The sequence below is a fragment of the Phyllobates terribilis genome, unplaced genomic scaffold (assembly GCF_046119375.1).
Source record: "Phyllobates terribilis strain yellow unplaced genomic scaffold, ASM4611937v1 Scaffold_2__4_contigs__length_985480577, whole genome shotgun sequence".
Classification (NCBI taxonomy): domain Eukaryota; kingdom Metazoa; phylum Chordata; class Amphibia; order Anura; family Dendrobatidae; genus Phyllobates; species Phyllobates terribilis.
The window spans coordinates 880,503,834-880,607,456 of record NW_027362762.1 but is presented as its reverse complement, the minus strand read 5'-3'; the positions used below and the strand labels follow the sequence as shown (position 1 = coordinate 880,607,456).

The 103,623-nt window shown below is 44.0% G+C and overlaps 1 protein-coding gene across 2 annotated transcripts; it reads left to right on the top strand.

The window, feature by feature from the left end:
- The first annotated feature begins 38,106 nt into the window (after nt 1–38,106).
- ARL6 (ARF like GTPase 6) lies at nt 38,107–103,175 on the top strand. Of its 2 annotated transcripts, XM_073670800.1 has the most exons (8): nt 38,107–38,396; nt 40,027–40,165; nt 47,038–47,099; nt 54,668–54,736; nt 65,494–65,588; nt 90,747–90,876; nt 94,833–94,888; nt 102,641–103,173. In XM_073670800.1, exons 2-8 carry the CDS (start codon nt 40,043–40,045, stop codon nt 102,664–102,666), a joined length of 561 nt encoding a protein of 186 aa, XP_073526901.1. In that variant the 5' UTR covers nt 38,107–38,396; nt 40,027–40,042; the 3' UTR covers nt 102,667–103,173. The 2 variants fall into 2 exon arrangements, with proteins under 2 accessions (XP_073526901.1, XP_073526902.1); XM_073670801.1 differs by lacking the exon at nt 38,107–38,396 and having other exon boundaries at nt 40,028–40,165; nt 102,641–103,175.
- The last annotated feature ends 448 nt before the right edge of the window (nt 103,176–103,623 follow it).

Genomic DNA, 103,623 nt, shown 5'->3' with positions numbered 1-103,623 from the left:
AGTGTAGAGTTTGGTGGGTGATGATGCTGGGACTTGTAGTGCAGGCGGGATGGCGCAGCAGGAGTAATTGACAGAGACAGGGGATTCGCTTCAATACCTTTACTGGTGCAGATGTCAGGTACGGTCCAGGGTACTCAGTAGGATGGGTGCACTTCAGGACTTCTCCCAGTGAGCGGGTATAAGGCCTCTTGGTCCATGTCTGCCTCTCTGTATGCTCCTGGCCAGCCTGCAACTGGGCCTAACTTATGTTTCGTGCTGTTCCTTCACCTGTCGCTTGGTAGTAGGATCTTCTGCTGGCAACCACTATCCCTGGTCGCCGGGGCCTTCGTGGTTCCTGGTCCTGTAATGGGTTTAGCTTCAGGTCAGCCAGGGACTTGTAGTCCTCTTGGAATGCCGGTGATCCCTACTGGGTATATAGGACCCTGTAGGCGCGGACCCGGTGTCCGGTTTGTATATCGGGGTAAGGCTATGATGCTCCTCTGCCCCCTCAACTCCTCTCTCCTCTTGCCGTCGGCCACACTTGGGGCCCTCAATACGGCAGCAGACAAGCTGCGCCTTTGCTGCTCTCAGCGTCAGCACGCTCTCAGACTCTCTCTGTCTGACTAACTCTGACTTACTAACTGGCTCCACCCTCCATATATATATTTATCCCTAACGGGCTCCCTCTGGTGGTATGAGGTGGAAGGGTGGAGGTGTTTGTATGTAATGAGGGCCTCTTGTGGAGAAGTCCATCCATGCACCCTGGGTCCTGTGGTACCTGTGCACAGCAGGGTGCCACATATGCCTTTTAAAGAATTGGCTGCACCTTTCAGCTGCTGTGAACCATCATAAGAAATGTACTCTATGTACTCTGTCAGGGGTTAGAGTGCATCTCTTCATTAATTTATGCCACTTCTGTGATGCAAATTATGATGAATTGGTACAAAAATTTTGCAGTTTTACGTCAGAATTTTTTCAAAATTTTTTGGGGATGAACCAAGGTCCATGGTCAGCTGTGGATTTGCAATCTGAAGTGCCACAGGTTCGCACAAGAAATAATCCAATTCAATAGTTTTCCATATGATGCTACCCATACAGTTTTGTGGTGTAATCCACCTAAAGATTAAAAATGTCATCTCACTTATTTAACTGGTTTTGGAAACTGAGTAGAAGAATTAGCATGAACACAACTCAGATTTTTGTCATGGAAAATCCTCAAGAGAAGAGAAAACACAAAAGTTCTGGAAATGTACAATAGCAAATATCTGTTCTCATACGTAACCTGTTCTTCATACACTTCAGGCAAAATTACTGCCCCTGTCGAAGACAAAGAAAACACATGGCATCTGCATCCAGAAGACATTTTTCATTCATGGCCCCAGGGCGGATATAAGCCACGGAGAGCACCAGGGCTGATCGCACTTTATTACCTTCTAGCATTCTCCATCCAGTATGGTAGCAGTTGTAGATTTTTGTAACTGTGTTAATTAGATGGAAGACAAGGAACATTTACAAGGAGTATTTGCAAACAAACAAATGTGTTGTTTCTAATATTTTTGCTGCACGCGGCTGATTGTGTAAACAGTTTGCTGATCACACCACAGAGGAAGCTTTAATTAGAGGAAAGTAATCCAAGAAAAGCCAGGTACAGTAATATATTAACTAGGCACATTGTGGTGGCACAGTATCAGACAAGCTGGGGACAATATATTTCTATCATTACATTTTACATAAAAATGAAAATGCTAATTAGGAAGAATTTTAAGACGCAACAGGCATTCAGGTTTACATATTCACAGTTTTTAAAATCGACCGTAGCTCCAACTCTGATCTACAGGTGCATCTCACTAAATTAGAATATCAGCAAAAAGTTAATTTATTTCAGTTCTTCAATATAAAAAGTGAAACTCATATATTATATAGAGTCATTACAAACAGAGGGATCTATTTCAAGTGTTTATTTCTGTTAATGTTGATGATTATGGCTTACAGCCAATGAAAACACAAAAGTCATTATCTCAGTAAATTAAAATAATTAACAAAAAACATCTGCAAAGGCTTCCTAAGCATTTAATAAGGTCCCTTAGTCTGTTTCAGTAGGCTCCACAATCATGGGAAAGACTGCTGACTTGACAGATGTCCAGAAGGCAGTCATTGACACACTCCACAAGGTCCCAGAGTTCCAATTTTCATTTGGAAATCAAGGTCCCAGCGTCTGGAGGAAGAGTGGAGAGGCCACAATCCAAGCTGCTTGAGGTCTAGTGTGAAGTTTCCACAATCAGTTCTGGTTTGGGGAGCCATGTCATCTGCTGGTGTAGGTCCACTGTGTTTTATCAAGACCAAAGTCAGCGCAGCCATCTACCAGGAAATTTTAGAGCACTTCGTGCTTCCCTCTGCCGACAAGCTTTTTGGAGATGGAAATTTCATTCTCCAGCAGGACTTGGCACCTGTCCACACTGCCAAAAGTACCAATACCTGGTTTACACACAACAGTATCACTGTGCTTGATTGGCCAGCAAACTCACCTGACCATAACCCCATAGAGAATCTATGGGGTATTGTCAAGAGGAAGATGAGAGACACCAGAGCCCACAATGCAGACGAGTTGAAGGCTGCTATCAAGGCAACCACAGGCTGATCGCCTCCATGCCACGCCGCATTGATGCAGTTATTGATGCAAAAGGAGCCCCGACCAAGTATTGAGAGCATTTACTGAACATACATTTCAGTAGGCCAACATTTCGGATTTTAAAAACATTTTTCAAGCTGTTGTTATAAAGTATTCTAATTTACTGAGATAATGACTTTTGTGTTTTCATTGGCTGTAAGCCATAATCATCAACATTAACAGAAATAAACACTTGAAATAGATCACTCTGTGTGTAATGACTCTATATAATATAGGAGTTTCACTTTTTGCAATGAAGAACCAAAATAAATTAACTTTTTGAGGATATTCTACACTGTGTTCCAAATTATTATGCAAATAATATTTTATCAGATTTTCCCAAATTACCTATATGAATTGCAGTCATTGTAATTTTCCAGTCAAATAACTATTAGAGTACAATTGAAAGGTTTTTGTACAAACTGCCTATGATAACAGTATATTTTTAAAAAAATAAAAAACTCAAACTGCACTCAAAATGCATGTTCCAAATTATTATGCACAGCAGAGTTTTCAACATTTCATTTTAATAAAGAACAAAAAAATGGTCATTTTTGAAATTATAAGCATTAGCAGGTTATTACACACTGAAATCAAACAGTTTTCAACACAAAACTTTATTCTAGGTGATGTTACATTTTCACATAGGACTCCTTGTTCGAAAGGAGCTTCTGAACTCTCTCGTCCATTGAATTTGTCAGGTTTTGGATGGTTTCTGCTTTAATTGTTTTGCATGAGGACAGAATACCCTCCCAGAGCTGTTGCTTAGATGTGAACTGCCTCCCGCCATCATAGACACTCCTTTTGATGATGCTCCAGAGGTTCTCAATTGGGGTTGAGGTCAGGGGAGCATGGGTGCCACACCATAAGTTTGTCCCCTTTTATGCCCATAGCAGCCAGAGATGCAGATGTGTTATGTGCAGCATGAGACGGGGCATTATCATGCATGAAATGATCTCGATGGTCCAGATGGATGGAGTGGAGGATGGCTGGTTGATGGACACTCCATGCAAACACGGCTATGGAGTAATGTTTTGGGCTGTAATCATGGGGAGAGAGATTGTCGGCCCCTTTAGGATCCCTGAAGGGGTAAAGATGAACTCCATAATGTATGTGGAGTTTCTCAAACAGCACTTCCTTCCATGGTTCAAGAAGAAGAACCGTGCATTCCGCAGCAAGATCATTTTCATGCATGATAATGCCCCGTCTCATGCTGCACATAACACATCTGCATCTCTGGCTGATATGGGCATAAAAGGGGACAAACTTATGGTGTGGCAGCCATGCTCCCCTGACCTCAACCCCATTGAGAACCTCTGGAGCATCATGAAAAGGAGTGTCTATGATGGCGGGAGGCAGTTCACATCTAAGCAACAGCTCTGGGAGGGTATTCTGTCCTCATGCAAAACAATTGAAGCAGAAACCATCCAAAACCTGACAAATTCAATGGACGAGAGAGTTCAGAAGCTCCTTTCGAACAAGGGGTCCTATGTGAAAATGTAACATCACCTAGAATAAAGTTTTGAGTTGAAAACTGTTTCATTTCAGGTTGTAATAACCTGCTAATGCTTATAATTTCAAAAATGACCATTTTTTTGTTCTTTATTAAAATGAAAAGGTTGAAAACTCTGCTGTGCATAATAATTTGGAACATGCATTTTGAGTGCAGTTTGAGTTTTTTATTTTTTTAAAAATATACTGTTATCATCGGCAGTTTGTACAAAAACCTTTCAATTGTACTCTAATAGTTATTTGACTGGAAAATTACAATGACTGCAATTCATATAGGTAATTTTGGCAAATCTGAGAAAATATTATTTGCATAATAATTTGGAACACAGTGTAATTTAGTGAGATGCACCTGTACTTCTGGGGGAAATAATCGCCACAGATGTAGTCTCTAATATGACAATGATACCGGAAATGTGTTATACAGGGGCGTAAATATGAATTTAAACAAAGAGAGCAAGTTTTTTTGTGAGATGTTACCACTCCCTTTTAGCATGTAAGCCAAACAGTCACCAGAAGAAAGTAAATAAAAGTGGATCTTGGAAACTCAGCATTCACCTGTCCCAGATTGTGCGAATCTAATTACACAAGAAAATACATTGCTGATCAGACGTAGGCTACTGCATCTGAGTGTACGCCTCGTGTAGGTGTACACTCCCGAAAAAAGTGCACGGCAGAGCGCACGTTTGCTCTGCCGTCACCATTGCAGTCTAAGGCTCCCGTCAGCGCATACGTCCAGACCCCATTTTGCGGGGGGATTTTGGACGTATGCCCCAATGGGGACACAGAACGCAATGTGAAAGTAGCCTAAGGGTTTGAGGTCCATCATACAGTGTGTGGGGGGTTGTGGGGTCCATTGTGCTGTTTGTGGAGGTCATCATATTGTCAGAGGAACTGTGCGGACATCATAATATGTGTGGGGGGCATCAAGCACCCAGATGAAGCTTGTATATGGCACTAATCACTCAGATACGTGTGATGCACAGTGTCTGGCTTACAGCCTATTGATGACGCCCATACTATTAGATTAGGCGAGCTGCCCAGCACTATATAAGTGCACTCCAAATGCCAGACACCTCAAATCACCCAACCAACAGTAAAGGGTATGTCTCCACCCTACAAAAAGATGGAAAAATGATGTATAAAATACAAGAGGTATTAGTAGATATTTTGGCCAAAATACACTGGATCTAATAGTAATGGCATTATCAATAGGCTGTAAGCCAGACACTGTGCATCACACGTATATGTGTGACTGGCGCCCTATGTAAGCTTCATCTGTGTGCATGATGCCCTCCACACATATTATGATGTCTGCACAATTCCTCTCACAATATGATGACCTCCACAAACATGATGGACCCCATAGCCCCCCACACACTGTATGATGGCACTTAAAGCCTTACATACAGAATCTGTGTGCATTTTTAATACTAGGCAACCACCCCCTCCATGAATTGATAGGTCTGTGAGTGGTTGCACCATCAGTATTTTGCACTAGTGCTGCCCCCGCCTTTATCATGGGGTCTGCTGCATACTGCTAGTGTATTGTTAATCTGACCTTGAATTGGTTAAGCTTTTTTTGTCATTTTTCCTCTTGAATTGCCCTGTATTTTGCTCCAACCATCTTCCCATCAACTCTGACCAGCTTCCCTTTCTCTGCTGAAGAAAAACATCCCCACAGCATGATGCTGCCATCACCATGTTTGATGGTGGGGATGGTGTTTTCAGGGTCATGTAAAGTGTTAATTTTCCACCACACACAGCTTTTGCATTTAGCCCAAAAAGTTCTACTTTGGTCTCATTTGACCACAGCCTTTTCTTCCACATGCTAGTGTCCCCTACATGGTTTTATGTAAACTGCCAATGGCATTTCTTATGGGTTGCTTTGAAAAATGTCTTTCATCTTGCCATTCTTCCGTAAAGGCCAGATTTGTGGAGTATATGACTAATAGTCCTGTGGACAGATCTGTTCTGTGGACAGATTCTCCCACCTAAGCTGTGAATTTCTTCTGCTGCTCTTGGCTGCTTCTCTAATTAGTGCTCTCATTGCTTTGGATGTCAGTTTAGGTGGACAGCCATGTCTTGGTAGGTATGCAGTTCTACCATATTCTTTTATTTTTGGATGATGGGTTGAACACTACTCCGTGAGAGGTTCAGAGCTTGGGCTATATTTTTATAACCAAAGCCTGCCTTACTCTTCTCCACATCTTTATTCCTGACCTGTCTGGTGTGTTCCTTGGTTTTCATGATGCTGTTTGATATCTAATGTTCTCAAACAAACCTCTGAGGCCTTCACAGAACAGCTGTAGTTATACTGAGAATAAATTACACACAGGAGGACTCAATTTACTAATTATGTGACTTCTGGAGGCAATTGGTCACTCGAGATTCTATTTAGGGGTAGCAGGCTACAGGGGGCTGAATACAAATGCACGTCACAATTTTCTGATTTATATTTTTTTAAATAATCAGAAAACCAAGTATAATTTCCTTTATATTTCACAAACACTTTCTATTTTGTGTTGCTATATCACATAAAATCCCAATAAAATACATTTAAGTTTATATATGTAATGTGAAGAAATGTGGAAAAGTTTAAGGGGTATGAATACTTTTTCAAGGCACTATATATATATATATATATATATATATATATATATATATATACAGTCTGGTGAACAATTTATGCAAAAATATCATAATGATAGCCAGGGGCGTACAAAGAAATCATGGGGCCCCATAGCAGAAGTTCTAATTGCCTCCCCCCTCCAAAAAAAAAGAAAGACTAATCATTGGGGGGGTCACAGAAGAGTATATCTCACAACTTTCCAGCCTATACATAGTAATTTGCTTCCTGCTGAAGTTCTAGATTCCTCCTTCCTTTTTCATTGATCCCATAAAGTATGATGCCAACAAAAGTGCCCCCCAAACACAGTATGATAACCCTCCACATTAGCCTCCACATGCACAGTATAATGACCCTACTATACCCCAACACAGCATGATTTCCAAACTGTGATCTCCATGCAGTATAATGGCCCCCACACTGCATGATGGCCCGCACTAGCCCTCCAAATAGTATAATGGCCGCCCACAGCCCTCCACACAGTATGATGGACCCCACACAAACCTTCACACTGCATAACTGCTTGCATAGAGTATAATGGCCCCACTAGCCCTCGAAATAGTATACTGGACCCACATAGTCTTCCATATAGTATAATGCACCCCCCCATAATCCTCGATATAGTATAATGTGCCCCCCATAATCCTCCATATAGTATAATGTGCCCCCCATAATTCTCCATATAGTATAATGCACTCCCCAAGGTCATCCAGAAAATATAATGCATTCCACATGGTCCTCCACAAAATATAATGCACTCGTCATGGTTCTAAAAAGAATATAATGCACTCCCCATGGTCCTCAATACAATATGATGTACCCCCCCATGGTCCTCCATACAGTATAATGCACCCCCCATGGTCCTCCATACAGTATAAAGCTCCCCCCATTGTCCTCCATACAGTATAATGCTCCCTCCATGGTCCTCCATACAGTATAATGCACCCCCCATACAGTATAATGCTCCCCCCATGGTCCTCCATACAGTATAATGCTCCCCCCATGGTCCTCAATACTCTATTATGGCCACCAGTGATTAAAAAAAAAAATAAAGACAATACTCACCTACAGAGCGTGTGGTGTGAAGCGCCGCATATGTCCGAACAGCGGGCGCACTGTAAAGACGTTATTGCGCTCGCTGCTCTGACACGTCAGACGCCAAGGAAGAATCATGGGGGTGGAAACGTCAGCTGACGCTCCTTCCTCCAACATAATTGCGGGTGCTGATGGTCAGTGGGGGGACCCAGTGCGGGTGCTGATGGGCGGAGGGGGGGCCAGTGCGGGCGCTGATGAGCGGAGGGGGGCATGGTGCTGGTGCAGGCGCCGGTGGACGGAGGGGTCCCCATAGCAGTGGCGTGGCCTGCCGCCATTGACGGTACGCCACTGATGATAGCTATGCATTATATTATACAGGTATGGAATGGTTGAAAGCAAAGCATGATGCGTCTGTACAACTTAGGACAAAGGTTTTGAAATGACCTATTGAAATGCAAACGTAGGACCCGAATCAAACTGTTAATATAAAGAGTAATTAGAAATACTCTAATCTAATTTTCCAATATAATGATGACTCTTGTGCAAATGTTACCTAAAAAATGACTTTGGACCTTACAAGCACATTGTACAAACACTGCCAGTTAAGAAATGTAATCAATTTTGATACATAAAAAAATGTCAAAAATAAATCTTTGCATTTCCGCAGAGCATAGTGGGATTGTAAAGCTGGCACACCGCTGAACAGGAGGAAGTTTACACAGCAGATCAGAATGCTAAACTAAAAGCCTCATGTTCAGCCTTGTAACTTTTTGCTTAGCTGCAATAGATCAACGTATACGTTTTGGATGTTCGGTCCATGTCTTCTTCTACAGCTATGGTATATTACACGGCCGAGCAGCTGTTGAGAACCACCGCTCCCTCCATCATCAGTGCCGCTAATGAGTGCAGAGGAGGAGAACGATTCTGGAACGAGCACAGGTAATTAAGTTACAGACTGTTGGACCTTTCCACCTATATATTCCTAAAAGACTATGAAACAATCTCGTCTTATTTTACTGTCTGTACTGACTATGGAGGATACTAGAGAAGAAGCTGAACATGATGAGATATATTATAATGCATATCAATAGATAATATAATGCTATTGTTGGTAAATGATTTAGATACAGAGCTGAAAAATAGAAGTTTCTCTAATAAAGCGCACTTATCCTCTTTCATCTTGGTATAATCCTATAAGATGCATGTAAGATGCTGCTTTTTTATTGCATAAATGTGATGTTTTGGGAGGTGTGCACACCGCATCTTCTCACCAGTGTGTGGTTTTATTACAGCAATAATAATCGCAATGATACAACTGCATGAGGTTTATTCTTGTGTTTTATGACTGGCGCACTTATCGAGCATGACAGCAGAGGAAAAATAAAACCAAGGAACCAAGTTATTTGTCAGCGAAGGTAGACAAGGACTTCATAACATAAAGGGTATTTCCAGAACCTGCAGCAAACATTCTTAAGATTCACAGATGCTTTTGGGCTGAGCTGTGACCTATTCTCACTCGGCCACAATAAGCCAAAGAAGTGACGAAAAATAAATGAGATCATGAAAACCAAAGGCAACTTCATTCTTCAACTACAACAATCCACTAATGCCAATATACCAAAGCGAACCACCCACCAAGAAATGCACAGCATGCAGGTTTACCTGACAAAGTTTAAAGAGTAATTGATATTTGGAGGCCACTTAGATGCAAGGGTTTCTTTTGTATGTGGTCATTCTGTACCTCTCTGTTTTATATCCATTTTATATGAAGGCATAAAGAGGTTTTTTTCCTAAACAGTCACTGTTTTCATAAATCAATAGTACAAAGGAATGCAGGAAACTTTTTTTTAACATATGTTATCAAATAAATATGCTTCTTTCTCCACCTATGAGCCACTTCTCTTATCCACTGCCATTTTCAGAGTAAATGAACTCATCATTTACTCTGAAAAACAGATAAAATTTGTCTTGCTCGAGACAAAACGGAATACCAGCTCTTTAAGGGATCATATTACAGTTAACTATTAAGTCTATAAAGAGCTGGAGCAGGCAAGAGCAGAGTGAGGGCAGTAGAGGAACAGACACATACAGATGGCGCAGCTGCTTTCTAGTAAGTGTTTTATCTCACCTTAGAGCTACATTCACAGCTACACTGCTCAGTACTGCTGTATATCATCCTCCATGCTGCTGTAACATGAACATGTGTTACATAGAGACAGGAGAGCAGGAAACACTCACGGCTCTGAACACTCTGTATGGGAGATATTGTAAACAAAAGAAAACAAGAAACAAGATAGAAAATGAACATAAACCCTGCTGTAACTAAAGTAACTAAGTAAAAAGCAAAAGTGAATTTAAATAACATAGGGTCCTTAGTAACATTTTTTTTTATCAAAAATAGCACAAAAGCTATCCCACCATGGCAAGGTGACCCTATTCGTGATGGTCCTACACTGTCTAATAAAAAAGTTCGGGATCCAGTCCTTAGTCTGCCCTTATTCACTCATGTCACGTCTGACACATGGTAAGGTTTTAATATTAGACAGTGTAGGAACGTCCCGAATAGGGTCAACTTGCCGTGGTGGGATGGCCTTTATGCTATTTTTGATCAAAAACAGTGTTAATAAGAGCCCTATGTTATTTAAAGGCAATTTTGCTTTTTACTTATTTACTTATAGCAGGGTTTATGTTCATTTTGTGTCTTGTAGCTTTTGTTTGTTTTATGGCCAATGTGAATATGCGCTTATATGCAGCATGTATACCAACACAAACTCCAGCTCAATGTGTGTATTTTTTTCATGGGAGAAATTGCAGCAGCTAGTCTCTAATCAGTAGCCCTGAGGCAAGATACAAGTCATATAATTGGCCATGAGCGTTACTGCTCCTGTACACACACAACTGTAAAGTCACCTGAAATGACAGGTACACTTAAAGTTTATGTGTGCCATGTTCCATCAGATGCTACATGACAGAGGAAATCTTCAGGGCCATATAGAGCAGCCTCCCGCTCTGTAGTATGGGACCGTAGAGAAACTGCGTGCCATTAAGAGTCCCTACTCTACTGTGTGCATGATGCCCAGGACCCTGTAAGATAAGTTACAACTAGTGATGAGCGAGCGTGTTCTATTAATTGCCTTCGGCGATCACGCTCGAGTGCTTGCCGAGTATTTTGATGTTCTCGTCATTTCTTTTAATGTCGCACCTGCAAGTGTCACGGGTGTTTGACAGCTGTCACACATGTAGAGACAGCCTGTCTGACAGGCGATTAAAAGAAATGCCGAGCACGCCAAAATACTCGGCAAGCACCCGAGCGTGCTGGCCGAAGGGGTTAATAGAACATGTTCGCTCATCACTAGGTACGACCTATCTACAATATAAGTACAACCTATGGAGAAAGGTCTGAGACTAGACAATGACCATTCTGGGCACATGTCAGTTTAGCATGGAATGACTACTTTGGAACTCCAGGACCGGTCTACGCAAGCGGATATTGCCTTTATTTTCAGAAGAATGACTATAAAAACTAATGATACATTTCTTTCTTCATTAAAATTAATTGAGTGCTAACAGTAGTATATTATTTTACACTTTTAACAGTTTACTATATGCATAATTCACTAATTATTCAATACTTTTCATGCGCCACTTGGTTTCCATTGTGGATCTATCAGAACATAATACAACCCCTGGCAAAAATTATGGAATCACCGGGCTCGGAGGATGTTCATTCAGTTGTTTAATGTTGTTGAAAAAAAGCAGATCAAAGACATGGCACAAAACTAAAGTCATTTCAAATGGCAACTTTAGGGCTTTAAGAAACACTAAAAGAAATCAAGATTAAAAATGTGGTACTCCGTAAAGGTAATTTTTTTCAGACTAAGCAGAGTGAAAAAATTATGGAATCACTCAATTCTGAGGAAAAAATTATGGAATCACCCTGTAAATTTTCATTCCCAAAACTAACACCTGCATCAAATTAGATCTGCTCGTTAGTTTGCATCTATACTGTGTTCCAAATTATTATGCAAATAATATTTTCTCAGATTTTCCCAAATTACCTATATGAATTGCAGTCATTGTAATTTTCCAGTCAAATAACTATTAGAGTACAATTGAAAGGTTTTTGTACAAACTGCCTATGATAACAGTATATTTTTAAAAAAATAAAATACTCAAACTGCACTCAAAATGCATGTTCCAAATTATTATGCACAGCAGAGTTTTCAACCTTTTCATTTTAATAAAGAACAAAAAAATAGTCATTTTTGAAATTATAAGCATTAGCAGGTTATTACAAACTGAAATCAAACAGTTTTCAACTCAAAACTTTATTCTAGGTGATGTTACATTTGCACATAGGACCCCTTGTTCGAAAGGAGCTTCTGAACTCTCTCGTCCATTGAATTTGTCAGGTTTTGGATAGTTTCTGCTTCAATTGTTTTGCATGAGGACAGAATACCCTCCCAGAGCTGTTGCTTAGATGTGAACTGCCTCCCGCCATCATAGACACTCCTTTTGATGATGCTCCAGAGGTTCTCAATGGGGTTGAGGTCAGGGGAGCATGGGGGCCACACCATAAGTTTGTCCCCTTTTATGCCCACTCCATCCATCTGGACCATCGAACTGTTTTGTTCACCGATGAGTGCCGTGCAAGGCTCGATGGTCCAGATGGATGGAGTGGAGGATGGCTGGTTGATGGACACCCCATGCAAACACGGCTACGGCGCCAACAAGGAGGAGGTGGAGTAATGTTTTGGGCAGGAATCATGGGGAGACAGATTGTCGGCCCCTTTAGGATCCCTGAAGGAGTAAATATGAACTCCATAATGTGTGTTGAGTTTCTCAAGCAGCACTTCCTGCCATGGTTCAAGAAGAAGAACCGTGCATTCCGCAGCAAGATCATTTTCATGCATGATAATGCACCGTCTCATGCTGCACATAACACATCTGCATCTCTGGCTGCTATGGGCATAAAAGGGGACAAACTTATGGTGTGGCCTCCATGCTCCCCTGACCTCAACCCCATTGAGAACCTCTGGAGCATCATGAAAAGGAGTGTCTATGATGGCGGGAGGCAGTTCACATCTAAGCAACAGCTCTGGGAGGGTATTCTGTACTCATCCAAAACAATTGTAGCAGAAACCATCCAAAACCTGACAAATTCAATGGACGAGAGAGTTCAGAAGCTCCTTTTGGACAAGGGGTCCTATGTGCAAATGTAACATCACCTAGAATAAAGTTTTGAGTTGAAAACTGTTTGATTTCAGTTTGTAATAACCTGCTAATGCTTATAATTGCAAAAATTACCATTTTTTTGCTCTTTATTAAAATGAAAAGGTTGAAAACTCTGCTGTGCATAATAATTTGGAACATGCATTTTGAGTGCAGTTTGAGTGTTTTATTTTTTTTAAAAATATACTGTTATCATAGGCATTTTGTACAAAAACCTTTCAATTGTACTCTAATAGTTATTTGACTGGAAAATTACAATGACTGCAATTCATATAGGTAATTTGGGAAAATCTGAGAAAATATTATTTGCATAATAATTCGGAGCACAGTGTAAAAAGGAGTGATCACATCTTGGAGAGATGTTGCACCAAGTGGACTGACATAAATCATGGCTCCAACACGAGAGAGGTCAATTGAAACAAAGGAGAGGATTATCAAACTCTTAAAAGAAGGTAAATCATCACGCAATGTTGCAAAAGATGTTGGTTGTTCACAGTCAGCTGTGTCTAAAATATGGACCAAATACAAACAACATGGGAAGGTTGTTAAAGGCAAACATACTGGTAGACCAAGGAAGACATCAAAGCGTCAAGACCGGAAACTTAAAGCAATATGTCTCCAAAACAGGAAATGCACAACAAAACAAATGAGGAACGAATGGGAGGAAACTGGAGTCAATGTCTGTGACCGAACTGTAAGAAACCGCCTAAAGGAAATGGGATTTACATACAGAAAAGCTAAACATAAGCCATCATTAACACCTAAACAGAAAAAAGCAAGGTTACAATGGGCTAAGGAAAAGCAATCGTGGACTGTGGATGACTGGATGAAAGTCATATTCAGTGATGAATCGCGAATCTGCATTGGGCATGGTTATGATGCTGGAACTTTTGTTTGGTGCCGTTCCAATGAGATTTATAAAGATGACTGCATGAAGAGAACATGCAAATTTCCACAGTCATTGATTATATGGGGCTGCATGTCAGGTAAAGGCACTGGGAAGATGGCTGTCATTACATCTTCAATAAATGCCCAAGTTTACATTGATATTTTGGACAGTTTTCTTATCCCATCAATTGAAAGAATGTTTGGGGATGATAACATCATTTTTCAAGATGATAATGCATCCTGCCATAGAGTAAAAATGGTGAAAACCTAGGTTTCTGAGGTTTCATTTTAGCATGTTTTAGTTTTTTCTTCAATAAAGAACAATTTTTAATTATTGTTAGAACCCTCCTGTTAGTTTTTTTTCTATTTTGTGGTCACGTGACCTGTTGCCTATTTATTCCAGCTCCGCCCTTCTGGCTTTGCTGGACTTCAGTGTTACTTTGACTCTTAATCTAGCCAGGTGCTTTGTACCTTTCTCTATAGTTTGCTTGGTCCTTGGACCTCTAAGTATTTTTGTCCAGGGCCGGCTCCAGGTTTTTCTGGGCCCCGGGCAAAAGAGTCTCAGTGGGCCCCTTTAACACATACCACGATTCATGATGCAGAGATACGGCGGAGAAATATATATATATATATATATATATATATATATATATATTAGTACAATGCAAATATTTCACTTCTTACATTACATGAGTGATATCTACTGTAAATTCCACAATAGCTCAGAAACCGGTGAATCGCTCCACACAGAATACTGACCCCCATATAAGGCTCCATACGGAATACTGGCCCCCATATAACGCTTCATACGGAATACTGGCCCCCATATAAGGCCCCATACGGAATACTGGCCCCCATATAAGGCCCCATAAGGAATACTGGCCCCCATATAAGGCCCCATACGGAATACTGGCCCCCATATAAGGCTCCATGCGGAATACTGACCCCCATATAAGGCTCCATGCGGAATACTGGCCCCCATATAAGGCTCCATACGGAATACTGGCCCCCATATAAGGCTCCATACGGAATACTGGCCCCCATATAAGGCCCCATACGGAATACTGGCCCCCATATAAGGCTCCATATGGAATACTGGCCCCCATATAAGGCTCCATACGGAATACTGGCCCCCATATAAGGCTCCATACGGAATACTGGCCCCCATATAAGGCTTCATACGGAATACTGGCCCCCATATAAGGCCCCATACGGAATACTGGCCCCCATATAAGGCCCCATACGGAATACTGGCCCCCATATAAGGCTCCATACGGAATACTGGCCTCAATATAAGGCTCCATACGGAATACTGGCCCCCATATAAGGCTCCATACAGAATACTGGCCCCCATATAACGCTCCATACAGGATACTGGTCCCCTTATAAAGCTCCATACAGGATACTGGCCCCCATATAACGCTCCATACAGGATACTGATCCCCTTATAAAACTTCATACAGGATACCGGCCCCCATATAACGCTCCATACAGGATACCGGTCCCCTTATAACGCTCAATACAGGATACCGGTCCCCTTATAACGCTCCATACAGGATACTGGCCCCCATATAATGCTGCATGCAGGCTGTTACCCCCCACATAATGCCCCATACAGGCTGTCCCCCCCTTATAATGCTCCATGCAGGCTGTTACCCCCCACATAATGCCCCATACAGGCCCCCCCCTTTTAATGCTCCATGCAGGCTGTTACCCCCCACATAATGCCCCATACAGGCTGCCCCCCCCTTATAATGCTCCATGCAGGCTGTTCCACCCCACATAATGCACTATGCAGGCTGCCCCCCCCCCCTTTATAATGCCCCATGCAGGCTGTTCCCCACCTTATAATGCCCCATGCAGGATGTCACCCCCCCTCTTTATAATGCCCCATGCAGGATGCCCCCCCCTCTTTATAATGCCCCATACAGGATGCCCCCCCTTCTCTTTATACTGCCCCATGCAGGATGCCCCCCCCCTTCTCTTTATACTGCCCCATGCCTCCATACATTAAAAAAAAAAAAAATCAAATACTCACCTCCCTTCTCCTCACCTGCTACCTTCTGCCCGCTGCCCGCTGCTCGGGTCCGAACTCCAGCGTTGTCGGCGTCTTCCCGCTCAGTGCTCCCTGTGACGGCTCAGGGGAGGGCGCGGTGTAAAGACGTCACCGCGCCCTCTGACCTGAGACGTCACAGGGAGCGCAGAGCAGGAAGACAGCTGATCTGCGGAGGCACGGGGAGAGGTAAGTATCCAGCTGCCGGGGCCCTAAGCAAGTGGCGGAGAAGGGCGGGCGCTGACACCGCTCTCCTCCGCCCATAGCCCAGCGGGGTGCGCGACTGCCAGTGGGCCCCTCTGCCTGCTCAGGGCCCCGGCATTTGCCCGGGTGCGCCGGGTGCTGACGCCGGCCCTGTTTTTGTCTGTTTGTCTTTTTGCTCCGCTACAACTTCTGCTAGGAGGTGTCCAATTTTGTCCCAGTCCTTAGTACTTTTAGGGACTCCTCCCTTATATCTATAGGTCTGCATTCAGACTAGCTGAGGACGAAGGCGGGTCTGTTCACAAGGAACAGGTTGCCCGCTGCATCGTAGGGAATCAGCTTAGTCCTATTGTAGGGACAGTTTTCCTATCTTTCCTTAGTTCTTGTAGCAGATCATAACAGTAAGTCCAGCCCAAAAACAAAAAAAAATCCTAGGAACGAGTTCCGGAGATCAGCATGGTGTCTGTTCAGGAATTGGCTCAACGCCTACAGGGACTGTCTCTTGAGGTGGCCGAGCTCCAGCAATACTTGAGTAGCTGTCCTGGAGCGCATTTTGTTGAACCGAAGGTAGGACTGCCTGATTTTTTTTATGGTAAACAACAAGATTTTTTTTCCTTTAAAAATGCTTGTTTATTATATTTTCGTTTGAGACCCAGGTCCCCTGGGAATGAATCACAGCGCATTGGGTTTATCATGTCACTTTTGCGCAAGGAACCACAGGGATGGGCCTTTTCTCTCCAACCTAATGATCCGTGTTTTAGATCAGTGGAAGATTTTTTTTCTGCTATGGGGTTGTTGTATGACGATCCTGATCGAGTCTCATCTGCTGAGACACAACTGAGACGTTTGAAGCAGGGGTCAGGTGATGTTGAAAATTATTATACACACTTCAGAAGATGGTCTTCTGAAGTGAGATGGAATGATTCGGCGTTAAAATGTTTGTTTCTTGCTGGTTTAAGTGAAAGGGTTAAGGATTTGCTGATTGCTTTCCCTGCACCTGGAACCTCGCAAGAAGCCATGCAATTAGCTATACGGGTGGATAGGAGACTGCGTGAAAGGGTTAATGAGGAGAAAACTCCTGCTATGGCAGCTTCTAGTCATCAGAGAGTCTGCTCGGACAACGGAGAACCGATGGAGATTGGGGCGATGTCACTCCGCTCTCAGGAAAAAGACCGCAGGTTTTCCAAGGGATTGTGTTTTTATTGTGGTAAATCTGACCATTTTATTAAGAACTGTGAGCTTCGGTTAAACAAAGAAAAAAAAAAGGTCAGTTACGCCTGTATTGCTTGTTAAAACTCTAAGGGAGTATTTCTTTCTGGGAGTACCTCATTGCAGGAGGAGTTGATTGAATTTCAGGTATTTGTGGATTGTGGTTCTACACTGAATGTGATTGATAAGGGATTTTTGGAAAAATTTAAATTGGAACCCAAACCTTTGTCATCTCCTATTTCTGTGGTTGCTGTTGATAACACTCCTTTGAAATGTGTTACTCACAAGGTTTTTGAATTTCCCCTCACTATTAATGGTATTCACCAAGAGAAATTGGATTTAGTGGTATTAAATAATTTACCTTCTCCAGTAGTTTTAGGTTTGCCTTGGTTAAAACTGCACAATCCTTTACTGGACTGGTCTACTAATGAGATTAAATCTTGGGAGTCCTAAGTGTTATGATAAATGTTGTAATGGTCGCATTGCTGCTGTGGAAAAAGGGGAATTACCTGTACCTATTCAGGATTTTTGGAAGGTTTTTTCAGAGGAGGAGTCGCAAATTCTACCTCCCCATAGGGACTATGATTGCACCATTGAGTTTGTTCCTGGAGCTACTCTTCCCAAGAATCGCTTATTTAATCTGACTATCCCTGAAAGAACGGTCTTGGAGGAATACATACAGACGAGCTTGGCTGCTGGTCATATTAGACCTTCTAAGTCACCTGTGGCTGTTGGATTTTTTTTTGTAAAAAAAAAGGACGGCGGTTTACGTCCATGTCTGGACTTTCGCAAAATTAATAAAATTACCGTACGCAATTCCTATCCACTGCCGTTAATTCCTGACTTGTTTAACCAGTTAGTGGGGGCCAAGTGGTTCTCTAAAATTGATCTCCGGGGAGCATACAATTTGTTGCGAATGAAGGAGGGTGATGAATGGAAAACTGCTTTTAACACTCCGGTGGGTCATTTTGAGAATCTGGTTATGCCTTTTGGTCTTACCAATGCACCAGCGTTTTTTCAGAACCTTATTAATGACATCCTGAGACCCTTGATTGGTAAGAATGTGGTGGTGTATTTGGATGACATTTTGATTTATTCGCCAGATCTGGAGTCTCATTGGCAGAGCGTACGTGAGGTATTGCAGTTATTAAGTGACAATTAACTTTTTGCTAAACTGGAGAAATGCGAGTTTGCTGTGCAGAGAATTAGTTTTTTGGGCTACATTATCTCCAGCGAGGGCTTTGAGATAGACCCGGTGAAGGTTCAGGCTGTGCAGGAATGGCCTAGGCCTATTGGATTAAAATCACTACAGAGATTTTTGGGTTTCGCCAATTATTACATGAAATTCATTAAGAATTTTTCTATAATTGTTAAGCCGCTGACCGATCTCACCAGGAAAGGTGTGAATACGGTCCAGTGGACTACTGAGGCCATTGAAGCTTTTGTGTATCTCAAGGAGAGGTTCAGTTCTGCCCCCATCCTTATGCAGCCTGATGAGACCAAGCCTTTTTTGGTCGAGGTTGATGCTTCTTCGTTGGGGGTCGGTGCGGTTTTGTCTCAGGAGAACAAGGATGGGGTTCATCCCTGTGCTTTTTTTTCGAAAAAAATTTCTGAGACCGAACTTAATTACGATGTTGGTAATCGGGAATTGCTGGCTATCAAACTCGCATTTGAACATTGGCGTCATTTCTTGGAAGGTGCTAAATTTCCAATTCAGGTTTTCACTGATCATAAGAATCTGATCTATCTAGATGCTGCCAAGCGCTTGAATGCCCGTCAGGCTAGGTGGGCACTTTTTTTTGCGGTTTAATTTTTCTGTTACGTACATACCGGGTACTAAGAATGTTAAAGCTGATGCTTTATCTCGCAGCTTTTCTCCCATGGTTGGTACCGAGGAGGAGGAGAGCATTTTACAGGAAGGAGTTGTGATAGCAGCATTGGACTCCATTTTGGAATATGGGATTCTGAAAGCCCAGGAGGATGCCCCATCTAACACTCCCCATGGGAGGTTGTTTGTACCTAGAACCTTTAGGAGGGAGTTGTTTGTGGAGTATCATGAGTCTCGGTTGGCAGGTCATCCAGGAATTTCTGAGACTAAGAGACTTATCAGTCGCAGTTTTTGGTGGCCTGGGTGGCAGAAGGAAATCATTAAATGGGTGCGTCAATGTACGGTGTGTGCTAGGTCAAAGACTTCACATGCTCCTGCTGCGGGGTTGCTTTGCCCTCTGGAGGTTCCTAGTGCACCTTGGACGCATCTTGCAATGGATTTTATTACTGACCTTCCTGTGTCCGAGGGTTTCACTGACATCTGGGTGGTCGTGGACCGTTTTAGCAAGATGTGTCACTTGGTTCCTTTCATTAAACTACCCTGCGCTAAGACACTCGCTACGGCTTTTGTCAAGGAAATTGTCAGACTCCATGGCGTTCCCACCGACATTGTTTCTGATAGGGGACCTCAGTTTGTGGCTCGTTTTTGGCGTGCCTTTTGTGACAGGTTGGGATTCCATTTGTCATTTTCATCTGGGTATCATCCTGAGTCTAATGGACAGACAGAAAGAAAGAACCAGGATGTTGAACAGTTTTTGCGTTGTTTTGTGGCAGACAATCAAGAGGGGTGGTTTGAGTTTCTGCCACTTGCTGAATTTGCTCTTAACAACCATACATCCTCTTCTGCTGGGTGTTCTCTGTTTTTTTGTTGTACTGGGAGACATCCGTCGTTTGGTTCGTTCTCCAAATTGGTGTCGGCTGTGCCGGAGGAGGAGAATTTTTCCGGTGATTTGGAGAGAGTTTGGACTAATGTACGTTGTAATCTTCAAGAGGCTAACAAACAATCTAAGAAGTATTTTAACAGGAAACGTCAAGAGGTTTTGTTTACGGTTGGTGACATGGTTTGGTTGTCCTCAAAGAATCTGCGGTTGAGGATTCCTTCTAAGAAATTGGGTCTGAAGTTTGTGGGGCCATTTAAGGTGCTTCCGGTGGTTAACCAGTCTGCTGTTAGGTTGGAGGTCCCCACCTCCTGGAGGATTAATCCGGTGTTTCATGTTTACTGGTTGAAAAAAGCTGATGTATCGGATAGGGATGCCACTGTCACAGCTCCTCCGGTGGTGGAAGACGGTGAATATGAAATTTCTCGTATCCTGAATTTCAGAAGGCATAGAGGGAGATTGCAGTATCTCGTCGCTTGGAAAGGTTTCGGTCCTGAGGATAACTCCTGGGTAAGGGCGGATGATGTCTCTGCTCCTAGACTTAACAGAGCGTTTCACAGGAGGTTTCCTGATAGGCCTGGGCCTGGAGGATCCGGAGGATCCTCATAGAAGAGGGGGTACTGTTAGGCTATGTGCCCACGTTGCATTTATGAAGCAGAAAATTTCTGCTTCATTTCTGCAAGTCCTCTCCCGGAAAAACGCATGCGGAATTCCGCACGCGTTTATCGCGCGTTTATCACGCGTTTTCCACATGCGGAATTGCCTTGCGTTTTTTATGCATTGGACAAAGGCAATTCTGCTTGCGGAAACGCAAAATTAATTGACATGCTGCGGATTTTTGAACGCAGCATAAACGCTGCGGAAAAATCCGCAGCATGTGCATAGAACTTGCGGAATCCCATTGGGGACCATGGGGTGCATGTTACCAAGCGTTTTACAAGCGTTTCCGCTGCGGAAATTCCGCATCAAAAACGCTTGAAAAACGCTACGTGGGCACACAGCCTTAGAACCCTCCTGTTAGTTTTTTTCTATTTTGTGGTCACGTGACCTGTTGCCTATTTATTCCAGCTCCGTCCTTCTGGCTTTGCTGGACTTCAGTGTTACTTTGACTCTTAATCTAGCCAGGTGCTTTGTACCTTTCTCTATAGTTTGCTTGGTCCTTGGACCTCTAAGTATTTTTGTCTGTTTGTCTTTTTGCTCCGCTACAACTTCTGCTAGGAGGTGTCCAATTTTTTCCCAGTCCTTAGTACTTTTAGGGACCTCTCCCTTATATCTATAGGTCTGCGTTCAGACTAGCTGAGGACGAAGGCGGGTCTGTTCACAAGGAACAGGTTGCCCGCTGCATCGTAGGGAATCAGCTTAGTCCTATTGTAGGGACAGTTTTCCTATCTTTCCTTAGTTTTTGTAGCAGATCATAACAATTATTTCCTTTTGGATGTGCAGGTGGATTTCCCTTTTCCTTTTCATTTGCTTGTGATCACCAATGGGTGCGGCACCCTCAGGATGGATTCCGGCTGACATATGATTTTGAAATCGACAACATGGTAAGCTTTCTTCAATTCCTCTCCCCTCCTCCCTTCTACAGCAATCAGAGAACGTTGGAGCCAGATTGATGAAGAGTACTGTTTGTCACTCATTAAGTCCATGCCTCAGAGACTGCAAGCTGTTATTAAAGCCAGAGGTGGTGCAGCAAAATACTAGTGATGTATTGGAGTGTTCTTTTGTGTGTTTGTTTTTCATGATTCCATTCCATAATTTTTTCCTTAGAATTGAGTGATTCCATAATTGGTGTCTTTGAGTTTGAAACTCAATACTCTGCCAATGTCTTAGATAAACTATTCCTGAACAATTCGCCTCCCCCTACTGTTACATTTATAATTCTGGTTAATATGGTTTCACATATGTCTTGCATTGGTGACCTGTGTTCAGGCTTCAGTGGTGGAAACAAAGCTGAAAAAAACGCAGCAAAAATGCACCAAAACGTGTTTTTGACGCTGCTTCTTTTCTGCCAAGAGAGCAGCTTTTCCTGCAGAAAAAAAAGCACCGCCCTGTGTGAACATACCCTTAGAGTAGGGTAGTGTGCATGAGGCCTAAAAGTAATAAAACCAAAGGAAACTTTTGCTTTCGGCTCAGAAAGTTTGCACCTGAAACCATCCCCTAATGCCAATTGTCTGGAAGAACAGGCTACCTAAATAAACAGTTTATATCAACTCTTGAGAGAGATGTTTGGCTTTTTATCCTTAAAGTGCAGCATTTTATTGCAGTAATAAAAGTAGGTGTAAAATACTGACAAAAGATTATTAGTGTGAAGTAAATGGAAGCTGCAAGAAAGTTTTCTTCTTATCAGACAATGAAATATGTCTCATTGATAAGAAGGCTGGATACAACCTGTAGGACCTACAGAAAGCCGTGGTGTTATGGAAGCTGTCACCAGAGCTAACGTTATTAAACTAATAGCGTACTGCTATAGCGATTGTGAACAGCGTTCTAACCAAACTACAGGTTTACTGTTAGGGTATGTGCACACTGACTCTTTTTACTGAGATTTTGGAAAAGAAACTGAGCTTAAACTCCAAGATTTTGAGGAGTTATGTGGAGGATTGGGAAAGTTTAGGCTCAGTTTCTGCTCCAAAAAGTCTTAGAAAATCTCTGTGTGCCTATAGCCCAAGGCAGAAAAAGAACATATAAAACCACCATACATTGCTCACTAGTAGTCATCTGGGCAGTGCTACAGTGTGGATTAGTCATGGTAGCCCACTAGTAGCACACCAACTTTGCCTTAGTTGACGTGCAGCTTGGCACAGCTGGCACTGACATCAAACTCACAGTAGGATAATCAAGACACGTCCAACCTGTTCAGTCACCAACAGTGTTGCTGACAGCTATCTAAGGCGTAAGCTCTTTTACATTGGTGGGTTTTCCTGCAGACGCATAACTTTGAGCCAATCAGATGACTTCCCTCTCTTGTCTCACAGAACAGTAGGAGAGAGAGAAGATGCAGTTGCAAGTGATCCTCAGCCCCATCCTCTATTTTTCTTTATCTCTGCAGATAGATATTTGGGGGACAGAGAGTATTTGAAACATTTTCAGACAGCACACTGACAGTGATACAAGAACTACAGAGTCCAGGAAAATAAAAACGCCATTTTCTCCTAATAAGATATCAGTGGGGATCAGCTGGCAGGATTTAAGTAACCAAGGCAGGGGATTTAGAGTAAGTGTAGTCCCCTTTCCCTACTAATGTCCAGTGTTCTTATTTATAAGACATACCCCCCATTTCCCTCTGCCATAGAATCATAGAATATTACAGTTGGAAGGGACTTCCAGGGTCATCGTGTCCATCCCTCCGCTCAATGCAGGATTCACTAAACCATCTCAGACAGATGTCTGTCCCCATCCCTTTTACACATGTTCTCCTGCAGCTTCTCGTGTGGGTCCACACCACACCTATCTGACATATTATATTTCATAATCAACATCTTGGAGACATCCAATTGATTGTACAAAGAAATTCAATAGCACAGCAACTTTTTTACACATAGGATGCACTAATATCTCCAGTGCTGGTTTAAACGTCCACTTACTCTTCGTTCTGGCTTTATAACATATGAAACATTATGGAGGTTGGCAGCATCACCACAGGGTAATTAAGCATTACACAGTGCTCATTAAAAACAATTGGGTGCCTGCATAATACAGGACAAGACAGAGATGTTCTTTGGAAACACTCCCTAAGAGATGAAGATCCCGATCACAGAACTCCCTCTATTAAAGGGGTTGTCCACTACTAGGACAACCACTTCTCAGTCCTCATTTTTGCGCCCATTCAAATAAAAAAAACCTGTACCCACCTCCGGTGCCGGCACCGTTCCAGCGGTGTCGCCACTCTCGTTATTACGTCACGCGAGCCCTACACCCTATCAGCACCTGCTTCACTGTCCATCAGACCCCATCAACAGAAAGTCAGGGCTGTGACCGCTCTCTGACTTCTTCTTGATGTTCGATTTGTCCGAAGGTGGGGCGGTGACGCTGATTGGACGCATGGCTTACATAACATAACAACCTCATGGGAGCCCCGGGAATGTGAGTGCCAACACCGCTGGAACGGCACCGGCACTGGGCGTGAGTATAGCTATTTGTATTTTAACGGGCCCAAACGTGAGGGTTGAGAAGAGGTTGTCCTAGTAGTGGACAACCTCTTGTGGGGTTTCTACTCTCTTGGGTGTGTCGGGAGGCAAACAGGAAGCGGTTTCATTTAAATGTCCATTTCTATTTATATAAACCGGCCAAAAGCAAAAGGAAAACAAACAGCCTTTACTGCAGGCAAAACAAAGAAAACAGTCCTTTAGGCAAAGTCTCTGGTTAGCCAGTCCTGTGGGCACACAGGCTGGATAGCATCCAGTTCACTGGCTCAGTCTGGTGACAAAACCACACGCAGGAGGACTTTTCCCTCCAAACACAGACCATGTGCCAAACAATGGCCTCCATTTTAACTTGTGAGCCACACCCAGAGATGAGATATGTGGATAGCCAGACCCGCCCATCTCTCCGGCTACCTGTAAAAGGTGGCCCAGAGCACAAAACAATCCTCTTAGTGCTTAGATGCACTAGAGCAACATTCCAGGATTACATCACAGATGACAACCATCTCTGTGATACATACTTCCCATCAACTATGTGTCTGTGAGCTATCTTACACCTTTTAATAGAGGGAGTTCTGTGATTGGGATCTTCATCTCTTGGAGAGTGTTTCCAAAGAGCATCGCTGTCTTGTCCTGTATTACACAGACACCCAATTGTTTTTAATGAGCACTGTGTAAAGCTTAATTACCCCTGTGGTGGCGCTGCCAACCTCTATAATGATTCACATGTGATAAAGCCAGAACCAAAAGTAAGTGAAAGTAAAACTCACAATTCCTTAATAGGGTGCTGTGTATGAAAATGGGTTTTCTAAACTGGCAATTCCTTGATTTTTACTTTTATATGATTCTATATATCTTTTTCATGTATTTTCAAAAGTTTATGATGCCGGTACAAACTCCATCCTGTTCTTCTGTACTGAAGTTAAATATTTCTCTAAAACCAACCCAAACCATACTAATTAAGAATCAGATCATGGGCTCCTGTTCATTTGTAGAGAGAACTGACGAAGCATAAACGGTGTGTAAAGAGTTGACCATATGCTTTTGTTTTTTTGATACCCCGAAGGCAAGAACAGACCTAGTTTCCAAACAAAGGATCGCTATCATATGTCAGCTTGTATCTAAAGAAGTGAGATTTTCAAGGTGTGACTATAAATATACATCTCACAGCTGCTAGACTGCCAGAGACAGAGAACGCAAGTTGTACTGAAAGAAGAAGACAGAGAAATCTGCGTACCGCATAAAAGACCAACAAAATCGTTTGTAGAGAAATAGCAGGAATACAGTGAATTACTGAGTCCAGAAAAAGCAGGGTCCTGTATTGGATCTTATAAAAGATCATCTAGAGAAATGAAGTATTAATTAATATATAGAGACTAGCTATTGAACCCATTCTACGCCAGGGTGGCGAGCATTTTCATTGGTCTCCCATGCTGGTATGTGCTGCCCCCCTCCTGGTATTTGTGCTGCCCCCATCCTGTCCCCACCATCCTATCCTGGTATGCATGGCACCCCTCACCCCCATCCTGGTATGCATGACACCCCTCATCCCCAATTCTGGTATGCGTGGCACCCTTCACCCCCCCATCCAGGTATGCGTGGCACTCCTCCCCTCCATCCTGGTATGCATGGCACCCCTAACCCCCAATCCTGGTATGCATGGCACCCCTAACCCCCAATCCTGATATGCATGGCACCCCTCATCCCCAATCCTGGTATGCATGGCACCCCTAACCCCCAATCCGGATATGCATGGCACCCCTCATCCCCAATCCTGGTATGCATGGCACCCCTCATCCCCAATCCGGATATGCATGGCACCCCTCATCCCCAATCCTGGTATGCATGGCACCCCTCATCCCCAATCCTGATATGCATGGCACCTCTCATCCCCAATCCTGGTATGCATGGCTCCGTCATCCCCAATCCTGGTATGCATGGCTCCGTCATCCCCAATCCTGATATGCATGGCACCCCTCATCCCCAATTCTGGTATGCATGGCTCCGTCATCCCCAATCCTGGTATGCATGGCTCCCTCATCCCTATCCTGGTATGTATGGGCCCCTCATCCCCAATCCTGGTATACATAGTACCCCTCATCCCTATCCTGGTATGCATGGCATCCCTCATCCCAATTCTGGTATGTATGGCCTCCTCATTCCAGAAACCTGGTATGCATGGCACCCCTCATCCTTATCCTGGTATGCATGGTACCCCTCATGCCTATTCTGGTATGCATGGTACCACTCATTCCTATCCTGGTAAGCATGGTACCCCTCATCCTGGTATGCATGGCACACCATCCCTCATCCTGGTATGCATGGTACCCCGCATTCCTATCCTGGTATGTATGGTACCCCTCATCCCTATTCTGGTATGCATGGCCTCCTCATTCCAGAAACCTGGTATGCATGGCACCCCTCATCCTTATCCTGGTATGCATGGTACCCCTCATGCCTATTCTGGTATGCATGGTACCACTCATTCCTATCCTGGTAAGCATGGTACCCCTCATCCTGGTATGCATGGCACACCATCCCTCATCCTGGTATGCATGGTACCCCGCATTCCTATCCTGGTATGTATGGTACCCCTCATCCCTATTCTGGTATGCATGGCATCCCTCACCCCCCAATCCTGGTATGTGTGGTACTCCTCACCTCCATCCTGGTATGCATGGCACCCCTCACCCCCAATCCTGGTATGCATGGCACCCCTAACCCCCAATCCTGATATGCATGGCACCCCTCATCCCCAATCCTGGTATGCATGGCACCCCTAACCCCCAATCCGGATATGCATGGCACCCCTCATCCCCAATCCTGGCATGCATGGCACCCCTCATCCCCAATCCTGGTATGTATGGCTCCCTCATCCCCAATCCTGATATTTGTGGTACTCCTCAGCCCTATCCTGGTATACATGATACCCCATCCCTCATCCTTATCCTGGTATGTATGGTATCCCTCATCCTGGTATGCATGGCACCCCTCACCCCCAATCCTGGTATGTGTGGTACCCCTCATTCCCCAATCCTGGTAGGTGTGGTACCACTCATCCTGGTATGCATGGTCCCCTCACCCCCTAATCCTGGTATGCATGGAACCCCTCACCCCCAATCCTGGTATGCATGGTACCCCTCATCCCCCAATCCTGGTAGGTGTGGTACCCCTCATCCTGGTATGCATGATCCCCTCACCCTAGTATGCATGATCCCCTCATCCCCCCCAATCCTGGTATGTGTGGTACCCCTCATCCCCCCAATCCTGGTATGTGTGGTACCCCTCATCCCCCCAATCCTGGTATGTGTGGTCCCCTCACCCTCCAATCCTGGTATGTGTGGCCCCCTCATCCCTTTCACGCTGTACACACATACAAAAAAATAAAACAGTTATACTCACCTTTCTTCTCTGTGCTTCGTCGCTGCTGCGTCCTGTTCTGCCGGGGCAGGAGTTCGGCGCCGCAGCACCGCGCTGTCCGGCGCCATTTTGCTGAAGACACACTGCAAATGTGTCTTCAGTAAAATGGCACCGGATAGCGCTATGCGCATGCGCCGATCCGACGCCTCACTCCTGCCCTGGTCTCCGGCAAAGAGAGGCACCGTGGCAACGCTCCTCCCGGTCAGGTAAGTATGGCGCCGGAGATCGCGGTATGCATTCAGTGTCTACGCATACCATGATCTCCGGCGCCATACACTCCTATTACCTGTAACGGCTGAATGCGGTCTTCTGTCTGGAGCCAGACTGCACGTCGCACATGCGCAGTCTATAAAGGCTTCAGACAGAGACACGTATCCCCAGTTATATTATAGATATCTTCATATAGGACGTCATTGCCATCTTTACCAAAATTTATTAAGAAATCTCCCAGCATTCATGTATTATGCTTAAACAAAACTCTAGATAATTTCATCATTCGGTAATACAATAATATTAGAAAGAATATTAGAAAAAGGCACAATATTGCACACATTTATGATGGTAAACCATATCAAAATTGTATAGCCAGAATTACTTGTACCCATAATACTACTTGCGAATGGACCCGTATCTATGGACCAATTGTCACAACATGACTAACAGGGAGAGGCTAAAAAGCAAAAAAGACGATTTATTGGTCACTCACAATATAAAACTAGAAATCTTTATTAAACATGTAATACAGACAAGGTAGTTGAAAAAGGTGGACAAAATCCAGACGTGCATACATAAAAATAATGGACAGCGTGCGACAAATGCAGGAATATCCACATATTGATACGAAAAGGGGGTGGTCACACACATCAAAGACCTATATAAATGGACATATATAGAATACGCATTCCACATGGATAGTCATACAGCTATATACCACAAACAGGTGTAATAATGCATATAGCTAATTTATTTATTTCTATCAGTGCATTAATTCACTAGTTATCATAGCCCTTATGGTTACCTAATAAGATATGTGGCCACCACACTGTCCAGCACCTGGATGCGTCACCTCGACGTGCGTTTCGGCAATAGCCTTTCTCAAGGGGTATATATATTGTATACAATAATGTACAGCGATATGCAGCAGCACGCATTTCTGTCCATCTAAAGGCTTTATTGGCAGCTAATCACAATGTATCACAATACAATAGAGTATTGTCAAATAATGTAAAAAAAGGAGTTTTCTTTAAGCATAATAAGTGAGTGCGGAGAAATGTATTCAAAACTTGAGTGCAGGAGTCCTGGCTGCATACTGCATACACTATGACAGCTCTTCCAAAATGTACAGGGGGCTCCTAGTTAATACTAATGGTTGGGGAGCCAAGGCACAGCTGCCACCTGTAGCCAAAATTCAAGTCCTCCTGCAAAGGCAAATGAGCAGGAGTTTGCGGTAATACTAAGATGTAACCTTCAATCTTGGCTTGGTCTTCGGGAACTCTTAGCTGTCGCAACCCAGGACCCTACCCCTAGATATAGACCGATTTAGTTGTCAGCTGTTTAATGACTAAGTCAGTCCCTTCAACATTGCCAGTGGATCTCTAAGCTGGTAAACGCCATATATAGAAACCAATATGGATATCTTAAAGATGTCCATATGTTAGGATGCTCATGTTATGACAGATGCACCATAAGGGTATAAATAGAAAGAATCCGGCACTCAAATGGGGGTTGTGTTGAAATCAAATTTATTATGTGGTCCAAACTGTGTGTACAATACGTGATGTTTCGGTCTTACATAGACCTTTTCCAAACATACACAATGATGATCCAGAGAGATCCTGTTCAGGGTAAATTGTTTGGCATCCTTCAAATAGTTTTTTGAAGAGGATTCACCAGTATAACCTGTTGCAGGTCCACACATGAAGTCCCATTTGATTAGACTAGCCGATGTGCTGCCATCTGCCATGGTTTTTCATCTGAATACGCACAGGAACTGCAGTTTGAAGCGGTTTTTATAACTGTACCAGGAAAGGCAGTAGCATATTAATGGTTTTCCCATTGAAAACAATAGGACTCATTCTACATGCATTTTTGCAAGGATTTTGGCATGGCAAATTCATGTTTACAGCATCAAATGCCGTGCCTATGACTACGAAAATCAACAGTGTTAAGACGGTGACTCCAAGTTCAGGCGTTGCTCTGATGCAGTGACACCACAACCTCACAAATTGGTACATTATTGTCAATTATTGTAATACAAATGCAAAACAAGTTCAAAACGTTTCGCATCGTTCGTCAGGCATAGATTCTTGTTTGTCTTCTATTGTAGTTTGCCTGACGAAGACCCAGTAGAGAGTAGAAACGTATTGCACTTGTATGATATTAAACTACACCTGTCCTTAACAATCTATGAGGTTACAATGTCACTGCATTGGATTAGCGGCTGATCTCAGTGTGGTATAACAGACATTTGATTTACATTCTTAACCCAATTAATATGTTGGAAGCCATTAGGGTTGAAGCACTGCGGGCTTGAAGATTCTTCAGAAACTACATACACAAGTGCTGATTGGAGTTGTGACAACTCCATAGGGTGAGCAGACATTCAGTATTTCTACAATTCTGCTCCTGTCTAGGTACTGTGCAGAGAACTGCAACTTAGTTCCATGCAAGTAGCCTCAGCGCCTCCACAGAAAATAAAATTCAAATGGCTTTGGAAGTAGTGATGGGTCGTTCGCGTCCGATCGGGCACAAAGAGCCAACTCTCTTCAGTTAATGATTAGAGCCAGCACCCCAGAAAGAGGCACTTGCAGTCTCTAAATGGCTCTCATTGGGGATAAAATCAACATGTTCGGATGCCTGGGAAAATGAAGGCCCACACACCCGACCCCAGAAATACTCTGCTATTGGCTGACTGTAAGTGGATGGAGTTTCAACTGCATCAGACTACGTTGATTTTACCATACATATGTGTTCACATATTAAATAGGTATCAGTTTGAGATCTTAAAGAGCCAGTTCTTTTTCGTGAACGGAGCCAAATGATATGGCTCACCAAAAAGAGCCAGACTGCTCATCACTAGTCGGAAGGGATGGTCTCTACCCCCAGTGATCTGCAAGTGATCTCACATTCTAGCAGTATATCATCACTATATACAGTTGGAATACACCTTTAAGTAAAAAGGAACAAAACTGAGCATAAAAAAGATATTGGATGGAAACTGCGCAGAGTGTGAAATCCATATGTGATTATTTTGCTGGCTTTCCATTTTTTGCACTGGTACCAAGTTCAACAAACACTTTTCACAGTTGGTTTAGCTGATGAAGTGCTGCCAATTTCCATCCTTTGTAAGTGAATGGTACAAATTGCTTTACTCAAATCACTGCAGCCACAATTGTCTCTATTTTCTCTGTTTGAACCTTATGGTTTAGTACGACGCAGTACAACAGTTGACTTTGTTTTGTGGTTATTAGCTGCTGCGCGTGCTTGATAAGCAGCGTCATCGCTGTATTAGCATCTCTTCTTTGCATTGCTATTTGGAAATTACTTTTCTCTGACTTTCTTATTCATTTGAAAAGAATATCACTTTTGCATATGTAATTTTCTAGAACAGACAAACGGAATGTTCGTCTGTAAAGAAAACGGAACATTCCAATGGACATGTGAAAAAGTGACAGATCGCGGGGGGCAAGTATAAAATCCTAAACAAGCTTCAGCAGAGAACTGAGCTGCGTAATGCTCTCAAGTGAAAAAAAGGGCATTATGTACAGTAAAATTATTACAGGTGTTGTCCACTTACCAAAAAAATATCTTTAAATATTTTTAACATATAATATATACAACTTAGTAATATACTGGTATTTAGAAAGGTGACCCAAAGTTAACATAACAGTGCCCCTCCTGGCAGCTTGTGTTTAACGCTAAAGAGAGTTTCCTGGTTTGGCACATGACCAATGTCAGATGGGCCAGGGGCTGGCTAACAGAAAAGGGGATGACTTATTGAAATGAGCAGTCAGCCAGCCCCCTTCACATACACTAATATACTGGTCAACAGTCTCGATTTAGGCAGGAAAATCCTGTAAATCAAATTGTAAAATATTCTGTGTTGAACAAAAGCCAGAAGTGAAGCAACCAGGATCCACAACTGATATCTTGAGGACAGGACAGCTTTGTTAAAGGGAACCTGACAGATGATATATGATGCCCAATCCACGGGCAGCATGTATCAGACACTGACTGTATGATCTCTGCCAGGTATGTTTGACTTCGAAAGGCTGCTGCATTTCAGAAAAAAAACATACTTTTAAAGTTGCCAGGGGCTGAGAAGCACAGGAGACTGGTCGGAAAGGCAGGTCCTTAGTGGCTTCTCACTGCCCACTGAAATGTCTCTGTCTATATACGCATACGCAGGAGGGAAAAAGATGCCGGGGACCTGCCTGTCTGACTAGTTTCCAGCGGCTTTTAATGTATGTTTTTTCTCTGAAATGCAGCAACATTTCTGAATCAAACATACCTGGCTAAAATCATAGAGTGAGAACCTGATTCATGCTCCCCATGGACCGGGCAGCATGTATCAGCTGTCAGGTTCCCTCTAATACAAACAAATTAGTGAGTTGCATATTTTTAACTCATGTTAAACTCATCTAAAGATATTTTGAGCAGTTTACCCCTCACCTATGAATACACACGTGGTCAAAATTGTTGGTACCCCTCGTTTAATGAAAGAAAAACCCATTATGGTCACAGAAATAACTTGAATCTGACAAAAGTAATAATAAATTAAAAATCTATGAAAATGAACAAATGAAAGTCAGACATTGCTTTTCTGCTTCCACAGAATTTTTTAAAAACTTAGACTCATGAAATAGGCCTGGACAGAAATGATGGTACCCCTGAAAATAATGTGACAAAAGGGACATGTTAAATCAAGTTGTGTCCACTAATTAGCATCACAGGTGTCTACAATCTTGTAATCAGTCAGTGGGCCTGTATATAGGGCTACAGATACTCACTGTGCTGTTTGGTGACATGGTGTGTACCACACTCAACATGAACTAGAGGAAGGAAAAGAAAGAGTTGTCTCAGGAGATTAGAAAGAAAATTATAGACAAGCATGTTAACGGTAAAGGTTATAAGACCATCTCCAAGCTGCTTGATGTTCCTGTGACTACAGGTGCACATATTATTCAGAAATTTAAGATCCATGGGACTGTAGCCAACCTCCCTGGACGTGGCCGCAGGAGGAAAATTGATGACAAATCAAAGAGACAGATAATACGAATGGTAACAAAAGAGCCCAGGATAACTTCTAAAGAGATTAAAGATTAACTTCAAGCTCAAGGAACATCAGTGTCAGATCGCACCATCCGTCGTTGTTTGATCCAAAGTGGACTTCATGGGAGACGACCAAGGAGAACACCATTGTTGAAAAAAAATCATAAAAAATCCAAACTCGAATTTGCCAAATTACAAGTTGACAAGCCACAAAGCTTCTGGGAGAATGTCCTATGGACAGATGAGAAAAAAATGGAAGTTTTTGGCAAGGCACATCAGCTCTATGTTCACAGATGGAAAAATGAAGCATATCAAGAAAAGAACACTGTCCCTACCGAGAAACATGGTGGAGGCTCTATTATGTTCTGTGGCTGCTTTGCTGCATCTGCAACAGGGTGTCTTGAATCTGTGCAGGGTACAATGAAATCTCAAGACTATTAAGGGATTCTAGAAAGAAATGTGCTGCCCAGGGTCAGGAAGCTTGGTCTCAGTCGCAGGTCATGGGTCTTGCAAAAGGATAATGACCCAAAACACACAGCTAAAAACACCCAAGAATGGCTAAGAGGAAAACATTGGACTATTCTGAAGTGGCCTTCTATGAGCCCTGACCTAAATCCTATTGAGCATCTTTGGAAAGAGCTGAAACATGCCGTCTGGAAAAGGCAACCTTCAAACACGAGACAACTGGAGCAGTTTGCTCCTGAGGAGTGGGTCAAAATACCTGTCGAGAGGTGCAGAAGTCTCATTGAAAATTACAGGAATCTTTTGATTGCAGTGATCGCCTCAAAAGGTTGTTCAACAAAATATTAAGTTAAGAAGAACCATCATTTCTGTCCAGGCCTATTTTTTCATGAGTTTAATTTTTTTTTAAATTCTGTGGAAGCAGGACTGAAAAGCAATGTCTGACTTTCATTTGTTCATTTTCATAGATTTTTAATTTATTATTACTTTTGTCAGATTCAATTTATTTCTGTGACCATTGTGGGTTTTTCTTTCATTACCCGAGGGGTACCAACAATTTTGACCACATGTGTATGTGTCCATCCTATAAGACCCTATTGTGCTTGGTGTTCCTTTGTTTTCTCTCAGAAAAGGAGGCATTCTCTACAAAAAAAAAACTGAGCAGCACCTCCGAACAGAGTAAAGCAAGTGTGAACAGGTGCATGCTGCTATGACAAACAAAAGAATACAGCAGCCTATGTAAGCGCTAAGATGTATACAGATATTGAATACATGAAATCTGAACTGCATTACTGCTACATGAAATGTATTTATAAAAATTAAGATACTTAGTGCATTAATTGGCTACATTTGTAGGATTGGAGCCTAGGAGACAGGAGAAGCATGTTTAATAAATATTAGGTTTAGGGTCCCATCATAGAAACGTCACCTTGCCATGGTTGATGGGCACAAATGAACTGGCCATTTTATGAGCTAGGAACCTTCATTTTTATAACTCTATTCCATGTAGCAGTAATGCAGTTCGAATTTCCTCTATTCAATGTTTGTACACATCTTAGCACTTACGGTGTGCTGCTGTATTCTTTTGTTACCTTCAGGGCTCCCATTGTCACGTTCATTTGCACCAAAGCAGGTAACATTGATTTACAATCACTTATGTTTACACACTGGACAGATTGATATCACTATTGGGGTTGTACTGTGATGTGAACATGCTGCCTACATTTCTTTTGAGCAGTGTATAATGCTATTAAGTTTGGGTCATGAGACCTGCAGTCCGTCTTGGATATACAGCAGTACTAAAGTTTCATGCAGTTTTCTGTAGAACCTGTCAGCAGGATTTCACCCCCTAAAACTATTTATATGTGCATGTAGCTCTTTCAAAGATAAATCCAGCAATATCTTTACATGTCCTGTCCATTCCTTGGATACTCAGAAGTCAGCAGTTGAATTGATATGCAAATGAGTCTGAACAGTTATTTGTAGATTTGAAGCCTCTGTCACTCCAGCTCTATTTCCCACCCACCTCCCGATGGCTGCCTGCCTGAAGAAGTCACGCAGCATAGAGGCTGTCAGTTAAGGAGGCGAAGAGGGCGCTGGGTGGGGAATAGAGCTGGAGTGACAGAAGCTTCAGATCTACAAATAACTGTTCAGTCTCATTTTCATACAAATTCAAACGCTGATTCCCTTGCAGATATTCTCACGAACAGGTAAATGTGAAACTTCGGCCCTGTTCACATCTGCATCCAGAAGTTTCACAGTGCTGCGTGCACCTCAGCAGAACATAATGGATACTGTTATATGACGATAGGTTCATGATTTGGACCTAATTTGTAACACTGTTCTACATATTTTCAAAAGTTGTCAGGTTCAGTCATGAAATGAGCCATTTCTTAATGATTTTGACATCCTGAATTCAAATTTGACAATGAAAATTTTTAGTTGTTTCTTGTTTCTATGATACCAAAGAGTTTGACTTTTTTACTGCTACATATAATTAATGCATAAAAAGTTCAGTACTTTGAAATATTATTTTTGCAAATATAAAGATGCAGAATATTTTGTTATGCCAATTTTCTGGTATTCACTTAGAGGAAACTTGGCAACAATTCAAATAGCTAAAACATGTCTAAACACTATTGAGATTTATAACAGAGGCGTATCTAGGGTGGGGCAGGCAGGGCATCTGCCTCAGGCGCAGCTGGCAGGGGGGCACCATTGGGTCGGCTAATGCATTCTGCCTCCTCCCGGACTGAGAGTCAGCCGTTCTCTGAGCCGGCAGTCAAGAAGACAGCTAGCTCAGAGAAGCTGCAGCATGTCAGCTCCCAGTGATTAATTGTACTCGCGTTTTTCAGACGTGAGTACAATTGAAACTCTGACCGCCGGGTCAGAGCGACGTCAGCAGCCTGATCAGGTCATGCCAAGTCACTCGCTGGCGCTGCAGAGGCGCTCATTGATGGCAATTGCTCTGTGCTCCAGAGCTGAAGACACAGAAGATATATTGCAATGGAGGGGGAAATTTACTGTGAGGGGAGGTTTACTATGGGGGACATTTATTGTACAGGTGCTTCTCACAAAATTAGAATATCATCAAAAAGGTAATTTATTTCAGTTCTTCAATACAAAAAGTGAAACTCATATATTATATAGAGTCATTACAAACAGAGTGATCTATTTCAAGTGTTTATTTCTGTTAATGTTGATGATTATGCTGACGTTTTTATTGATACCATTTTGGGGGAGATCCGATGTTTTGATCGTCTGTTATTGCATTTTATTGCAGTGTTGCGACGACCAAAAAAAAGGTAATTCTGAATTTTAGAATTTTTTTCTCGTTCCGCTGTTTACCATTCGGATTCTTTTTTTATATTGATAGATCGGGCAATTCTGAACTCCGCGATACCAAATATGTGTGTTTTTTTATTTTGAATGGGGCGAAAGGAGGGTGATTTAAACTTTTATATATTTTTCAATATTTTTAAAAACATTTTTTTTTACTTTTTGCTTACTTCAATAGTCTCCATGAGAGACTAGAAGCAGCACTTGCCTGATCGGCTCTGCTACATACAGGCGATGAGCAGATCACCTGTATGTAGCAGATTTGCTCACTTGCTATGAGCACCGACCGCGCTGAACAGGGGGTGACGACGTGGTGTGTACTATTACATACCACGTCGGAAAGGGGTTAAGTTAGTCTGACATGACTTATTAGTTACAAACCCACGCTGGCTCTGGTTATTCACTTAATTCTTATAAAGGTACTTGCATACATGTTGTTTAACAATTTATTGAAAGATCTTTCCTGGTACAGAAGTAAGGCTCACCGGCCTATAGTTCCCTGTGTTCAACCTTTTTGAAGATAGGGACAACATTCACTCTTCTGGGACTTCTGTTCTCCAAGAATTTTCAAAGATTATGGAGAGAGGTTCAATAATTTCCCCTGGTATCTCCTTCAGTACCCTAGGATGTAATTCATCTGGACTTGGAGACTTGAATTAATTTATATTAGCTAAGTATTTCCTCACTATCTTTCTGTTTATACATAGTGTGGATTATTCTATTCCTTCAATCATACAGTGAAGATCAGTTGATGTTACATTTACTTTCTGAGAGAAAACAGATGCAAAATAGGAATTTAGAAGTACGGTCTTCTCAGCATCATTTTTTTACCACTTTACCATTTTCATTCTGCAAAAATCCTGTGGACAAAGTCCCTTCCACTTTGCTATCTCTGTGTAAACACATGTACTTTTTTTCTATTGTCCAACCCTCTGAAAAGACTTCTCCTGTCTCAATTACCTGTCCAATCTATAACTTTATCTATGCACAAAAGACATCCTCGTTAGTACTGCAGGGGTATTTTATTTCCAAAGGGAGCTGCCCACATTTTTAAAGGGGTTGTCCACTACTATTGATAATGCCCCAATGTAGTTTTACGTTGAAAAGAAGTATCTTTGTAAATACCTTGTGCTGCTGTTATTGTCTGTGAGCGGCGCTATCACAGGCATCACGTGACCCCCAGCTGCACCCGGCGCTGACATCCGTTGATGTCATGTTCTGGCAGCAGCCGGGGGTCTCTCTCTGCTGCGTTCCAGGGTAGATGCTGGGCTGTGGGCAGGGTTACCCCACGCGTCACACCCAGCATCCACCGCCCGCTCTCCCTCTCCCCATTCATTGTGAAAGCGCGCGGTGGATGCTGGGTGTGCCGCGGAGGGGTAACCCCACCGCCGGGACTGCGTAACTGATGTGACGCCTCACTTGTCGTGACGTCAGCGGGGGTCACGTGATGCCTGTGAGCGGCCAGCGATAGCGCCTCTCACAGGCAGTAACAGCAACGCAGAGACACTTATTTTAAACATAAAAATAGATTGGCCAATTATTAATAGTACTGGACAACCCCTTTAAGTAGGATGGTCACTAGCCTTCCGCTTCAGTTTCCTACTGCTTTATGCCCATTGCACTAGCCCGAGTCTAGGAGACTCAAACCGAAATCTGTGTGAGAGGGGAGGAGGGGTGAGGCTGCCATCCTGCTCCTGTCAGTGCTGAGCCTCCACAGTGGCGCTGTCCCTGAGAGGACCTCGCTGGTGCGCCCTGCTCCGGAGCGGAGCTGCTGGGATAAGCCGCACAGGAGCCTCCTCTCCAGACACAACCGTTCCTCCAGCGTCACAGCCTCAGCCTGGAGTCTGACTCCTCCCACACATGTGACCGATCACATGCTCGTGACGTCATGAAAGGTCCTTTCTCCCAACAGGCCCTGGTGTCTTACTTGCGCGGGACTGAACAGCCGGTGACAAGGGCATAGACGTGACCAGATGAGAGCGGCGCTGCCATTGGATGGTTTTGAAAAGACCAGCGATTGGCTGCGATCAGAGTGGGCGTGGTGTTGAGCAGTAAAGTGTTTGCCTGGTTACCATAGAGTCCGCCGTTTCCGGTTGATAATTCAGTGTCCGTCCGTTCATCAGGTTCAGGGATTAAATACCCGGATTTCAGTCAGGTACGTGACGCGGGTGGTCGTGCAGTAAAGTGTTCTGCGGCCGTCTGCCACCTCTGCTCCTGTGTGTGGTACTTACCGCACCCCCCCACCACATTATATGTTCAGTAATGGAACGTTCTAATAACCGCCACATTGAAGTGTGTATTCTTAAAGGGGAAGTGCACAAAGTGCTCAGTGTGTGCTGCCACCCCCCCCCCCCCAAATAATACAGTGTACAAGAGCTGCCCCTAGCACCACCACCGGTGTAATATAGCAGCGTATGTGGTGTCACAATGAGTGGGCTATAGGTGCTCGTGCTTCAGTGTCACTAGGGTGCCAGCAATAAACTACAACTGTGATAAGTTGTCTATGGCAATGCCACAGGCAATGAATGGAGCGCAGGTCGAGCGCTCACATCTCCACTCTGTTCAAGATGGGGCTGCAGAACCACATTTCCGGAATCGCTGGGAGCCCCACTGGATACAACCCCCCCCCCCAGTGGATAGACCCCTCCACCCCCCCAGTGGATAGACCCCTCCACCCCCCCAGTGGATAGACCCCTCCACCCCCCCAGTGGATAGACCCCTCCACCCCAGTGGATAGACCCCTCCACCCCAGTGGATAGACCCCTCCACCCCCCCCAGTGGATAGACCCCTCCACCCCACCACCCCCCCAGTGAATAGACCCCTCTACCCCCCCAGTGGATAGACTCCTCCACCCCCCCCAGTGGATAGACCCCTCCACCCCCCCCCAGTGGATAGACCCCTCCACCCCCCCCAGTGGATAGACTCCTCCACCCCCCCCCAGTGGATAGACCCCTCCACCCCCCCCAGTGGATAGACCCCCCCCCAGTGGATAGACCCCCTCCACCACTAGTGGATAGATCCCTCCACCCCCAGTGGATAGACCCCTCCACCCCCCCAGTGGATAGACCCCTCCACCCCCCCAGTGGATAGACCCCTCCATCCCCCGCCATTGATTCCATGGTGCTGTACATGAGAAGGGGTTACATACAGGATACAGATATCACTTACAGTGAATGAACTAACAATGATAGACTGGTACAGGGGGAAGAGGACCCTGCCCTTCCGGGCTTACAGTCTGCAAGATGTATTACACTTTCCAGGATTACGATATTGATGGTCTATCAATGCAATCTGACCGAGACACCTGGGAGCGGCCTTACACTGATCTCTTCCTGCAGCCTTAGCACTCACTAACCGCTGATTTGGGGGGAGGGGCTCTTCAGCACGGACCCCTCTGATCTGATATTGCTGATTTATCCTAAGGATAGGTTCATGATATCTTAATTCTTGACTTCTACATTAGTTATCTAAAAAAGTAAAGCAACCTAGAGGTGATGTAAAGTTAGACCGAATGTCTTGCGATCCACCAGATATATCATCCAGCCTAAGCCAGTGTGATAAATTTGTCGCATTTTAAGGCGCGGTCTGGTTGTGTCCGTCTGTTGTGTGGTTCTCCTGCTGGGTCGCCCCGGCACACCCTCCTGTCAGCCGTCATTAGAGGCTCTAGCTCTTTATTATAAGAGGCTTATGCTGACCGCAGCTGTCATGGCTGTGTCACTGGCTTCATGTACGCAGTCTGGTGTTCTTCTGCAATGGTCTTTATTGTGTAATTTCTTCATGTCAGGTTCATTGTGAGGAGCATGGGTTTGTTTGACCGGCTGGCGGGCTGGCTGGGCCTGAAGAAGAAGGAAGTTCACGTCTTGTGTCTGGGGTTGGATAACAGTGGTAAGACCACCATCATCAACAAGCTGAAGCCGGCCAACGTGAGTGCTGTCCGCTCAGTGATCTGTCTATGATAATATAGTAACAGTACAGTAATACAGATAGATCTATATGCAGCATTATACTCAATAATGGGCTTTAATTGTTGCTTTTCTATTCACTCCTCATTTCAACATGTTTTCTTAACATCTGCAAATACTAATTTTTCTCTGCCAGATCATTCATGAAATGTGGCATTACACCGTACATTGTGCCTGTAGTTTTATTGGGCGCCTTCTGTTATATTAGCCAATGGCACAAAGGTCTCTACTTCACCAAATACTGCTTCTTAGGCCACGGCCCCAGTATCAGTATTTGGTCAGTATTCCGTCAGTATTTTTTCTCAGGAGTGGGTGCCAAAACCAGGAGTGGGTGATAAATGCAGAACTGGTGACTTGTTTCTATTATACCTTTTCTCAGATTTTTCCTCACCTGGTTTTGGCTCCCACTCCTGAGAAAAGATACTGACCGAATACTGATAGTGGGGCCGTGGCCTTACCAGAATCTCTTGATAATAACATGAATACAAAGGGCTCGATTCATCCAAGTTTTTTTTCACCAGAAAAATCACAAAATTTTGTGCAATGTGGAGTTAAGCAAACATTTTGCAACTTTTAGCATCTTTTTTGCCAGTTTGACATGGCAGTGCTGAAATGGATGGATGTGGCCATGACCACTTGTCCAATGAATTAGAAATGCTTCTTCAGTCCCAGACTGCAGTAGCATTTCTGGTGCAGTACACGGAGGCTTTTGCCAAATTCATTCAGTTCCATGAGCATCTTAATGAATTTGGCACCTTCTATTTATGCAAGACTGGCATATCATAATTGTACACTTAACCAGTCTTGATGCATCAACCCCCAAAGTGTCCACGTTGCTGAGACCCCCAGTGATCAGTTGTTTTGTGTGAACATTTTGCAAACAGTCTTTAAAAGAGGTTGTCCAGTATTTTTATGTTACTCCGCTAGGATAGATCATCATGTCAGATCTTTATTAGTTATTTATCAGATCATATCAGTTCTCTAAGAAAGCAAATGTAACATCAACTGATCTTCACTGTGCTATCGAAGGAATAAAATAATCCACATTATCTATAATCAGAGAGATGGTGAGGGAGCACTTAGCTAATTTAAATTAATTAAAATTTCCTGGTCCAGATGAATTACATCCTAGGGTACTGAAAGAGATAGCAGAGGAAATTGCAGAACCACTAGCCAGAATCTTTGAAAAACCCTGGAGAACCGGAGAAGTCTGAGAATATTGGAGGGACAACATTTGCCCTTCTATCTTCAAAAAAGGAAAGAAGATGGAGCCAGGAAATTACAGGCCAGTGAGCCTTACTTCTATACTAGGAAAGATCTTTGAACAAATTATTAAACAGCATGTATGTAAGTACTTGGATAAGAATACAGTAATTAGCCAGAGCCAGCGTGTGTTTGGAGCAAACAAGTCATTCCAGACTAATCTAATTTCCTTCGATGATGGAATCACTGACTGGGTGGATCAGGGACATGCGGTAGATATAGTATATCTTGACTTCAGCAAAGCATTTGATAAAGTATCTCATACTATCCTTATTGAAAAAATGGCCAAATATGGCATTGACAAGGCTACAGTTAGGAGAATTTATAACCGGCTCAGTGATCATATTCAAAGAGTGGTAATACATGGTTGCACATCCAATTGGAAGAGTGTTTCAAGTGAGGTACCACAAGGCTCTGTCCTGGCCCCAGTGTTGTTCAACATCTTTATAAATGATCTACATAAGGGAACTGAAGGTAAACTAATGAAATTTCCAGACAATGCAAAGCTAGGAGGGATAGCTAATACTAGAGAAGACAAAGGATTCAGAAGGATGTAGATAAGCTATAACAGTGGGCAGCGACTAATAGAATGGTGTTTAACAGGGAGAAATGCAAGATTCTACATTGGGGCAAGAAAAACGAAAATAACATCTACAGAATAGGAGGAATAGAATTAAGCAACAGCACATGTGAAAAAGACTTAGGTATACTAATAGATCACAGACTAAACATGAGTCAACAGTGTGATGCAGCAGCAAAAAAGACAAACACAGTTCTGGGATGTATTAAGAGAAGCATAGAGTCTAGATCACGTGAAGTAATTATTCCCCTCTACTCCTCCTTGGTCAGACCTCATCTGAAATACTGTGTCCAGTTCTGGGCACCACATTTTAAAAAAGAAAAAACTGGAGGAAGTTAAGTGAAGAGCTACCTGGATAGTGAGCGGACTGCAAACTATGTCCTAAGAGGAACTGTTAGGATCTGGGAATGTTTAGCTTGCAAAAAAGTAGGCTACGAGGAGACTTAATAGCCATCTACAAATATCTGAAGGGCTGTCACAGTGTAGAGGGATAAGCTTTATTCTCATTTGCACATGGGAACATGAGAAGCAATGGGATGAAACTGAACGGGAGAAGATACAGATTAGATACTAGAAAAAACTTTTGGACAGTGAGGGTGATCAATGAGGGGAACAGGTGGCCACGAGAGGTGGTGAGTTCTCCTTCAGTGGAAGTCTTCAAACAGAAGCTGGACAGACGATATCTGTCTGAGATGGTTTAGTGACTCCAGCATTGAGCAGGGGGTTGGACACGATGACCCTGAAGGTCCCCTCCAACTCTAACATTCTATGGTATCAGGTCAGTGGACATTTGACACTGCCGCCGATTAGCTGTTCCCTGTGCTAGTGGCGGGCGGAAGTGCTCAGCTGCAGGGCTACACAACACAGGTCCATCAACTTTGTAGCGGCTGGGCACTACACATTCACCCTTATCAGAGAAAATAGGAGTGATCTGCAGCATAACCATATAGTTGACAACACTGTGTAGCTACACAACTGATTACATCTGATTGGCGCCAGAAACAGGTAATTGGCGGGGGTACCACAGGTGTCATACTGCCACTGATCTGATATGATGACCTATCCTAAGGACATAGTCAGACCGCCGTATAAATGGGACCACAATGCACGGAATGGCTGCAGCTCTCCCGACCCAAGCATGACAGCTGCATAAAATATATGAAGCTGTCATATTCGGGTCAGGATAGATGCTAGCCAGTCTGTGCATTGCGATCCAATCTCTATCTAATTTATACAGCCATCTGACTGCACTGTTAAGGATAGCCCATCAGTATAAAAGTATTGGACACCCCCTTTCATTTCCCCACAGTGCCACCATAGAGAAATTTAAAGGGTTATTCCCAACACATGTAAAGCGCCATGGAATAAATGGCGCTATAATAATAATTTGCAGTTTTCACCTGGTCTCAGAATATACCCCTTTGTAGATTGGTGAGAGTCCGAGCACTGGGACCTCCACTGCTCCAGAGAACAGGGCTCTGAGGTGCCCTGAAGGAATCACACAGTGTCTAAGCGTGTGTGCCCCCACTGCCTGTACTCTCTACATGTATGTAATACCTGTACTACAATCCACATGTATGTACAGGTGTTACATGCATGTGGATTGTAGTGCAGACCTTACACTGGCTACATTGAAAGTGGTGGCAATCCCTGGTATCTCAGCAGTGGACGGAGTATGCCGTAGATTTCACAATCCATTATGTTCATTTTTCCAGATTGCGTACGCTGGATAAGATTTGTAAATTCTCATATACTGCAATCTGCTGCAGATTTTACCAGCAAATCCAAAATATGTGAATGTGTTATATGCATCCTATGTGAGGGGTATTTGTCGTAGCTGTGGTCCAATCCCAACCAGTCTGATGGGAATACCTCCTAAGTGTACAATACTGCAGCCCTCTCATCATACAGACCTGATTATAACATAGAATTATATATGATGGCAGCAGAAGTAACATATCTCTGCCCATCAGTAGACTTGTATGATTACATCCAGGGAAGCCATGTACCATGTAGCAGTTGTGTAAACCCATTTATTACATCTAAATAACTCTAAATACTTTTAAAAAATGTACTGTAATTACTTTATACACATCCACTTGTTGTCCATTTTATAATTAGATATTTAATTTCTATTTTATTTCAATGTATTTAATTTTCTTTATTTTAGCAAATGTTCACATTTATCTCCGAGGCGTAATCCCATTTTTTACATTTGTCATATCCTCAGATTATGACGTAAATGTAACACCGTTGTGGACCTGCATCTGTCTGTAGAACAGGGTCCTGATGTGGCCGGTGTCAGCGCAGAGGTGGTCGGAAATCTTTCATTTCACCTCTGACTGCGGTGGGCTACATGCCTCGTCCTCCGCAAGGCTGTGGAGTCGGAGTATGTGTCCATTTTGGTGGAGTCGGAGTTGGTATAAAATGGACCTACTACAACCACTAAAATATATCATAAATTGGGTACAGTAGTTCAGTGCAGTTTGTGGGGAATATGTTTTCATAAGAATTTGGGAAAGTTATGAAATGTCCTATACATGTCTGTCCTATTCCTGATCTAAGGGTCTAGACTTTTAGCGGAGATGAATCTGCGCTGCAGTAAATTTATCCCTTAAACATGAGCCATGTATGAGGAGTTGGTGTCATGGAAATTGAGGAGTCGGAGGTTTGGCTTACCGACTCCACAGCCTCCTCCGGATGGATGCCGGTCCTATTGGTAAATCTGCTTCTACTCTACATTTATGGCACATCCTGTGGATAGCTGTACAAGATGGGAATACCCCTTTAATAAAACAGGGTCTTTAATTCTTTTATACCCATCCACCAAGTGCAAGTACCACGTTGCGCTGCTCACTATAGGTTCTGTATAGCCCAGGCAATGACCAGATAAGTCGCCATCCGCATTCACTACAGGACTTGTATATTTATTTATTTATTTTACTCCCTTATATAGCGCCATTAATTCCACAGCACTTTACAGACATTATGGGCACTGTCCCCATTGGGGCTCACAATCTACATTCCCTATCAGTATGTCTTTGGAGTGTGGAAGGAAACCGGAGAACCCGGAGGAAACCCACGCAAACACGGGGAGAACTTACAAACTCCTTGGAGATGTTGTCCTTGGTGGGATTTGAACCAGGACTCCAGCGCTGCAAGGCGGCAGTGCTAACCACTGAGCCATCGTGCCTGACCTATTATTAGGACAGTTGATCAATAATCAGTATCAAATTAGTACAATAATATCCAATTAGTAGGGGTCCGGCACCCCCACCATTCAGCTGTGTATACAGCCAGAACTCTCTAGTGGCCATTCTCAGGTATTGCAGCTCAGCTCTTGTTGAAGTGAATGGAGCTGAACTTCTCAGGTCCTGGACAACCCCTTTAATACCTTGGCAGTTTCCATTTTGGGGACCATAGTAGAATCATCAGCTCTGTGAAACAACTCTAGTGCGTCCACTTTACTATTAATGCCATTTTGCCCAGAGTTTCACTGTAAAGATCCCTTGCAGGATAACATTGGGGGCATCGGAAGCCGAGAAACTTCTCCTAATGCATTAAAGCAATTTAATAGCAGAAATGTCGGCGCGCAAAGTAATGAAATCCGCTTAAAGTTATCAGGGCATAAAAGTAAAGAGGAGTGTGCTGTGCTAATGTCGTCCCCGGCATCTCGGTGCCTGCTGTACGGTGCTGGCATGGCGGTGCGCTGCTGCTGACGAATCCTCCCGAGACCTGTGACATGATACACACTGTTTGCTGGCTTCTCCGTACAAGTAACCTCTGCCCAGCGCCTGTGACGAGACGCAGACATTTCTTGATTGTGTCCTCCCATGGGAGACAGACAGTAAAATCAAGTTTCTCGTTTTACCATTTTAATGCCCTAATTTCCCAGCAGTGTCTCTAATTACTCTGTAAGCAAACGGTAATAAGAGCGAACAAAGGAAAAACAAAGTTGCAGCAATTTAGTGTAGTGAACCCTGGAAGGTGTCTCGTGTACATCCACTTAAAGGGGTATTCTGGGTCTTACTTTCTAATTACAGTTTTCCTCAACTTTCCTAACTCCATTCTTAATCGTCTGGATCGACAGACATCACGTAACCCTTGTTATATTATTTTTCTGCAGTTATGTAGATCATGTGTCATACGTCCAACACTACCTTTCCCAATATACGTAACATCATGTACATGGGCCATCTCTTGCGTGGTTTCTTAACAGCACATTCTTAGTGGGAAGGAGGGGGGGAAGCAGATTATTCATGCACAGCTATCCAACTAACATGTGCGTGACATGTATGGTTCATAGGGGTAACTAGCCAGTGTAAGGAGACTTATAGGCCATGCAATGCTGCACTGGGAAATGAAATATGAGAATTGCCTCTTCAGAGAGGAAGAGAACTTGAACCTTAGTGCCAATCCTTTCAGCAATCCTGAAAGTCAATATCAACCCTTTAAAATGAGCGCATATAGCCAAATCAGATCTCTTGCTTTGCACTGAGGAGGAACATACACCCCGAAACACGTGTCTATAAATAGAGATTCTAGTTTAGCTTTTAGCTTAAAGGTCAATATTGACTTTTAGGATTGTTAATTCCCATAGGTGGCATTAGAGTTCAAGTCCTCTTCCTCTGTAGAGTCAGTTTGCATATGTATGGTTCGTGCAACATTACTCACTGTACCATCACTAGATGTATCGTTGGAGGTGTACTACTTTTTGTTCCAAATCTCTGGGCTGATATGAGCACAGACCACACGTAACTTTGTTGTTGTGATAAATCAGGTTAGAGGAGCTCAGAAAAAGATGGATAAAACAGCTACAAGCTCCGCAGAAGAACAAGCTCACTGATGGCTCCTCATTTTGCTGCCAGCAATGTGCAGGACAACAAAGAACCCCTGAAAGGAAAACGATCTGACATTTTTAATGAAACCCAATTGTAAATTTATTGCACTGACACTTATCTCTGATTTTATGTTTTCTTTTGTTTTTCAGGCTCAGACACAAGATATTGTCCCAACTATTGGTTTCAGCATAGAGAAGTTCAAGACATCCAGGTACTGTTCCAGAAAATACTCTGCGTCCCTATCACCAATGGGATTTCTGAAGGCTGAGTGCTTCTATTTAGACATTTAGTGATGGGTAATTCTTGATATCTCGTGTCAGGTTCTTCCAGACTATGATATGTATAGTGCAGGAAAAGATTAATTATAAAAGATTAATTCTTTTTATGTCATTACATTGGCAGCAATTTGATTTGAACAGCATAAAGCTTTATTTTTCCTATGATGACACTGCAGGAGAATTGGATTCCTACCGCTGGGTTTTCCCATAGTTTATGGTTGGTGGATCTTTTTTGCAAAAAATTAATGTCCAATGCAGGAAACCCCTTTAAAACTATTGCATCATTTGAGACCACGCCTTTTAGATTGGAGCATTGACAGCAAACCAGTTGTGTTTGCCGAGGGAAGCAGCAGTCAGACAGCACGTGACCGCTGCAGCCAATTAGTGGACGCTGATTGGGTGCAGTAGCCACCTGACCTCCTCTGTAGATGACACAAGAGCAGCACCTATGAATGTAAGGGATTTTGTAGGTTACTGTTTGTTTGTAAAATAATAAAAAGTAGTGGCCAACTTCTTTAAAGCAGATCTGTCACCAGATTTCACATTTTCAAACTGCATAGATTAAGTAGACCTTAGACCTGATGAGGCTGGTGTACTGAATGTCTGTAGTTTAGTTGGAGCTGAACTAAATAATAGAATAAAATTCTCCAAATAATATCAGACAGGAAACCTTTTAAAGTGTTACCTCCATGTTTGTGCGTGCTCCTTCTGCTTCTCTCACCGGGCGGTGCCACAACTATGTTGCGAGTGATGCCGGTGCAGCAGTTTGGTTTGATTTCTGGGGGTTGTAGTGCCATCCAGCCAGGGGGCTTGGGGGGTTAACTCCTGAACTTGGTGATCTAATTAACTTCCTGTGAGCATTGGGCTGGAATCACACTATTTAAACCCATAGTTTCCTGTCTTTTGTTGACAGTTATAGGTTTTCTTACTCTGGTTGTCTCCTGTCTCCCTGTTACGCCCTGGTTGTCTCCTGTCTCCCTGTTACGCCCTGGTTGTCTCCTGTCTCCCTGTTACGCCCTGGTTGTCTCCTGTCTCCCTGTTACGCCCTGGTTGTCTCCGGTCTCCCTGTTACGCCCTGGTTGTCTCCTGTCTCCCTGTTACGCCCGGGTTGTCTCCTGTCTCCCTGTTGCGCCCGGGTTGTCTCCTGTCTCCCTGTTGCGCCCGGGTTGTCTCCTGTCTCCCTGTTGCGCCCGGGTTGTCTCCTGTCTCCCTGTTGCGCCCGGGTTGTCTCCTGTCTCCCTGTTGCGCCCGGGTTGTCTCCTGTCTCCCTGTTGCGCCCGGGTTGTCTCCTGTCTCCCTGTTGCGCCCGGGTTGTCTCCTGTCTCCCTGTTGCGCCCGGGTTGTCTCCTGTCTCCCTGTTGCGCCCGGGTTGTCTCCTGTCTCCCTGTTGCGCCCGGGTTGTCTCCTGTCTCCCTGTTGCGCCCGGGTTGTCTCCTGTCTCCCTGTTGCGCCCGGGTTGTCTCCTGTCTCCCTGTTGCGCCCGGGTTGTCTCCTGTCTCCCTGTTGCGCCCGGGTTGTCTCCTGTCTCCCTGTTGCGCCCGGGTTGTCTCCTGTCTCCCTGTTGCGCCCGGGTTGTCTCCTGTCTCCCTGTTGCGCCCGGGTTGTCTCCTGTCTCCCTGTTGCGCCCGGGTTGTCTCCTGTCTCCCTGTTGCGCCCGGGTTGTCTCCTGTCTCCCTGTTGCGCCCGGGTTGTCTCCTGTCTCCCTGTTGCGCCCGGGTTGTCTCCTGTCTCCCTGTTGCGCCCGGGTTGTCTCCTGTCTCCCTGTTGCGCCCGGGTTGTCTCCTGTCTCCCTGTTGCGCCCGGGTTGTCTCCTGTCTCCCTGTTGCGCCCGGGTTGTCTCCTGTCTCCCTGTTGCGCCCGGGTTGTCTCCTGTCTCCCTGTTGCGCCCGGGTTGTCTCCTGTCTCCCTGTTGCGCCCGGGTTGTCTCCTGTCTCCCTGTTGCGCCCGGGTTGTCTCCTGTCTCCCTGTTGCGCCCGGGTTGTCTCCTGTCTCCCTGTTGCGCCCGGGTTGTCTCCTGTCTCCCTGTTGCGCCCGGGTTGTCTCCTGTCTCCCTGTTGCGCCCGGGTTGTCTCCTGTCTCCCTGTTGCGCCCGGGTTGTCTCCTGTCTCCCTGTTGCGCCCGGGTTGTCTCCTGTCTCCCTGTTGCGCCCGGGTTGTCTCCTGTCTCCCTGTTGCGCCCGGGTTGTCTCCTGTCTCCCTGTTGCGCCCGGGTTGTCTCCTGTCTCCCTGTTGCGCCCGGGTTGTCTCCTGTCTCCCTGTTGCGCCCGGGTTGTCTCCTGTCTCCCTGTTGCGCCCGGGTTGTCTCCTGTCTCCCTGTTGCGCCCGGGTTGTCTCCTGTCTCCCTGTTGCGCCCGGGTTGTCTCCTGTCTCCCTGTTGCGCCCGGGTTGTCTCCTGTCTCCCTGTTGCGCCCGGGTTGTCTCCTGTCTCCCTGTTGCGCCCGGGTTGTCTCCTGTCTCCCTGTTGCGCCCGGGTTGTCTCCTGTCTCCCTGTTGCGCCCGGGTTGTCTCCTGTCTCCCTGTTGCGCCCGGGTTGTCTCCTGTCTCCCTGTTGCGCCCGGGTTGTCTCCTGTCTCCCTGTTGCGCCCGGGTTGTCTCCTGTCTCCCTGTTGCGCCCGGGTTGTCTCCTGTCTCCCTGTTGCGCCCGGGTTGTCTCCTGTCTCCCTGTTGCGCCCGGGTTGTCTCCTGTCTCCCTGTTGCGCCCGGGTTGTCTCCTGTCTCCCTGTTGCGCCCGGGTTGTCTCCTGTCTCCCTGTTGCGCCCGGGTTGTCTCCTGTCTCCCTGTTGCGCCCGGGTTGTCTCCTGTCTCCCTGTTGCGCCCGGGTTGTCTCCTGTCTCCCTGTTGCGCCCGGGTTGTCTCCTGTCTCCCTGTTGCGCCCGGGTTGTCTCCTGTCTCCCTGTTGCGCCCGGGTTGTCTCCTGTCTCCCTGTTGCCCCCGGGTTGTCTCCTGTCTCCCTGTTGCGCCCGGGTTGTCTCCTGTCTCCCTGTTGCCCCCGGGTTGTCTCCTGTCTCCCTGTTGCCCCCGGGTTGTCTCCTGTCTCCCTGTTGCCCCCGGGTTGTCTCCTGTCTCCCTGTTTTGCCCGGGTTCACTCCCGTCTCCCTGCCATTGCCCAGCTATTTGGTTCTTGTTCCTGACCTCAGTCCGTGTTCTGACTATTCTGCTGCCTGATGATTCTGTTCCAGTTCCTGTTCTGGTATTGACTTCGCTTTCTGACCATCCTCTGACAGCCTGCTTTACCTGCCAGCAGCCACTCCACAGACCCTACCCAGGGGCCCCTGTGTAAGTCCAGATCACTGTATAAGGTCATGGCTCCACTATCAGTATTTGGTCAGTATTCGGTCAGTATTTTTTCTCAGGAGTGGGAGCCAAAACCAGGTGGGGGGCAATTAGAGAAAAGGTATAATAGAAACAAGTCACCAATTCTGCATTTATCACCCACTCCTGGTTTTGGCTCCCATTCCTGAGAAAAAATACTGACCAAATACTGATAGTGGAGCCATGGCCTAAGGGTTAAAGAGTGAAGGCCTGAGCATCCCATAGGATCTGCTAGACAGAGTGGTTTGCACAAATCCTACCTATTAAGAGGTGGCAGGTTACCGCACATTTTCACTAAAAGAAAGCCGCTCTGACTTCAATTTTCCCCAAAAAAAAGCCCACCAGCCTCATTACTACGAAGACCTTATTACTATTATATGCAGTTTGTATTGTGAAATCTAGCGACTGATCTAATTTGAAAAATAATATGAAGGTTCAAACAGATTCCTGCCTTTCATGTGTTAATGATAGGCCCTAGATTGAAGCTTTGTTCTTTTCTCTATGGTTACATGGACACTTGGTTCCTCTGACTTCAAGGTTAAAATTTTAGAGTTACTGATGGTTGTAAAATAAATAAATAAAAGCCAAAATTGCTGTGTGACCATCACTAGACAATCCCTTATTAATGAGTCTAGAGAGGAGAAAAAAAATAGAATGAATTGATTCTTGCCTTCAGTGTTCATATAGCAGAAATTTTAGCTCCTGCCCTAAAAATCCCTTTAATTCTTCCTGTAGATTTCAATGCGAGTTGCATTCTGTGCAGTGATAAGTGCGACGCGCAGAAACTCCACAGCGTTTCCACAACGGTCGTAACGAATAGTTCACGCTCCAGTAGACGTGTCTGCCCCCAAATGTGTAACAGTAACAACGGGAGGTGCAGGTGGGACAGTGGGTGGTCCTTGTGCCCAGTAACTACAGGAAGCCTCTGCAGGAAAGACCACTGGAGGCTCGGTTGCCAAATGGGTTACTGGAAATAACCTTCAGTTGGATTGTACACTGAAAAGTTATGGGTACATTGAGTTCTATTTAAAATATATACAGTTGTGCTCAAAAGTTTACATACCCCGGCAGAATTTTTCCTTTCTTGGTCTTGTTTCAGAGAATATGAATGATAATAGGCTGAACTGGATGGAATAGGCTGAACTGGATGGACGCTTGTCTTTTTACGGCCTTATAAACTATGTATAAACTAAACTATGTAACAAAAAAAAACTTTTCTCCACTCATGGTTATTGGTTGGGTGAAGCCATTTATTGTCAAACTACTGTGTTTCCTCTTTTTAAATGTTAATGACAACCAAAAACATCCAAATGACCCTGATCAAAAGTTCACATACCCCAGTTCTTAATACCGTGTATTGCCCCCTCTAACATCAATGACAGCTTGAAGTCTTTTGTGGTAGTTGTGGATGAGGTTCTTTATTTTCTCAGATGGTAAAGCTGCCCATTCTTCTTGGCAAAAAGCCTCCAGTTCCAGTAAATTCCTGGGCTGTCTAGCATGAACTGCGCGCTTGAGATCTCCCCAGAGTGGCTCAATGATATTGAGGTCAGGAGACTGAGATGGCCACTCCAGAACCTTCACTTTGTTCTGCTGTAGCCAATGACAGGTCGACTTGGCCTTGTCTACCACAAAAGACTCCAAGCTGTCATTGATGTTAGAGGGGGCAATACACGGTATTAAGAACTGGGGTATGTGAACTTTTGATCAGGGTCATTTGGATGTTTTTGGTTGTCATTAAGATTTAAAAAGAGAAAACACAGTAGTTATAAATGGCTTCACCCAACCAATAACCATGAGTGGAGAAAAGGTTTTTTTTGTTATCATTCATATTCTCTGAAACAAGGCCAAGAAAGGAAAAGTTCTGCCGGGGTATGTAAACTTTTGAACATAACTGTGTATCTATCTATCTATCTATCTATCCAAAAATAACTTTTCAGTGTACAATCCAATGACTAAAGAGTTCTTTTATTTTGACTCAGTAAAAGCACCATATATATGATCCTCTGGAGTGCTGCCTTCATTCTTTTTTGGATTTATTCAAGGCTTTTGGTGTTACCTGTCAGGCTTTGCACCCATTTTCAAGTAATTTTGCTATATTGCTAGTGCTCCACCTTTTATTTCTTTTTCTATATATGTGTATGTATGTACAGTACAGACCAAAAGTTTGGACACACCTTCTCATTTTTAAGATTTTTCTGTATTTTCATGACTATGAAAATTGTACATTCACACTGAAGGCATCAAAACTATGAATTAACACATGTGGAATTATACACTTAACAACAAGTGTGAAACAACTGAAAATATGTCTTATATTCTAGGTTCTTCAAAGTAGCCACCTTTTGCTTTGATGACTGCTTTGCACACTCTTGGCATTCTCTTGATGAGCTTCAAGAGGTAGTCACCGGAAATGGTCTTCCAACAATCTTGAAGGAGTTCCTAGAGATGCTTAGCACTTGTTGGCCCTTTTGCCTTCACTCTGAGGTCCAGCTCACCCCAAACCATCTCGATTGGGTTCAGGTCTGGTGACTGTGGAGGCCAGGTCATATGGCGTAGCACCCCATCACTCTCCCTCTTGGTCAAATAGCCCTTACACAGCCTGGAGGTGTGTTTGGGGTCATTGTCCTGTTGAAAAATAAATGAGGGTCCAACTAAACGCAAACCGGATGGAATAGCATGCCGCTGCAAGATGCTGTGGTAGCCATGCTGGTTCAGTATGCCTTCAATTTTGAATAAATCCCCAACAGTGTCACCAGCAAAGCACCCCCACACCATCACACCTCCTCCTCCATGCTTCACGGTGGGAACCAGGTGGGAACACGGTGGTTGGAACCAAAGATCAGACCAAAGCACAGATTTCCACTGGCCTAATGTCCATTCCTTGTGTTCTTTAGCCCAAACAAGCCTCTTCTGCTTGTTGCCTGTACTTAGCAGTAGTTTCCTAGCAGCTATTTTACCATGAAGGCCTGCTGCACAAAGTCTCCTCTTAACAGTTGTTGTAGAGATGTGTCTGCTGCTAGAACTCTGTGGCATTGACCTGGTCTCTAATGTGAGCTGCTGGTAACCTGCGATTTCTGAGGCTGGTGACTCGGATAAACTTATCCTCAGAAGCAGAGGTGACTCTTGGTCTTCCTTTCCTGGGGCTGTCCTCATGTGAGCCAGTTTCTTTGTAGCGCTTGATGGTTTTTGCAACAGCACTTGGGGACACTTTCAAAGTTTTCCCAATTTTTTGGACTGACTGACCTTCATTTCTTAAAGTAATGATGGCCACTCGTTTTTCTTTACTTAGCTGCTTTTTTCTTGCCATAATACAAATTCTAACAGTCTATTCAGTAGGACTATCAGCTGTGTATCCACCTGACTTCTGCACAACACAACTGATGGTCCCAACCCCATTTATAAGGCAAGAAATCCCACTTATTAAACCTGACAGGGCACACCTGTGAAGTGAAAACCATTTCCGGTGACTACCTCTTGAAGCTCATCAAGAGAATGCCAAGAGTGTGCAAAGCAGTCATCAAAGCAAAAAGTGGCTACTTTGAAGAACCTAGAATATAAGACATATTTTCAGTTGTTTCACACTTTTTTGTTAAGTATATAATTCCACATGTGTTAATTCATAGTTTTGATGCCTTCAGTGTGAATGTACAATTTTCATAGTCATGAAAATACAGAAAAATCTTTAAATGAGAAGGTGTGTCCAAACTTTTGGTCTGTACTGTATGTCTGTATGTCTGTATGTATGTATGTTCAAGTTTAATAATGCAGGTGATCAGAGAGCAACAATCACACATGTGCAAAAGGAAATCCCCACACGTAGCAGACCCTTCCCACTCCTGTACATTGATGGGCTGCTGATGTTCCCCTGCAGCACGTTCATGATGTACAGCAATCGGTGGTCTGGTTTGTATATTATACATGCATGCAAGTATTTACGACCTCCCATGTAACTATATACATGTCACCGCAGGGAATGAGCCGCAGTGCAGGTGTCGGCCCCCCCATGCCCGGCTCTTCCAGCTGATAACATAAATCAGTGAGCTGGTTGTGGGATGACAATAATGTATAATGCTGTAATGTTATATACTGTGCGTATGACCATGGATGTAGTGTCATACTGATGACCAGTGAATACTATGCTATAATATACCGTATATGTTATACTAACTCTCTGCTATCTTTTTCTCTAGCTTGTCATTCACAGTTTTTGACATGTCTGGACAAGGGCGGTACAGGAATCTCTGGGAACACTATTACAAGTAAGTGATCTTTAGCATTGCTTTGAAAATAAAAATAATGTATACATTGTAAGTTGCCATTGTGGGGGTGATGGTCTGAAAGGGAACCTCTCACATGAAGAAACGCTATTTACCTACAGATATAGGGGGTAATCTGCAGGTAAGGAGTGTTTATACCCTGTGCAGCTGGTTTGCTGGAGTTATGGTTCCAAGGAGAAAATTAAGTTTATGTTCTCCCTGCAGCCGCTCGCTCACAGTAATCAGGATGGTGCAGGGAGCGATTACGGTCACCGCTCATTATAAAGTGGTGCTGTAATCATTCCCCAGTAATGCAGAAAACCACTTGCCAAGTATATTAGAAAGGCGTGTATGAGGCTGCGTGCCCACTGTGCGTTTTTCAAGCGGTTTTGCCGTGGAATTTCTGCAGCGAAAACGCTTAAAAAACCGCTTGGTAATACGTGCCCCATGGTCCCCAATGATAATCTGCATGTGCTGTGAACATGCGCAGAAATTTCCGCTGCGGATTATCATTGCGGAAAAATATGCAGCATGTCCATTAATTTTGTGGACATGCAGCTTAATTGCCGCCATTGACTTGCATTAAATCGCTTAATATCTGCATGACTACATGTATACATGCAGATATTAAGCGATTCATTGTGCGGATGGTACGCGAGTCTGGAGAAGAGGAGACTCTCATCCAGACCCGGGTACCATGGTACGTGTTAAAAAAAAAGAATTTAAAATAAAGATTATACTTACCTTCCGATGGCCCCCAGTCTCCTCAGTGATGCGTCCGGTATGTTGGGCGGCTCGCGATGGTCTAAAAGGACCTTCCATGACGTAATTTAGTCATGTGACAGGTCACGCGACCGCTGACATCGGCGGTCGCTTGACCTGTCACATGACTAAATTACGTCATGGAAGGTCCTTTTAGACCATCGTGAGCCGTACAGGAGACCGGTTGCATGGATTTATATAGTGTGACCAAGTTGTCAAGCACTTTCCAAGTGATGCTAAAATCGCTTGGAAAAGCGCTTGATAACCCGCATGCGGAAATGCATGTGAAGACCGCTTGACAAACGCTTTTACGTGGCAGGAAAAACACATGTAAATCCACATGCGTTTTTACTGCCAGGGAGAAGCGGAAAAAATATGCATCATTTCTGCATCGTGGGCACATAGCCTCAAACACATAATACAGGTAGTGCAAGCTAGGAAATAAATGTGCCTTAGGCTGGGTGCCCACGTAGCGTTTTTCAAGCGTTTATGCTGTGGAAATTCCGCAGCATAAACGCTTGTGAAACGCTAGGTAATCCGCCCCCCATGGTCCCCAAGGGGATTCCGCATGTTCTATGCACATGCTGCGGATTTCTCCGCAGCGTTTATGCTGCGTACAAAAATCCGCAGCATGTCATTTAATTTTGCGGAAGCGCAGCGGAACTCCCACCATTGACTTGCATTGAGACGCATAGAAACCGCGACTGTACATTTGTACAAGCGGCTTCTATGCGTCTCTATGTGCGGATGGTACCCAGTTCTGGAGGAGAGGAGACTCTCATCCAGACCTGGGTACCATTGTACCTGTAAAAAAAGAATAAAATAACAAATAGTTATATTCACCTGTCCGGCGGCTTCTCTCTGAATGCCGGCATCGCTTGAGGACCTGCGGTGACGTCACAGTCATGTGACCGCAGGCCCTTCACCGCTCTGTCTCGTGATATGCTGGCAGCCGGGAACCAGCCAGGAAGCAGCGCTGCAGCCACGCCGGGGCCTCGGGGGTGAGTATAGCTTTATTTGTTTTAATTTTTACGGTCACACTGTATAAATCCATGCTGTTTGCATGGATTTATACAGTGTGACCTAGTTGTCAAGCACTTTCCAAGTGATGCTATCGCCTGGAAAGCGCTTGTCAATCTGCATGCGGAAACGCATGTGAACCCGCATGTGGATCCGCATGTATTCTGCAGGAAAAACGCATGCACAATCTGCATGCGTTTTTTTCTGCCAGGGAGATGCAGAAATGCTGCAGAAATTTTCTGCTTCATTTCTGCATCGTGGGCACATAGCCTTAGGCTATGTGCACACAGAATCTTTTAGGCTGCGTGCCCACAATGCGTTTTTCATACGTTTCCACTGCGGAATTTCCGCAGCGGAAACGCAACAAAAACGCATTGGAATCCGCACCCCATGGTCCCCAATGGCATTCCGCAATGTCAATGCACATGCTGCGGATTTTTCCGCAGCGTTTCTGCAACGCTCATAAATCTGCAGCATGTTCATTAATTTTGCGGAAGTGCAGCGTAATCGCCGCCATTGACTTGCATTGAGACGCATAGAATCCGTGTCTGTACATTTGTACACGCGGATTTTATGCGTTTCAATGTGCAGATGGTACCCAGTTCTGGAGGAGAGAAGACTCTCATCCAGACCTGGGTACCATTGTACCTGTGAAAAAAAGAATAAAATAATAAATAAAGTTTATATTCACCTGTCCGGCGGCTTCTCTTTGCTTTCCGGCAGCGCTTATCTTCCAGGACCTGAGATGACGTCGCGGTCATGTGACCGCAGGCTGTCTCGCGAGAGCCCGGCAACTAGGAAGAAGCCAGGACGAGCGCGACAGCACACGCTGCGGGGCATCAGAGGTAAGTATAGGTTTATTTTTTTATTTTTACGGTCACACTATATAAATCCATGGTGGTTGCATGGATTAATATAGTGTGACCTAGTTGTCAAGCACTTTCCAAGTGATGCTAAAATCGCCTGGAAAGTGCTTTTCAGTCCACATGCGGAAACGCATGCGTTAACGCATGTGAATCCGCATGTATTCTGCAGGAAAAACGCATGTACAATCTGCATGCTTTTTTTCTGGCAAGGGAGATGCAGAAACGCTGCAGAAATTTTCTGCTTCTTGGGCACATAGCCTTAGATGCCTTTTTTTCCCATGCTAAGCCGCTTTAGGAGAACACTGGCAGTCGTTTTCCTGAGGCAACTTCACTGGTGTATCTTACTCTAGACTGTTAAAGGGAATCTGCCACCAGGTTTTTGCCATTTAGGCTTAGTGCCCACAATGCAGAAATGAAGCTGAAATTTTCCTGAGCATTTCTGCATCTTCTTGGCAGAAAACCGCATGCGTTTTTGATGCGTTTTTTCCAATTCATTGTATAGGCAAATCTGCATGCTGAAACACACAAGAATTGGTCATGTCAGGATTATTTCTGCGAGTAAAATCCGCGCAAAAAAATCCTGACCATGTGCACAGAACTTGCAGAATGTCATAGGAAGTCATGGGATAAGGTATGCAATGCGTTTCTGCGCTGCAAATCTGCGCCAAAAACGCATCGTGGGCACACAGCCTTAATCTGACAGCATAATGTAGAAACAGAGACACTGATTCCAGCAATGTGTAATTTACTGGGCTTCTTTCTGTAATTTTGATAATCTCCTGCTGATAAAACAGTGATTTTACCACTAGAGGACTAGTAAACCTGCTGCCATATAGTCGTCTATATTCAAGAGCTCTGTATATCCCTGCCCCCATCACTGATTGGCAGCTTTCTGCCCATGTGTAGAGAAAGCTGCCAATCAGTGGTGTGGGCGGGATTATACAGAGCTCAGCAGTCAAAGAACTGCTAGATGTGAAGCAGACAAAACCGGGATTTTAGCAAAATGACAGCAAGTAGCCCAGTAAGTGACACATCACTGGAATCAGGGGCTCTGTTCCTACATTAAACTGTTCTCAGATGTGGTAGAAAAAAACCTGGTGACAGATTCCCTTTAAGTATAGAGAGCAGGAATTTCCCCAAAGCATGCCACTTCTTTTAACCGCTTGAGGGTAACATGCACAGCAATGTCAAAACGATATTACTGTACATTATATTCATTTTATAGGGCGCCTTTGCGGCGCTTTTTCAGGCGGATTTCAGGCGGAATCTTCCTCAAAAAGCCGTCGTGTGCACATAAACCAAATAAAGCTATCTTCCCCTGAGATTTTTTTCTTAGCTCTTTGCATTTTCAGCAATGAAGGAATAAACACTAGGGATTATGTGCTTTAAAAATGCATCATAGAGTTGGTGAAAAATCGATTCACTGGACCCAGTTCAGTAGCTAGGTCAATAATCTGTGGCCATCAGATGAAACACCCGAGAACCCCCTCATAACACCTGACATCCATGGCTTTACTTGTATTGGCCGAACACATTTAATAAAAAGAAAAACCGCGGATGTCATGAGTTGGGAGGAGCTGCGGATGTCATGAGTTGGGAGGAGCCGCGGATGGCAGGCGTTGGGAGGAGCCGCGGATGGCAGGCGTTCGGTTGGGAGGAGCCGCGGAATGGCGGGCGTTAGGAGGAGCCTCGGAATGTCTGGCGTTGGGAGGAGCTGCGAATGGCAGGCATCAGGAGAAGGCGCGGAATGGCGGGCGGCGGGAGGAGGCGCGGAATGGCGGGCGTCGGGAGCAGCCGCGGAATGGCGGGCGTCGGGAGGGGCCGCGGAATGGCGGGCGTCGGGAGGGGGCGCAGAATGGCGGGCGTCGGGAGGAGGCGCGGAATGGCGGGCGTCGGGAGGAGGCGCGGAATGGCGGGAGTCGGGAGGAGCCGCGGATGTCATGGGTTGGGAGGAGCCGCGGAGTGGCGGGCGTTGGGAGGAGCCGCGAATGGCAGGCATCAGGAGAAGGCGCGGAATGGCGGGCGTCGGGAGGAGGCGCGGAATGGCGGGCGTCGGGAGGAGGCGCGGAATGGCGGGCGTTGGGAGGGGCCGCGGAATGGCGGGCGTCGGGAGGGGCCGCGGAATGGCGGGCGTCGGGAGCGGCCGCGGAATGGCGGGAGGAGGCGCGGAATGGCGGGAGGAGGCGCGGAATGGCGGGCGTCGGGAGCAGCCGCGGAATGGCGGGCGTCGGGAGGGGCCGCGGAATGGCGGGCGTCGGGAGGGGCCGCGGAATGGCGGGCGTCGGGAGGGGCCGCGGAATGGCTGGCGTCGGGAGGGGCCGCGGAATGGCGGGCGTCGGGAGGGGCCGCGGAATGGCGGGCGTCGGGAGGGGCCGCGGAATGGCGGGCGTCGAGAGTAGGCGCGGAATGGCGGGCGTCGAGAGTAGGCGCGGAATGGCGGGCGTCGGGAGGAGGCACGGAATGGCGGGAGTCGGGAGGGGCCGCGGAATGGCGGGCGTCGGGAGGAGGCGTGGAATGGCGGGAGTCGGGAGGAGGCGCGGAATGGCGGTAGTCGGGAGGCAGCTCTCAGGATCTCCGACTGATGGCCACAGATGACTGACCTGGCCACCAGACCGGCTCCTGCGAGTCCTCCACACAAACTCTAATCCTAGTCCAAAAAGCATTCTCTTATTATTTATAGCTAAAATCCATTCTTCTATAGAGTCTTCAGTCAGTGTTACTTTTTATTATTTTCATGAAAGCTTTTATTACCAGTCCAGTCTTGTCCAGATCTAGTTGTACTTTCTTTTCTTTCTGCTGTGAAGCCTTCGATGCCCAGACGAGTGCTAGAATGTCTCACATCACCATCACTATCTACATAAGTGTCAAAATCCAATACATCCCAGTGTACGAAAGTGATTTACATCTATCACATCTATCACCGAAGGCTTGAAAAGGCCGAGCTTCTCCACCGCGGTATTTCTGTGACAAGAACTGTCTCTAAAATCATAAAAACGTCTCCCCAGATGTAACGGATCTGAAGGTTAAAATATTTCCTCTGCTTTACTGGACTTTAATCATAAATGTCACAGGAAGAAACAATAGTTAAAGTAAACTATGGAAAACATACAGACCTCAGTCTGGTTCCTTTGTGAAGGCATTTGCCAGCTCTGCCCATTTATTAGCATATTAGTGGGAAGGTATAGAGGTGGTCTGATGCTACAGATGTATTTAGGGGGCTTGTCTCACGATGGACATTTATCACCAATCCATAAGAAGGTCCAGTGCAGAATCTGTGACCGCACACAGCTGGGATTACGAGAAAATCTGCTTTATTCCAAAATGGATCATTTTGGCTACCAATAAGCCATTGTAATGCTGGATAAAAGCTTATTGATAGCCAAAACATCACAGCAATAGTCATTGACATACAGGTGCATCTCACTAAATTAGAATATCATGAAAAAGTTAATTTATTTCAGTTCTTCAATACAAAAAGTGAAACTCATATATTATATAGAGTCATTACAAACAGAGTGATCTATTTCGTGTTTATTTCTGTTAATGTTGATGATTATGGCTTACAGCCAATGAAGACACAAAAGTCATTATCTCAGTAAATTAGAATACTTTATAACACCAGCTTGAAAAATGTTTTTAAAATCTGAAATGTTGGCCTACTGAAAAGTATGTTCAGTAAATGCACTCAATACTTGGTCGGGCTCCTTTTGCATCAATTACTGCATCAATGCGGCGTGGCATGGAGGCGATCAGCCTGTGGCACTGCTGAGCTGTTATGGAAGCCCAGGTGGCTTTGATAGCAGCCTTCAGCTCGTCTGCATTGTTGGGTCTGGTGTCTCTCATCTTCCTCTTGACAATACCCCATAGATTCTCTATAATAGATTCTCTATGGGGTTATGGTCAGGCGAGGTTTCTGGCCAATCAAGCTCCGTGATACTGTTGTGTGTAAACCAGGTATTGGTACTTTTGGCAGTGTGGACAGGGGCCAAGTCCTGCTGGAGAATGACATTTCCATCTCTAAAAAGCTTGTCGGCAGAGGGAAGCATGAAGTGTTCTAAAATTTCCTGGTAGACGGCTGCGCTGACTTTGGTCTTGATAAAACACAGTGGACCTACACCAGCAGATGACATGGCTCCCCAAACCATCACTGATTGCGGAAATTTCACACTAGACCTCAAGCAGTTTGGATTGTGGCCTCTCCACTCTTCCTCCAGACTCCGAGACCTTAATTTCCAAACAAAAATTGGAACTCTGGGACCCCGTGGAGTGTGTCAATGACTGCCTTCTGGACATATGTCAAGTCAGCAGTCTTCCCCATGATTGTGGAGCCTACTGAAACAGACTAAGGGACCTTATTAAATGCTTAGGAAGCCTTTGCAGGTGTTTTTTGTTAATTATTTTAATTTACTGAGATAATGACTTTTGTGTTTTCATTGGCTGTAAGCCATAATTATCAGCACTAACAGAAATAAACACTTGAAATAGATCACTCTGTTTGTAATGACTCTATATAATATATGAGTTTCACTTTTTGTATTGAAGAACTGAAATAAATTAACTTTTTGATGATATTCTAATTTAGTGAGATGCACCTGTAACTACTGTAAAGGTTTTATAGGAATTCTGAAGGGTAAACTTATAGTAGCACTCCAGTGATTTTTCTTTTTTAATGACTCATGCAATTAGCAGACCGATATATATGATTCTACCTATATGAGCTTATTTAGTTATTTTCATAGTATACTTCACAGTTGGGTCATGTGATCTCATGGTGACCCCCTGGAAATGACATGGCTTATGTTCTCGAAGAAGGTCACCAGAATTTTCTCAGTGATGATATTACATGGATTTTGTCCCTTCCTGTGGAGAACTTTAGTGGCAAAGTGTTATCACAGTTACTGATGATGACTACACAGCTCCTGTTTTAATGCAGGTGATCGCAGTTCAGCCGCCTGATTATACACGTTTATTAGCTTACTAGAGAGCAGGATAATCACACTGTCCCCACAGGAGGCACAAATGGTGCTGGTTCTATCTGTCTGTGATATTGTGCTGATGAATCCTAGCAGGGCATAGAGGAATGACAGCTAGGAGTCAAGATCGAGGCTGAAGAGGAGAAAAAGGAAGCTGAACTGCACGGATGCCAGTACATCATGTGCAAAAGAAGTGCAGTGTGATAGACAACCAGGTGAAGGTGCAGAAATGGAAAAAAATTGGCTCATCTGCTTCTTTTTTCTTTATTTCACCCATGTAGTGATATCACTAATGCATGTTCCTGCCCCTAATAAAATACTTTACAGTTGACATCTTCTGCTCTTCCCGGCGCCGCCACGGTTCGTTTATTCCATTTTGTGACCACAGCTACTGCCTGACCTGAAATCAGAGGTAACGGTCACAAGCTCTCAGGGTAAGTCAATGGCAGCTTCGTTCTGGCTCTCATAGACTTACACTGAGTTGCGACTTCAGATCGCCCAGCAATCACTGGAGCGAACCTGCAGAAGACCGTCCGGAGCGACTCCGAGAACAGGAGAAGACGGCGACAGGTAAGTATAATACTAGGGGCAGGGAACAGACATTAGTGATACCATTATAGCAGTGAAATAAAAAAAAAAACAGCAGAGTGATGCTTTACGGTGCGTTCACATAGTCCCATGTAAACATGCCTCCGAATAAATAAAACTGGTAATTTGGATTTTTTATGAAGCCATAAAATCATTGCTGTCAGCAGCCCATCTCCTCTATGGGGATAGAACAATCCAGTTAACAAACGAGGGCCGACAGACTTGTATATAGTGGATTAGCGCTGGTTTATGGCCAGAAATCTGCCCCTGTAAGTGCTCCTTTAGATTACAGTAACAGTCTACTGGGCGCCCTCTGTTTGCTGGAAGTTTAGTAAATACAACCCCCTAAAGATTAGAAAGATTAGCACGGACCCATTTGACTCATAAGAATAAGAGGTTAAAGAGCTTGTCTTATGTTCGTAAATGGTTAAGATTGCAGAAAGCTTGTAGTAACAAACAGCTTCACAATTTGCCTCTTATTAAAAATCCTCTCTGTTCCGTTCACATCTTAGTTTTACAGCTCGTTGCCTAGGTTACCGGCCACCTCTGCAGTCTGGGAGTGGCCACTTTCCTAGACAAGAAGCAGGCACTTGCCGGTTGTCCTGTATGCTGCTTGCAGGCGCTGCTCTTAGGCTGAACTGGATGTTTCGCTGGATCTTCCCAGCTGCAGAGACCTTTTTTTTGTCCGCATCATTGGAGAGCGCAGAGTTCAGGCCACCGGTGGCACCGTAACTGTCAGTCTTCAAGAGCAAACGCTTTAATCAATAGCAGCTTGTTGACAGTTTCCCTTTCCACCAGTGTTAAAGAGACATTTCCATCTTAGTAATTGGTGGCATATCACTAGTGGCTCTCTTAGCTCACACTTGTTCCCACTTGTCTTTTTCTGTTTGGAAGTGCCGGTCAGTTTTTTGATATTGCAGACCACTTTTTGGGACCCTACCGATCCTGTAGCACTTCTAGCCACCTGTTTTTGTAGGTGACTGTAGCTGACCCTCCTCACATTGATAGAGTAGTGGGTGACCGGGAACACCCAGCGCAGAGGAAACCGTCTGTGGAAGGGACACAGCGATCCAACTTATTTATACTCTAGATTTGTAGTGGACCCAGAGACCGGATTCCCCTGTGATCAATAACTTTTTGCATTTCTTATTGATGTACTTTGTTCAGGATAAATGAGTACACCCCCTTTTAAGATTTTAATCAATATCTCACTGAACACAAGAACCATTTCCAAAATTTTGACAACTGAATTTAATAGAACCTTTTTTTAACCCATGATGTGAAAGTAAGGTTAGTAATATAACTTTCATTACAAAATTTTCAGCTTTACTCAAATTAGTTGATGGAAAAATGAATACACACTTCATCAAAAACTACTACATCTAGTATTTTTTATGACCGCCATGATTTTTAAGGACAGCACCAAGTCTTCTTGGCATGGAATGAACAAGTTGTTGACATATTGCAGCATCTACTTTTTTCCATTCTTTTAGAAGGACCTCTTTTAGAGTCTGGATGGAGAGTGATGCTGAATTCCCCATAGGTGGTTTTCTGGGTTCAGTTCAGGAGACACTTGGCCACTGAATCACTTTCACCCTGTTCTTCTTCAGAAAGATGTGTATTTTGGAAGATTGTTGTGATGGATGAGTGCTCCTCTATCAAGGGCATGGAGTGATAGTAGCATCTTCTCTTTTAATATAGAGCAGAGCATCTCTGAACTCATGATACCATCAATGAAATGTAGCTCCCCGACACCAGCAGCACTCAGCAGTCCCACATAAGGACACTTAAACCACCATGATTTGTCACTGTAGGCACCTTGCATTTAAAAAAATAAGTTTAGAAAAAATGCATGGTGCCTACAGTGAAACATGGTGGTGGCAGTTTCCTTATGTGGGGCTGCATGACTGCTCCTTCCAAAATGGCACCACACCTGTCCATGGTCTGTGCCTGGTATTGCTGCTAAGTTCCAATTGAAGTGAATGGGGCTGGTTTACAATACCACACGCAATCACACAATTGTGAACAAATGTTTTTCTAATCTACAGCCCCCTTCAAAGAAAAAGCCCTTGCAGGGATTTTATTAAAAGGCATATTGATAACTACTATGAAAGTACAATTTTAGTTCTTTCCTTCTGAAAATCGGTTTTCCATGGTTTCTGGTAGTAACCATTATTAAACCTATAATAATTGTGTACCAAAAAGCAGCAAATACGTTTTTCTTATTTTTTTTTTTGTTTATTAAATTTACATCTGTTTAAGCTTAATAAACCAAACCACATAAGAGACGACAAAAGCCAGAACATTGGCAAGTAGGCAGTGCCCTTAATATCTTCGAATAGGTACAAGTGGTCAGACTGGAGGTCAATAAGGGGTCCAGATGGAATGGCTACAGATTAATCTAGTAATGGAGATGCACTAATATAATAATACCTTGGGGTAAGCCGGACAATGGGAGTGATACAAGTAAGACCTGCTTGTTCCCTAGCTGTTCTTGCCATGAATTCTCTCCTTGACAATAAATCTTGTTTCCTGTCTTTCCATGTTGCAGAGAAGGCCAGGCTATTATTTTTGTCATTGACAGCAGTGACAAGCTCAGAATGGTTGTGGCTAAAGAAGAACTTGAGACCCTTTTAAATCACGCAGGTAAGATTGCGGCGCGTCCCCCCCCCCTACCCTCCCTCCCCGCTTTATTCTCATCAGACACTTTACAGAAACTCGTCTTGTCAGCGCTGCTGATGGCCGCTACTGAAGAGCACTCAGCACAGATGATGTATGTCAGCAGTTCAGATACCTAAAGTCTATCTTGACTGATTTTAATCTCCCTGTGACTGCAGCACAATCCGGCTGAGAACGAGAGCAGCCAGAGTCATGATGTATCAGATGCATCGATGGAGGCTGGTGTCCAAGCTCCGCACAGCAGAATAGGAGAGTTATATCTCAACAGCTCTTATAGAGACATCGGGACAACTGATAAACCAGTGTGGAAAATAACCAAAATAGACTATTAGTCCATATTAAATAATGGGTCACATAGCATCACCAGAAGTGAGACAGCAATAGATAGAATATCAGCGTCCGCTAACTTATACTATGTATTCAATCATATAAAAATGGGCCATTTATAAAAGAAACTTACTAAAAGAAATGCTGTATTACTCCACTGCAAAAAATCAAACAGCTGAAAAAAAGTGTTCATTGTGACAAGATATACAGTATATCTGCAGATCATAGAAAATTAGGCAACTAATATAATCAATTAACACATAATCTAAGTGCAAAATAAAATATGGTAGAAAAATAGTCACTGTACATGAAAGTGAAATCACTGGAATAGAGCGTAGTAACCAAGAATAAGAATGCACGAAACAGAGGCAAAGGTGATGTAAACAGTGTATATATAATCATAGGGGAATTCGCCATGGGATGAGGCCAACCGTGAATCGCTTATCAGTAGCATGAGTGTATGTGTGTAACCAACTATTTTGTCCAAGTGTGTGTATGTATAGATGATAAATATATATTGTTACATAGCTGGGAGGGACCGGGTTAAATCCCAGCTCTGCAGGGTCTTGATTAGATACATCTGTAGGCTTTTGCCAAGAAGCAGGAAGTAGCTTCATGGAGTGGCAGTTTCCTGAAGGAGTGTCAGAGTTGAGTGTGCTGCTGATGAGTGAACAGCCGAAATGTGAGCTGTAGCTGAGAGATATGCTGGGGTCGCTCTCTGAATGGAGACTGCACTAAGCAATCTGTTTTTTTTGAGAGCTGCAGCCTGTTTAGTATGACCTGTGCCCGGAGTTGGCGCTGGAAGTTGCTGTAGCTCGGCCTGATGGGGATACCACAACTGGTGGGATCGTGCCTATTCTGTGTATGAAGTCTGCTCCAGGAGAAAGGACTGTGAATGCTACCTAAGGCCTAATGACTATCAGAGTCAATCCCTACAATATATATCCACCCACATACATTCTGAACAGTGACCGTGAAATAGCCAAGAATAGAGTGAGCGATACCTGATAGGGCAAAGATGCATTTTTCTTTAAAGGAAACTTGTCAAGACTATTTTACTAAATGAAACTAGCAGCATGGTAGGTACCTATTAAGCCACATATAGGGCATCATTCACCCATGTTTTTTGCTATTTTACTGTCACTGTTCAGAATCTCTGCACTCACTGAAAAACCATCACAAATGTATATAGAGTTGCAGTTAATCATGCGCTGTTTGTGGAATGGGGGGTGTTTTGTTTTTCTTTAATGGCCTTCAGCTCGATCTTGGGCCATGTTCACTTAAGGCTATGTGCCCACGATGCAGAAATGCTGCATATTTTTTCCGCTTCTCCCTGGCAGGAAAAACTCATGTGGATTTTACATGCGTTTTTCCCGCCAGGTAGAAGCTTTTGTCAAGCGTTTTTGCATGCATTTCTGCATGCGGGTTATCAAGCGCTTTTCCAAGCGATTTTAGCATCACTTGGAAAGTGCTTGACAACTTGGTCACACTATATAAATCCATGCAACCGGCATGGATTTATAGTAGTGTGACAAAGTTAGTTAAAAAAAAGAATAGGAATGGTAAAAAATAAAGATTATACTTACCTTCTGATGTCCTCCCGGTGTTTTCTCCGCCGCTTCCGGTGTCATGGGCGGCTCGCGGTGGTGTGAAGGACCTGCAGTGACGTCATTGAGTCATGTGTCAGGTCACATGACTCAATGACGTCATGGCAGGTCCTTCACAACACCGCGACCCATACAGCAGACCAGACGCAGCAGCGAAAACACCGGGGGGACATCGGAAGGTAAGTATAATCTTTATTTTTTTATTTTAAATTCTTTTTTTTTTTTTTTACAGGTTCTATGGTACCCGGGTCTGGATGAGAGTCTCCTCTTCTCCAGACCTGGGTACCATCCGCACATTGAACCGTGTGATATCCGCATGTTCACATGTAGTGATGCGGATGTCACGCGGTCCAATGCAAGTCAATGGCGGCGATTACGCTGCGTGTCCGCAAAATTAATGGACATGCTGCGTTTTTATCCGAAATGATAATCCGCAGCGGAAATTTCCGCAGCATATGCACAGCACATGCGGATTATCATTGGGGACCATGGGGCACGTATTACCAAGCGTTTTTTAAGCGTTTTCGCTGCGGAAATTCCACCGCAAAAACGCTTGAAAAACGCATAGTGGGCACGCAGCCTGATGGATGAACGCTCTCTAGGAAGATCGATCTTGTGCAAGTCTAGATAGGTCCACCTGGGTCTTCTCCGCAGTTATGTTGAGAGTATCAAACTATTGGGTTGCTGCTCTTCGTCTTGTTCCTTCTATTCTTCCGACCATGATGTCCTTCTCCAGTGACCGCAGTGATAGCTGAGAAAAGTGCTGTCTACTTTGACAAACTTACCTTTAAAATTGTACAGTACAGGACTCTGCGTTTTAGCTGAAGCATTAAGACAATGCATTGTATATGCACAAAAACAATCTATGATAATCTTATCTACTCGATATCTGTTGCCATTGACACCTTAGAGACACATTCCTTTGCACCTGTGTTTTTTTTGCATCTGTTCATTCTTTGTGTTTACTCGCTGCAATTTTATAGATATTTTGATCACACTATTAGGTTTGCTAATCCAGTTCTTGTGGCAGATGCAGGTTCTAGTGGTGGGTCTATCCCTTGAATACCAGCATAATGTGGCAGCATGGGATGTGTCACTTATTAGACTGTGTGTTGTAGTTTAAATACAATTAGCATTTTATCAGCAGGAGATTAACACTTAGGGACTACATCTCCTGTGCCAGGCAGTTCAATTAATCTGTGTCGGGGGTGAGGGTTAAACACAGGAAGTAGCCAGTCAGGATGTGGGTGGGGTTATACACAGGAAGCTGCCAGTCAGGGGTGTGGGCGGGGTTATACACAGGAAGCTGCCAGTCAGGGGTGTGGGCGGGGTTATACACAGGAAGCTGCCAGTCAGGGGTGTGGGCGGGGTTATACACAGGAAGCTGCCAGTCAGGGGTGTGGGCGGGGTTATACACAGGAAGCTGCCAGTCAGTTGTGTGGGCGGGGTTATATACAGGAAGTAGCCAGTCGGGATGTGGGCGGGGCTATACACAGGAAACTGCCAGTCAGGGGTGTGGGCGGGGTTATACACAGGAAGCTGCCAGTCAGGGGTGTGGGCGGGGTTATACCCAGAAAGTAGCCAGTCGGGATGTGGGCGGGGCTATACACAGGAAACTGCCAGTCAGGGGTGTGGGCGGGGTTATACACAGGAAGCTGCCAGTCAGGGGTGTGGGCGGGGTTATACACAGGAAGCTGCCAGTCAGGGGTGTGGGCGGGGTTATATACAGGAAGCCAGTCGGGATGTGGGCGGGGCTATACACAGGAAACTGCCAGTCAGTGGTGTGGGTGGGGTTATACACAGGAAGCTGCCAGTCAGGGGTGTGGGCGGGGTTATACCCAGAAAGTAGCCAGTCGGGATGTGGGCGGGGCTATACACAGGAAACTGCCAGTCAGGGGTGTGGGCGGGGTTATACACAGGAAGCTGCCAGTCAGGGGTGTGGGCGGGGTTATACACAGGAAGCTGCCAGTCAGTTGTGTGGGCGGGGTTATATACAGGAAGTAGCCAGTCGGGATGTGGGCGGGGCTATACACAGGAAACTGCCAGTCAGGGGTGTGGGCGGGGTTATACACAGGAAGCTGCCAGTCAGGGGTGTGGGCGGGGTTATACACAGGAAGCTGCCAGTCAGTTGTGTGGGCGGGGTTATATACAGCAAGTAGCCAGTTGGGATGCGGGCGGGGTTATACACTGGAAGCTGCCAGTCAGGGGTGTGAGCGGGGTTATACACAGGAAGCTGCCTGTCAGAGGTGTGGGAGGGGTTATACACAGGAAGTAGCCAGTCGGGATGTGGGCGGGCTTATACACAGGAAGTAGCCAGTCAGGGGTGTGAGCGGGGTTATACACAGGAAGTAGCCAGTCAGGGGTGTGAGCGGGATTATACACAGGTAGTAGCCAGTCAGTGGTGTGAGCGGGGTTATACACAGGAAGTAGCCAGTCAGGGGTGTGAGCGGGGTTATACACAGGTAGTAGCCAGTCAGTGGTGTGGGCGGGGTTATACACAGGAAGCTGCCAGTCAGGGGTGTGAGCGGGGTTATACACAGGAAGTAGCCAGTCGGGATGTGGGTGGGCTTATACAGAGCTCAAGTCTTAGCTCTACACCAGACAAACAAGGATTCTATCAAAATTACACCAAGCCGCCCAGTAAGTGACACATCCCTGGATTCAGGCTTTCTTGCCCTATATTGTGCTGCTCTCCGATTATATAGCAACCTGTTAACTGATTCCCTTTAAGAAAAAGTGATCACATATACAGTACAGACCTAAAGTTTGGACACACTTTCTCATTTAAAGATTTTTCTGTATTTTCATGAGTATGAAAATTTTACATTCACACTGAAGGCCTCAAAACTATGAATTAACACATGTGGAATTATATACTTAACAAAAAAGTGTGAAACAACTGAAAATATGTCTTATATTCTAGGTTCTTCAAAGTAGCCACCTTTTGCTTTGATGACTGCTTTTCATACTCTTGGCATTCTCTTGATGAGCTTCAAGAGGTAGTCACCGGAAATGGTTTTCACTTCACAGGTGTGCCCTGTCAGGTTTAATAAGTGGGATTTCTTGCCTTATAAATGGGGTTGGGATCATCAGTTGTGTTGTGCAGAATTCTGGTGGATACACAGCTGATAGTCCTACTGAATAGACTGTTAGAATTTGTATTATGGCAAGAAAAAATCAGCTAAGTAAAGAAAAACGAGTGGCCATCATTACTTTAAGAAATGAAAGTCAGTCAGTGCGAAAAATTGGGCAAACTTTGAAAGTGTCCCCAAGTGCAGTTGCAAAAACCATCAAGCGCTACAAAGAAACTGGCTCACATGAGGACCGCCCCAGGAAAGGAAGACCAAGAGTCACCTCTGCTTCTGAGGATAAGTTTATCCGAGTCACCAGCCTCAGAAATCACAGGTTTACAGCAGCTCAGATTAAAGACCAGTTCAATGCCACACAGAGTTCTAGCAGCAGACACATCTCTACAACAACTGTTATGAGGAGACTTTGTGCAGCAGGCCTTCATGGTAAAATAGCTGCTAGGAAACTACTGCTAAGGACAGGCAACAAGGAGAAGAGGCTTGTTTGGGCTAAAGAACACAAGGAATGGACATTAGACCACTGGAAATCTGTGCTTTGCTCTGATGAGTCCAAATTTGAGATCTTTGGTTCCAACCACCGTGTCTTTGTGCGACGCAGAAAAGGTGAACGGATGGACTCTACATGCCTGGTTCCCACCGTGAAGCATGGAGGAGGAGGTGTGATGGTGTGGGGGTGCTTTGCTGGTGACACTGTTGGGGATTTATTCAAAATTGAAGGCATACTGAACCAGCATGGCTACCACAGCATCTTGCAGCGGCATGCTATTCCATCCGGTTTGCGTTTAGTTGGACCATCATTTATTTTTCAACAGGACAATGACCCCAAACACACCTCCAGGCTGTGTAAGGGCAATTTGCCCAAGCAGGAAAGTGATGGGGTGCTACGCCAGATGACCTGGCCTCCACAGTCACCAGACCTGAACCCAATCGAGATGGTTTGGGGTGAGCTGGACCACAGAGTGAAGGCAAAAGGGCCAACAAGTGCTAAGCATCTCTGGGAACTCCTTCAAGATTGTTGGAAGACCATTTCCGGTGACTACCTCTTGAAGCTCATCAAGAGAATGCCAAGAGTGTGCAATGCAGTCATCAAAGCAAAAGGTGGCTACTTTGAAGAACCTAGAATATAAGACATATTTTCAGTTGTTTCACACTTTTTTGTTAAGTATATAATTCCACATGTGTTAATTCATAGTTTTGATGCCTTCAGTGTGAATGTACAATTTTCATACTCATGAAAATACAGAAAAATCATTAAATGAGAAGGTGTGTCCAAACTTTTGGTCTGTACTGTAGTTCTGTGTGAGGTGACCCACTGTACCACTTTTTTTAATGCTTATTTTTCTATTGAGCGCTGTGAGTGGAAGAGTATGTGAGTGTGTGTCTTCTACGTCCGCGTGTCATCCAGATGTCTGTTTTGTACATTTTTACGACATGCGGGTTTTGCATGAACAATTTAATTAATAATAAAATTCCAAGTTTATCTTCCTGTTTTAATAATTGTAATAGATCCCTGAAAAACACATGACATGGGAACGGTAATCCATGTGATCCATTTGTGTGCTCCCATTGACTTATAATGTGTATTTCAGATCAGGCTCGCCCATCAAAGTAGTGCACGCTATGCTTTTTTTTAAACGCAGACCATCAGTTAGTATGTAAACATGTAACATGTACTACACCATTGACTTGCATTGTTCAGCACATGGACCAATTATTTGCGTGTCTGAGTGAGTCCTTACACGGTTTATGTAACTGAAAAAGATGAACTGGAGTATAAGTTGGTTTGCATGCAAAATAGGAGCAGGTTCACACTTATCATTAAACAGACAGAACCTAAGACAGAAACAAAATGAACATATACCCTCCTGTAAGTAAAAGCAATAGTGCACATAAATAACATAGAGTACTTTAGTAAATACCGTTTTTGATAAAAAAAAAAAAAAAAAAAGCGTAAAAGCCATCCCACCAGCGTCAAGGTGTACCCAAATCAGCATGATCCTAACTTCTAGTATTAAAACCTTACTGTGTGTCATCCTATCTCAATGTGAATAAGAGCCGAGCAGGACTGGTCCAGAATATGGGAAGCTATGTAAACGTAATGTCCAGCCTTAATACTAGAGCTTAGGACTATCCCGATTTGGGTCACCTTGACGCCGGTGTGATGGCTTTTATGCTTTTTTTTTTTTTTAAATCAAAAACGGTATTTACTAAGTAAATATTCAGTACAAATATTTTTATGTTTTTCACAGTATTTAGGGGTTTGTGAGCTACTCTGGATTTGCACACAAGCCATAATTGCATTAAAATTAGAGCCCGTAAGATTTATCAGCCTGCTTGTTGACTGTTTCCAGGCAGTAATATATTTTTGCACATACTGCAGTGATAGAAAGTGGATAATGATGCAGAATCACAGGAGAATGGCCGCTCCCTAGAAGAGAGAATGATCCGAGCACGGCTTTATTGCTACCATGTATTGTGCGGCGGCAGCTCTATATGATCCATGGTGGCTGCAGTATGAATATATATGTATAGTACATACCCATGTGCATAGAAAGCAAAGAAAACCAGCTTTCGCAGCAGTTGCAGAGTCCAGGGACGCTCAGTGACTTTTCCCATTTAGCGTTTTGCTATATAACAAAAACCAGGAATAAATAGGACTCTCCGGTGACAGGATAATTAAAGATGGCTTTTAGTATCTGTTCACACAGCCTTTTATTCCTCGTTACTGTAGTTTGATGGTTTTCTGTAGCTGCTTATAAAGCGTTTAATGAAGTTGTTGCTTAGTGAATAGTTTTTATGACTTCTTCTGGTGTGTCCTAGACAAGACCCAGGGGCCTGGTAGCCAGAGAAGTCATAAAATAACAGCTGGCACCTCCATGTTGGGAGTCATTTCTGCTGATACCCATGGATACATATCTCCTCTGGCTCCATAAACATCTTATATTATCAGCATTTTATTCACCTCCTTTGGAGTAATGGTAGTTTATTCATCGCTTTACTATTACTATGTCTGATCTTTATTAGCTCCAGAAGTTTAATTGAAGGAGGGACTGTCACCAAAATACTAAATATATATACAGTACAGACCAAAAGTTTGGACACACCTTCTCATTTAAAGATTTTTCTGTATTTTCATGACTATGAAAATTGTACATTCACACTGAAGGCATCAAAACTATGAATTAACACATGTGGAATTATATACTTACCAAAAAAGTGTGAAACAACTGAAAATATGTCTTATATTCTAGGTTCTTCAAAGTAGCCACCTTTTGCTTTGATGACTGCTTTGCACACTCTTGGCATTCTCTTGATGAGCTTCAAGAGGTAGTCACCGGAAATGGTCTTCCAACAATCTTGAAGGAGTTCCCAGAGATGCTTATCACTTGTTGGCCCTTTTGCCTTCACTCTGCGTTCCAGCTCAACCCAAACCATCTCGATTGGGTTCAGGTCTGGTGACTGTGGAGGCCAGGTCATCTGGCGTAGCACCCCATCACTCTCCTTCTTGGTCAAATAGCCCTTACACAGTCTGGAGGTGTGTTTGGGGTCATTGTCCTGTTGAAAAATAAATGATGGTCCAACTAAAAGCAAACCGGATGGAATAGCATGCCGCTGCAAGATGCTGTGGTAGCCATGCTGGTTCAGTATGCCTTCAATTTTGAATAAATCCCCAACAGTGTCACCAGCAAAGCACCCCCACACCATCACACCTCCTCCTCCATGCTTCACGGTGGGAACCAGGCATGTAGAGTCCATCCGTTCACCTTTTCTGCGTCGCACAAAGACACGGTGGTTGGAACCAAAGATCTCAAATTTGGACTCATCAGACCAAAGCACAGATTTCCACTGGTCTAATGTCCACTCCTTGTGTTCTTTAGCCCAAACAAGTCTCTTCTGCTTGTTGCCTGCCCTTAGCAGTGGTTTCCTAGCAGCTATTTTACCATGAAGGCCTGCTGCACAAAGTCTCCTCTTAACAATTGTTGTAGAGATGTGTCTGCTGCTAGAACTCTGTGTGGCACTGACCTGGTCTCTAATCTGAGCTGCTGTTAACCTGCGATTTCTGAGGCTGGTGACTCGGATAAACTTATCCTCAGAAGCAGAGGTGACTCTTGGTCTTCCTTTCCTGGGGCGGTCCTCATGTGAGCCAGTTTCTTTGTAGCGCTTGATGGTTTTTGCAACTGCACTTGGGGACACTTTCAAAGTTTGCCCAATTTTTCGCACTGACTGACCTTCATTTTTTAAAGTAATGATGGCCACTTTTTTTTCTTTACTTAGCTGATTTTTTCTTGCCATAATACAAATTCTAACAGTCTATTCAGTAGGACTATCAGCTGTGTATCCACCAGACTTCTGCACAACACAACTGATGGTCCCAACCCAATTTATAAGGCAAGAAATCCTACTTGTTAAACCTGACAGGGCACACCTGTGAAGTGAAAACCATTTCCGGTGACTACCTCTAGAAGCTCATCAAGAGAATGCCAAGAGTGTGCAAAGCAGTCATCAAAGCAAAAGGTGGCTACTTTGAAGAACCTAGAATATAAGACATATTTTCAGTTGTTTCACACTTTTTTGTTAAGTATATAATTCCACATGTGTTAATTCATAGTTTTGATGCCTTCAGTGTGAATGTACAATTTTCATAGTCATGAAAATGCAGAAAATCTTTAAATGAGAAGGTGTGTCCAAACTTTTGGTGTGTGTGTGTGTGTGTGTGTGTATACAGTTATATGAAAAAGTTTGGGCACCCCTATTAATCTTAAGCTTATTGTTTTATAAAAATTGGTGTTTTTGCAACAGCTATTTCAGTTTGATATATGTAATAACTGTTGGACACAGTAATGTTTCTGCCTTGAAATGAGGTTTATTGTACTAACAGAAAATGTGCAATCTGCATTCAAACAAAATTTGACAGGTGCATAAGTATGGGCACCTCACCAGAAAAGTGACATTAATATTTAGTAGATCATCCTTTTGCAAAAATAACAGCCTCTAGTCGCTTCCTGTAGCTTTTAATTAGTTCCTGGATCCTGGATGAAGGTATTTCTGACCATTCCTCTTTACAAAACAATTCTAGTTCAGTTAAGTTTGATGGTCGCCGAGCATGGACAGCACTCTTCAAATGATCCCACAGATGTTCAATGATATTCAGGTCTGGGGACTGGGATGGCCATTCCAGAATATTGTAATTGTTCCTCTGCATGAATGCCTGAGTAGATTTGGAGCGGTGTTTTGGATCATTGTCTTGCTGAAAGATCCATCCCCTGCGTAACTTCAACTTTATCACTGATTCTTGAACAATATTGTCAAGAATCTGCTGATACTGAGTGGAATCCATGCGTCCCTCAACTTTAACAAGATTCCCGGTGCCGGCATTGGCCACACAGCCCCAAAGCATGATGGAACCTCCACCAAATTTTACTGTGGGTAGCAAGTGTTTTTCTTGGAATGCTGTGTTTTTTTGCCGCCATGCATAATGCCTTTTTGTATGACCAAACAACTCAATCTTGGTTTCATCAGTCCACAGGACCTTCTTCCAAAAAGAAATTGGCTTCTCCAAATGTGCTTTTGCATACCTCAGCCGACTCTGTTTGTGGCGTGCTTGCAGAAACGGCTTCTTTCGCATCACTCTCCCATACAGCTTCTTCTTGTGCAAAGTGCGTTGTATAGTTGACCGATGCACAGTGACACCATCTGCAGCACGTTGATGCTGCAGCTCTCTGGAGGTGGTCTGAGGATTGTCCTTGACTGATCTCACCATTCTTCTTCTCTGCCTTTCTGATGTTTTTCTTGGCCTGCCACTTCTGGCCTTAACAAGAACTGTCCCTGTGTTCTTCCATTTCCTTACTATGTTCCTCACAGTGGAAACTGACAGGTTAAATCTCTGAGACTGCTTTTTGTATCCTTCCCCTGAACAACTATGTTGAATAATCTTTGTTTTCAGATCATTTGACAGTAGTTTTGAGGAGCCCATGATGCCACTCTTCAAAGGAGATTCAAACAGGAGAAAGTGGCCACTTTAAGTAGCTTTTCTCATGATTGCATACACCTGGCTATGAAGTTCAAAGCTCAATGAGGTTACAAAACCAAAAAAAGTGCTTTAGTAAGTCAGTAAAAAGTAGGTAGGAGTATTTAAAACAAGAAAATGATAAGGGTGCCCATACTTATGCACCTGTCAAATTTAGTTTGAATGCAGATTGCACATTTTCTGTTAGTACAATAAACCCCATTTCAAGGCAGAAACATTACTGTGTCCAACAGTTATTACATATATCAAACTGAAATAGCTGTTGCAAAAACACCAATTTTTATAAAACATTAAGCTTAAGATTAATAGGGGTGCCCAAACTTTTTCATATAACTGTATATATATGTGAAGGCTATTGATTATGACTCTCCTGTTTCTGAGTCACAATGGCTGCTCAGAATCATTTATAGCCCTTGATTTATCTCTTTTAGTTCTTGTTAAGGAGTGGAAGGCTCCGATGAAGGCCAATGGATAGGCATATAGTGGCATGCAGAAGGAGGAAGATGCCAGCTACCGCAAAAAGAAAAAATGTATGAGTACTATATATCTGAAACATCACATTTATTAAGTCCAGGGAATCGGGGAAGACAGGTTAAAAATACATAAAGGAAAAAAAAGGGGGGAAAAGACACCGGTCCACACGTTTCGAGCTGTCACAGCTATTAGTCCTGACAAAGTGGTCTGGCGTTTGCTGAAAGAAAGCTTTCCTAAGTTCCACCTTTGATCCTCATGGATAGGGATGAGCGGACCCAAACTTAAATATTCAGCGATCGTGCCGGACAAAGTCTGTTGCAATGTTCGGAGTTCTGGGGAAAGTCCGTTGCAGAGAGAGAGAATTTTTCGGTTCAGAAGTCCGGGTCCCCATTGTTTTCAATGGAGTTTGGTTTCTGATTGAAGTTCTGGCACCAGAACCAAACTTTGGAATAAAGATCGGATCGGGTACCAGAACCCAAACTTCTACTGGTGCTCTCATCCCTACTCATAGATATTGCTGAGCTCTTTGCAGGATGCTGCATGTCAGCACACTTTATAACTATACCTTGGTTCTCCAGACCTGTTGGCACTTCATGTTTCGCCCTATGGCTTCCATATTACCTTTATACGGCGTTATGAAAAATAGATTTTTGCCAAGCCATTACCTATATTTTTTTTTTTCCTTGCCGGTTTCAGAATGCAACAGGAAAAAAAACTGTCATCCTCCATATAACGTCAAAGGCATATGGAGGTTCATTATTGCCATAAAAAAAGGTTGCACAGAGCTGTACTATGGTCATGTGCATAAGCTCTTGGACTCATTCAGAGACCGATTTAAAAAATCTAACACAAAAATAAAGAAAAATTCTGGAAGGCATCTGAAAGTAACACAAAAAGTTAAGAAAAAATCTAATTGGAAGTGCGGCTGCAAGGAGAATATGGAGTTATATCCTCACTGCAGCCGCTCGTTTCCAGTAACTACACAGCGAGCGTGCTGTTATTGCTCCCCCTGCACACATATGCTGCAGAGCAGGATGTCAGTCACGTAACAGGGGCAGTGATAACAGCGTCTCACTGTGTAATCCGCGCTGACTGTTCAGTGCCCCGGCTCCGCCCCGGTGACTGGAAGTCAGCGGCTGCAGGGAGAATATAGCTTCTATCTTCTCCCAGTAGCTGCACCTCCAATTTGACGCCTGCACAAGTTTAAATTAGTATTTACCTGCAGACTACCACTGTCTACAGGTAAAATAATGTTTTTTTGCTGACAGGTTCCCTTTTAATGGTATTTTCTTGAATAGGAAGGAACCACTCCCAGCCAACCGCCCGGCTTCCTGAATGCTGTCCTAGCTGACATTTTCTGTCTAGCAGTATCATTTTGCCACAGACATTCGCTCTCCGATTCTGCAAGCTGAGGCAACTTTATATCGGCACCAGGGGAGGAGCGCAGGGGCACAGAATCGGGCCAGATTATTTTGATCCGGCCAACTTTAGAGCAGCGCTTACATCTTCTATTGCAGAGAGCTTGTCAGCATTGTGCTCTTTGCCTAGGTCGGAGATCGGCCACCGTTGTTAGACCGTAAAGGTGGCCGGTAACCTAGGAAGTGATCAATTAACATGTAAAATTAGTAATCCCTCCTTTCTTGAGATTGGAGCATTTTTTTATGAGACACCAACATTCCTATTGATAATTAATTACTGTCCTGTAAAAAAAATAAATAAATAAAAATGTCATTCTCAGGATCGATGATGTGTATGAGCGATACACTTTATAAGTTGGGACTACCTCTGTGATATCAACAGGTATCAAATGGATCTCAGTCTGATTATAGACAGTAATGTGCAGACTGGCTGCAGGTCTTATGCCCGGAGCGTGACGGCTTCATATATTTCTATAGTATATATGTTTGTTACATCTGCGTTCCTGCTGCAAGCAATGACTCTGGTTCTGGGCAGCTAAATTGGCACAGGCAGCATTGCTGAATTGCATCCTGTGGGACTGCGTTTATGGCGCTGCACGAGCCCTTTAAATGAAGAAGCCAAAAGAAATAATGTGCTTCAATGGCGTTTTCTTGGCTAAAATTGGCCCCTGTGATCTGGAAAGAATTTAGTTTCCTCTTCCAGATGTTTTATGATGCAGGTTGGCCCGTCGTAGAGATCCGCATTACTCCGGCTTCTGTGTTAATGATACAGTTAAAGTTTTCCACTGCACTAAAAAGTGATGTGCTGCTCCCCCTCAAGCACACATTACAGGCTATTAGCCGACGTAGCCAACGGAAGAGTGTGCACAACGGTCTGGTCATCTCGCTGCAAAGGAAGGCGAGGTCCTGCTGCTTCTGCAGTCCTGTACTGTACTAATCTACCGGATCAGAAGTGGTGAAATCCCCAGGAGCTGAAATTATAATGGTGCATTATATACATCTTCTTTAAGTGTCATGAGCAACAGCTTCTGTCTGTTCATGAACACAGTTTTTGATAGTACAGAATCGATTTTCCATCAATTTTTATATCACTACCACCTCCGTACAAAGTGATCAGATTTGTCAGTGTGTCACATGTGTCCGTCATGTGGCCGCACTCTCTCCACCTCTCCAAGCAGAAAATACTTCTAGATCCTAAAGGGGTTTTCTGGTTTTGGAAAACCTCTTTCTTCAGGCACAGTTTGTTTTAAAAAAATATATATATAAAAAAAAATCCTAACAGGTCCTTACTCTCAAACCCCAGGTGAATCTCTGCCGCTGCTCCTGCTGTTTTATTGTCTGCAGAGCTGAAATCACATTGGCTGCAGCGCTGTCAATCTGTGAGAAGAGGTTAATATTCACCAAAGTTGTAAACATTTTTTAGAAATGTTACCCATTACATCCCTGTCTTCGCCTCTCACCCAGCCAAATCGGATCATACTTTGCACTGATGAGGGGCATTACCCCAAAACACAGTGTCTGCAAATTGAGATTGTGGTCTAGCTTTTATCCTAAGTCATTATGGCATGGTTCATTAAAGGGTCCATAATGACTTTTAGGATTTCTACTTCCAATAGATGGCGCTAGAGTTCTAGCCCTCTTCCTCCCTGTAGAGGCAATCTGTATATTTAGCTATGTTTTTCACTAAGTTTGCTCCAAATCTTCAATTTCTATTCACACAAATTGAGTTACGTGATTTTAAAGGGGTTTTCCGGCTTTGCAAAACTCCTGTCTACCAGATGAAATTTCTTTAAAGAACAAACAGTGCTTTACCTGGGACCTGGGGAAAATGGGTAAGGCACTTTTTTAAAAATAAAAACACTGCAACCTGGGGGATGTGCTTTCCGAAATCAGAAATCTTCTTTAAGGCAAATCCACGTTACTCTTCCACATTGTGAGTCCATTATACTGGGGACATGGCATTATCTGTCATACAGATGGGTGTATGTGCTTGCTACTCCATGTAGAAAGCTCTCATTACTGACGTTGGTGTCATGGCTTATTTAACCCTTTCGGTAACCCATCTGTTGTCAGCAGAGCATACGACTGTGGGTGTTTGATTCCTATCCCAATGGCAAGCCGATTATCACATAAGTCCGTGCTGCGCCTTTAACACCTGAGAGGAGTTCAGTATGCAGAAACAAGCAGCGCGGCACACTCTACCCCCTCTTCCATGTTTTGGATGATTATTATCTACGACGTCGCTGTCTATCAAACCCCATTATTTTGTAAAGTGTCATGTCAGGACTTCTTCAATTACATCCTCTCTGTCGTTCTCATTTTTCCCTCCATTTCATCCCTGCATCCGTGCCCCGCGTCCTCCCTCTCCGGGAGCGGTGACTGCAGGTCAGGCTCCTAATGGTCATTGGTGGATGAAAACTTGAAACATCAAGTAAATTGTTTCTGTCAGCCGCTTTGATGTTTAAATCTCGATCTAAGTCCCTCATCTTCCCTGGCAGCGAAATCAAAGCACTGATATTTCCTATCTTCAAAATTAATTTTGTTTGTCGTTTTTTTTTCCTTCCTTTATTTTTTCCCTTCTGTTTGTGTCTGTTCTTTGCCGTCCCCAATTTGTCTCAGTTCATATCTCCGAAGTATCCTTTATTGCCGACTTTTTATATGACATCAGTAGCCTGACACTGTCTTAGAAAATTGCTGTGAATCAACCAGCTCCTACTTCTTCAGTTTATGCCTCTTGTGCTCTTAGCTATATATAATGCACAGACTTCATCTCTGCAATAGAGATTTACTCGCCGGCCGTCCTTTATATTGGAGTAATCAAATAGAAGGAAGGGGTTCATTTATAAACCCTAAATGGCCAAATGTACGTGGACACCCCTTCTATTTAGCGGTGTAGGGATTCACACGCTCAGGTAGGCATTAGGTAGTTGTAAGGCAGCGCTAGTCATCATGTTGGGGGACACTCGCGGCACCGGGTCAATTGAAGCACACCAGCCACGTTTTCCAGTATTTCACAATCAGGCAGTTTATTACACTTGATAACTGCTTATAACCGAGTCCAACTCAGTGGCTCGCCGACATATTACACATATAATGTCCAGCAGCCTTTCGAGTGGCAGACAGGCCCACTTGGCTCCAGTTACAGCCTTCAGCAAAGTCACTTATATCAACGTCCATATAATGCAGTGTTTTGCCTTTGCCGGGTTTTAGCTGCTTCAGGTTTGTTCTGCCACAGCTGTGGCTTTACGGCTTCCCAGATGGGGGTCTCCAGCCCTCGTACCTTCAAAGGCTACTGATATGTTTTCACACCTATCATCCAGCCTCTGCCTTCCAGGACTCTTGCCTTCCAAGCCTCTTGCCCTCCAAGGCTACTGGTATCGCTTACACATAAGGATCCAGCCTCTGCCTTTCAGGCTTCACTAGGCCTCACACTCTAGCGGTGTCCCACACTTGGGAACAGGCCTCACGCCTTTCCACCCTGTCTCAAATATACCAGGGCTTATATATCCTCTAGTGCACACACAGGACCTGTGCTGATGTCACAGTCATGTGATCAGTCCTTCTGTGTGCACAGGACCTGTGCGATGTCACAGTCATGTGACCAGTCACCTGGGGAAGGTACATGGTCGGCCAAAACACACCCAGGACCATTACAGTAATGCCGCAAGCCGCTGCATTACATAGTGTTCACACAGGCCATGTGGTTTGGGCCAAACGTGCAGTTCTATTGCTTTCTTAAGAGATTCAAAACCAAGAATAACCTCTTCTGGGCACAAAGGTGTAACCGCAAATAAACTGTTCATTCGCAAGCACATATGTCAGTGCAGACTCACCCAAACAGATTACAGTTCTTTTACCTGGTGCAAACTTTATACACAGGAGAGGTACAGCCCTACCAGTCTCTGTATCACCTTCAGCCTGAGTTCTAGTCCCAAACCGAAGTTTTCCACAGTTCACACTGAACAGGCTGCAGCTTCCACACATTACTCTGCAGCTCCAACACACAGACTGCTCAGCTTTCCTAGCTGACCCGTGCAGTCTCCATTCAGAGAGAGACCCTGGCTTGTCTCTGCCCCAGCTAAAGCTCACATTTTTGGCTGGCCACTCACCAGCTTCAGCACACTGCACTCTTCTCAACATCCAGCAGACTGATACAAGGTGAACCCATTTTCTAGTTCTTAGCCAAAGCTAGCCAGGTGCATCTAATTAAGACCCGCAGTGCTAAAATTTAACCCAATCTTACCTGACTTTGCTACCATTTCTATGACATACATATTTTGCATGCAGCCATATATCCTCCATATGTAATTTTTAGCAGTCGATTGAGTCGCACTGAAAATTTGATGTCAGAGGATGCCATTTTTTTATCAGTTGAAGGTACATTATATGGACCAAAGAATCCCGTCAACTCCACATTATATTTACAGGAGCTCTTGTAACCCCCCCCCCCCCCCCCCCCCAATTCTAAAGCCATAGGTATTAATATGGAGTTGGTTCCCTCTTTGCAGCTATAACCGCTCCCACTCTTCTGGGAAGGATTTCTACACAATTTTGGAGGTGTCTGAGAGTTTTTGTCCATTCATCCAAAATTTCTGAGGTCAGACATGGATATTGGATGAGTGGGCCGGGTTCACATTTTCCGATCATCCCTAAGGGGTTTAATTTAGGGATCTTCTTGGCCACTAAAGTTTTTCACACCAAACTCACCCAACCATGTGGTCACAGTCACACTGGAACAGAAAAGGAGGGCCTTTCCCAAACTGTTCCCGCAAAGCTGGAAGCTACAATTGTCCAAAGTATCTTATAGGCGAAAGCGTTCAAATTTTGCTTCACTGGCACAAAAGTGCCGAGGACATCCCCTGAAAAGACAAGCCCACAGCATTATCCCTTGGCACCATATAGTCAAGAGGGTGACTCTTCTGGCATTCACCAAACCCAGACTCATCCATCAGATGTGACATAGAGAAGTGTGATCCACTGCTCCAGTGACGGCGGCTTTACACCACTCCATCAGACATTTGGCATTGTGCTTGGTGATATAAGGCTGCATGCTGGGGCTCGATTATGGAAACCCATTCCAGTAAGCTCCCAGTGCACAGTTTTTGTGCTGATGTTAATATCAAAGGAGGTTTGGATTCTGCAGTTATGTGCAGAGCGTTGGCAGCTTTTATACACTATGCGTCTTAGCACTCGGTACTCGTTGTGTACTTTACGTGGTCTGACATTTTGAGGCCAAGTTGCTGTGGATTATTTAGGAGGGAAGAAATGTCAAGAACTGACTTGTTACACCGATGACGTCTTATTACAGGACTCCTCTGGTATCCGTGAGATCTTCTCTAAGAGCATGGCTTATTCTAAATATTAGTGAAGGCAGGCAGCATGGCGAGGGGCTGGATTTTATACACCTGTGGTAATGAGACTTAAAAGGAACCTGACAGCTGATACATGCCGCCCGATCCACAGGTAGCATCTATAGGACAGTGGCTGCACGATTCCAGACATATCTACTATATAATCGGCTTATCCCGTCTGTCTGTCCGTCCAGGAAATCCCGCGTCGCTGATTGGTCCAGCCGCGGCCAATCAGCGACACGGGATTTCAGAACAAGATGGCGGCCATTAGCGGCTCATCTGCCGCACGGAGGTCAGCGGCGATGCAGCTGGGAGATGACCGGCGCCAGCTGGTCATCTCCCGGCTGCTCGCAGCGGAAGTACCCGCACAGGCAGCGCCGCTCCCCGGTCCTCACTAACACGGTTCGCTGATTGGTCGTGGCCGCCGGCTTTTCAGAGCCCGTCAAATCTCTTCTGACCCATTTTGCCAAAGGAAAGGAAGTTGCCTAATAATTAAGCACACCTTATATAGGGTGTTGATGTCATTAGTCGACACCCCTCCTCATTACAGAGATGCACATCACCAAATTTACTTAATTGGTAGTTGGCTCTCAAGCCTATGCAGCTTGGAGTAGGACAACATGTATAAAAAGTATCATGTGATCAAAATACTCATTTGCCTAATAATTCTGCACACAGTATATATATGTGTGTGTAATATATATATATATATCTGTACATGCGGAGGATTTTTTTTTTTTTCATCTCACCTAAATGTTACCATTTCCCACAGCAGGTCATTTTTTTGTGCAGAATTCAACCCAGATGTCACCATTACATCTATAATATAACCGGGGATGCGTGTCTCTGTCTGAAGCCTCTATAGACTGCGCAAGCGCGACGCGCAGTCTGGCTCCAGACCGAAGCACGCATGGAGCCATTACAAGTAAGAGGAGTGTGCATAGTGCCGGAGATCGCGGTATGCGTAGACACTGAATGCATACCGCGATCTCTGGTGCCATACTTACATGCTTACCTGACCAGGAGGAGCGTTGCCGCAGCGCCTCTCTTCGCCGGAGACTGGGGCAGGAGTGAGGTTTTGGAATCGGCGCATGCGCATAGAGCTACCCGGCGCCATTTTACTGAAGACACATTTACAGTGTGTCTTCAGCAGAATGGCGCCGGACAGCGCGGTATGGGCACGCGTGTACTTCGGCGCCGCACTCCTCCCCCGGCAGAACAGGACACAGCAGCGCTGGAGCACAGGGAAGAAAGGTGAGTATAAGTGTTTATTTTTTTGTATGTGTGCAGCGTGAAAGGGATGAGGGGTGCCATACATACCTGGATTGGGAGGTGAGGGGGCCACACATACTAGGATTGGTGGATGAGGGGTACCATACATACCAGGATTGGTGGATGAGGGGTACCATGCATACGAGGATTGGGGGGTGAGGGGATCATGCATACCAGGATTGGGGGGTGAGGGGATCATGCATACCATGATTGGGGATGAGGGATGGGGTGCCATGCATACCAGGATAGGGATGAGGGGTACCATACATACCAGGATAGGGATGAGAGTGCCATGCACACCAGGATTGGGGATGAGGGGTGCCATGCGTACCAGATTTGGAATGAGGGGTGCCATGCTTACCAGGTTTGGGGATGAGGGGTGCCATGCGTACCTGGATTGGGGATGAGGGGTGGCATGCATACAAGGATTGGGGATGAGGGGTGCCATGCATACCAGGATAGGGATGAGGGGTACCATGCATACCAGGACGAGGGGTACCATACATACCAGGATAAGGTTGAGGGTGCCATGCATACCAGCATTGGGGATGAGGGGTGCCATGCATACCAGGATTGGGGATGAGGGGTGCCATGCATACCAGCATTGGGGTTGAGGGGTGCCATGCATACCAGGATTGGGGATGAGGGGTGCCATGCGTACCTGGATTGGGGATGAGGGGTGCCATGCGTACCTGGATTGGGGGTGAGGGGTGATAACCAGCTAACCATGCTCCAAAATCTAGCGGAAAGTGTAGAACATGGGGGGGACCTGTAGCCGTAGAGGGACTGGGTCTATGTACTGGACTTGGATAACTGCAGCTCTTGATAGCCTTAGGCATACTGATGCCTTATAATCCTTATTATTACCAGGTCCAATTAACAGGAAAGAAGCAAAAGAAGCTTGGAAGTTCTTCTCATACTTTTTACATGTTTGGTGGCCATATCCGTTATAAATGTAAGGCTGTTTTCCCAACATTGCATATTGTATCCCTTATCTTTGGGAAATATCGTAAATGTCTGATCACTGGTGACCCCACTGCTCATTACGACCGGGGTCCTGGGATTTCTGCTTTTTACACTGCCTACAGTAAGGAGGAGCCCTAAAATGAAGAGGTGGTCGGACATGTGTCACTCAATGCCCAAAGGACTGTTAGGTCCATAGACTTTCAATTGTAATGATGTTGGAGGTCCCAGAGGGGAAAACCCCTCATTGATCACATCCTATAGATACGTGACAAATGTCCATTGTGATAAACCTCCTCCAAAAAAGTTTTGTAATATCACGACAATGCCGAGCCTACTGCGGCCATCACAGCTTCTCGTGACGCCTCCGGATTGTTGTACAATGCTTTCATCTCTTTTTTAACTTGTTTGAAAGTTTTTAATGTTGGGTTACTTTCCATTACTGACATCGTTTATCAATTTTAATTGCTCCTAATGTTCCTGCCAGGTCTTTTTTAGAGTCAGGCCAGTGACGTTGCTCGCTGTGACTCCTGGCCCTCTTGGCACACAATGCCAAGGCAACAGCTTTCATACTGTGGGCAAGCGCAGCGTGTCGGTCTTCTTTTGTCGTCTTGCCATATGTGCGTATTAAACACATTGTGACCCGTCTAAAGCTTGGACGCTTGAAGAGCGAGATGACACCAAAAGTTCTGTACATCTCTCGGCTCGCAGGGTTGAAGAGCCTCTGTCTACAAAATGGTTTTGTGCGGTATTAGATCATTTATACTCCTAGATTAGATAGATTTTCCACCATGTGAGGATTTTTTTTTCTTTATATAAAATTTATATTTTGATCCTCCTGAATGTATAATTTAGCAAAATGGTTCTTTGTGAATGTTTATAAGGAGGTCCCGCCATGTCTTACCCTTCTAAGATGCATCATCTGGCATCTTCTTCTGCACACTGACTAGTCGCTGTCTTATCACCCGATGTATCCCTGGTTGTATGGGAAAAAGCCTTCAATACAGGGTTACCTAAGTCTGCGGATTAATGGACGAGCCATACACCTTCATTCGGCAGACCGCTACCTCTCCCGATTCCACCTTACAAATGAGTTCTCGGCTGAGCATTCATGTTTTTTTCAGCAGGGAGAGAGGAGATTTTCTCCCTGCCGACTCTCCGGAGATCGCTTTATCTCCCTTTGAAAATAAAAAGGCTCTGAGATTGCAATTCCAATTTCCGATTTTTCCCCTCTCTAATATCATCTGTCGGGGGAGACTCTGAGGCCCCTCGTAAACATCTGATGGTTGGTCGGACTCGCCGACTTTCATTTAATGTATAAAGGGGTATGCCAATCTGCAAGATTCTATCCCAAAATGTAGTAGGTGTAATAATAATATTAGCAAATATCTTCAATTAGAAATGTAGTACAGTTTTTCTGATTCGCTATGTCATTTACCCCATGTGTAGGACATTGCAGAAGCTTAGGTATCCATGGTTACGACCACTTATATAGTGACAGTTAGTTGTTAGTAGTCATAACCATGGATACCTAAGCTACTACAATGCCCTGCACATGGGGTATTCGACATAGCGAATCAGAAGAACTATACTACATTTCTAATTGGAGGTATTTGCTGATATTATTATTATTACACCTACTACATATTGGGATAGGATCTTGGAGATGGTTATACACCTTTAACTTAACAGACAACCTGAGGAGTTCGCAGCCTTCTGTCTCTTTCAAAAAGACTTTAGATATATTGATGAGACACTTAGGATATCAGATTATTGTTTTGTTTTTTTCCTGCAAGATTTGTCACTTTGTATCAAATACACTGCAAATTTTACATGGGGAAAATGTAGGGCTTTTTCACTCGTTGCAATTTTGCCACTTTATTCCCATGTTTTTGACGTGTAGAAACCTCAGTGTTTTACAGTAGCAGCAAAGTAACTGAGATTTCTGGAATCTCCTGCACATGCCGCGTATTTTTACAGATTTGAACCTTCAGTGTTTTTTCAACTCTACAGCATTGTCAATTTTTGCAGCATTTTTTGCCCATTAAAATGAACAGGTAAAACGTACAGATATTTTACACAGCATTTTTCCTAACATCACTCTAGTATCTGCAGCAGCTTTTTCTGCTGCAAAATCCAAACGTGCACATAACCTTACAGTAGTAGCATTGTGCATGAGATTTTTACCAAGTCTCCTTCATCACACACAATATCACAAAGCCTACAATGTAATTCCATCAGCGGCGCAGGTGAACAGTTCGTCAATTTATGCTACAAACTTTCCCTCCTGATTTCACATCTGCAGCATTTACTCAATAAAATCTCTAACAAAAAAAACCCTGCTCCATTTGGTTCGCTTTTTGCTGTTGAAAATTTGACTGCAGGTTTTCAGTCCTGTGTGGTCATACCCTTAGGGGTACGTTCCCAAGGAGCAAATCCACTGTACATTACAGGACCAGAATTAGGAATAGGATTACTCTGAAGCTCATTCATAAGCTCCTGGGAAAATCCAAAGTGTAAATTGACCAGTGCTGTGGATTTCACCTCCACCATGTTCATTTTATGCTGCAGCTATAAAGGGTGAAATGTGCAAGAAATCGAATCCTTTTTGCAGAGGAATGTTACCTTTAAAGCTAAATTCACACTCTGCATATTTGGTGCAGATTTTAAACTTGGAAAAGTAAAAAATGAGGCTTGACAAAAAGGAGCAAGTGACACGGAATGATTTTAATGACCCAGCTGCTTCACTTTCTTTTTTTTAACGTAGTTGATGCCAATCTAATGTATGCCACTTGCATTGTTTCTGCATGTAAATGTTCAGTTCTGCACTGCAAATCTTCACGGAAAAAAATAATAAAAACTTGCATCAGAATTCTGCAGCTTCCCACTATTGTGCTGCGAAGAAGCAATAATGACCCGTGTGCCTGGCGCTTCCTAGTCATTAGTGCATCGGTCACTTTCTGCTGCCGCTGTCGGCATGTGATCTGTGCGCTGTGGAAACACATTCCCTGTCACTGATTCTCCTGAAAGTCACATGGTATGTGCGATGACTTGCCGGACCTGGAGCTTTATTCTGATGCCGCCAACTGTGGAAAAGAAAACATTTTATTCCATTATATACCACCTGTCTAATGTGCTGGATTTTCATGTTGTCTTAGTAAATACTTGTATTTCTCCAGAAACAGTGACTCTTAAGCATGCTTTCTCAAAATTCTGCTTTTATGTCTCCCAGAAATGGTGTTTCAGACTAGCCACAGAGATGTAACACTGGTAATCAGCGGGGGCCCCACCATCTTCCAGTCTCAATTTGGTCCTTTCTGAGCTTAAAGAAGCACTTCTTCTCCTCCTCCTCACATCAAAGTTTTTATCTTCTTAATATATTGCAGTCATCGTATTATATAGCACTGTGCACTTACAATTGCTCATTTTGCCTTTCTACCCAGATTATCCTTCTCTTTTCCATTAGATCTATAACATCACGTGATTAATAACTGACTAGTTGAATCCTTCTAAGCTTTATGTAGAAACAGAAAGTCCATTTTCCCTGTATGAGTTATCAGTCACTGCAAAAGTCCCTGGCAGGGGGAGGGGGAAGCAGCTGGGTCAGGAGTTGAAGAGGGGAATGATAAATGCAGGGACAAGAGACTTCCTGTTCCTACATAGAGCAGAGCAGAGAAAAGAGAAGAATTATCTGGGTAGAAAGGCAAAATGAGCAATTGTAAGTACACAGTGTATAATATGATGACTGCAAGATAGTAAGAGGATAAAAACTATAATGTGAGGAGGAGGAGGGCTTCTTTAAACTGAAAGTACCTAAGTTCATTTTATTTTTTCATTTCTGTAATTTCCTTTGAAATTGACATGTTGCTTCATTTGTCACATGGAAGAAAACACCTGGAAAATACAGCACTTGTATAGGTGTGTTTTTCACAAAATCAATAGAGAACTAATTTAAAGAGTATTTGTAGGGGTAAAGATGTTGTACAGGATTAAAAAATGGATATTATCTTCTGGAAAAAGGTCCAATCTAAGGCTATGTACACACACAGATTTTCAAGAAGATTTTGGAGCTGAAACTGAGTGGAAATTTTTCAAATCTCCTTAAAAACATTGAGTTTCCGCTCAGTTTCTACTTTGGAAAATCATCAGAAAGACCCCTTGTGCACATAGTGGAGGGGTGTGTGCACACCCCCCGCGAGTCTTTTTGCAGAATTTTTGGAGCAGAAACTGAGTTTTTTGAGGAGATTTGATATTTGGAAGAGGATTTGGAGAGTTTCTGCTCAAAAAACCCGCAGAAAGCAAAACGAATCAATGTGTACATAGCATAAAGGCTGCAAAAAAGCTTTCAAAACTGCTTCAGGTAAGAAAAAACTCCTTCAACAACTCCTCAAAGAAGGAGCGTTTCCTGCAGCAGTTCCCATTGGAAAACTCCATGTTTTTTGACTGCATCAAAAAACCCTGTACACAGCCTTACTGTGCCGATACCACAATGGTTCACCGCCGCCGCCGTCTTGAATGCTCTTCTTTCACATCCACACAACTTACATCCTGCTTCTAATTTACTTTTAAATAACGCTTTTCCCCTCTATTCCCCAGACATTAAGCACAGACGGATACCAATTTTGTTTTTCGCTAACAAAATGGACCTTCGAGACTCCCTGTCATCGGTGAAGGTCTCTCAGCTGCTGTGTTTAGAGAACATCAAGGACAAGCCGTGGCATATTTGGTAATGGTTCTATTATTGAGGAGTTGTGTGGGCACCGGAGAGGGCTTTTTGTTTGCTATTAGAGCCTATAAACCGCAGGCCGGTGGTCCCCGGGCCGCACATCGCAGAAATCGTTACTACAACAGTAAAGGGGAAACGTCACACTGCAGTCGTGCTTGGTATTTTCTTTTTGGTCCTATTATGACATGTTCTATCTCTTAGGATAATATTTGTCCTTATAGTCAGCAGATCCGGAGAGCGTCTGCTATTGAATATAAGGGACGCTCCATTGTAGAGGATCACAGTGAGGGAAATAGATGGAACATTCCTAGTAAATTTGCCGGGCATTATTGGAGATCCAGCGTGGCCCCTGACACCACTCGCAGGCTTTCCCACTACTTCTGGTTCTCACACGCACACAGAATAGGTTACAGTTCAGACAGGGAAAAGTCCGTACACTGATCTGATGTTTAATAAAGACTCGTTAGTCTGATGCTTTGGCACCTTCTGATGCATTTACCTGGCATTTGTCTGTGCCACTTAGGGCCCCTTCAGACGAGAGTACAGAAATCGTCTGAGTTTCATCCAGAAAACTTTTTTTCTTTTTCCAATTTTCATCCGTTTGCCATCAATGTGTCCATTTTTTACGTCCGTGTGTAATCCGTTTTTCATACATCTACACTAAAAAATGTACATGATCAAATCTAGTTTCCTAGGTTAATAGAAATGTTTCCGTAAATATCGGGTGTTCCATGTGAAATCCAATTTTATTTTCATTTTTTTTCTTTTAATGCACCCATAGACTTGAAATAAATTAGTGCATCCTGACATTTTTTATTTTTTTTATTTATTTTTTCCACATGCTCAGACGGGGGAAAAAATTGTTCATCTGAACAGCCCTATGATAATATAATAGCATGGGACGGTGTGCTGTCCATGCGTTATTTGATTAAAAATCATTTCTGTCCAGGCCAATTTCATGAGTTTAATTTTTTTTTACATTTTGTGGAAGCTGAAAAGCAATGTCTGACTTTCACTTGTTCATTTTCATAGATTTTTAATTTATTATTACTTTTGTCAGATTCAAGTTATTTCTGTGACCATTGTGGGTTTTTCTTTCATTAAACGAGGGGTACCAACAATTTTGACCACGTGTGTATTATCCTTGATTTTAATGGACCCACAGATTTGCCTCAGTGATTCTTTTTTTTCCCGGACCCACGGTGAACACCAGCATGGACTATTATGGCTGTATGTGAAAAACGGACGTCTGAATGAGTCCTAAGGCTATGTTCACACCTGTGATTTTTAGAAAAACTGAATTAATGTCCCAAATAAAACCGTTGCATAACTGGTGTAAGCGGAAGTAGAAGGACCTCTTCTTCTTGGTTCTGGTATAGAAGAAAAAGTGCAGCATGCAGAAATTTTTCTTCCGTTCTAAAAACTGACTCCAAAAAAAAAACAGACTGACTCCATATTAATCAATGGGGTCCTACTTCTGTTTGCTTCAGTTTTGCAACAGATTTGTTTAGAACATTAATTCTCTTTTTCTGTTCCAAAAAAAAGGAATGTCCTTATTCAAAATGTGAACATGTCCACAGATCTACAGCTGAAAGTACTAGCGCCTGCTCCATCCTTCCTCACCAAGGTGCCAGATTTTGGTATCAATCACTCTTACTCCATGAACGCTCTCCCTGCTCCGTGGTTCAGTGTCTTCATTCATTCATTCATTCATTCATTCATACATACATACGTACATACGGGGCTTGATGGCTTCCAGCATGTTCACACGTATACCCACAGCCACCCTTCAATCTATGAGCTCCTGATTGTAGATCCTTACTGTCCTCTAGCGAAACGAGCTTATTCTTAGGGACCACTATCTATGATTTACCACAATGTGCATCTCCAGTATGGCAGCCCCCCCATCCAGTTTTTAAAGTGTTAAACGTTCCATCATTTGATATTAATAACCAAAACTTCCATTCCAATAAATCATCAGTGTAATTGTGACTTGGGATCTGAGTTTCACGACCTGAGTAATGTGTGTCCTGAGGAAAGAAGTGGCCGACAAAGTTTCTGAAGACTGTGAAAACTCTTTTATTGCTGTTCATACTGTAAAGAAGTAATCAGGAGGAAAGATACGGCGTAATACAATATCTGTTGCTTTATAAATGATGATGCACCGGGGCACAGTATTTTGAAAATGAAATAGTTACGTTTTTTAGGAAATGATGGATGAATTGCTATGTTTCCTTAATGTACATAGGTCGATTTTATTGTGTAGAAATGTGTTTATTGCAGATGTCTATCCTGGAGCGTTGCTCCGCTTTCTTATCTTCACTATGGTCTAAAGTTTAGGGGTCTGTGTACATGGGGTGACATCCGAGGCATTCATTTATATGTTGTGGATTTACACTGTAGATCTCTCTGCCACAGGTGGATAAGAATTGGTGATAGCATATACACTTTACCTCTACCGTTATATACAGCATAAAATTCTTTTCATTACTGCCCCTTGAGAGTAGACCCTTAAAGGGAGTCTCTCAGCAAAGAATGAATGTACACACCAAGAACAGGCGCTCAGTGCACCCTTGTTGTGGCCAAACATTTAATTACACCTTTGCACCTACTTGTTTTCCATTTATCTCCTCCCTTCTCTTGTTCTATAAAGCCAGAGATGTCAGTCAAAGAAGAGGAGTGGTGGAGGCTGGGAAAACAAGCAGGTTAGAAGGTGCACTTAAATGTTTGGCCACACCTAGGGTACACCAAGCACTTACGGTCATTTTGTGCTGACAGACTCCATTTAAAGAGGTTTCCCAGCTTCGCTCACTTACATTTGAATAGAATTGGAGCACGATAGCTGGCGCTTGTGCACACAACCCAGCAAATATCTGTAGATATGATGTCACCAACCCTAACACCTCTTGATTCAGAATTAAGCAGAGTCAGAATACCCTTTTAAAGGCTATAGAAACCTTTGACATGGTTTTTTCTATTTTTACATTTCTGAATAGTTTCCATTTATATTATATAATTGCACTAAATATAATAAAATTGCACTAATCATTCAGTTTAAGAATCCCTGATCTGTAGTTTGCAGCTAATCACCTTACAGATTTTTCTATTGTGTGAGTGTCCCGCCAAGTAATAAAGGCAGGATGTCAGGACGGTGTGTATCCAGGGTGCTGCTGTCTTCAGTATCTCATAGATCAGAAAAGCTTATTTCCTTCATTTATTTACTCCTGTGCTTCCCTCATTGTCTATCACCTGTTTTCGCTCCCCTCCCTGAGACTCTATATACTTTCTCCCCTGCCCACATCCTGGAGATCTGTGTACAACCCACTTCCTGCGGTTATTTCCAACACTGAGACTAGAGACAGCTGAGAGAACTGTGAATGATCTTACAGATTTGGAACATTTTTGCAGATTGATCAGCTAGATAAGTTGCCCACAGACACTGCAGCTTCAAAAAGGTAGATTATTTTCAATGAAAACTATTTTCAAAATGTGCTCAACTTTTATTTAAGAAGCAAAAGAACAATAAAAAAAAAGTATGTATAGGTGTACTTAGCCTATAGACTTTTGGTTGGTTTGAACTGGAGCAAAAGTTTAAAAGGTAAAGGGGTTTTGCATCACTATCAACATCACTTTGCATTAATTCTTGATTGGTGTTTTGGGATTTTTCTAGAATTAGGCCAAGGATAGGTGATAAGTCTTGGATCACTGGGACCCGACCAAACACAAGACCAGTTGTCCCCTGTTTGTACTGAATCTATGGGACTAGCAGCAATAACACAAGGCTTTCTCCTTTCCATTCACATCCATGTCTTGGAGGCGTCAGGGTTGTCCAATGTCCCCATCACAACACATGGCACTTTATTAGATAAAAGTAAGGTCTGTCCCGCTGCTCTCTGCCCACTAAGGCGGCATTATATAAGATATACCAATGTGGACTGTTCTCCTGTGTCTTCCAGTGCGAGTGATGGACTGAAGGGCGAGGGTCTCCAGGAGGGGGTGGATTGGCTGCAGGGTAAGTGCCGCTCTTTGGGTTCATCACCGCTGCTTCTTTTTGTCGCCTTCATTTCATATTATTATTTCCATTTCTCCTGCTATCAGACCAAATCACACAGTGAGTACATCAGCATTTCATTTGCTTATCCTGTTTTTGGTTTTATTGCCTTCAATCTCCTTTTTTGAGGCTGAAAGTGTAATTCTATACCAGCCATAGTGAGCACTTCTCATAGGAGCTTATGGAAATACCTGCGCTGCAAACACTATTTTCTAGAGTCCTAAATATTTCTTTTTCTGTATTCTTGTCATTTGTTGCAGCACATCACACAATATTTAGGGCTGTGTGTAATATGTATAATAAAGGGTATGTGTGTTTCCTGTGTGTATGTGTAATGTGTATATACTGTAGATATTATTTTTGGACTTGGCTCAGTATTATACAGCTTAATAATAGAAGCAGGCCAACTCTCTCTGCATTTACACTGCTTAAATTAAATCTCACAATAAGAATTAGACATGAGTTATTCCCTCTCTCATCTTGGCAGTAATTCCCACTCTTGTGCGTGAAGCCGCTGGCGGTTTCAATGGCGGAGCTGCGCTGTCACTCAATAGACTCCACTCATGAGCTGTCAGTCATACAGCTTCTGGAGACACCAGGAACGTGACAGTATAAGCTCCTGGACTGTAAGCCGGCTCGTCGTGTACAGAAAGCTACAACATCTGAGCAGACAGAGCAAAAGGGCCTGATGCCAGAACAGTATATTGGCCCCTTGCTTCCATAATTGCTCCCCATAGAGCCCCCCTTATATTTATATCCACCAGTAATTGTGAGCTATGAAATTCATTAATACCTTAGATGTGAGGGAAGCTGCTTTTTGGGCCCCATAATCTATTGCCCCCATCCCCCACATCCCAATGCAGTTGCATAGGTGTCACAAATTGTATATCCACCTCTGCATTACCAGTAGGGGGTCGATTTTTGTGGCTCCTATTATAGGGAATCGGTCAATCCGAGAGGAGTATAATGTAGAGGCCGTGACCGATTCCAGCGATGTGTCACTTTACTGCTTGCTGCAGTCTTGACAAAATCACAGTTTTCTCTGCTGCTGATCTAGCAGTGCTCTGAATGCTGAGCTCTGTGTAACACCGCCCACTCCACTGATTGGCAGCTTTCTATTTAAAGAGGACCTCTCACCACATTTTAGGTGCTAAACTGGCCACAGCATGATGAACCAGATGAAGATTTGAGTAAAAAAAAAATTATATTGCTCATTTCCATGATATTCGCTTGTAAACTAAGGTTTACTTTTTCCCCCTGTTAAGACGTTGCCCAGTCTTGTGGAGGAGTTTTCATGCAATAAAAAAAAAAGTCCCCAAGAGATAGAACCAACTTTTTCTGTGTAATATGATAAAATTTGTCTAACCAGATCACACAGATCTCACTGCCAGCTATTATTACCATGCAGGGCAAAGAGAGCAGAGCTATGTGTCATTACATTCACCTTTCTGCATCTATCCCAGGCATCGAGGCATTATTCTCTGATGCCTGGGATAAATGTAGAGCGCCATATGTGACAAGCACTGATCGCACCCTAAAGCTCTAATTTCACTACACTGTCATACAGTAAGATAAAAGCTGTAGTGTACAATCAGTGCTTGTCACATATACAGCTCTGCATCTATCCCAGGTACCGAAGCATTATTCCCCTATGCCTGGCATAGATGTGGCTCGCCATATGTGACAAGCACTGATCGCACCCTAAAGCTCTCATTTCACAGCACTGTCATACAGTGAGATAAGAGCTGCAGTATGCGATCAGTGCTTGTCACATACACGGCTCTGCAGGTATCCCGGGTACTAGAGCATTTTTCCTGGGAGCTCTGCTCTCCTCCCCCTTCACAATAATTGCCAGCAGCGAGATCTGTGTGATCTGGTTAGACAGTCTTGCCATATCATATAGAGAAAGTCGGGTCTGACGGTCACTGGGACGTGTTCTTTTTCCCCCTGCATGACGCCTCCTGCTTATGATTGGGCAACGTCATACACAGGAAAAAGTAATTCCCCGCCCCCAGGGAAGAATCTCTGCTTACATCCCCTTGGGTATAGTGGAAATGAGCCTATAAAACTTTATACGCTGAGATCAGAAATTAAAATGTTTTTTTTTTTTGTTGTTTTTTTCACATCTTCAGTCACTTCATCATGCCAGTAAAATGTGGCAGCAGGTCCTCTTTATCGTATCGTGTCCCTATGTCTTAGAGGGGGATTATCTCCTCATGTTCACTTCAATGGCGAGGACTGTGTGCTGACAAATCTGCACAGGCTACTCACTATACAACGCTCTAATGTCATCACTGCTATTAAATATGAGATCGCATTCAATAATCAGGATGTTTTATTAGTGTGTAATTTAGCGTATTATACAGTTGTTGTAAATAGCTTAAGTTTGATGGAATAGAAGAATAATGTCAGTGTTTTGGATGTATTAAAAAGCAATAATTGTGTTTTTAGCCTCCATTCCCGCACTTTGTATGGATGACTGTTCTTTGTGATGTTCCTCTAGCAGTGCAGACAGTGGCCACTAGATGTCAGAGTTGATTTACTGTCTACATTACCTCTGTCTGTTATGCTGCTCACGGCCAGACTTTGGTGACCGTGTACAGTATATACCGCAGCGCTGCTGTCCCCTTTGTATCACAGGTCCGCACAGTACGTCTTTGCTGTGCAGCGCTATACAGAGAAACGCTGAATCCTTTTATGTAATGACGTCTGTGGAAAACTATAGCATTGTCCATCCGAATCTTGCTGGAATGACAGTAAAGACTGACACAAGGATAGAGAAAGCAGGGGAGGAATGTTGCAATGGCTGCAATTAGAAAAGGTGTTCTCATATGGACATCATAGAAGACGCCACACCAGTCAGACAGCCCCGAGGAAAGTTGTAATGGCTAGTTTTCTTACATGGATGGGACTTGGAGGGGGTCCCCTGTTTGTAACCCCTCTCTGTGAACCTGTTTGGAGAGCCTCTAAAATGCAGCAGTTCTCAGGCATTTCCCAGCAATCTTTTTACAGGGACCGTCAATCATTTGAATGTCTTCATGTAACACCACATTTTACCTGTAGTGACCATTACAGAAGAAATGAGTGGCCAATGGGAACTTTTCTTGGCTAAATCAGCTATTTGATCATCTGATCATTGTTGCATATTAAAAAGGGTGATTTAGATGTCTGTAACTCAGCCCCCACCCTTAATGTCTTCCACATGACTATTAATGAACAAACACATCTGTACTTCCTGTGACAAAGTACTGGAGGGGAGATGTGTCACTGAGGTTATTAGCTTTGGTGATATGAACCGAGGAAAATGCTCCAGCACACTAAGTGCTGAGAGGGGTTAATCGGCCTTGTTAAGGGCTAGGTTTAGTGAACAGCTGTAGAGTGGGTGGGAGGCTGTTCACCATATCTCCACCCCAGGGTGGAGTACAGAAGATCAATACACAGCCTTCTGGCTCATTCACTGTTGGATGTGCCTAAGAATCAGGCATTCCTCACATGTATTAAAGCTGTCAAACAGTCGCAAATCATGCGCATGGCGTGACTCAAACATAACGGCCGAGCACGCTGAAGATACTCGGCGAGCACCCGAGCATGCTCGTAAATCTCGAGTAACGAGCATGCTCGCTCATCACTATTCCTTACGCATCGTTCCCCCACCAAATAGAATATCTGTCTGCTATGTCCTGATGATTATCTAGGAGATAATGTAACCTCTGAAGGGAACAAATGTGATTGATTCCTGCAAATTTAGTGGGGGGTTTCTTTTTTCTTCTTTTGTGAGAACATCCTGCTAATACTTAATCAAGAAAAAGATGGCTAAAAGCAATTGAGTAAAATAACAAAACCACCATTTCTTGCCGGATGGATTCCCTGTTTCTTCAGCTCCACACTTCTCCCTGGATTGGTCGCCTGCCACCTACATACGTGACTGTTGTAGCCAATCACAAACCGCAGAAATCTCCTCCCAACCATTTCAGTAATCACCGTCAGTGATTGGCTGCAGCAGTCACATTAATGGACTTCACGTGATGGCTGCAGAGATTGGAGAAGTCCAGGAGACACTAGAGTGACAATGTATGTGAGTGCGAGCAAAGGGTAGTAAGTAATGAGTGTTTTGGTATTTTATGGCAATTCCTGCCTTCAAGAGAACTTTCTTTGTTCTTGTTCTTTTCATGATGCCTTTTTCTTATCTAAGTGTTGTGTAACATTTCCACCTGGAACTCTACTCCCCCTCTGATCCCCCTCTGATCCAACAAGCTTCAGTCTGGTTAGGGCCGTTTCCGTAGAGCGGTGAGGTTGGAAGCCAAAGTCACAGAAGACCGGCATACTGCCAAACAATATTACTCCATTCTCCTCCTACACTGGTCCTCTGCCTTTGACACTATTGACTACCACTGATCTTCTCATCCCTTGACCTTTTCCTGGATTTCATCATCACTCACCAGCTTAAGTTTGTCTCCCATTCACACACCATCTCTCTGTTGGTGTACCTTAAGGCTCTGCCCTGGGACCCTTATTCTTCTCCATCTATATCTTCAGCTAGGGACAACTCTAAGTCTCACAGTTCCCAGTACCACTTTTCCATTAACACCTAGATTTACCTTTCTGACCCCATTGAGTCTCTGTCCAGAAGAACAGCGGCTATCTGCCTTTTCCTCCTCCCACTTTCTACAACATAGCATAGCCAAAGCTGAACTCATTTGGGTTCCCCCTTCCTACTCAATTTACCTACCAGACATATCAATCACACTAATGACTAGGGATGGGCAGACCGGTGGAAGTTTGGGTTCTGGTACCAGACCCAAACTTTATTTCAAAGTTCGGTTCGGGTACCAGAACCATAGCCAAACTTCAACCCGAATCCCATTGAAAATAAAAGGTTACCCAAACTAGGAAAGGGGTAAAAAATAAATTGTGTCTCTCGCGCACTCTCTCTTTTGCTCTATTTTTTTTCCTCTCTCCTTGCCCAGAAGCTCTGAACATTGCTACGGACATCCAGGGAAAGTCCATGGTCGGCGTTTAGCACCGGACAGTAACTGTCTGGTACAAATGCCAAGCTCGTAAGTTCAGGGTCGCCCATCTCTACTAATGACACTTTCCTCTGTCTAATAAGTCCACAGCCAGGGTGTAATCTTTGATTCTGCTCTGCTCTTCAAGACACACGTCCAAACCATCACCAATTCCTGCTGCCTCCAAATTTTTTCGGGTCTCCTTTTGGCAAACGTTACCCACCTGACTGCATTATACCAACTGTAAAATTTGGTGGAGGAGAGATAATCCTATCGGTTTTTTTTTTGTTATGTGTCGGCCTACGTTTCCTAGTTCTAGGGAAGGGAAATCTTAATGCTTCATCTTAACATTTTGGACAATTCCATGTTTTCAACTTTGGGAGAAGGCCATTTTCTGTTCCGCATGACTGTGCCCAAGTGCACCAAGCAAGGTCCATAAAGACATGGTTGGGGGTGTTTAGTGTGGAAGAACTTGACTGGCCCCACAGAGACCTGACCTAAACTCTACAGAACACCATTAGGATGAAGCAGAGTAGAAACTGGGAGCCCGATCCTCTCCTCCAACATCTGTATATGACCTCAGAAATGCCCTTCTCTGAATGAATAGTCAAAAATTCCCAACAGACACCTTCAAAATCTTGTAGAAAGTCTTCCCAGAAGATCGGGAGCTGTTATAGCTGCAAAGGAAGGACCAATACCATATTAATGTATATGAATTTAGAATGGAAGGCCATAAAAGCTCCTGCAGATGTCCTAATACGTGTGTCCATATAGTGTATATGCAGCCATACAGAGACACTGCGGAAAGCTGTAATCCTCCATATTCTCCCATGTTACATCCGTTCACCATTCTACCTGCAGATGCATAATTACATCCACTTCATGACCCATAAAATATTTATGGGGGCCGATTGGTAACTCGGATGTTTAATACAACTTCTTTGTAGTCTGCATTTTATCGCAGACTCATCATCATGATGGAGTTTTACTGGACATGAGCACTTTAATGATCCGTCTACAGTGTCCACGCATTACAACCCCATTGCTTTTCTTTTTTTTTGTTATGAGGTTCACGACGTCCAGGTTTATGTGCGGCCATGATCTGTAAAATGCCTCTTGTAAATGTCTGATGTTCAGTAAAGTAATGAAAAGGATTTTCTTTCTATTAATGAGGTTATTGATGGGAAAATCGTATAAATCCTTGTAGGCTTGCTGATTCAATCTGAATAAATGTGTCACATTCTGCTCAGACATGGACAATAAAATGGCATAACAAGAGCTTAATATTGATGCTCCTGTTCCCGTCAGGACAAAGACCCCCATAGGTCTGCTTCAGATGAGGCATTCACAGATAAAAAAAGGTCATATTGGTAGTATCATTTGGCATTATTTTTTGATACCATGTGTCAGGTTATCAGATTTTCTGCTAGGTAATTGCATTTATTTTTCTAATTCAAAGTTATCCCTTAACCTGAGAACCGGACTTTGCAGAATCCCATCTTTACTGAGCGGTGCTGCACATGCTTAACCCCTGCTCCATTCATTGCCTATGGCACTAGGAAATGGCTGAGCGCTGGACTCTGCAGCAGTCCTAAAGACAGTGCACTAACATAGAGCATGCACACCTCTGCTCCATTCATTGCCTATGGCACTAGGAAATGGCTGAGCGCTGGACTCTGCAGCAGTCCTAAAGACAGTGCACTAACATAGAGCATGCACACCCCTGCTCCATTCATTGCCTATGGCACTAGGAAATGGCTGAGCGCTGGACTCTGCAGCAGTCCTAAAGACAATACGCTAACATAGAGCATGCACACCTCTGCTCCATTCATTGCCTATGGCACTAGGAAATGGCTGAGCGCTGGACTCTGCAGCAGTCCTAAAGACAATACGCTAACATAGAGCATGCACACCTCTGCTCCATTCATTGCCTGTGGCACTAGGAAATGGCTGAGCGCTGGACTCTGCAGCAGTCCTAAAGACAATGCACTAACATAGAGCATGCACACCCCTGCTCCATTCATTGCCTATGGCACTGTAGGAAATAGCTCATTGTCTTTGTGACTACTGCAGAGTACAGCACTCAGCTAACGTAGAGCATGCACACCTCTGCTCCATTCATTGCCTATGGCACTGTAGGAAATGGCTGAGCGCTGTGCTCTGCAGCAGTCCTAATAGGTGTCCGGTATGAACCTTGAACTTTTAATTTCGGGTTCGCTCCTCTCTACTCACCAGGATTTTGCCAACTAATATGTGAGCAGCATAATGTTAAGCCAGAGATCTTGATTCTAGCAGTGTCCCTTACAGCTAGTTTTGATAACATCAGTGTTTTATCAGCTGGAGATTATCATTAGAGGACCTGTAAGTCTGCTGCCAGGTAGTCCTCCATATTCATGAGCTCTGTATAAGCCCACCCTCAACACTGAATGGCATCTTTCTGCCTATGCACAGTGTACACATAAAGCTTACAGTGGAGAGGGTGGGGTTATACAGAGCTCAGCATTCAGAGGCTTGCTAGATCTGCAGCAGAGAAAACAGTGATTTTATCAAAACTACAGCAAGTAGCTCAGTAAGTGACACCCCTACATTATTCTGCTGTCAGATGGGGTCTGCTGTCTGTCGGAGGCCCACAATGTACAGACGAGCCCACCTGCTTAACATGTGCTCATGTTTCCCTTCTAGTTTTTACCATGTGTTTTCTTTACAGATCAAATACAAGCAATGAAAACATAAGAAGATGAGAGAGCATCCCGGTCTGCACACTTGGACCAAAGGAAGTGTTACCAGTCCTTCTAGATTACCTGGTTGAATAAAGCTCATCCATGTTATTTAGCACCTCAGGTCTTGTCATTCGGAAATCGTGCAATGTTACAATAGGAAATACTTAATAATAGGAATATTTAGGGTAAGTTCAGACGAGGCAAAAGCCGTGTTAGAAAGTCGTGTGGACGGAGTTGTGAGCACTGCCTCCTCGTGTATCGTACGGTCAATTCTGCAGCAAATCCGCCACGTCTGGACCCGGCCTTAATCTTGTCAACATTTTATGTGATTTGTTAAAATGGTGAATTTTCACTTTGTCTCACCTGTAAATACTATATAAGGGGGTAACATTAACTTATTAATTTATTCACCTTTGTTTTCTTCCAGATGTACTGTAATATATCCGAGAATAGGTTTTGTATTTTAGAATCACCCGAGCATTCCTGTAAGCAATATTACCAATGGATGGATGTCTGTGGAATCATTCATATGTCACAAAAAAATAAACCTATTTATTCAAACATTCTTATGGCCGGCTTTTTATACTAAGATTTTATATGAGGTTTATAGAGGTTCAAGCTCTTTTTTTTTTTTTTTTTTTTTTGCTATGTCACCTTCTCTGGCTTATCTATTCCACAGGAAAGGCAGAGGGGGCATGGTTTAGACCGGGGCCCCCCGAAGACCAGAGGCATAACGGGGGGGCTGCCAACGCCATCACCGATTTCGGCTGAATGTGAATCCTCAGATGCACACTCAACTGAAATGTATTGTGGTGCAGGGAGTCACCGGCTCTCTGCACCACAATCGCTATACACCACTGACCAATCAAAGGCCAGCAGCTGACTTCACATGATATCACTACCATACAGCACCCTGCTCCGCTGCACCGGCCAGGATACCGCACAGCGTGGGAGGGAGGACAGGCGAGAA

Coding starts and splice junctions, on each gene's coding strand:
- ARL6 (XM_073670801.1), top strand. CDS start 40,043: ATGGGTTTGTTTGACCGGCTGGCGGGCTGGCTGGGCCTGAAGAAGAAG. Junction 90,877..94,832: donor GACAAGCCGTGGCATATTTG/GTAATGGTTCTA, acceptor TGTGTCTTCCAG/TGCGAGTGATGGACTGAAGG. Junction 94,889..102,640: donor GGGGGTGGATTGGCTGCAGG/GTAAGTGCCGCT, acceptor TTTTCTTTACAG/ATCAAATACAAGCAATGAAA.